The sequence below is a fragment of the Patiria miniata genome, unplaced genomic scaffold (assembly GCF_015706575.1).
Source record: "Patiria miniata isolate m_02_andy unplaced genomic scaffold, ASM1570657v1 HiC_scaffold_19, whole genome shotgun sequence".
Lineage (NCBI taxonomy): Eukaryota > Metazoa > Echinodermata > Asteroidea > Valvatida > Asterinidae > Patiria > Patiria miniata.
This window is the reverse complement of record NW_024037057.1, coordinates 11,760,330-11,870,940: the sequence shown is the minus strand read 5'-3', so window position 1 is coordinate 11,870,940 and position 110,611 is coordinate 11,760,330. Positions and strand designations below refer to the sequence as shown.

General features: G+C 41.3%; 10 protein-coding genes across 15 annotated transcripts; 6 read left to right on the top strand and 4 right to left on the bottom strand.

The window, feature by feature from the left end:
- Positions 1-1,909: 1,909 nt before the first annotated feature.
- LOC119725810 (ATP-dependent DNA helicase RecQ-like) lies at positions 1,910-23,029 on the bottom strand. 2 transcript variants are annotated; one of them, XM_038197390.1, is made up of 6 exons: positions 7,866-8,260; positions 6,082-6,223; positions 5,512-5,659; positions 4,602-4,778; positions 3,644-3,781; positions 1,910-3,244 (listed from the first exon to the last, which is right to left on the bottom strand). In XM_038197390.1, the coding sequence occupies exons 1-6, from the start codon at positions 8,040-8,042 to the stop codon at positions 2,665-2,667; spliced, it is 1,362 nt and encodes a 453-aa protein (XP_038053318.1). In that variant the 5' UTR covers positions 8,043-8,260; the 3' UTR covers positions 1,910-2,664. The 2 variants fall into 2 exon arrangements, with proteins under 2 accessions (XP_038053318.1, XP_038053320.1); XM_038197392.1 differs by lacking the exons at positions 6,082-6,223; positions 7,866-8,260 and adding an exon at positions 22,985-23,029.
- Positions 11,289-22,660, top strand: LOC119725811 (hydroxyacid oxidase 1-like). The gene is made up of 8 exons (XM_038197393.1): positions 11,289-11,638; positions 14,001-14,152; positions 15,195-15,441; positions 16,965-17,104; positions 18,453-18,544; positions 19,339-19,500; positions 20,379-20,448; positions 21,184-22,660. The coding sequence occupies exons 1-8, from the start codon at positions 11,499-11,501 to the stop codon at positions 21,252-21,254; spliced, it is 1,074 nt and encodes a 357-aa protein (XP_038053321.1). The 5' UTR covers positions 11,289-11,498; the 3' UTR covers positions 21,255-22,660.
- Positions 23,030-27,918: 4,889 nt separating the features above from the next.
- LOC119725424 (hydroxyacid oxidase 1-like) lies at positions 27,919-37,292 on the top strand. The gene is made up of 7 exons (XM_038196830.1): positions 27,919-28,402; positions 30,433-30,584; positions 31,155-31,401; positions 32,694-32,833; positions 33,655-33,746; positions 35,628-35,697; positions 37,222-37,292. Exons 1-7 carry the CDS (start codon positions 28,263-28,265, stop codon positions 37,290-37,292), a joined length of 912 nt encoding a protein of 303 aa, XP_038052758.1. The 5' UTR covers positions 27,919-28,262.
- Positions 37,293-38,073: 781 nt separating this feature from the next.
- LOC119725808 (ATP-dependent RNA helicase DDX51-like) lies at positions 38,074-56,382 on the bottom strand. Its single transcript, XM_038197388.1, has 13 exons — positions 56,201-56,382; positions 52,565-53,775; positions 52,050-52,141; positions 51,729-51,879; positions 50,364-50,509; positions 49,239-49,417; positions 48,118-48,217; positions 45,519-45,656; positions 44,211-44,405; positions 42,856-43,088; positions 41,258-41,423; positions 40,130-40,264; positions 38,074-39,519 (listed from the first exon to the last, which is right to left on the bottom strand). The coding sequence occupies exons 1-13, from the start codon at positions 56,221-56,223 to the stop codon at positions 39,496-39,498; spliced, it is 2,793 nt and encodes a 930-aa protein (XP_038053316.1). The 5' UTR covers positions 56,224-56,382; the 3' UTR covers positions 38,074-39,495.
- A 54-nt stretch (positions 56,383-56,436) lies between these two features.
- Positions 56,437-58,670, top strand: LOC119725809 (protein adenylyltransferase FICD-like). The gene is made up of 2 exons (XM_038197389.1): positions 56,437-56,833; positions 57,443-58,670. The coding sequence occupies exons 1-2, from the start codon at positions 56,494-56,496 to the stop codon at positions 58,516-58,518; spliced, it is 1,416 nt and encodes a 471-aa protein (XP_038053317.1). The 5' UTR covers positions 56,437-56,493; the 3' UTR covers positions 58,519-58,670.
- A 2,026-nt stretch (positions 58,671-60,696) lies between these two features.
- On the bottom strand, positions 60,697-70,362 carry LOC119725806 (transcription initiation factor TFIID subunit 8-like). Of its 3 annotated transcripts, none has more exons than XM_038197386.1 (6): positions 70,258-70,362; positions 68,557-68,735; positions 67,679-67,840; positions 66,321-66,445; positions 64,254-64,401; positions 60,697-62,000 (listed from the first exon to the last, which is right to left on the bottom strand). In XM_038197386.1, the coding sequence occupies exons 2-6, from the start codon at positions 68,696-68,698 to the stop codon at positions 61,717-61,719; spliced, it is 861 nt and encodes a 286-aa protein (XP_038053314.1). In that variant the 5' UTR covers positions 68,699-68,735; positions 70,258-70,362; the 3' UTR covers positions 60,697-61,716. The 3 variants fall into 3 exon arrangements, with proteins under 3 accessions (XP_038053314.1, XP_038053313.1, XP_038053315.1); XM_038197385.1 differs by having other exon boundaries at positions 68,557-68,699; positions 70,258-70,355; XM_038197387.1 differs by lacking the exon at positions 70,258-70,362 and adding an exon at positions 69,193-69,208.
- Positions 70,363-71,683: 1,321 nt separating this feature from the next.
- Positions 71,684-76,938, top strand: LOC119725805. The gene is made up of 3 exons (XM_038197384.1): positions 71,684-72,066; positions 75,186-75,301; positions 76,064-76,938. The coding sequence occupies exons 1-3, from the start codon at positions 72,063-72,065 to the stop codon at positions 76,247-76,249; spliced, it is 306 nt and encodes a 101-aa protein (XP_038053312.1). The 5' UTR covers positions 71,684-72,062; the 3' UTR covers positions 76,250-76,938.
- A 2,336-nt stretch (positions 76,939-79,274) lies between these two features.
- On the bottom strand, positions 79,275-83,373 carry LOC119725803. The gene is made up of 5 exons (XM_038197383.1): positions 83,040-83,373; positions 82,323-82,381; positions 81,757-81,915; positions 80,985-81,146; positions 79,275-79,990 (listed from the first exon to the last, which is right to left on the bottom strand). Exons 1-5 carry the CDS (start codon positions 83,062-83,064, stop codon positions 79,835-79,837), a joined length of 561 nt encoding a protein of 186 aa, XP_038053311.1. The 5' UTR covers positions 83,065-83,373; the 3' UTR covers positions 79,275-79,834.
- A 2,507-nt stretch (positions 83,374-85,880) lies between these two features.
- LOC119725802 lies at positions 85,881-99,493 on the top strand. Of its 2 annotated transcripts, XM_038197382.1 has the most exons (5): positions 85,881-85,932; positions 87,929-88,014; positions 89,092-89,181; positions 89,903-94,614; positions 95,056-99,493. In XM_038197382.1, the coding sequence occupies exons 4-5, from the start codon at positions 89,907-89,909 to the stop codon at positions 99,423-99,425; spliced, it is 9,078 nt and encodes a 3,025-aa protein (XP_038053310.1). In that variant the 5' UTR covers positions 85,881-85,932; positions 87,929-88,014; positions 89,092-89,181; positions 89,903-89,906; the 3' UTR covers positions 99,426-99,493. The 2 variants fall into 2 exon arrangements, with proteins under 2 accessions (XP_038053310.1, XP_038053309.1); XM_038197381.1 differs by having other exon boundaries at positions 89,903-99,493.
- Positions 99,494-106,159: 6,666 nt separating this feature from the next.
- Positions 106,160-109,687, top strand: LOC119725801. 2 transcript variants are annotated; one of them, XM_038197380.1, is made up of 3 exons: positions 106,160-106,213; positions 106,669-106,735; positions 108,263-109,687. In XM_038197380.1, exon 3 carries the CDS (start codon positions 108,286-108,288, stop codon positions 109,507-109,509), a length of 1,224 nt encoding a protein of 407 aa, XP_038053308.1. In that variant the 5' UTR covers positions 106,160-106,213; positions 106,669-106,735; positions 108,263-108,285; the 3' UTR covers positions 109,510-109,687. The 2 variants fall into 2 exon arrangements, with proteins under 2 accessions (XP_038053308.1, XP_038053307.1); XM_038197379.1 differs by lacking the exon at positions 106,160-106,213 and having other exon boundaries at positions 106,566-106,735.
- The last annotated feature ends 924 nt before the right edge of the window (positions 109,688-110,611 follow it).

Sequence of the window (110,611 nt, the reverse complement as noted above, 5' to 3'; positions counted from 1 at the left end):
ATTTTTTGTTTGCTTTCGTAACCTTTACACGACCAAGGGCGGATCAAAAAAAAAATAGGGGGGCAAAAACATTTGGTCCCCACAAAGTGGGTGCAAAAAATTACGGCGTGGGGTTCGTTAGGTACACGACTGAAATGTAAAAGGCACATTATGTGACAAAAACCTGTGACCAAAACTTGTGACCATCTTCCATGTTTATTGTCATAACGAGTGTGTACAAAGTGAAAAAAAGTTGTAAACTAGTAAACAATAACACATCTTGCATGAAGGGCCTACTAAAGACTGTGACAAATTTTGAAGCAGCACCATAACAATACATCATAACGGTGTGTCTATGTTACACGTGAAACCATGTTTTTCGTCACGTAAGAAGAAAATCAAGTCCGAACTTCGGAAGTGGATATCAAAATAATGGTTTGTTTGACTACATTATCCAGGAACGCATCACATTTCCTTTCCGGATTATAAGCAGTCTCTCTTTAAGAACTAGCCTGACATATTCGGGCAAAAATCTCACCAGGATGCTAGATATCTGGACAGATTTCAACAACTAGACTAATAATTTTCATAATCCAAACTTCTAAGTTATGCAAGGAGGTTCAGGAACTGGACTGTTTATTTTGAAACACCAATAAAACAGATGACCATATATATGACACAACTAGTGTCAATTCAACGTTTCAACAATTTTTGTCAAAACCTGCACACAGCGTTGGTTTTCAAAGTAGACACATGTCCCCAACCACATGTACATTTGAAAGAGCATCTGTCCTACTCATAAACACAGTTAGGAACTTATTTTTCTCGGATGGCAGGGTGGCAGTAGCTTTCCTGATGCAACTACTCACCCTTGCAAATGCATTCCCCTGCTTTCTGTCTCTATGACGCAACAAACAGTGGGTACCAGTACCCACAGAGATGTTGGTAGCCGTCTCCGATCCCCACGAAAGCAACCAACAGTGGGTACCAGTACGCACATCGATCTAGAGATGTTGGCATAGCCATATATCTCCTCAAGGAAGCAACCCACAGTAGGTACCAGTATCCACATCCAGAGATGTTGGTAGCTGTCTCTCTCCAAGGAGGCAGCCAACAGCAGGTACCAGTAGCAACGTCCAAAAAATGATGGTAGCCTAATTCTCTCCCTAAGAAAGCAACCGATATTGGGTACCAGAACCCTCATCCAGAGATGTTGGTAGCCATCTTTCCTCAAGTAAGCAACCAAGAGTGGGTACCGGTAACCATGTCCAGAGATGTTGGTAGCCATCTCTCAAGGAAGCAGCAAACATGCAGTGGGTACCAGAATCCACATCCAGCCTTCCTAAAGGAGAGATGGCTGCCAACACCTCAGGATGTGGGCACCAGTACCCACATCCTGAGATGTTGGGAACCATATTTCCTCATTGAAGCAGCGAACAGTGGTGCCTGTACCTAGAGGAGAGATGGCTGCCAACATCTCAGGATGTGGGCACCAGTACCCACATCCCGAGATGTTGGCAGCCATCTCTCCTCAGTGAAGCAGCCAACAGTGGTGCCTGTACCCACATCCAGAGATGTTGGTAGCAATCTCTCAAGGAAGCAACAAACAGTGGGTACCGGTTACAACACATAATGAGATGTTGGTAGCCATCTCTCCTTAAGGAAGCAACAAACAGTGGGCACCGGTACCCACATACCCAGCGATGTAGGTAGCCATCTCTCCTCAAGGAAGCAACAAACAGTGGGTACCAGTACCCACATCCTGAGATGTTGGCAGCCATCTCTCCTCAAGGAAGCAACAAACAGTGGGTACCGGTTACAACACATCCAGCGATGAAGGTAGCCATCTCTCCTCAAGGAAGCAACAAACAGTGGGTACCGGTTACAACACATCCAGCGATGAAGGTAGCCATCTCTCCTCAAGGAAGCAACAAACAGTGGGTACCGGTACCCACATCCTGAGATGTTGGTAGCCATCTCTCCTCAAGGAAGCAACAATTAACAGTGGGTACTACCCACATCCAGAGATGTTAGCGACATGTTACTCCTTAAGGTAGCAACAAACAGTGGGTACCAGTACCCACATTCGGAGATGTGGCTAGCCATCTCTCCCCAAGGAAGCAACAAACAGTGGGTACCAGTACCCACATCCAGCGGTGTAGGTAGCCATCTCTCCTCAAGGAAGAAACAAACAGTGGGTACTGGTACCCACATCCAGGGATGTTAGTGGCCGTCTCTCCCCAAGGAAGCAACAGTGGGTACCGGTACCCACAACCAGAGATGTTGGTAGCCGCCTCTCCCTAAGGAAGCCGCTAATAGTGGCTACCAGAGCCCACATCCGGTATATTGTTAGCCATCCATCGCTCCCCGACGAAGCAAAGCTATCGGTACCCACATCCAGAGATAGTCGTTTCAGTTTTTCCTTTCATCTCACCTTCTCCCTTAAAATTAATTAACTAAGAGTAATTTGTCCTTATCGATGAAGACTAGTGCATACTGCTTGTCAATACACTGAATAAGCCCTTTCCTTATCTTCTAATTCCAAAATCATTTTCTCATCGTCAACATAACTGCCCATGGTTGTACAATTACGTTACAACACATGTCTCAAATGAACTTACAGTGTGTTCATTAACTACCTTTCAATGTACTGTTTGTTGTATACATGAACATCAGTTTTCTTTACTACTTCCTACATGGACAGGAACTCTGGCAGAGAGAACAGCAGACGCATTTATTACATCTGCATTGTCCAGCACACAGACCATCACAGTTGGCATCGGAACGAACAGGCTGTACTCCCATTTCAGGTAACCAGAGTTGGGACAGAAATGCTGCTCTCATACAGGTAACTTTCCCGTCCTGAATGTCCAAAACCAGCTGTTTGAAGGTCTGGCTTGAAGTTGGGGTATGTCCTATGGATGGAGCTGGGTATAGAAGCGCCACGCCAGGTTTTCCGTCCACAGCACATTTTCCAATCTCCTGCCAGTAGTCAGTGATATTACTCGAGAGTCCCCAATGGAGAATATATCTCACATCTGGTACTTCGATCCCCATAGCGAAGGGCATCGTCGCTACAATACAGCGAAGATTACTGTCAATTGTGAACCTGTCCACTACTCTCTCCTGACATCCCATCGTCATGCCGCATTGATACATTTCGACAATGAGGTCGGAGGGTTTTTTAGATCCAGGAGTAACCCAAGCCCTCTGCCCAAGTGAGGCCATCATGTAGCCCCAGATCCTAGTAACTGTGTTGATGTGTCTACAAAAAAAAGTGAAAAGGGAAGAGTGTGTAATTAAATAATATTCACGCCACTGTCATTATAAAATGGGGTCAAGTAGGTATATGTATAAAGGGAAACACAGATTGTGTTCAATGTGCAACACTTTTCAGTTTCGACTGAATTTTTAAAATTACAGATCAAGTTCGCAGTAAACTCCTGTTCAGGGTTGTACATGTAGAATGTCAAGCACCGGAGATGAACAGGTAGAGCTAGACAAAGCAATGACAGATGTGTCATGAGTCTCACACCAACATGCAGTTGTAGAGATTTTCAAAGAATGAGACCTGTAGTACATCAACAGTTTGGCTACCAATCACAGTGAATACTGGCTGCTTTATTTTCACAACATTCACATTTTTACATACGTACATACATACCTGCAATACATGATCGCCTTGGGTGCCTTGGTACCTTGTTGTTGCAATTCCTCCACATAGTCCTGCAGCCACTTCGGCACATTGCCACCTTCCTGACCCGGCTTGTTCCTCTCAACAAACTTGAGGAATACGTTGGGTCTGTGAAGACATAAGTCATAAAAAGTAAGTAATGTCTGTAACAAGCCAATGTGGCACATCATTAGGAATACGAGACTAAGTTTAGTTATCTTCCCCCTGGACTGGATGTTAGTCATTCGCAGGTTACTCCAATGCCGGTACCCACTGATAAACATTTGTGGAGAAAAGCAAGTTGGGATGAGGTCGCTTGCCCAAGGACACAACGTATGACAAACGGCTGGATTCGGACCGCTGATCCTCTGATCATGAATGCTAACCACTAGGCCACACTCCCCCACTTGTTATGGGATTATGGAGCACAGTAAAAAGTTATGGAGTACAGTATAACGTGAAATGTAATTCTCTTTTGAATCTATTTTCCAAAAGAAAAACACAGTATAAAGTATGTATGCATGTATTTGTGGTATATAGTATCATTATAATACCACAGAAGTTGTTATATACAATTAACAGATGTTTAGTTTAAATAAACTACACAGGTGTAATGTACCTATTTGTTATTTGTATTGAGTGCAGGTTCATGTGGGCTATATGAATATATCGTGGGATATATGTAAAAAAAAAACACACAATGGTATTAAATGGAACAATTAAATATAACCAACAATATATGCCTAGAACACAAATACAATTTAGAACAAAAATACAATGTAGAACAAAAAATATAACTAAATAAAGCACACTGACCACCTTTTTTTCTGGCTAAAGGGACAGAAAGAAATTACCCACCCATCCGATGCGTTCTTATAAGTATAATTTAGTAATGAATAGGAGACATATTTTTCCATGGTCTATAATTAATCATTTGTGCACCACTTACCTGTCTGGGTTTTGGGCAACAGTTGTGGTATCTTTGGGATTAAGATGTAGAATCTTCAGAACGTTGCTTCGTTGTTCTGCTGGTAATGTTGCCGTCATAACTAATGTTGGAACATCTGTCAGTATCCCACGAAGTTCTTCAACGTAGTTGTAGTTGTATATGCCACTGTCTGGTTCGCTGTAACGTTCAACATATATATGAAGTATAAAATACAATCTGTAACGGTTTGTGGTTATAGTCTTTTTTTTAATTCAGTACGGGAACGTGAATTAGAAAGGATACACTTTATATGGGTATATCCTACGAGATATGAAAAAAAAACACAGTCATGTAGGATATCTTCATTTAACAAGCAATATATCTTTACTTTTATCAAATTACTTTATTTTTACTTAATCTGTACTTTAATTTATTTCAATCTGGTGTGCAGTAGTAAGTGTTGTTTTGAGGTTTAACTCTACAAGCAGAAACCACAAAAGAAAGACAAAATGATAATTATGAAGCACCAAAAGAAAAATAACTCAGGCGCTAATTGATATTATGTAACCTTAACAGTACCACAAAGAACATGTACAAGGTGAGTACTATAAATCAAATGAGATAACATGTCCGTAATCTTCACTGTTGTTATATCTACACGTATCTCCGATCAAGATTGAAACATTTTTTTTGGTATCAGCTTTGTGTTTTGAATATGAACAACAAGTGAACTCTTCTCCCCCTGAAACATTGACGGCGATTTGTGTCTGTTTGCCTCTGCACGTTGTCGTTTATTCATGGAGAAAGGATTGTGTTCACCAAAACGAAGTTATCACGAATACTGAAAAATTCAGTAGCATGGTCTGAAAATGCATGCATGTGATGACTCAGTCGGCCCTGGATTTGTCATTGTTTTCCGTTCAGGCCTTACCCCTCTTGAGCAATGCAGTGACCTTCATCGAAGGCAAGGAGGCAAACGTGCTTCCTATATGTTCTCAACAACTGTCTCCATGGTTGGTCATCATCTAGTAAGGCCTCTGGTGATGCAAAAACGAGGGAGGCGCCCTTCTGCATAATTGCTGAGAGAAAAAAACCCGAAAAGCATACAATAGGCACCTGCTAAATAGGTATCCAATAAACAGAAGTTTACTCTTTAAGGTTTGCGGTAACACCACGTGGAAAATCTCTGCTGAGAAGATGTGTGGTTCTGGAGTTAACAGAGCTCCCAGCCTACACAAAGCAGGATGGATAGAGTGTGGATTTTTAAACAACTTGATACAGCTATGATTTGACTGTGGGTGATTGATAAGCCAGCTGTGCCTACTTCTTGCCTGTTTTTGATTGATGAGTAACTTTGACTAGTCACTATGCCTGCTTGAAATATGATCTGATTGTTGGTGTCTAGCCTGTGTAAAATGCATGACAGGTAAAAAAGATTTATCTTTTTGACTGCCTGTGACTTTTCAAACAGAAGGAGAGTTTTAAGGAAAGGTCAGAATACCAGTTTTTTCCTCGTCTTTCATCTCTGGCAAAATGCAACAAGTGTTTATGCCTGCATTGAACCATCTGTTTGCTTGCTCCGTCATCAGCGCCCTCAGCGGTGATATCACAATTGCAGTATGATTCCTGCCCTCTGGAGTCAGCTACGGGGTAAGTTAAAAAGAAAGTGACCGAGTTACCAAAACAATATCAAACAAAATATGTCCCACTCAATTTAACAAAACATAACATAGAAATACAGTACAGATTGCATTGTGTCGTTACTGTGAAATGTCATTTGCAAATACTTTAGTAATTTGAATACTCTAATCACAAGTTCGCTCCATTTTAACAGGAAAAACACAACATTTAAGCGCCACTACTAATACATGTCATCATTTGTTTAAAGGAGGTTTTTCTTCAATACTGTGCACCTCAGAGGGAAGTCAAGTTACATAACTATGAGGCTAAAGACTAGACTGGTAGGCTACATGTCCAACCATGGTCCAACGGTTTGAAAAGACAGACCTTTTCATTAATCTGAAGGCTGACTATAGATACGTATTTAGAAATGGAGACCTAGCTAGCCGTACCAGACATGGCAGATATTTCTTTTGGCACAGCTAATTGTTGCAGTACTGGAGGGTTGTCGGCTTGGCTGTTTCAGGTGCCAGTCTAATTTCTTTAGTATTGTATGCTGACAATACCTTAAGTTTTGGGACTCATGGATACACAGTATTGAGAGTCCCAATTGTTTGGACTCAATTAATGTAACCAGAAATTAAACCCGGCCGACGCCCGTGTAAAGAATGAACACGTAAAATGCTTATTGGAGTTTAATCCACGATCCAGGTATTATGGGGCAGTGTGTGGAGGGAGTCACATGTGCAAATATTTTTTCCCTTCGAAACCACTTATTTGATTCGATTGTCATGCAGGATTTCATTAATCGGAGTATTTCACGTGACGTCACAGGTCAGTGGTCACCCACGTGCCCACCATTTTTGGACGCCTACGGTTGCAGACTAGTCAATAATGAACTGTCCTAGGCCTAAACCCCATTGATGAAAATAGTACATATTTTCAGAAATTCAGAAAACAATACAAACAATAATCCAATTAGGTGTTTGAGACATATCAAATGAAGGCTTCTTTCATCATCTTGCATTTTTGTTGTTGAATGTTTGGGGGTAAGCCGATGACGTATTGGAGACTCGTTTGAAATGCCACCAGAAGATGTACTTTATGCATAATCGCAACGTGACCCACGATCGATCGAGCACGCCATCGTCCAAAATGGCGGTGCTTGTTCCCTTCCCCTGAAAATATCACGTTGATGCAAAACCTCAGTATCATTATCAGTCTGTTTTGAACATTGGAAATGTCATTGAATATCAGTTTCAGATCGTAACTTTAATAAATAGATACGGTAAAGGTCATGCAGAAATAAGTTGCGCCCAAAATTACATACCTTCACGTTGGTTCTAAATATTCGGTGTATATTTGACCGTAAACTGGTCCCCGTTTATGTTAAGCTCTTTTACCGGCACAGCACTGAACATGTTCAGTGAGTTAATTTTGGACTGTGCAACGAATCTTCGTCTGGTTCCATGCTTTGTTGTGACTTCCTATTCACGTACGAGATGGCAATCCGGCAGACCTAATACAATTTCGGACTTCCCATAAACAAAATGTTCCAAAGCAACGAATCGGAAAACAAATGATAAATGCCGGATATGAACGGAAACAAATGCGGCACCGGTTTACGGCTATTTAAACACTTCGTTTATGCCAGTGTTGTCTTACCTTATCGTGAATGAGAGGCATCAAAGCAAAGATGGCACTCCTTTCTGACCCCGTTGGCAATATGGCAAGGACATCCTTCTTTTTCAGTAGGAGCTGTATGACATTTTTCTGTCTTTCCCGAAGTTTGAAGTCGAATTTGATTGGTAGGGCATCGATGATTCCGTCCAAGTCATCCATTTTAAACACAGACTTATATCAAGTGTTGCGAAAATGAATAACAAACTGACTGTGGCAAAAACGCTATTCCCGTACTGTCCTCTGTCTGCTCTATCACATACACTGTAGTGTATGTTGTTTGTTTCAGACCGAACGTCTCACCTAACAGAACGTCTCACCTAATTGTATTAAAACGAGGTAATGGCGCGACTTTCCTCACAGTGCACATGCACTTAATGTGTATGCGTGCGTGACTGGGCGGAGCTTTAGTCCAGTGAGCTGAGCTGCTAACATCATTGGTTAAAAAAGCCTCATGGGTGTAGCGCAGCACCCATGCGTGTTTGTACGTGCTGTGTTTACGTGGAGTCATATAAAGAGAAGATCGGACCCTCCACAGAAAAAGTGAAACAGAAAGTAGCTGTCCGTGTGCAAGGGCGCCACCACGCTCCTGATAGGTAGAAAGCTGATTTATTTTTGTCATTCTGTAAACTTATTGCGCAAAGCAACCAAAAACAAAGTATTTGCTAAATCATGCAGCATATAACATCTTTTAAAAACAAGTTTTTCCCTGAAACCTGCTTTCTTAAAAGGCGTTTTGTATCCCAATTCGGGCATTTCACAATGCAGTGCGCCACCAAGAGTTTGACACGGAGAGTTCATTTCTCCTAGTGCATTTTGGGAGATGGTCGACAAATTCGCAGCGCGGGACATTTGAAATTGTTATTTTGTTTCGGGTCAGTAGTTTCGTAAGCGAATAATTCGGGTATTAATTTGCCTTTTTCTTTTCTTTGTATCAATATGGTGTTTTTAGTAAGTCGGCAGAACGCTTCACCCAAATTCATAACCAATTAGCTAAAGTTGTTGAATGACACTCATTCCAATGGGCTTTGTTTTGTCAACCGTAAATTTGGAAAACTGACTCTCCATGGCAAACTCTTGGTGGCGCACTGCATTGTGAATCGCCCGAATTAAGCACATTCCAGGATGTAATTTCCCTTTAAATTCAAGTTTTGGGATTAACCAAAGAAGAGTGCTTTCAGCCATCTTCGAGAAAATAATGGCGAACCTGCAATCTGTGTGTATGGGGGTCGGGGGGATACATGTCCCCCCCCCCCCCCCCCGCCAACTGCCACCTCCTCTTCCTTCTCAGAAAGAAAGTTCGGTTTGTTGGACTCTTCACTTATAAGCTTACATTTGCACCATCGCCGTCACTCGCTGAGGTCCCTGTAAATGACAATTTGGGAATTATTTTGGTTAAATGGTAATGAACTTCAAACCAAGGATTCCTCAAAATAACAATGAAGCTCGGAAGGCGAAAGAAATGACAGCTTTGGAGGTGAAATAACATCCCCGAAGAATATCCTGTGAAAAACCAACGCATTCATGCAGGGACTGAAAAACCCAACCCACTCCATGTGAATCAAAGCAGGAATGAAATCCGGCTGGACCATGCATACAACTCTCAAAGTTTCTGGTCAGTGACCCAGAATTGAACCAGGTTCCTTGCACTTTTGAGGGTCAATATTGAAACTTAATTTGGGCAACTGACATGCATTCCGCCACCAAGAGTTTGCCATATGTAGAGTCCATTTTTTCACGTTTACGGTTAGTCTGGTTCCCAGACCAAAAGACTCTGACTATTCCCGATGAATCTTAGATCCGGTGTAGCGTGAATTTAGGTTTCTATGAAATTCAGACTCATTGGTAATACCACGCATGCGTAAATATGATAATTAGGAGAGTGACCGGTCACATGAGAAGAATTAACCAATAATAGGGAAAAGGGGTCCGATTTTCATAGGAGTCGGATTTTCATGTGACACCGGTACCCTCCGGTAATACATTGTATTACAACTTATGTCACGTGACTAAAACGGGAGGAATTCCTCCTTTTTCCGAAAATTTCCGAAGTTTGCCGAATTCGTTTCGTCGACAATCGGATAGCGCCCGAGTATTTCCAAATACATATAGGTTTGATTAACTGCTAATTGCTTATTAATTTTTTTTTAAATGAGTTGATAATTAATATTCATTGCTTTCATTTAGAAAACTTTAAATTTAACGACGATTTTGTGCATCAAATACTTGGATCTTATGGGCGAACTTTTTGCTGCGTCATGTACCATTTTGAATTTGACGACCGTTACTGAGATTTTCCAAAACTCGGTCTTCATTCCGCTCCGCCTGCTAACAGTGCTAAATGGGTGCCTAATTTTGAAGATTCCAGATCAACATTAGTCAATGTTATCTTACAGAAACATCAAACTGTATAATTATCATAACTGTATGATATTACGAAGCAAGTGAATTACTTTAAAAAATGATCACATCGAACATTAAAAGCTAAAAGTGATAAAGCGAAATTGGAAACGAAGCCGAGCTTTGAAAAAGGGCCATCAATGTCGTCATGTTTATTTTTAGCCACGGAGGCTGCCTGACAAATTTAGATTCATCAGGAATAGTCAGAATCTTTTGGTCTGGGAACCAGACTAGTACGTTTACGGTCGACAAAACATGGCCCATTATAAATGAGTGTCAATAGACGACTACTCAGCTAATTTGTTATAGATCCGTAAAGAGTGTTTCCGCAACCTTATAAAAACGCTATATTTATATCTATACTACAATTCAAGGAATCTCTGTCTGTCTGTCCGTCTGTCTGTCTATGTCTGTCCGCCGATTATCTCCAGAGCCGGGCACCGTATGACGTTGAAAATCGGCGGGTGTATTGCTCGGGGCAACATAATGTGCAGTGCCAAGTTTGAAGTGGTTTGGATGAGCGGTTTTCGAAAAAGCTGCAAAACAGCAGTATTTTCGGAGGCAAACGTGGCAGCTTAGAACATAACACCACGCACTGCCGTTCTTTTCAATTGTTTACGTCATGTATAAGCTAAAGCGCGCGTGCTCAATATGACGCAAACAATGCAAAAAGGACGGACACGCGCACGTGCAGTGGTGTAGGGCGACACATTGTCCAGTACGGGTGAATAGCACTGCATACCATGTTTTCGTATGTACACGGGCACATTATTTTTGCAGTCGACAGAGCGACCATTGTAGGTGGTCGAACTTCAAACTTGGCACAAACTTTGACGTAAGTGTGCGTTCAACCTGTGAAAACAACACCATTGAATCGCGTGAGTTGTTTGCACGAGCAGTTCTCCAAACCTCTGCAAGTATGCAACCTATACCAGCGGCAAAGCAATTTGCGCTTCCCGAACATGCACATTTTAGACGGGCACTGCACTAGTGTAAAACAAATACATTAACATGAACACCAAACATTGAGCCGTACATGTCATATCGACACAGCTACGAAACATACTAGGGTCGAGTTTATTGAGGCCAAGTACGAGTGAACTTCGCGCTTAGTGAACCATGACCTTTCAGACACAGTGTAGGTGCATTGGCCCACAGTCGGCTAGTCTGTATTTCACTGGCTAGTGCATAAGCTCCCGTTGTACAAGCTACTAGGAAATGGATCTTCCAAAGCCAGTCCGTTTGAAAGATTTTGAACCATTCGCACGGCGATCTTTGCCGGCAACAGTCTATGAATACTACAGGAGCGGCGCCTATCCCGAGCAGACACTGAGGGATAATGAACACGCGTTCCAAAGGTAGGCCTTACAGAAATAAAATTACAGCCTCATGACACACACTTCACATGCATGTGCATATGCATGTTGTTATTACCGGTGTCATATGAAATTTGACTCCTATGAAATCTGGTATCTTTACCTTATTGGACTCTGACCCTCGATGTGATGTGTAATGAAATACAACCAGTGAGTCGAGTCCGCATTTCGTAGGAGTTCGCATTCATGCAATCCAAATTACAGGGCCTATGTGCTGTATGCATGTGTCAAGCATCCATTGTGGACACGACGGTGTTATAATCACCTTTAGACCGCACTACTCGATCAATGCATATGAACGTGTGTACCTGTTACAGGGTGTAAAAACCAAAGGTTATCCCAGAATGTATGATTCACTTGTGAGCATGCATTTTCCATATATTTGCTTTCCGCGATTTGTATTGATTCGTACATCGCACTCAGCCATATCAGTCACGGATGACTAAAATAGCACCATTAATTCAAAACAGTCTGCCATGCTGTAGCCTTGATTGCAAGGCTGTGTTTGTGTATACCACTTGCCACAGCGGCTCCACACACACCCGGCGAAAGGGAACGTTGAACAATAGAGGACAATAATAGGTCCCAAATTCCTGAATGTCCCCAATTTGGCGATCGTGTACAAAACATATTGGAAGTCTTCCTAAAAAGTTAACAAGCAAAAGAGGGACAATTGGGGTCCCCAATTGCAGGCAAATACACACTTGTGTGGTTTTGTAATTTACTGCCTTATGGAGACGTGTGTATAGTAGGGAACAAAATATTGTAAAGGTATCCACAAGGCAATTTCTATAGGTGAAAACGTCTCCACAAGGAGTTCGCAAATAGAATTTACTCAACAACTAGGAATTTCCAAGGTGTGTCACAAATTGAAGTAATTTATGTGAGAGACAACGGATCCGAATTTCAGCACGCGGAAGTGAATTCTTGTTAAAACAGGAGCATTTTGAAACCAAATTTTCAACTCAATGTTTGTACACGAGAACAAAGAGATGTCTACACAAGGATACAAATTCTAGTATGTGGGATCATGTAAAAAAAAAAGAGATAGCCTATACGGGCTGTTAACCATAAAGTCACCGACCGCTGTATTACTACTCCAAGAACACAACAATGAATTTGTAAAGAAAGACATCGATTTTCATTGACATGTTTTTTTATGAACAAAATTGAAATGGCAAGAAAAGACATTTTATACCATTTCTTTTTGAGAAAAAAAAAACCTTTCGTATGCTTTAAGAAGGTTCTTTTATTTATTTATTTTTTGAACAATGGGTGTGGTTGAGGCTGGTTTTCTCCCTACATTCCAATGTCTGAGCAATTTGGAAACAACGCGAAGCTTCACTTGTTTGGACAGCTCGAAATAGCCTGTGAGCCATCCGGTCATGAACTCACCATGCGCATTGAAAGCTATAGACCAATCAGGGCAGCCTATCACATCCATGGATGCCCCTTCCATGGCGAAAGCATTTTGCGAGCTATAGTTCAGATACCGTCGATGGGTGGTTGCTTGGTATAGACCTTTCATTTGTTTGTAAATTGGCGCTGTTTTTGTATGGGCTGCCGCAAGCGCATAAATTGAAGCCGTGGTTGGCAACATATTTTGCCAAGAAAAGTCCCCATAACGCCCTCAATACATATTAAAAAAGCATGTTTAGGAATTATGTTGTAGCTTTGTTGAAAATGAAGTTGTATTTCCAACAATCAAACAATATTTTGGTTATCTGTAATAACTCCTCTTATTTTTGCAGTGTTGGATCTTCCATAGTTTTGAAACCCGTGGTTGGCAAAATGTGCAGTTTGCCAACCGAGCGTAGAAAGGTCTATAGTGTGCGCAATGGTTTCTCCATTGAACGGAGCTTCAAGTGTTCACGTGCCCGCATAGGCCTAAGTGGAATCCGGCCATCAGAATTACAAGACAGTACTGCGGTGGTGTTACTCTCGCGAATGCTGCGCGCGTAAAGACGAGGCGCGCGCGCATTTTGGTATCCCTATTGGTCGAATTATTGCAGTGTATACTAACTGAGCGCGACTTGCGCTGCATGGTGCCCGATACCGCAGAAAATGGCTGCTGCCGGATTTTTGTCTATACGTAGCCTACGTGTACAAATGTTTCGGGAGGTCAAAACAATATGTTGTTAATTTGAACTGTTAATAACATCTAACGAAGTCCGTAATATTGTTTCCCATAACGTCAAAGACAGCAGAACCCACGGCCTCATTTGTGTGATAACCCCGTCAGTGCCCGTGCAAAGCAGAAATATCTGACAGGCAGATCCGGTATATATCTTCTTCTTTTTTTAGTAGGTCTAGGCCTATATCTTGTTGGTGATCGTTTCTGTAGATACCGACTGAGGCCTGGCCCCCTTCGTGATGTGTCCATTCGGGACTTCCGAACCACCTTGCTGGGCCATGAAATTGCCTTCCCTGTTGCCATAGCACCGACTGCGTTGCACCGCTTAGCACACAGTGATGGAGAGCTGGCAACAGTCCGAGGTATGTAAACGGCCCATGTAATGGAATTTGTATTAACGTAGTCCTTGAAAGTACACCAGCGTGTCGTAGCCTATTTAACCCTTGTTTCAATGTTCATTTGTTGATACCTTTTTGGTTTTCATCCTAATGGGCATTTTCATATTCATAAGCAAAACTGTGATGCCATTTAAGGCAGAAACCTCAATGTTACAGCTGTGTCTGACCTACTATTTCGTCAGACCGCGGCTACGCGGTCCTATTTCTTCGCATTTACCTTCAATTTGTGTGTGGCAACGTGCGCGCGTATGCAAGCGTTACCTGCGCAGATAAAGGAGGGTCGAGGATTTGCCAGAATTTGGTATTTTTCGCTGTTGTAAATTTCCTTTCTTTGGTGATTTAAGTTGTTTCAGTACATGACAGTAAGATAAGCAAATGAGCAAAGTTTTCTCATAATTCGGGCGATTCACATTGCAGTGCGCCACCAAGAGTTTGCCATGGAGAGTCAACTTTTCAAGTTTACGGTCGACAAAATATGGCCCATTTGAATGAGAGTCAGTAGACAACTTGAGTTAGTATGTTATAGATAGGGGCTTAGCGTTCTGCCGTCTTACAAAAATCACCATATTGATACAAAGAATATCAAAGGGCAAACATATGCTCGAATCATACGCTTACGAAACTACTGACCGGAAAAAAACCGAACAATTTCGAATGTCCCACGCTGCGAATTTGTCGACCATCTCCCACAAGGCACTGGGGAAAATGAACTCTCCGTGGCAAACTATTGGTGGCGCTCTGCATTGTGAATCGCCCGAATTGTTTTCAATGAGCAAATATTGGGTTCACAATGTGAAAAAAGAACTTCGGGTTGGCTGAGCCTTATGTATCCCATATGGGGCCATTTATCCCATATGGGGCCATGTGGGTTAGGCCATATGGGATCTACATGGGCATATGGGTATCAGATCGGGGAAAAAACGTGGTGGCGAAGTCCTATGATTAAAAACAACAATGACACCCTCTGAGATAGGTATATATAAGGTTTGTGTATGGTTCGATCTAGCTGCAACCTCCATGGGAACTGGTATGGTATTGAGCACCTATACGTCTACCCCTATGGAGGACGTGGCCGCAGCGGCGTCTCCAAATAGCCTGCTCTGGGCTCAACTCACTGCCTACACGGACGAAGAAGCAGTGCGCCGGATGATAAGGAAGGCAGAGCAGAACGGCTTCAAAGCCATCGTTGTCTCGCTGGATGCGAAGATGTCCAAGAGGAAAGCGGGGGCAGATTTGATTCCGCCCCACGTCAAGTAAGGATTAAGTATCATCTCATAAAATATCCGAAATCAAAAGAATAGACTGATCTTTGTTGTTGTTGTTGAACCATTAAAGCCAGACTTGAGCACACAGTCGTGAATTTATATACGCCTGAGGACAATGCTTTGTGCTTCCCCTTGTCCTTGTAATATAACACTCTGCCATAGACTAAGCACATAACCGTATTAAATCCAGGACGTTTTCAACAAAAGACCCGACGCTCGATGACTGAAAAGATCTCTTGTTCCCCTGTATCTGTCCTCTATCGTAAAGACATGTCATGTACACCAATATTGGTGAATTGGGGAGTTATAAACACCCATTATAATTAAAATTCAATGAGCCTACTACATAACTTTTTCTGGATTCTCATTAAGATGACTCCTTACAGGGGAAAAACAGTGGTAATAAAAGGGTAGCTTTTGTACTAGTATCGGCTATATATGCGAATGTATTGTTCACTATGAATACAGGGCGAGTCAAAAAAGCGGAACCCAAACCCCCCAAATTATATTTCATATTTAAGAAAGTATGTAGCACCAAAAATAATAATGACTGGAAAGCCAATTTCATAACCTACTTTTAGATGAAAAAAATACTGAAATTGCTCAATCCGTTCAGAGAATATCAACATTTAAACACAATGACCTCAAAACGTGTCTCGTCCAAAAATGCAGTTTCAAGAATCGTCGTCACAATTGTCTTCAAACATCACCAGCGATAAAACCTGAGTTAAAAAGTTAAAAATATGCAACAGAGTCCTTTTGAAGGCCCGTCTTTTTAAAAAAAAAAGTGGATTTTATAAATCATATTGTTTGCCTAACCAGGGTTGTTTATAAAGATATTGTGTACCATAGTTGTTGACAGTTGTTGAAACAAGTATTCTGTGTCATTTTCTTTGTTGCTCCAAACAGTCAAACCGCCCCCCCCCCCCTATTTTTTTTTTTTTTTTTTGGACGAGACAGGTCTTAGGGTCATTGCGTTTAAATGGTGCTATTGTTTGAACGGATTAAGCAACTTCAGTATTTTTCCATCAAAAAGTAGCTAATGAAATTGGCTTTCAAGTCATTATTAGTTTTGGTACTACATATAAAAAAAAAAAATGGGGGGGGGGGTTGGGTTCTGCTTTTTTGACTCGCCCTGTATTTTGTTTTGGTTCTGTGCTGGCATTTTTGATATGAAAGTATATGTTCATACCTCAATCAAAACGAATTTCTGTCAAATTAAATTTCATACAAAGTGTACAAGTTTGACTGTATACATATATTATTACTGTGTAAAGTTTGGAAAAAAATAGACTCGGTTAAGATTATGTTATTACAACTCACGTAGCTATGAAATTATTTGATATCGATGCCCATGCAGATGGAGACATGTTACAAGAGCTCCAACTAAGAAAAAAAACACAACTTTTTTACACGGATGAGAACCGTTTTTAATGAATTCAGATTCTTTCCAGTACGGTTCGTAAATGTAGCACATAACTGTATCATAAATCATTTCTGCAAATTGACAGATTCGCAAATTTTGAAGGAGCACGCAGTCAGTCGTTCACAACTGTTGAAAGGAACGCTAACCCTAAGCTGACTTGGGATGAGATTGACTGGTTGAGCAACCTGACAACACTGCCGATCGTACTGAAGGGGGTCATGTCAGGTTGGTGTTGCTCCCATAATTGTGAAATTCATTGGAGTCCTCATTCCTCACAGGTGCAGCACTGTATAAAAAGCATTCTTTTGTCCTCACAAATTCACACGAGTCCTCTCAAGATCAGCACAAGTCAGCCAGTCCCATAAATCAGTCATAAGTTATTGAAATGAACTGTAGCAAAAGCATTCCATTCTCCTCAAATGTCCCCACGAGTTCTCACAAGTTCAAAACACGTAATCCGTCTCAAGTTGAAGTTACAAGTTATTCAATTCAACTGTATCAAAATAATTACTTTGTCTTTGTCCTCAAAAGTTCCCACGAGTCCTCACAAGTTCCACACTGGTCATCCTTTCACAAGTCGTCACAACTTATTCAAATGAACTGTATTAACAGAATTCCTTTGTCTTTGTCGTCACAAGTCACCAAGAGTCGTCACAAGTTTGACACAAGTTATCAAGTCCCAAATATCATTCATAAGTCATTGATATGAACTGTATCAATAGTAGCCACGAGTCCTCACAAGTTCAACACTGGACATCCAGCTCCCGTTTAGTGATTCAAATGAGCTATATCGAATTACGTTGTCCTCACAAGTTATCACAGTCCTCATACAAGTTCAACACACGTCATCCAGCCCCAAGTCAGTTATAAGTTATTGAAATAAACTGTATCAAAAGCATTCCATTGTCGTAACAATTCCCCACGAGTCCTCACAAGTTCAACACAGGTCACCCAGTCTCGAGTAAGTCACAACTTATTCAAATGAACTGTATCAAAAGTATTCATTAGTCATTGTTCATCACCCGTTAACGGAGTTTTGGTCTACTTAAGTAGACGGATTTGTGATAATCTCTAACACAACACTGGTATATAGTTGTTTTTTATGGGGGGCATAGTGTTTATCTATTTTTTTTTCTATTTGTGGCTTGGTGTACACTACAAAAACACACAACGATTTAACTAACCAACAACAGTACAACATGATATAGAAATGGATCTACTATAGGCTTGGGATAAACAAAAGGGGGTTCTCCAAAAACAGTTTGCAGAGGTACCAAAGTTTGACCCAAGCTAAGTATTTTCCAGTATATATCAATCTGACCAGGTCTCCCATACTGTGGGCAGTGTGGGGGAGTGTTGCCTAGTGGTTAGGGTTCGAGACTCGCGATAAGAGGGTCAGGGGTTCGAATCAAGCTACTGGATATATGTTGTGTCCTTGGGCAAGCCACTTCATTCCCAATTGCCTCTCCCTACTCATGAGTATAAATGGGTACCGGCATTGTTTATACGTCGGTGAAGGGCAAAACCTAATATTGGTTTTTACTATTTTTTTCCCGTTATTATTTATATACAGGACTGACTGCGCGTAAAGCTATGAAACACAGAGTGGCCGGACTTTGGGTCTCTAATCATGGTGGGCGTTCTCTAGATGGCTCTTTAGCAACGGTAGGCATAATATTTACAAAAATCTATATATTAATCAAAACAATTATGGCGGCCTGACGCTGAGATTTTAACAAGATCTTCTTCCGAGGCAAAACGACGGCGGTACAAGAAACAAACATGTAGGGACTCTCAAGCATGCAGGGTTTTGAGGAGAAACACATGACAGAAGAGGTATTTAATAAGGGGACAGACCAATGTGGGTGAAGAACAAAAGGGAAAGGAGTAGAAGAACAAACAGATTAAATAGGGGACAGACCAAGGAAGCAAGTTTCCCTTCCATGGGCTACTCTACTGTGTCGAGGTAGAAGCAAACGCTGGGAACGAAGTTGTCATATTGGAAATAGAGTTGTCTGCAACTTATCGTGGATATTGAAAATCATATAGAATTAGTTTGCTTTTTATGCATTTTGTTCTTTGCCAATAATAACACCACTTAAAACCCTTACAAAAGAAGAGTGTTCAAAACCTAACCTGGTGTCGTTTCAGCTATTCGAGAAAACAGTGAAAAACCATGCAAAACTTTTTGATCACGAAATACGATTTCGTCCATAGCACTCTATCTTTTCCAAATTAAGTCAATTAACTGATAGTTGGAAATCACCTACGTTTCTTATCATCGACGGCAAGCCAGACGGAATAATTTCACGGGATTTTTAGTACCAGTACGTATGATCTTTAGTCCAAGTAAGCTTTTCAATAATAATTTGGTAGACTACTTTGGGGATAAATGCAAATCACCCTGTAAGCATTTAATGAGAGGAATTATTGTCGCGTTGACGATGGCCATTTTGCAGATAGACGTGTTATCCGAAGTGGTCGAGGCAGCCCGTGGCTCCAACATGGAGGTGTACCTCGACGGTGGCGTACGGACAGGCAACGATGTGCTGAAGGCTTTGGCCATGGGAGCAAGAGCTGTCTTCATCGGTCGACCAGTGCTCTGGGGACTCGCCTATAATGTAATTTCTCGGACTTTTTTTATTCACAAGTTGTGGTACAACTGACAACATTACTTTATTACGCGAATTAAAGTAGGCCTGTACAAATACAACGCATCCTCGATAACCAGGCCTGGGCCGTCTCATAAAAATACAATGCTCTATGCACGGGCGTGTAGACTTCGTAACATTTTCCCATTTATGCATTTTCCTTACGCACTGAATATTCATGTTGGATACAGAGTCAACTTTGTTAGCCAATAGTAAAGCGCGTTCAGGACGGCACAGCGCTCTGCCTTGTTATGTGGTATCCGGTTCGTAAGTGACTGCGTCATACACGCGCACGCACCACTGATTACTAGCGCCTATTGGCTAAACCCGCCACTTTTCACTACTTCCGGCTCCAACTATTCCAATGATTTTAAATGCTACTCCGTGTGTAGTGGGCGTGGTTTTAGTTGAAATGACGTCACACTTACGAACTCGATTGGACGTCCACATACTGCGAAATTCAGGGATATACCCACAACTCTCCAATGAAGGTGCTTGAGACACAAGTCACATTAAAGCTTATTTCACCATCTTTCATTTTCTGGTTTTTTTTTTTTTTTTGGATAAAGCAATGACTTTTTTGGGAGAAAATTCCATACAAGGTAGATCATCAATGCAATGAATCATAATGTAATGTACATGCATGTACTGTACCATAATCCATCGAATACCACGCTAGACGTCCAAAATGGCGGATCGTAAACCGTCCATCACGTGATAAAGTCGTGTTGATGCCAAACCTCATTTTGGGGTTGGTGGCGCTATAATCGTGAATTATAGTGTGTTAATGTTGTATATAAGAAAATCATTCAAACAAACATCTTGGATTATTTTTCCCGCCTTAACAGGGACAAGAAGGAGTGAAGAAAGTCCTGGAGATTATAAGAGACGAATTCAGTCATGCACTGGGACTGGCAGGTAGGATTCTTTTAACAAGAAGAATATTTCGTGGTGTGCCAAGGAAAAGGACATAAGGCAGCCCAGCCACGCAAAAAGCACTTTTGGAGATAATCGAGTTGAAAGTTTTGGGCTCCCATTTCTAAATAAAAAATCACCTCAGGCTGAAATTTGGGCTCATGAAAGTCGTTAATAATTACAATAATATTGTGCATTGTTATTTCAAAATAATTTTATAATAAAGTTATTTCAATTTTTCTGCTTACGACCTTTTACCGAGAACTCCATCTGCCTTAAACGTGCGCTTAAGCGGCATGTTGAATCCTAACGTCCTTGTGCCTGGAACAAACTTGGCTGTGCCTACCCATTTAAGTGGGACGTTAGCGCACTTGGAACATATTTTAATTGTTACATTACAATTACACACTAACGACCTTTTGCTGGGAACATTGAAAAACCTCCTTACGTTTTACTGTATGACGTAGCCCTTTGCGACAAAATGTATACAAATGAAAGATATTTCCATGCTCTATAGATTACCCGAAAAATCCGAAGTTGACCTTTTGACCCTAGTAGGCCCTGATGAAGTTCTTTCACGCACCCGACAAATAGATATATTTCCATGTAAAGTGTTTGTGGTATATTTTTTTTCAATGCAGAATGTGCCAGTCTATTTGATATTTCATCGAGCACGGTGGTGAGTGATCAGCAATATACTTTAAAAATCTAATGTTTGTGGTATATTTTTATATGCAGAATGTGCCAGTCCATCTGATATCTCACAGAGTCTGGTGGTGAGGGATCCGTTCCATACTGCAAAGCTCTAATTCTTCATGTTCGCTACCAGGTAAAGAATAGCCACAACAGTGACTTTAAAGGCACATAGGATCTGGTAACATCAGTGATTACCTGTATTACGGATTTAATGAGTTACCCTTGCTAAAACTGAAATAATATTCTGTATCTTTAAAGTTATCTCCCCTGTGTTATTTTTGAGTTAAATCCTGATAAATAAGCAAAAACAAATATTTGATTTGTAATTTCTCTAATTTTTCCAGGGTTGCAATAGTTATTTACTTTGGAATGGGACAGCCAAAGAAAAAAAAATGCCCACGTTTAATTCAAAATGGATCATTTTTTTTTACAAATTTGAATTATATGCAGCTTTAGAGACACAAAAGCAACCCTAATTATGCCATTTTGTCAGAGGGTTTGTAGAAGCCGAAATAAAAAACTAATTGTTATTTTTGCAATTTTTAACATACAAAATTTAAACTTTAATAAGAGAAAAAAAGATCTAATTTGTGAAAGTAACTTAAACACTATCAATTTAGCTGTTGCTTGACACATACAAAATGTACTTATTTTATTGTTTTATTACTCCCCACTTCCATGTATGTACATTCCGGTGTCATGTGAAATTTGGATTGTCTATAAAATACGGATTTTGTTGTATTGCGCATGTTAAAGAGACCAGATATCATAGGAGTCAACATTTCATATGACACTGGCTTTTCCGACTGTGTTTTTGAGTCAGAATTTAATATCAGCGTTTTCAACATCAGTATTAAGAATATAATATATTTGAAAGATTGATCATATCATTTGCAGTTATTGGCAGTTTTTGTTTTTTTGTTATTTCCAACTGCATTATCATTCGTGGTGTATTATCTGTATATACTGTAAGGACAAAATTGCACAATTACAGTATGTAACTGTTAAAAAATAGTGTATTCTTAATGTACATTTCATAAATTTCATAATGAGCTTTTCTAAAACTTGACATGTACTTTGAAACATGTGATTAAGATTTGTTTTAAGAACTGCATCTTCTATAACACATTTACGACATCAGTGACAATTTGGAATTAGACTTTTGGAAAAGTCTTGACATTTCTGAAGAATGGTTGCGTCTCAATAGGGCTTGGGACATAAACTCTATTTTAGAAATATTTTCAGTATTCTACAACAGGAAAACCAAAATTAATACAATTTCTGCAAACTGCTTACTGACTCAATTGACCTGAAATACACAAATCAACAAAGGTCCTGCTAAGGATCGAAATGTAAAACCATCTAAATGTTGTTAATTGGTTAAAAAAAAAAAGGAGATAATAATAAAAAGAAGTAACTAAATAATTTAATAATTAAAACATTGAAAAGTAACTGTTCTTATGAATTCAACCCTGAAATAAGTTCCGTTGCCTTGCAAAATATATAGTTTGATAACTTTTACCTTTTTTGGGGGGGGGGGGGGAATAAAAAAAAAAGTATTTTGAGGAATCTTTTACCCGCAACAGTGTTTTGTTTTTCCTTCAATGTATTGAGGTGGCATTAGAGCTGTTCATTTTCGAATAATTTAGTATTTGATTATTCAAAAATACGTTTGACCGAATACTGGAATATTCAAAATCACATGCGAGCTACAACTGTATGCCCATAGAGCTGTGTTGGTGACTAGCCTGTGTAAAATACATGACAGGGAAAGGTGATTGATCTGTTTGACTGCCTGTGACTTTTTTAAAAGAAGGAGGGTTTTAGTGAAAGGTTAGAATACCAGCTTTTTCCTCGTATTTCATCTCTGGCAAAATGCAGCAGTGTTTATGCCTGCATTGAAACATCTGTTTGCTTGCTCCGTCAAATTTCTTTTGTATTGTATGCTGACAATACCTTAAGTTTTGGGACTCATGGATACACAGTATTGAGAGTCCCAATTGTTTGGACTCAATTAATTAACCCGAAATTAACCCCGACCGACGCCCGTGTAAAGATTGAACACGTAAAATGCTTATTGAAGTTTAATCCACAATCCAGGTATTATGGGGCAGTGTTTGCAGGGAGTCACATGTGCAAATATATTTTCCCCTTCGAAACCAGTTAATTGATTCGATTGTCATGCAGGATTTCATTAACCGGAGTATTTCACGTGACGTCACAGGTCAGTGGTCACCCACGCGCCCACCATTTTTGAACGCCTACGGTTGCAGGCTAGTAAATAAACTGTCATAGGCCTAAACCCCATTGATAAAAATAGTACCTTTTTCAGAAATTCAAAAAACAATACCAACACTATAATCCAAGGTGTTTGAGACATATCACATTAAGGCTTCTTTCATCAACTTACATTTTTGTTGTTGAATGTTTAAGGGTTATAAGCCGATGACTTTTTGAAGTTCCTGTTCGGAATAAACACCGGAACATGTTTGCATAATCAACATGACCCACGATCGATCGAGCATGCCATGTCCAAAATGACGGTGCTTGTGCCTTCCCCATTAAATACCACGTGGATGCCAAACTTCAATATCATTATCAGTCTGTTTTGAACTTTGGAAAATGTCACTGAATATCAGTTTCAGATCGCAACTTTAATAAATAGATACGGGAAAGGTCATGCAGAAATAAGTTGCGTCCAAAATTATATACCTTCACGTTGGTTCTAAGTATTCGGTGTATATTTGACCGTAAACTGGTCCCCGATTATGTTAAGCTCTTTTACCGGTGCGGAAGGTAATTCTGTCCCCCGGTAAAAGTGTCCGGGGGGACAGAATTACCTAGGTAAAAGTGTCCTCCCTGGCCCGTTAATTCTGTCCCCCTCCAGGTAATTCTGTCCCCTCCAGGTAATTCTGTCCCCCAGGTTTTTTTATCCCCCTCTTTTGAAACCCGGAAGGTTATTGTTTTGATGAATTCACTCTACAAGGTATACATTTTGGACTTTTAGTCTGCCCTTCATGAATATAAAAAATATTTAATTTAGTCTATTAGGTGATACGTGAACACAATGTTTCGATTCGGAGTACGGTGAAGTCTATCGCGATTCTACCGCGATAGGTCAACACAGCGGCGATGCATGGCGATGGCCCTCGTCTCATTGATAGTATGATACAACGTCTCCTTGGATTGGTCTGTGTTCCCATCATAGCGCGTAACGAAATTTCCTATTGGACGAATTTCCATTGTAGAGGGAGACGCATATGTACACATGTTATAATCACTGCCTCAAATCTTGCAGCATGTACTGGCGCGCGCGACACGCTGCTACTCTCAGTACATACTGCATGGGGCCACATTTACCAGGGGGACACTTTCACCGTTGGGCAGGGGGTCATTTTTACCTGGAGGGGGACAAATTTACCTAGGTAAAAGTGTCCCCCCGGACACATTTACCGGGTCACGAGCCGGTAAATGTGTCCGGGGGACACATTTACCAGGGGGGACAGAATTACCTGTCACACCGGCACAGCACTAAACATGTTCAGTGAGTTAATTTTGGACTGTGTAACGAATCTTCGTCTGGTTCGATATGCTTTGTTGTGACTTCCTATTCACGTACGAGATGGCAATCCGGCAGACCTAATACAATTTCCGACTTTATTTCCCTTAAAACAAATGTTCCAAAGCTACGAATCGGAAAACAAATGATAAATGCCGGATATGAACGTAAACAAATGCGGCACCGGTTTACGGCTATTTAAACACTTCGTTTTTGCCAGTGTTGTCTTACCTTATCTTGAATGAGAGGCATCAAGGCAAAGATGGCACTCCTTTCTGACCCCGTTGGCAATATGGCAAGGACATCCTTCTTTTTCAGTAGGAGTTGTATAACATCTTTCTGTCTCTCTCGAAGTTTGAAGTCAAGATTGATTGGTAGGGCATCGATGATTCCGTCCAAGTCATCCATTCTAAACACAGACTTATATCAAGTGTTGCGAAAATGAATTACATACTGACTGTGGCGAAACGCTATAATTCCCGTTACCTCTGTCTGCTCTACATGTATATACACTGTAGTGTATACTATTGTTTGTTTTAGACCGAAACAGAGCGCCTAACTGTATTAAAACGAAGTAATGGCGCGACTTTCCTCACATGGTGCACGTGCACTTAATGTGTATGTGTGCGTGACTGGGCGGAGCTTTAATCCAGTGAGCTGAGCTGCTAACATCATTGGTTAAAAAAGCCTCATAGGTGTAGCGCAACACCCTTGCGTGTTTGTACGTGCTGTGTTTACGTGGAGTCATATAAAGGAAAATTCGGACGCTCCACAGAAAAAGTGGAACAGAAAGTAGCTGTCCATGTGCAAGGGCGCCACCACGCTGCTGGTTGGTTAAAAGCTGATTTCTTTTTGTCATTCTGTAAACTTATTATTGCGCAAAGCAACCAAAAACAAATTATTTGATAAATCATGCAATTACATATACATGTAACATCTTTTAAAAACAAGTTTTTCCCTGAAGCCTGCTTTCTTAAAAGGCGTTTTCGGGCATTTCACACTGCAGTGCGCCACCAAAAGTTTGACACGGAGATTTCATTTTCCCTAGTGCATTGTGGGAGATGGTCGACAAATTCGCAGCGCGGGACATTTGAAATTGTTAGTTTCGTAAGCGTATGATTCGAGTATAAATTTGCCTTTTTCTTTTCCTTGTATCAAGATGGTATATTTAGTAACGGTCGGCAGAACGCTATACCCAAATTCATAACCAATTAGCTAAAGTTGTTTAATGACACTCATTTAAATCGGCCTTGTTTTGTCGACCGTAAATTTTGAAAACTGACTCTCCATGGCAAACTCTTGGTGGCGCGCTGCATTGTGAATCGCCCGAATTAAGCACATTCCAGGATGTAATTTCCCTTTAAATTCAACTTTTGGGATTAACCAAAGAAGAGTCCTTTCAGCCATCTTCGAGAAAATAATGGCGAACCTGCAATCTGTGTGTATGGGGGGCGGGGGGATACATGTTTCAACCCTCCCCCCCCCCCCCAACTCCTCTTCCTTCTCAGAAAGAAAGTTCGGTTTGTTGGACTCTTCACTTATAAGCTTACATTTGCACCATCGCCGTCACTCGCTGAGGTCCCTGTAAATGACAACTTGGGAATTATTTTGGTTAAATGGTGATGAACTTCAAACAAGGATTCCTCAAAATAAGAACCCAGGCTGGGAACTGAAGCTCGCAAGGCGAAAGAAATGACAGCTTTGCAGGTGAAATAACATCCCCGAAGAATATCCTGTGAAAAACCAACGCATTCATGCAGGGACTGAAAACCCAACCCACTCCTGTGAATCAAAGCAGGAATGAAATCCGGCCGGACAATGCATACAACTCTCAAAGTTTCTGGTCAGTGACCCAGAATTGAACAAGGTTCCTTGCACTTTTGAGGGTCAATATTGAAACTTAATTTGGGCAACTGCCAATGCAGTGCGCCACCAAGAGTTTGCCAGATGTAGAGTCCATTTTTTCACGTTTACGGTTAGTCTGGTTCCCAGACCAAAAAAAGATTCTGACTATTCCCGATGAATCTTAGGTCCAACCTCGTCCCCAGTGCTTACTTTATTTCCAACCGCGTTTCCAATAGTAAACCCTGGATAGGAAACTTTCTTCCTGTATCCTGATTGGATACCGCAATTGGCTAGTAATGGATTTTTATCGTGTACTTGGTGCTATATATTCACAACGTGCAGTACGTGTTTTCGCGATCATTCGTCCACGCCTTCTCGAAAATACTAATTTCCTTTCCAATTTGCTCATATTAATATGAAATATGATACTGCATGTTGTCTCGATAAGATCGTAACAGTTTGATTTCAAAAATCGTGTTTTCGTAACACTCGCGCTGCTACGAATTGACTCTGTTTTTACCCCAGATACCGCATACAAAAACAAACGCTAATGTGTAACACATATCCAGGCACCAGACTGTTCCTCATTTGCATACGTGTGCAAAAATCTTGCACATGCAAATGATCCAATACCAGGGTGAGAGAGCAGGTAGTGGTGGGCGCGTACTGCTCGACACCCTGGGGACGAGGTTGTCTTAGGTCCGGTAACCTCCGGTAATACATTGTATTACAACTTATGTCACGTGACTAAAACGGGAGGAATTCCTCCTTTTTCCGAAAATTTCCGAAGTTTGCCGAATTGTTTCGTCGGCAATCGGATAGCGCCCGAGTATTTCCGAATATCATATAGGTTTAATTAACTGCTAATTGCTTATTATTTTTTTTTTTTAAATGAGTTGATAATTAATATTCATTGCTTTCAATTAGAAAACTTTAAATTCAACGACGATTTGTGTGCATCAAATATACTCGGATCGTATGGGCGAACTTTTTGCTGCGTCATGTACCATTTTGAATTTGACGACCGTTACTGAGATTTTCCAAAACTCGGTCTTCATTCCGCTCCGCCTGCTAACAGTGCTAAATGGGTGCCTAATTTTGAAGATTCCAGATCAACATTAGTCAATGTTATCTTACAGAAACATCAAACTGTATTATCATAACTGTATGATATTACGAAGCAAGTGATCTTTTTACTTAAAAAATTGATCAGATCGAACATTAAAAGCTAAAAGTGATAAAGCGAAATCGGAAACGAAGCCGAGCTTTGAAAAAGGGCCATTAATGTCGTCATGTTTATTTTTAGCCACGGAGGCTGCCTGACTTAAGATTCATCAGGAATAGTCAGAATATTTTGGTCTGGGAACCAGACTAGTTTATGGTCGACAAAACATGGCCCATTTAAAATGAGCGTCCGAAAGACGACTAATTGAGCTAATTTGTTATAGATCGGTGAATAGTGTTTCCGCAACCTTATAAAAACGCTATATTTATATGTAGAACAAATGCATTAGTGTACGTAACATGGACACGAGACATTGAGCCGTTCAACATGTCATGCATGTCGACACGGGAAACATACAACTAGGGCCTACGAGTGAACTTCGCGCTCAGTGAACCATGACCTTTCCAGACACAGCGTATGTGTATTGGCCCACCTCGGCTAGTCTGTATTTCACTAGTGCATATAAGCTCCCGTTGTACAAGCTACTAGGAAATGGATCTTCCAAAGCCAGTCCGTTTGAAAGATTTTGAACCATTCGCACGGCGATCTTTGCCGGCAACAGTCTATGAATACTACAGGAGCGGCGCCTATCCCGAGCAGACACTGAGGGATAATGAACACGCGTTCCAAAGGTAAGCCTTACAGAAAGAAAATTACAGCCTCATGACACACACTTTACATGCATGTGCATATGCACGTTGTTATTATACCGGTGTCATATGAAATTTGACTCCTATGAAATCTGGTATCTTTACCTTATTTGGACCCTGACCCTCGATGTGATGTATAATGAAATACAATCAGTGAGTCGAGTCCGCATTTCGTAGGAGTCCGCATTCATGCAGTCCAAGGGTCTATGCTGTATGCATGTGTCAAGCATCCATTGTGGCCACGACGGTGTTACTAACATGATTGAATCACTTCCTATAATACCGCACTACTTCAGTACTTGATCTATGCATATAAACGTGTGTACCCGTTACAGGGTGTAAAAACCAAAGGCTATCCCAGAATATTATGATTCACTTGTGAGCATGCATTTTCCATATATTTGCTTTCCGCGATTTGTATATTCGTACATCGCACTCAGCCATATCAGTCACGGATGACTAAAATAGCACCATTAATTCAAAACAGTCTGCCATGCTGTAGCCTTGATTACAAGGCTGTGTTTTTGTATACCACTTGCCACAGCGGCTACACACACACACGGCGAAAGGGAACGTTGAACAATAGAGGACAATAAGTCCCAAATTCCTGAAGGTCCCCAATTTGGCGATCGTGTACAAAACATATTGGAAGTCTTCCTAAAAAGTTAACAAGCAAAAGAGGGGTCCCCGATTGCAGGCAAATACACACTTGTGTGGTTTTGTAATTTACTGCCTTATGGAAACGTGTGTATAGTAGGGAACAACATATTGTTGGTGTCCACAAGGCCAAGAAGTCACCACGTGCTACACCAATCCGGGCAGGTTATCACATCCATGGATGCCCCTTCCATTGCGGAAGCATTTTGCGCGCTAAAGTTCAGATACTCCGTCGAGGGTACTTGCTTGGTCATGTTGGTAAATGTGCGCAACTCCATTGACCGGAGCCTAATGGGTTCACGTTCCGCATAAGTGGAATCCGGCGACCAGAAGATTTTAATGCGGTGGTGTCACGCTCATGCGAATGCTGCACTGACGCGTTCAAAACCCTGCGCAGTGTTTACAAAAAAACTTTACAACAACTCGTCAACTGCTGTCCTCTGGGCAGCACTGTAATTTCCCGCACTACGCAAGACCCTATTCATAGCAATACAACAAAAAGCCACGTGCCAGACAGTTTACAGACAGTTGCCACACAGTGCGCTGGAAAGATAATTGACTGGCGGCTGTGGTATGCAGTTATGAAGGGAGATGACTGTGTCAAGTTACAGGTCTTTGTTGATGTTTCAATGAGACTTGACAAGAGGCCTGGTCGAAAGTTTGTTGACACGGCCTGGGTGTAGCCCTGGCTGCAAAGTTCATTGAACCAACTGATTTGGCAAGGGTTGAATGAGGATTAGATCGGAGGTGAACGTTATTGACCCCCCCCCCCAAAAAAAAAAAAAAATATTCAAAACATTGGGTTTGTTGATGCCCCAGGGGCATCAGGTCACTCTGCCCAGGGTAAAAGACGAGGTGCATGCGAATTTTGGTATTCCTATTGGTCGAAGGAGCCCGGAGTTGCTTCGTATAGCGTGCACATTGGTTTCTCCATTGAACGGGGCCTTATGTGATCACGTGCCCGCATATTAAGTGGAATCCGGCGACCATGCACCAGAAGATTTTAATGCGGTGGTGTCACGCTCACGCGAATGCTGCACGCGTTCTTAAAGACGAGGCACACGGGTTTGGTCAGTATCAAATCAGGGTATAAATGATTATACATGTAGTGCGCAGGTGCAAGGTATACCGCCCCTAGAGCGGTAACAAGCATTTTTATTGACATTTTTTGGGGAAAAAAGGTGTTAACACCCAAAAAGCTTCCACCAATGCAATGCTATCACATATTCCAACTCTGGAGGTGTATACCTTGCCAAAAATCGCTACGACGATTATTCCCCTCATTTGATACCGGTGGCCAAAATTTTGGGCCGAGGCTGATGGCCAATATATCTTGTTGTTGATCGCTTCTGTAGATACCGACTGAGGCCTGGCCCCCTTCGTGATGTGTCCATTCGGGACCTCCGTACCACCCTGCTGGGCCATGAAATTGCCTTCCCTGTTGCCATAGCACCGACTGCGTTGCACCGCTTAGCACACAGTGACAGCGAGCTGGCAACAGTCCGCGGTATGTTCGACCAATGTAATGGAATTTGTATTAATGCAGTCCTTGAAAGTACACCAGCGTGTCGTAGCCTATGTAACCCTTGTTTCAATGTTCATTTTGCCATTTTCAAGGGCAATTTGATACCTTTTTGGTTTTCATCCTAATGCGCATTTTCATATTCATAAGCAAAACTGTGATGCCATTTCAGGCAGGAACCTCAATGTTACAGCTATTTCTGCACCAATATTTGCCAGAATTTTGTATTTTTCGCTGTCGTAAATTTTCTCTTTTTTTGGTGACTTAAGTTGTTTCAGTACATGACAGTAAGATAAGCCAATGAGCAAAGTTTTCTCATAATTGTTTTCAATGAGCAAATACTGGGTAATATGAACCAAAATAACATTATGGGCTAAGTCCTATGTAATGTATCCCATATGGAGCCATAAGTTAGGCCATATGGGATCTACATATGGCTTGCCCATGGGTATCAGATGGGAAAAAACGTGGTGGCGAAGCCCTATGATCAAAATAACAATGCCACCGTCTGAGATACCTGCAAGGTATAAGGTGTCTGTATGGTTCGATCTATAGCTGCCACCTCCATGGGGACCGGTATGGTGTTGAGCACCTATACGTCTACCCCGATGGAGGACGTGGCCGCAGCGGCGTCTCCCAATAGCCTGCTCTGGGCTCAACTCACTGCCTACACGGACGAAGAAGCAGTGCGCCGGATGATAAGGAAGGCAGAGCAGAACGGCTTCAAAGCCATCGTTGTCTCGCTGGATGCGAAGATTTCAAAGAGGAAAGCGGGGGCAGATTTGATTCCGCCCCACGTCAGGTAAGGATATAATGTGTCGTTCATTACATATCCTAAATCAACAGAAATGACTTGTTGAGAACCGATGTGGGTTCGAGCCCGCCGTGGCCATGCGTATTGTGCCCTCAATTTCCTCCTCTCAACCATGGTGTAAAATGGGTACCGGCATTCTTCAATGCTGGGAAGGTAACAGACTCGCTGTGGAGGAGGTGTGGCGATCCCCCCACAGCAGCATTTCATGGACTCGAGTCTGGCCTAATCGCTTCGAAAGAGAGATGGGCACTCCGTTCCTGTGAACACAGGTCCGTCCCCTGGAGCACCAATACTGGTGGATACGTATATACATGTACGTGTGCTTTATAAACACGTACCCACTATTATTAAAATAAATTCAATGAGCCTACTGTATAACAATGAGCCTACTGCAGAACGTATCCTGGATTCGCATTAAGATGACTAAAAAAACAGTGGTAATAAAAAGGTTAGCTTTAATACCGGCTATAGCATTTATATGATATGCATATGTACTGTTCACTATGCATATTTTGTTTTGGCTCGGTGCTGGCATTTTTTATCAGAAAGTATATGCTGATACCTCGATCATAATGAATTTCAAATGAATTTTCATTAAAAATTGTACAAGTTTGAATACATATGTATATACATTGTACAAGTTACCGTGTAACATTTGGAAATATAAACTGGTTTAAGATAACGTTATTACAGGTCGTGTAGCTATGAAATTATTTGATATCGTTGACCATGGAGACATGTTACAAGAGTGCCCAACTAGAGAGAACACTTTTTTTTCAGGGATGAGAACCGTTTCTAATAAATTCAGTTTCTTTCCAATATGGTTCATAAATTGAATACTGTATTATAATATACAGGGTGAGTAAAAAAAACGAAAACAAAAAGTCGGGACCAATGTTTTAGTGAAGTTCTGCATGTAGCACTTACAAGATCTAGGATATGAAAGCCCAATTCATAAGCTTTCTTTTTCAAGAATCATTCAAATCACTCATGTACATTGTAATTTTGAAGTTACGGAATTTTAAACACACCGTTTTAAAGTTCTGTCCACGGATCACAAAAAGCTAAGTGTTCTTTCAGCGGTGGTCGTGTTTAAAATTCCGTAACTTGAAAAGTACATGAGTGATTTGAATGATTCTTGTTCTAAAAGAAAGCTTATGAATTGGGCTTTCATATCTTGGATTTTGAAAGTGCTACATGCAGAACTTCACTAAAACAATCCTCCTGATATTTGGGTTTTGTTTATTTTGTACTCGCGCTGTATTGCTGCTAATTGACAGATTCGCAAATTTTGAGGGAGCACGCAGCCAGTCATTCACAACTGTTGAAAGAAACGCTAACCCTAAGCTAACGTGGGATCAGATTGACTGGTTGAGCAACCTGACAACGCTGCCGATCGTACTGAAGGGAGTCATGTCAGGTTGGTGTTGCTGTCATAATTATGAAATTATTTGGTGTCCTGAGCACTGAGCCTTGTTCCCAGACGAACATTTCCCACTATTTCAGTCCACGTGGCCTCTGTAATTCTGCAGGTTGTGGGTTCGCCTCTATATGGTGCACGTAACCTTGGGCAAGGCACTTCACTCATTGTCACTCTTTGTTCATCCCCTGTTACTCCTGACAAGACGTTGTTACCGCAGCTGAAGTCTACTTGTGGCCAGATTTGTGATGAGCTGCAGCACAACACCGTGTGTACAGTCGAGTCTCGTTATAACAAACTCGTTCGTTCGGACCTAGCCAAATTGTTTGTTATATCAGAATTTTGTATTAAGAGGAACACCAGTCCCATTCATTGTGCATATAAATGCACAGTCGGGACTAAGGCTTTATGTTTGTTATAACCAGAATTTTGTATTAACAGAGTTTGTACTAACAAGAGTCGCGACTGTGTATTTTGGGAGACAATTATGTTTATATATTGATTCTGTTTGTGGCCTGGTGTACCCAACAAAAACACACAAGGATTAACCAACCAACAACTGTACTACATATAGAAATATGGCTCTACTATAGGCCTGCGATTGTTCTCCAAAAAAGACTGCAGAGGTACAGAAAATGTAACTCGGCTCGAATTTTTACAAAATATTGACCAGGACACCGATACTGCAAATAATTAGCACAAAAGCAAGACAAAATTGGTGCAATATCAAGGGAAACTAAACATAAAACGAAACTGCAAAATGTTGAATTGAAGAGGTTTAATGATTTTATCATTATTTTTTTGTTACTATTTGTATGCAGGACTGAATGCACGGGAAGCTAGGAAACACAGAGTGGCCGGACTGTGGGTCTCTAATCAGGGCGGGCGCGCCCTAGATGGCTCTTTAGCAACGGTATGGGAAAGAATTCCGTACTGGGCCACTACTTTTTTTCAAGCGCCAAAAAGTTGCATCCTTTATGGTTTATTTCCTCCTCTACTCTCACCCTCTCCTTTCCTTTATTCCTATTTATTAATCAGTCACTTTACTTCATCGAGATTCGAACCTCGGACACTTGCTTGAAAAACAAAACTATTACCTTAAGACCACGCGCACGGTCGCATTGCAATGATCAATCTTTGGACGTATTTGAAGAATCCATTGAAATAAACTAATATTCATGAGAAATTAAATATTCATAATGACGTATTGAACTACCATCGGCCGGCTAATGTGTTGTCATGGTTGTCGATGTCATGCGTATAAAGTACCGCTGTCTTCCAGACACTTCAATCAATTTGACCAGCTGCCTCCAACATAATTCTGCACGACGTGTGCGTCCAAAATGTGCTCTAAAAACATTTTTCCTAAAAAAACTTTCGCATTTGCGAGTCTTCCTGGATTCATCTTGGGTGAAAGCACAAGGTGAGGTGAAAATTGATGTGTTTGGCGGCAGGTAAGTGGAGGCCTAGTATGGAACTCAACCTGTGTTATGCATAATATGTTTACAAAAACAACTCATCAACTTGAAGGTTGTTACAACTGATAATGTAGTAACCCACGGATAACATATCACCAACCGATAATGTCACACAAATTGACCGATATTGTATCACTGCGCGATAATGTCACAAACATTAACCGATAGTGTAGTAGTAATGTTACAACAATAGCATTCAATTTTTGTTACATTATCGGTTAGGACCGATATAAAAAAAAAGACTTGTAAAGACAGTGAAGTTGACATTTTGCAGATCAAGTTGATTGAGAAGACTTCGTGTCGCTTTGATGGCCATTTTGCATGGCTCCAACATGGAGGTGTACCTCGACGGTGGCGTACGGACAGGCAACGATGTGCTGAAGGCTTTGGCCATGGGAGCAAGAGCTGTCTTCATCGGTCGACCAGTTCTCTGGGGACTCGCCTATAATGTAATTTCTCGGACTTTTTTTATTCACAAGTTGTGGTACAACTGACAACATTACTTTATTACGCGAATTAAAGTAGGCCTGTACAAATACAACGCATCGTCGATAACCAGGCCTGGGCCGTCTCATCAAAATATAATTCTCTATGCACGGGGGTGTAGACTTCGTAACATTTTCCCATTTATGCATTTTTCTTACGCAATGAATTATCAGGTTGGATACAGGGTCAACTTTGTTAACCAATAGTAAAGCGCGTTCAGGACGGCACAGCGCGCTGCCTTGTTATGTGGTATCCGGTTCATAAGTGACTGCGTCATACACGCGCACGCACGCACCACTGATTACTAGCGCCTATTGGCTAAACCCGCCACTTTTCACTACTTCCGGCTCCAACTATTCCAATGATTTTAAATGCGACTCCGTGTGCAGTGGGCGTGGTTTTAGTTGAAATGACGTCACACTTACGAACTGGATTGGACGTCCACATACTGCGAAATTCAGGGATATACCCACAACTCTCCAAGAAAGGTGTTTGAGACACACGTCACATTAAAGCTTATTTCATCATCTTTCATTTTCTGTTCATTTTTTTGGTTAACCAATGACTTTTTTTTGGAGAACATTCCATACAAAGTAGACCATCAATGCAATGAATCATAATGTAATGTACATGCATGTACTGTACCATACTCCTTCGAATACTACGCTAGACGTCCAAAATGGCGGATCGTAAACCGTCCATCACGTGATAAGGTCGCGTTGATGCAAAACCTTTTTTTTGGTTGGTAGTGCTATAATCGTGAATTACAGTGTGTTGTATAAGAAAATCATTCAAACAAACATCTTGGATTATTTTTCCCGCCTTAACAGGGACAAGAAGGAGTGAAGAAAGTCCTGGAGATTATCAGAGACGAGTTCAGCCATGCACTGGGACTGGCAGGTAGGATTCTTTTAACAAGAAGAATATTTCGTCGTGTGCCAAGGAAAAGGACATAATTAAGGCAACCCAGCCGCGCAAAAAGCACTTTTGGAGATAATCGAGTTGAAAGTTTTGGGCTCCCATTTCTAAATAAAAAGTCACATCAGGCTGAAATTTGGGCTCATGAAAGTCGTTATTAATTACAATAAAATTGTGCATTGTTATTTCAAAATTATTTTTGAAAGTTATTTACTTAATTTTGAAGTTATTTCAATTTTTCTGCTTACGACCTTTTACCGAGAATTCCATCTGCCTTAACCGTGAACTGACCCTGCATTAAACGTGCGCTTAAGCGGCATGCTAAATCCTAACGTCCTTTTGCCTGAAACAAACTTGGCTTTGCGTACCCATAAGTGGGTCGTTAGCGCACTTGGCTAACGACCTTTTGCTGTGGACACAATTATGAAAAACCTCACGTCTTTTGTTTACCGTATGAAGCCCGGTTCATACTTCTTGCGAATGCGAAGTGAATTTAACGTCATGAAACATTCGCTGCGAAATTCGTCCGAGTTGAAAGATGTTCAGCTTTTACGAATTCACAGCGCGGATACAGCGTGTCAATAAAAACGCAGGATTAGAAACAAAAATATTATGAATATAAACCACCCCTATTCATCATAATGTTAACCCTCTTTTCAAAGTACCTTTCCTTCTCTTCACTATGCTTTTTATCCCATCTCATTTGGACAATCCTGTCCAGAGATAGAGTACATTGAAGAAGGGTTATAAATTCCAAGCTGGTCTGATTTGTGAAATCACCTAATGAAAGGTTTGAATTCAGTACAGGTGAAAGTATTTGTGGATCACAAAGAAGGACATGTGTGGCAGGATTAGGCTTACATAATCCTTTAGTCCACAATCAATGTTATTAGTCAATAATTGCCCAAGTGATCCCAACAATGATAGTCTAGTTATTAAATTTAAGTGATACTTATCATCAGTTGTTTCAAAGAAAGTTTTGTTCTGGTTTAATTGTCTTCAATGCATACCTGCATTGTACATAACTGGTCGTTGTGTTAAGGTCATTGAATCAGACCAACCCGCTTCAGAAGGGCTTCACAAAACTTGTCATAACTTTTGAACCAAAAGTCCAAATTCCACCAAACAAAAATATTGTCAAAGATGAAATTATGGACAATCAAATCCTTATCAAATTAGGCACACCAGTAGCATAATTTTCTCAGAAAAAAAAATCGCTTTGAATCCTGCGTTTTTATTGACTCACGCTGTACTTTCCATGACGTCACAAATTCGCGTTCGCTTTCGCGCCGAGTATGAACGGGGCTTGACGTAGCCCTTTGCGACCAAGCGTATATCAAATGAAAGATATTTCCATGCTCTATAAATTACCCGAAAAATCCGAAGTTGACCTTTTGACCCATTTTTGGCCCTGACGACTTTCAACAGTTGTTGAAGTGTTTGTGGTATATATATTTTTTTCAATACTTTAAAAATCTAATGTTTGTGGTATATTTTTATATGCAGAATGTGCCAGTCCATCTGATATCTCACAGAGTCTGGTGGTGAGGGATCCGTACTATACTGCAAAGCTCTAATTCTTCATGTTCGCTACCAGGTAAATAATATCCACAACAGTAATTTTAAAGGCACATACTATCTGGTAACATCAGTGATTACCTGTATAACGGACTTAACAAGAAACCCTTGCTAAAACCGAAATAATATTCTGTAGTTATCTCCCCTGTGTTATTTTTGAGTTAAATCCTGAAAAAAAGCAAAAAAATATATTTTGATTTATTATACTTTCTCTAATTTTTCTAGCGTTGCAATAGTTAATCACTTTGGAATGGGACAGCCAAAGAAACAAAAATGCCCACGTTTAATTTAAAATAGATAATTGTTATACAAGTTAGAATTATATACAGCAACAGAGACACAAAAGCAATCCTAATGATGCCATTTAGTCAGAGGGTTTGTTAAAGCCGAAATTAAAAAAAATGTTATTTTGCAATTGTTAACATACAAACTTTAAACTTTAATAAGAGAAAAAAAGATTTAATTTGTGAAAGTAACTTTAACACTATCAATTTAGCTGTTGATTGACACATACAAAATGTACTTATTTTATTGTTTAATTACTCCCCACTTCCATGTATGTACATTCCGGTGTCATGAGAAATTTGGATTGTCTATGAAATACGGATTTGGTTGTATTGCGCATGTTAAAGTCCACATTAGGTAAAAGAGACCAGATATCATAGGAGTCAACATTTCATATGACACTGGCTTTTCCGACTGTGTTTTTGAGTCCGAATTTAAAATCAGCGTTTTCAACATCAGTATTAAGAATATGATATCTTTGAAAGATTGATCATATCATTTGCAGTTATTGGCAGTTTTTATTTTTTTATTTCTAACTGCATTATCATTCGTGGAGTATTATTTGTATATACTGTAAGGACAAATGAATATCATTGCACAATTACAGTATGTAACTGTTAAAAAAATAGTGTATTCTTAATGTACATTTCATAAATTTCATAATGAGCTTTTCTAAAACTTGACATGTACTTTGAAACATGTGATTAAGATTTGTTTTAATAACTGCATCTTCTATAACACATTTACGACATCAGTGACAATTTGGAATTAGACTTTTGGAAAAGTCTTGACATTTCTGAAGAATGGTTGCGTCTCAATAGGGCATGGGACATCAACTCTATTTTATAAATCTTTTCAGTATTCTAAAACAGGAAAACCAAAATTAATACAATTCCTGCAAACTGCTTACTGACTCGATTGACCTGAAATACACAAATCAACAAAGGTCTTGCTTATAATTAGGATCGAAATGTAAGGCCATCTAAAAGTTGTTGATTGGTAAAAAAAAAAAGAAGATAATAATAAAAAGAAGTAACTAAATAATTTAATAATTAAAACATTGAAAAGTAACTGTTCTTATGTATTCAACCCTGAAATAAGTTCCGTTGCCTTGCAAAATATATAGTTTGATAAATTTTACCTTTTTTTTGGAATTAAAAAAAAAGTATTTTGAGGAATCTTTTACCCACAACAGTGTCTTGTTTTTACTTCAATGTATTGAGGTGGCATTAGAGCTGTTCATTTTCGAATAATTTAGTATTTGATTATTCAAAACTACGTTTGACCAAATACTGGAATATATTAAAAATCACATGCGAGCTACAACTGTATGCCCATAGAGCTATATTAAATTACTAGAGTGCTGACTCATGTACAAAGTGATGCCTGCTGGGCGCATCCATGTTTGTGCACAAACCTATGGCAAACTCACAATTTTGTACAGCTTTTGTACTGCTATTTGCATATTGTATTCTATACAGGTGCGTTATTGAAGCCGATACGCCCATAACCGAATCGCACAATCAGCAAATGAGCGTTTCATTTTGCTCTACGCAAACAACGCCATGCATGCCCGTATCCGCTGTGGATGCTCTTTGCCGTGACATTTTTTAAACCATCATAACGCGCTTAAGTTGTTTGCGCATGTTTATTTTGCGCATTGTATTTTAGAGTACACTTTCAAAATTCAATCCATTTAATTTCATTATGTTCTACAAACACGCACATGAATTCAAAATGTCTGCGCCCAGGACGGCTTCAAAATGCTCCGCGCGCAGTATGACGAGTTAGCGCTCTAGTAATTTAATATATTTCTATGGGTATGCCACAACCGTCAAAAGTTGCACGTTAAGTGCGCCGGTTAAAACTTTCACATGTCAATTGATATTATTGGCCATTGTTCTCACTTGTTTGTCATCAGACCGAGTGAGCTTTCTCCATCTGTGTAAAATCAAAAATGAAAACAAGAGTTGGGTACAAATGTTTCATTATTAGAGGAGGTAAATTTTAAATTATGCCAAAATGAAATAGAAGTACATTTATATTGGAATTTTGGTTTTACATAATCAGATAGCTATGCTCAATGAATACTAATCTTTTGGGAGGCTATAGTTTCACTAGACCACTTTTAGCAGTCAATAGTTGTATATTATACCACCTGATGAAGCAGTCAATATCTGTATACTATACAATGACCTACCCTAAAAACTCAAGGCAGGTGCTGCAGTGCTTTCTCATAGGACCCAACAAGGTGGTCCATATCTTTTCAACTGATGCTGTACCGCTGGATGCTTGTCTGCCAAGCATGCTTCAGTCAATATTTGTATATTACCACCCAAAGCAGTCAATATTTGTATTCTATACAATGGCATACCCCTAGTACTCAAGGCAGGTGCTGCAGTGCTTTCTCATAGGACTGAACAAGGTGGTCCATATGTTGTCGACTGATGCTGCATCAGTGGATGCTTGTCTTCCCAGCATGCCTCAGTCAATATTCATATATATTACCACTCAAAAGCAGTCAATATTTATATTCTATACAATGACCTACCCTTAGTACTCCGGGAAGTCGCTGCAGTGCTTTCTCATAGGACTCTTCAAGGTGGTCCATATCTTGTCGATTGACAGTGTACCGCTGGATGCCTGTCTTCCCAGCATGCTTCAGCAGCTTTAGCAACTTGGGCACCTGCATCAGATGATGGCAGAGTACATATCTTGGGCCAATTTCACAGCGCTGCTCAGTAAACAAATTTGCTTAGCACAAAAAAGTCTGGCTTATAAAAGCAGATTACCAGCCAAAATTCCACGTGATGTACATTGCTGGTGATTAGTATTCAGCTGTTGTTTGCTTAGCATGAAAATCACATGGAGATTTGGCTGATAACCTGCTTTTATAAGCCAGACTTTTTTACGCTAAGCTAATTTTTGTGCTTAGCAGTGCCGTGAAATTGGGCCCTTATCAGCACCCTATTTTATGAAACTCATCATAACTTAAAGATGCATCACAGCATCGCATCCCTACGATTCATTTCACAAAACACATTGTAAGTGCGACGCGTCGTAGGTGTATTTATAGCACAACTCGGTGACTATTTGATGTATTTATTCAGCGTACAGTAAATAGTTGTCTGACTTTTAACAAAGCGTCGTCGGATCCCCTCTCAAAAAGTTTTAAAACATAAAACAAAATGGCGGACATGTGATGCAATATCAAAGGAAAACAAGATTTCAGTGGACTGTATAGCTACTTTGAAATTTCAACTGCAATATTCCATGCTAATTCATACTTATTCAATGAATTTTTGATTTACATCTTTACACACATTGTCTTGGTATTATAGTCTCTTTTATGTACTTTTATGGCATAAGAATGGCTAAGAAAAGAATGCTTCTTATTTTGCAATGACCACCAGACACGTCGTTACTTGCGATGTGTTTTAAGCCGATGTCAAGGAACTTCCAACAAGTTCAACACATGGCAAGTTTCATGAAATGGATCATATGACGCGACGCAATTTCGACATGTTACTAGGCCTACATGTTACACGTTGTTAAATCAGGTACATCTCCACCAGCCTTATGTTTTCTCACACCCACTTCGCACACAGAATCTTTCACATAAATGGAACCTGACCAGGGTTTTTATTGGTTAAGGTAAATGAAAAGATGAAGCTATTACCTCATACTGCTGTAGCAGAGAGAACGCTACACCAGTCTTGCCGGCCCTAGCAGTTCTACCAACGCGGTGGATGTACGTCTTAATGTACGGTGGCATGTCGTAGGAGATGACGTACTTGGCATTCTCAACGTCCATACCGCGGGCCATGGCATCAGAGCAGATGAGCCTACAGGAAAGTGGAAACGCAACATATAATAATGCACACGATGCATACCCCTAGACTTGAGGCAATTTTAAACGAGGATAGTCATCCATTGAAATCAGTAATTGCTGCTTATGGATTGACAAAAGGGACAGAATGAGAGGTCCACGTATGGAACTATGCAGTATAATACGCATTCACTCCCAAAGCAACTCAGAAATATTATGAATTAGTGGGTTATGATGCCTTAGAGTTTGGTTGGCTAGAAACCCCTGCGGAATGCAACAACAGGCAACACTTGTCAAAATGGCAAGCCTGCCTAGTGTAGCAAGATCCATCAGGTCAAAGTCTGAAGGCCAAACTGCCACAGGGTCTGTGGTCACCAACTGCAGCAGGATGCAATGTGGCATTGTGGGGGAGTGTGGCCTAGTGGTTAGGGTTTGTGACTCATGATCAGAGGGTCAGGGATTCAAATTCAGCTGCTGGCCATATGCTGTGTCCTTGGGCCAGACACTTCACTGCACTTGCCTCTCTCCACCCAGGAGTATGAATGGGTACCAGCATTAGCTGGGGAGTAACCTGCGATGGACTAGCATCCCATCAAGGGGGAACAGAAGCATTTCCAGTCCTTTTATGCCTAGGAAACTGGAGATAAGTGTAAACTTGATGTGCCATGTTGGCTCGTGACAGACTTTACTACTATTAATTGAGAGAAGGTTTGCAGGTACACCATGTGGATACTATCTATTTTATAAGAGTGATGGTTCTGAGAAGAACCAGTGAGTGTGAACTTGACGTTTCGACCAGGATGCTCTGGTTGTCTATTGTTCAATGGGAGTAGCTCTCATTGTCTCAGAATTGGCAGTTTATACACTGGATTTGATTGCTCAATACAGCAAAGTCCCCAAAACTGTACTCTCAATGCTATGTGATGCCTAAAGCCCAGTTCATACTTCACGCGCAAGCAGTGTTGTAGAACTCGAGTCAAGGACTCGGACTCCAGTCGGACTCGAGTCACATTTGTCGTATCTTGAACTCTAACTCAGACTCGACTATGATGACTCGGACTCGAGCTTGGTGACTCGTGACTCGAGTCACGTATTTTCACCAAAAGACAAAACATATTTACGTTACGTATTTGTGCGACGGTCGAGCACCAGGGCCCGGTGTCATGCCAAAAACTGTCCGGTATCAAAGAGTGTCACGTGAACAACGAAGAACAAGTGACTCGTGACTAGGACTAGAGGCTTGTGACTCGAGACTCGGACTTCAAGGCTTGTGACTCGGACTCAAGATTTGAGACTCAAGACTTGGACTCGGACTCGACGTTGGTGACTCGACTACCACACTGCGCGCAAGCGTCAACAATAGTTCGCAGCATGTCCACCATTGTTGACGTTATGAGTATGAACCGGGCTTCAGGCAGGGTAAGGGATAGTGGGACAGTCATACTCACAGTTGGATCTTGCCGGTCTTAAACTGTTTGAGGATCTGACGTCGCTGGCCTGCCGTCTGATTGGACGAGAACTCAGCCACCTCAATGCCGCCGACAAGCTTGATCAGGTGGTACAAGCGATGGGTGGACTCCACGGTGTTGGCAAAGCAGAGGATCTGGCTAAGGTTCAGGGTCTGGATGAGGTGTAGGATGACAAGTGGCTTCTCACCGGATGTGCACTGGATGTAATGCTCCTGCAAAAATCATGACGAAAACGGCCCTCTTAAAAAAGTGGCTAGTTTCACTTACCATTTTGGCCTCTGTTGGGAGCCCCTGGGGAGCCTTTAAGTAAACAAAACTCCCCTCCCTGCTCCACAGTCCCAGCGAGATAATCACTTGCGGTTAAATGAACTACCTCCTGTTAGCCACACTGCTTTCTGGAACTATACTTTCTGGTGATTGTGGTTTTATGCTAGCATAGAAGTAAAAGATCGTTCTCGGCCATTTATTCACCGATTTTTACAGTTCACAGTCAACACTTCAGGTACATCATCATGATAATACTTTTAGATTGAATGTAGCAACGAAATAATATGCTTGAAATCTCTCAGGCAGAGTGACCTTCACTCCTTTATGGAACCAATTATAGGATAAGTGTGGTTAAGAGTCTTAATCCCCCAGGGCAAACTCTCCAAAATGGTGTGTCCCAACCCGAGTGGCCTATATGGTTGGTCGGGTTGGTCTTAAGAGGAGTGTTCACCTCGTGTACAACACAGGGTTTGCTTTCTCAACTTTTTAACAACGCCTTTGCTCCACTTCAGCAAATTCTGTTGTTAGTTGTGAAACAGATTTGCAAAACAAGTTCTTGCAAAATATCTGTAGTCATTAACCCTAACCGCCGCGGGTTTTCTTTTAAAAGAGGATTTATGGCTTTGAGCCTCAATCCTCCAAAATCCAAAACCGCCTGGTTGATTTTGGAGGATTGAGGAGGTTTAGGGTGACAAAGGTTATGGCATACTATGGAGTATGTGGACTTATCACATGAATCATGACCATGATACATCTAGAGCCGTCACTGCCTACATTGCAACTTGTCAAAGTTGACACTCATCAGGAACATCATCAGCATCATCATCATAAATTCATCAGCAGCATAGTATTTATGTTCTTGGGCAAGACACTTTACTACAATTGTCTCTCCATCAAGGAGAATTAAAATGTACCTGTGAGGATAGAGACCAGATTGTACTAATCTCGAGCTGCTGCACAAAACTGGTATTATGGCATGATGAACAGGAGTAATAAAAACGCTACATAAGCAACACACTATATGATTACAACATATACATGAAACAAATATGGACTCTGCAACTCACTGTAAGCCCCACTGGAGTTGTGTACTTCCCAACAAACTCTCCTCTCTCCTGACCCTTCCCATCATGCAGTTGGGCTTCCTGTCTGCTCCTTGTGCTGCTCACGACCGACGTGATGAGTCGGGGCCGGAACAGGTTCAACTGGATCAATTTCTCTGGGTTCTGGGACAGCGTTGCGGAGAACAACAACTTCTGTAGCTGAAAGATAAATGGAACCAAACAGAAATATTTTGGAAATTAAAGCTGGAGTCCATCATTTGCAGCTATCCAAAAAGTAACTGGCGTAATTCTTGTTGAAAAACATACTTTGTTGAAAGATAGTAAGCTTCTTAAGAAGCACCGTAGGAAATTTAAATTAGTAGTTCATTTTGTTTTGCAGCGAAGCGCGCGCACGACGAACACGCACGCGCGGTTGCTATAATTCGTCGGATCAGTGCGCAACATCGCGTAGCTGCAATCGGCTCATTGACAACGTGTCTCGGACGCTGAATTCAGGCCCAATTCAAAACATGATTCAGCAACTTTTGATTTGAAATCAAGATCCTAGAATGCTGTTTTTCTCGGAATATACAGCTGAAGCTGAGCTGAAACTTCATCAGGTTAGTTGTTCAATGGCCTTCTTTAGATTTTGAGCACGTTTGTTGCTTCAAACGAACAAAATGCACAAATTACAAATGATGGACTATACCTTTAAGTCACTGAAAGTCGGGGAAATGACAAACCGTACGTCATGATGATACTAGTGTGAACAGATCAACAGTGCTACTAACTCTATGAGTCCATATTAAAGGCATAATAGATCATTTGCATTTAACCCAAAAGTAACTTCTGAATTATTATCAAAATGATTACTTGGATTAAAGATCGTACTGGTACTAAACACAGTGAAATTAGTTCATCTGGCTGGCTGTCATTTTGAAGAAATCTAGAAATGTAGTTGACTTCCAATGACCAATTGACTAAAGTTTGGAAATAAAGAATGCAATTAATTGTGTTTTGTGATCAAAAGGTTGTGCATGGTTTTCCCTGTTTTCTTGAAGAGTTTAATATCCACTGAGCTGAAACTTCAACAGGTTAGGTATTGAACATTCTTCTTTCCATTTCGAGTGGTGTTATTATCGCCAAACAACATTTGAAGCCAATTTTAGCGATACTTGTATGGCAAATTACACAGGTCAGGTATAACAAGGACACGAAAATGTCACACTTTTGGACCCCACATTTATGGACATCAGACACGATGAGTATTTATCAAAACAAATACACAATAGAAAGTGAATTGTAATCCAATGAATTCAAGAATCAACTTACTGGCAGGCAAATCTTTCTGCAGGTCTCCACAGTAATCGGGCCGGGCGCCTGTCTGCTTTCCATGAATACGCATTTCTCCACCTGGCTGATCCAATCCTTAGAAATCTGATCCATCATGCGGTCTGCTTCGTCAATCACCTGTGTTCACATAAAGAATTTCAGTGAAATCGTGAAATTCATCACAACTCTTGGTGTTGAAGTTTCAGGTCAGTGGATATTCAGTCAAACATGACTCAAAACTGTGTTTAACTCAAACTAATTCCTCATTCCCATCAAAAGAATAAGATTTTATGCATAATATGACTTCATCGCCCAAAAAATGAAAATGATATTAAAACTTGTGACGCGATCAAGCTAAATGAGTCGTTTGTCATCCTGGTAAACAAATTTTATTTACAGATTTGAAAAGAGCACAATTTCAGCATTACTGCTGTGAAAACCGCATGCTGATACCATCTTTAGTTCAAAAATTATGGAAGTCAGAACACCAAGAGATGTGATGAAGTAATGTGATGAAGTGGCCTGAATCTTCAAATGAAAATTCCCGACAAACGACTCATTTGCTTTTGATTTACCATTTTGCATTCAATCTAATCTCCGTCAGTATGCAGATGACACTGTCTTGTACAGAGTCATTAAAAATCAAGAGGATGAAGTGGCACTCCAGGATGACCTGCAGCACATAAACACTTGGTGTAATCTAAACTGTATGACTTTAAACCCAAATAAGTGTAAATTGATGACTGTGACCAGGTCTAGAAACCCTGCTAAACCACTGTATAAAATTGCTGAAAACACTTTGGAAAATGTGGATAGTTACAAATACTTGGGTGTTATTATCTCCAGGGACTTACATGTAAGCTGGAAAACACATGTTAATAAAATCACTTCCAAAGCCACTAGACTCAACGGATTTATTGGTAGAGTAGTTAAAACTAGAAACCCTAACATTCTGTCTTCACTTTATCGCTCAATTAGCAGACCCATACTTGAATACGCAGCTCCAGTCTGGTGCCCTGTTCTTTCGACTCAGCAAAAAACGCTAGAGAAGGTACAGAGGCGATTCACCCGTTTTTGTTTGGGTCTGCCGAGAAGGGTTTTAATTGATTCTGTAAATGTAATTGAATATTCAGACAGGTGTGTCAAGCTGGGTCTGCCTCTTTTAATCAACAGGGTTCATTTCCTTTCAATTACGTTTGTTATTAAATGTTTATATAATAAATTTGACGTTGACACTGACACTCTAATTCCCATTAATTGTAGACATATCGAATCTGTTAAATTTGTCCATCATCGGGCTCGTTCCAATGCTGCCCATCATTCTCTTTTTCACAGATTCCCTAGATTATGGGATGAACTACCGGCCTGCATTAAAGATACAATTATCCATAGTTTATCCTCCTTTACAAATTCTCTCAGAAATCATTGATTAGTCCCTGGCCAGGAGGTCCCCTTGACCCAAACAGTTTAAATTTCTAGTTGCCTTGCCCATTCAAATACCTTGCTGCTTGTTTTTTCTTCTCAATTTTATAGTGCCTTTTGCATTATAATTCACTCGAATCTCTCTTTTACCGAATCTGTATTTTTTAATGCCCATTTGTGCTTTTAAAGTTTTAACTGCTTGTATAGTTCTATATTCTTATACTGTAAGCCATGTTTTAATAATGTCCATTTGTAATGTCCTTTTGTATTGTCTCTTCTTAAATTGTGGCATCAGGAGATTAACTCGATAGTAATTTAGTTTACTTTTTTAAAATCCATCAGGGGTGCTACTTTTTTTTTCTCTTTTTCTTGTTCTCTCTCCTAACTGTATGTGCATGTTTTTGTTTTCTTTACTGTTCTTATTGTCTGTGCTTGATTTTTTACCTGTGAAATTAATAAATGAAAATAAATGAAATGAAATTTAGCTTGATTGCATCACAACAAGATCTAGGCATGCCTTATAAAGCTGCACAGAATTTCACGAAACAGTACGTGTGCAATTTACGCCATGCGTAGGACTTGTGCAACAACTTTGTTGTGCAGCTGCGCAATAAGCTAACGGTCGTTTTCATGAAACTTTGAAAAGCTGAGCAATGTGTTAAATAATTTAATTAGGGGGGAGGGCTATACCCCATTTACCCCAACCAGTGATACAACAAAATCAACTGCTGGGCAATTCCATGGTTACTCACGTTACATTTTTGATGTACTTTTGAGTTTCCTTGTGCTGTAATTACCTTACTGAAAAGGTTTAGTAACTGTTATCCCCATGGTAGATAGAGTAGACCTAGACCTACCTAAGCACCAAAGATGACATCCAGAAAAATGTGTTATGTATGATAAACAAGACGCACACAATCGGTTACTCATGTTACGCAAATGTAACGTGAGTAACCATGGCAGTGCCCTACTACATTTGGTTGCATTTCAAAGGGTAACTACTTGGTGCCAAGCTTAGGCTGGTGTGTAATGAGACCACTGCACAATGCAACAGAGTGCATGGTAAGGGTTAGTGTTAGGGTTAGGGTTAAGGTTAGGATAGATTTACATGACTGCGGGTAAAAAGAAATTACCCTGAGAATACTCATTTGGATGACTCTGGGAGTTGTTGCCTTACCAAGAATCGGAGTGACTGTAACGTGAAGCCTTGCGTCTTATTGATGTGATCCACTAGTCTGCCCGGGGTAGCCACTACTATGTCACACTGGCTCTCACCACTGCAACAGAGGGGAAAATTCAGACAATGGTATCACTACTCCACTCCTACTCTCCTGGCCTTCCATCGTTTCGGCCCGGGTTCGATTCCTGCCCTGGTCCGCATGTGCATTGGGTTATCACTCCCTAGAATGTTCTGGGATTTTCCTCCCACCTCTAAAACTGTAATTTCTTCACACTGTCTTCTCTGTATATTTGTAGACAAATTTGTCGGCAGTCATTTTCTGCGGTGGCACTGGGCTCGCAGGAGTCGCGCTCAGGAAGAACACACGCACTCCGGGCTCCTTCGACCAATAGGAATACCAAAATGCATGTGCACCTCGTCTTTAAGAATGCATGCAGCATGCGCTAGAGCATGACACCACCATAGTAAAAACTTGTATTTCTGGTTTCCGGATTCCACAATAGGTTTCTGCAGAATCTCAAGCTACAGTGCCTGGGCCGTTTTTGAGGAATCCTTGGTTTCATTACCAGAAAGAGAAATACAACAATTCTATGGAAATATACTATAATTTCACTTCAGAACAATTTTCGGGCTTCATTGTTAAGAATAATTTCAAATTTGCACAGAAAGATTTCATTTTTGATGTGATGTACAATGTAATTCAAAATGGCAGTATCCTAATTCCTCCTTGTTTTGCGTACGGGAAATTTGTCTCACGTGGAGAATGGCGTTGAATTGGAAAAAGAGAAATTTAACTTTTGGCAGACTGATGTTAAATTAACTTGGAGGTTACACAATTGTGATGCGATCAATCTAAATGAGTCATTTGTCAGGAAGTTTTATTTGGAGATTCAGGCCAAAATAGGGCCACTTCATCACATCACTTCATCACATCTCCTGGTGTTCCGACTTCCATAATTTTTTAACTAAAGATGGTATCAGCATGCAGTTTTCACAGCAGTAATGCTGAGATTGTGCTCTTTTCAAATCTGTAAGCAAAAAAATTGACCAGGGTCGACAAATGACTGATTTAGCTTGATTGCATCACAATTGGAGACGAATGTTTTTTTCTGTCTCACCTAGTCTGGACCAGCATCCTTTGCTCCTGGCCGAACTTTTTCAATCCACCAATCAGAGACGTCCTTAGATCGGTTCCTTTGCAGAGTGTGGTGAAGACTTTGCTGACCTGCTGAGCGAGGTCGCGGGTTGGCAAGACGACCAGGGCACGGATACGCGGTACCACCCGGTCCAGAAGAGCCTGGTTGCCGGGAAAAAAATTAAAATAAAAACTTGACCAGGAAATCCTCTTATTAAAGTTGGTCCAAGCTGGTTTGAGGGTCACCGAGAAACCCAGAGCAATGTAGAGTCTTTTGTACATCGTATATGTTGGTAATTTGCCTAAAGGCCCCTTATAAAGGTAATATACAAGGTGAGTAGAAAAAAACCCAAAACCCAAATGGCGGGACCAATTTTTGAATGACGTTTTAAGTTGCCTGTAGCACTTTCAAAATCTAGAATATGAAAGTCCAATCAGTGAGCTTTCTTTAAGGACAATAATCATTCACATCACTCATGTTCTTTTCAAGTTACGAAATTTTGAAAACAAACACCGTTTTAAAGTTCTGTCCATGGATCACAAAAAGGTAAGTGTTCTTTCAGTAAACAAAACACAATTCGCATGAATCCCTATGAGAATTGCTTTCATGTTGCTGAAAGAACATTAACTTTTTGTTCTGACCTTTGGACAGAACTTTAAAACGGTGGTTGTGTTCAAACTTCTGTAACTTGAAAAGTACATGAGTGATTTGAATGAATCTTGTACTAAAAGAAAGCTCACTGATTGGGCTATCATATCCTAGATTTTGAAAGTGCTACAGGCAAAACTTCATTCAAAAATTGGTCCTGCCATTTGGGTTTCGTTTTTTTTTACTCACCCTGTACACCATTTGCAAACATCAAAAAAACAAAACTAACAAATTGTTATGAAAAACCTTACTTGACTGTAAGTGAATAAAAGTTTCAAGAATCCTGTGAAATCATGGCACCTGGTGTGCTGTCATTTTCAAGAAAATTGGAATTTTTGTATCAATTTCCAACGATGGTCGGCCGACCATTGTTGGAAAAAACTGACTTTTATTGAAATACGGCCCCCAATTAACGTATCGTGGTAGCATTGTTAACCAGTTATTGCTGAGTACCGGTACCTGGACAATGGGCAGAGCGAACGCAAGTGTCTTCCCGCTGCCGGTAGGGGCCGACACACACAGATCTCGTGGCCGGTAACCGGCATCCCCTGCTTGAATTCCCAGCTTGACCGAGTCCAGAATGACTGGTATCACGTGGCGTTGAACTACATAAAAAAAACAAAAACAAAATGCAAAACACGATTTAAGACAAATTTATCACAGTGTCTTGTTAAAACGGTTCACAGAAACAGAATTGAAAAAAAATCTGAAAATGGTTATAAAATGAAACTATGATGAATACGTATATTTGTAAAAAGAAACATTTTGAAATGTTTCAGTAATTTATTGAGAATTGACAGAAGAGGATATTTCTTCCGTCCCTGAGTAGCATGACACCTCTGTCTGACTGTAAATGTCATCGGCAACTAATATCTTGTCTGCCCCATTGTTTAAAGTTGTGCTCAATATACATGTACAATTAATTAATGTTTATGAGTGCAATGGAAAGAATAATTTCATGAGGTGACAGATGAAATGTTCCATGAGGCGAAGCCGAGTGGAATGGAACATTTGTCACCGAATGAAATTATTCTTACCATTGCACGAATGTGAAACATTCATTATTTGTTTTATACAACACCTGAATAACTCCCGAGTAAAAACACGTCCTGAGTAAAATCGCGACAAGAAGTTATTCAGTTATGGATCAGTACAATGCTTCAACAGATGTTGCTGTATGTTTTGCGAATTTGTCTAATCGTTTGGCACCATATTTTATAATTTTATTTGCTTCTTTTTGTTAGCAGCTGTCCTACAAGTTCTGATATTTCAACTTCTGTTAGGAGAATAAACGGTGGTTCAGTCTTGCGTAACGTTTGCATTTTGTGAAATAGATTCGGGTCGCAGCGCCAACACCGGCAACACTGAAACCATGTCATGGAAGTTATATTCACCGTGTAATAGAACTTCCATTGCACTGTGTGCTGCACGCCATGCATTGGGACAAATAATTCAATGACATGTGATCAACGATCCACCAATCAGATGACGAGAATTTATTCAGGTGTTGTATAAAACAAAATATGGCCCATCATGCAGGCCGGTGTTTATCTCCGGTTTCCTTGACATGATATGACAGGGAATATTTCTGTTTCCCCTGGATGGGATGCCAGTCTATCATGGAGTACTAACTAGTTGGGGTAAAGCGGATTGTCCAAGGACACAATATATATCGCCAGCAGCTGGATTTGAACCCCTGACCCTCTGATCATGGCTGAGCAACTGTTTGGTTCTGGGAAGAGCCCAGTCAATAAACAATGTGGTACAGAAAGGGTTAAGGAAGCAAAATCCAAATCCACTTTTCTTCCAAGACTACTTATTTACCAGGAAACAGGCTCTTGATGCCATCATCCAGTAGACTTCTGATGAGCCGTGGATCCAGTTGTTCCATCTCTTCCACTGCTATACTGTGCTTATTCAAGTCGTGCTCAACAAGGGTCGGGTGAGCTAGCCAATCGGGAAGTACTCTAGCCACCTAAAAAAAAGGATATGAGCAAATTATATACTCTACCTTTAAAACAACTCGACTCAAATAACAAATGAAATGGCTGAAGTCAAGTTGACTTGTTACAACACTGACTGAAGTACACACAAACTTGAGTTACATTATAAGGCATAATTTGAATTGAATATACATGTACATACCCTTTGTTTCTTCTTATGTTTGTCACTTCCAAGCAGAGCAAATGCCTTGTCCACCTCTCCTTCCTCTTTAGACTCCTTCACCGTGCCTTCATCTACATGTAATGGTTGGAGAAACCGGAAATTTCAAAAGCAATTATCCTGACTTGTTTTTCAAACCGAATAAAGGTTGCCTGATTCCACGGGAAGTTCCCATTCAGCTCACAGTCACTCCAACAAAAAGCGAGGTGCCACATGCAACGACTTCCACAACGACTGGGTATAGTTTTAGTGGTGCGCATTTATGGGTAGTATGGAAACCAAGCACCCTATTGAGGTAAAGCACAGGTACCCCCAAAAAGAAACCCCATCCCAAATTCAAATCGTTTGGGACTAGATCTCATTGTTTCAGAACTGGCCGTTTGGGCACAGGTGCTGATAGCTACATGTACATGTATCAAAGTGCACCAGACTTTTCCACCTGATGTCTGGATGTACTGCGCTGCGTCTAGCAGGGTTAGGGTTAATACCAAAATTACCTTCATCCTCCCTTTCCTCATCTGCATCATCCGTGATTGATGGCCCTTCCTCCATCTCAACTTCTCTGCTTTGCTGAACCTTGTCAACGACTTCAGAATCCATCTCCTCCTGTTTCACATCAATACCGCTTCCCTCATTACTTGGACTATCGTCTTCCATAGAGCAGGGCTCCTGCGCAGGCAAGGCACGCGCGCAATCCTTGTAATCCTCTGATTGATCGCTTCCATCAAATTCATCAGAAGTGTCGTTAACACTTACATCCTCTTCCTTGTTTTTTTCACAAGTTCTAGCAGAAACCTTCAGATGTTTCTCAGATTTGACTTCGCAATCTGAGACTTTGCTCAGCTTTCTCTTTTTCTGTTTCCTTGTTTCTGGCGATGTTCCCTCTGCGTTTTTTAATGTATTACGGGCCAATTCTGGACAAGCCTTCGACTGTTTGGAAGGAGTTTCTTTCGTGAGCACTACTGTGTCTTCTTTGAAATCTTTCAATTTACAAGTCCGATTGTCCACTGTCCTGTTCGAATCTGCGTCAATTGTTGCAGATTTTAATTTTGATGCTGACGAAGGCGTTTTCATTTTCTTCTGCTTCTTGGCCGTTTCAGCATTTTCCCGAAATGCTCTCAAACCAGACCTATTAATATCAGATTCTTCTTTGATGACCCGCACTGGAGATTCATCCGGATCACTTTTTGTATCTTTCACATTTTTCTGAGCTATCTCTGAAAAATCCCCTGTAGCTGCAGCTAGCTGTTTTCCAAGATGGAGGTCATCCCTGCTTACTTTTTCAGTTTTTTGTGGATTACGTTTGCCACTTTTCTGACTTTGCAACTTCGACTCTTCTAACACACTCAACTTCTTGGGAGTTCTGTTCTTGATCTTATTTTTCCCCGAGCGACTCTCCGCAACATCTCCAGTTTTCCTCTTTTTCGCTGACGAACTTGTTAAAAGTTCTTCTTTCCTGTCAATACCACGGTTTTTTGGAGCTTGTGACTGACGCTTCTTTACATTTTTTGCAGATTCTGTCAAACTTGAGCCATCCACAGATTTCTTAGGAACTGTTTTCCCATGTGACTTGTCCTTTGACTTGTCAGGTGATGACTGCCTGTCATGTGACTGCCTCTCCCGTGCCTTGGCTTTCTCGTGGAGCTTTTTCAAGATAGACTCCGAAGACCCGTTTTCTCCAAAGTTGCTTTCTTCTCCGCCCATAAATCTGGAATGGAGACAAATTATTGTATACTGCACTGTAAGATTCAAATTTGTGATTCTCAACACAAAATTACTATACATGTACATGGAGATTATCACTTTCCCAGCCACTTTAAAGGGAATATACATCATTTGCTTTTGCGGTAATTTTCAGAAATGGATGGAATTGGGGGGTTGGAAATATATAGCTAATATAGTTACACTGACTTTTTTGAGGTTTTGGGTTCAAAAATGCTATAAAAACCAAGAAAAACAATCATTTTCCTGTAGTCTGGTTCCCTGACTCCATTTAAGAAGAAACAGAGCAGTTTACATACATTGGGGAATTGTAAGGTCAGGGAACCAGTCTAGCTGGCTTGTACCCGTTCATAGGTGTGTAATCGATTGCAAACAAGTGCGATGGTCAATTGGGGCCAGTATTTGAAAAAAAGCCAGTTTTTTTCCAACGCTGATCGACCAATCAGCGTTGGAAATTGATACAAAAATACCACTTTTCTTGAAAATGACAGTAAGCCTATACCAGCTGGTGCCATGATTTTACAGGATGCTCTACACTGTCATTCACTAACAGTCCAGCAAGGTATTTCAAAATGATTTGGTAGTTTTATTTTTTGATGTTTGCAAATGTTGTATTTTCCCTTTAACCATTTTAATTTTAATAAGTAATGTTGGATTACAAGATACACTGTACATGAATTTTACTTTTGATCCACAAAGCCAACATTAATAAGCCAGTTGTGTATTTCAACTGTGCAAGGGCACAATGATGGGACACAGGTCATTCAGGATAATCAAACGTTCATCAAAGGTGCATGAACATATGCAGGGAGACAGTCGCACGGCGCTGGCGCGTTAACTGCGAGCAGAATTAGCGTTCACTTACAAGTCGCTATACATGTATAAGATTTTCCTACGCAGTTTATGGTTGGTCATGTTCGTGCCATGCGATTCAGAGCGCCTTGCGCGTTCAAGGTACATGTACATGGTGCGGTGATTGCCATCTTTATTTTTGTGTTGCGTTTTGTCGTTGTCATCGTCATTTTACCCCAAAATTTCCTGGTCAAAAATTCAAAACCCTGCCCTCTATCTATGACGTACCTGGATGTTCTTAATTATGTCGCCAACTAGTTTGGTAGGTCAAATAATTTGAAAGTGGATTTTGTTCCCTTATAGGAACCGAGCCCGTAGATACAAGATCGCCACTTTCAGTTTCACAGACCATCTTTCGGTTATTTGAGATAAAAATACGGAAAAGGGCGAAGTGATAATGCTAGGGCAAAGTGAATAATATATCGGGCGAAGTGACGGAGTAACTATAGAATACAGGGCCACGCCAGAGCAAGGTTTTTTTCATGTACTTGGAGCCTTGGATCGAGGCCGGCGGCGATGTGAGGATAGGGGTAATGCCTTCAGAGAGAACGATGTCAGGAATTGATTATCTAGGTCTAAGTATGGAAACAGGTGGGGTCAGTGGGCATAAAGTACAATAATATGCAGATGCGCAAAAAGTGCTAATTGAAGCAAATGCAATTGTCTTCTCAAGGAAGGGAGGGCGCGCTTGTGACAGGGCACTGGAGCCACGGAGCCGCAAAGCCATGGAGGCGCGGAGCCGTGGAGTCGCGCGCCGGCAGAGCGTGCAATTCTCGGTGGTAGGATATCCATATGAATGATTCTAGGACTACATTTTTATGAGAACGAAACATCCATATCCATATTAGTTTCCTCGCAAAGGAAGGGAGGGCGCGCTTGTGACAGAGCACTGGAGCCGGCCGTGGCGGCGCGGAGCCTTGGAGCTGCGGAGTCGCAGAGTCGCTCGCCGGTAGAGGGCGCTATTCTCAGCGGTAGGTCGACTGCAACTCCATGGCTCCACGCAAAATGATCCTGGGACCATTTTTTTGAGAATTTCCTCGCAAAAGACGGGAGGGCGCGCTTGTGACGAAGCACTTGACTCGAGCCATGGAGAGGCAGAGCCTTGGAGTTGCGGAGTCGCGCACCGGTAGAGGGCACAATTCTCGGAGGTAGGTCGACTGTGGCTCCACAGCTCCACGCAGCCAGACGGAGGCGCGGGTACAGTGGAGTGGTCCTGTCATGCCTGTCATGCCTGTATTACATGTAATGATGTATATAGTTGTGACACTGACACAGTGGAACCGTGACAGTAAAGAACCCGTGCGTAACCCCCCCCCACCCCCCCCCCCCCCCCCCCCAACCGCCACGGCCACCCATCCCCCACTACTGAGATTTGTGGGAAATAATAATTAATATGTACATGTGATGTAGCCCAATTTCCGGACAGGCATGACAGGATGACCAACGGCAACGAAACGCGAAAAACGATGCCTTTTTTTTTCTTAATCTTAGGGCCTACGTACACTACAGCATTTTCATTTACGTTAACATATACATTTCTAAGAAACTGTAACACTTACCTTTTCATGTGAAAAAGAGCCATCTTGTGATTGTATATCGTTGTTAGGATTCAAAAAGAAAGCAAATTTTACATTGCCCACGTGCCGCTTCCATTTTTACATGGACGCTGCCATCTTGAAATCATGATTGTCCAATCAGAAAAGGCCAAATGATCATTGAATGACAGACGGGTTCCTTGCTTTAATTTTGGTAAGTTGGCATTAATCAGCATATGTGTTGGCACGTGTGGTCTCGGGTACCACACACACATACGTCATCGGAAGAGTTTGACATTTCCGTAACGAACGTGAAAATGCTCTGTCACTGCGTAAAATATGTTTCGTTTGCCTTTAAATTTCCCAAAATGTCGTCCAAAATGCCAACCGACGATAACCAGAATTTAATCCCCAAGTCATCGGTTGTATTCTGTCTAATCGGCGGGGTCTTTGTCGCCTGCCTTTTCTCAGTAATGTCCAGATTTGTGATCGTTTTGGAGGGCGGTACTCGCCAAGTTGCTACGGAAGCTTCACCGCCTGCCAGCGCGTCGAAAGCAGTGGGCGTGATGGGGGATTTGGAGCAGTGGCCCGGCATGGACTACCACGGCATGAGGGACTGGCCGATCACTGTCAGGGACAAGCCCATTATAAGACCGGGTAATATATTTCATCTGTTAACCTGTAAAATGAAGTACATGCACAGTGTATGTGTTTTAAAAACGGACATGACGGAAGTTTCCGTTCAACATCAGAGGAAATCTTCACTTCACTTCAGTTGTTATGTTTGTTTGTTAACGTTTGAGTTTAAACTTTCCTTTGAAAATTGCACAATTTTATGCCCAAATTTATTTGACAAGGAAGGCCTGAGTGTACTTCTAAGTTCTAAATTAGAGAAAAAGTTTTAAACTTGTAGAACATGATAATTCAAAAGGGTAAATTCTCTACACTTTTTTTCCTGCACATGCTGGAACGTCACTTCCGATGTACATTTACGTTTACATGGTAATACTCTTACACAAACACAGGAAAAATAAGCTGGGTTTTTCAAGCGTTTGCCTCAACATGTCCAATTCTCAAATTTGAGAATGATGTTTTAGGTTTGAACAATTTAGAAATGGATTGTTCTCTGTAACTTTATTTTCAGTTTCAAAGTAACTCTCAGTTGGTTATAAAAACAATAGGATTACTACATGTATGTTGTGTATTGTTGGTTTGTGTATTTGATTTTTTTTTAACCAAAGCAGATTTTGTTATCCTTTGCTTTAGACATAAAAGGCGAGGTGCTTGCTGCTCTTCATCAGGCCATGATCGCCAAAGTCCAAGGGAAAAACGAGAAAGCGCACAAACTGTTCTTGCATGCACTGGCTCTTGATCCTAACCACGCAGATGCCTTAAACGAGTACGGCGAATTTCTGGAGGAGGAGGATATCTTACGTGCGGATCATCTGTACACCTGCGCGCTCTTGAACAACGCATCTCACATGAGGGCGCTCATCAATTTGAAAAGGACATCAGTGATTGTGGAGGAAATTGATCAGGGGATACTGACGCGGATTGATAACAAGAGGAACGATTTTCTGCAAGTGCCTGCGAACAGTCGCGCGTTGCAGCGCGCGCAGCAGGAGATGTACTACCAGCATATTTACCACACGACAGCGATTGAAGGAAACACGCTCTCGCTGGAGCAGATGAGGAGCATCATGGAGACAGGAATGGCCGTAACGGGGAAAAGCATCTTAGAGCACAACGAGATCATAGGGATGAGCTCCGCACTGCAGTACATCAACAACACCCTGATGGGTAAATTCGGGGACATCTCGGTCCGGGACATTCTGGAAATCCATCGGCGGGTCCTCGGCCACGTGGATCCGCTCGAAGCCGGCCAGATCCGGACGACCCAAGTTTTTGTCGGCTCGCACGTCCCGCCCGCACCATCGGACGTGGAAATCCTTCTTGAGGATTTTGTGGACTGGCTGAAATCTGAGGAGGCCAACTCAATGCATCCGGTTGAATTCGCAGCTCTAGCCCATTACAAGTTGGTTTACATCCATCCGTTTTTGGACGGTAACGGCAGGACGTCCCGATTGCTAATGAACCTGATTCTGATGCGGGCCGGGTACCCGCCAATCATCGTCAAAGTCACTCAGCGGCACGAATACTACGAAGCCATCAAAAAGGGCAACGTTGGAGATATACGGCCCTTCATCAGGTTTATTGCTCAGTGTACAGAGGACATGTTGGATGCCTTGCTGTGGTTGACAACGGAATCATCCTCGCTTGCGCTGCCAGAACTTATAGGGAACAAAAATGAAAGAATTGTTGAAAATATACCTGTTTATTGAAAATATATCCCTGTTTATTGATTTTTACTACCAAATTCTTCCATAGATTATGTCCGTGATCATGTGATGGGTAAACACAGTACTGAAATTTACATCTTCCTGGGCTAATTCCCATTTGATTGCTCTTGTCGATTCAAACTTGTAGTGGGAGAGTTTTTCAAACCGAATTACGGTTATTCAATTTCACTGGAAGCTGCCATCCAGCTGACAGTAATGCCAGTAAAAAGTGACTAGTGCATGTAGTGAGGTGCAAAGTGACATGCCCTCCCAATGACTGGGTTTACATGTACATGTACAATGTAGTTTGCAGGATTCAAAAACCACTGGGCCTTTACAAAAACGCTCCAGAGCTGTAACGTTGAAAACAATGGGAACTCTGATCAGTGGAACGGGCAGGCTATTCACATACCTGTACCAAGAAGACCACTAGCAAGTGAATGCAGTTACAATCAGAGACCATGGAGCAAATTTGGGGAAGTTTCTGTTGTTTTCTTTTATGTTGCACAAAATGGAAGGCTTAATTTTTCTTAGCTTCCAAAATTGGAACCAAACAGTATAATTAAAACAAATTTTTAAAAAAATCCGAATTGAATGCCACCACTAATACATGTATACAAAGCAGCCAGCCGACCCAGTCAAGCTCGCTGGTTGAATGGTCATGGGTTCGATTCACACCCGACCCGAGTCATATTTTTTTTCCCCTTGAAGCACTGTATATTTAATATAATGATATATATGCGATTGACTAATTTTGGGGGTTTCTGGTTGTTGGTTGGTTTCTGGTTTGGTTGTTTTTTTTCCGTCAGTTTGTACGCATTTCCAGTTGTCAAGACATTTTTGTTGCGAGTTATTTTAAAATTGCGTTAGCCCTAACCCCTTTGAGTAATTGACTAGAAACCTTTTCACACTGTACGGTAAACCCTACACGCAAACTGTTGGAAACTGATTATGCCTGATCCAATGTGCATATACATGTACATGTAATGTACATTTGTACACATGGAAAGCATAATCATTTTTCCTACCAAAAATGTTGATTAAGGGAATAAATGTGTTTTATCACCCTGTTTAAGACCGCTTAGAGTCTGGGTGCTGATAATTACCCGAGCCGGAGGCGAGGGTAATTATCAGCATCCAGACTCTAAGCGGTCTTAAACAGAGTGATAAAATCTCCGGAGCACACATTTATTCCCTTAATCAACATTCATGCCTACGTGAGGATTGTGAACGTTCAACCAATGAAACGGTAAGAGGCACTGGATTTTTAGGAGTCCACACTTTATTGTGACACTGGAAAAGTGTTTAAGACCAGCTAGCCATGTCTTTATCATCCGTTTAAGACCGGCCACGTGACAGCTCTCGACTAAAAGGAATAGCTAAAAAAGTTGCGCAATGGCTTTAAACACCAAATTCAACATGTAAATGAGATTTTTGTTCCCCTTTTTTTTTAAATTTTAATCATGGAAGTCTGAAATTATGTAAGTACTGTACTTTCAGTGGTCTATTTTGCATTAAATCTATATATTTAAATGTTCCATCATATATTATTTTAAATGTGTATTGTTTAAAAATATTTATTTTGAATAAAGTTTTATTGTCTGCTTAAAATGTACAGGAATGTGTAGATTGTGTAATTTGTGTGGAGGGCGAAAAAGATTTCATATTTTTTTTTGGTTTTTTTAACACGCACAAAGGGAAATGTAACTCAAGAAATGAAATACATGTACAACTCAAATGGATTTTTTATTTTTCTGTTTGGATATTATTTTTACAAGTACATACATTTGTATAGTACATGTAAGGCCAAAAAAACAAAGGCTCCGGTTTCTGGTATGGAGCTCGTCCAAAAAGTGGTGCGGCGACACCACAACATTTTTTACCTGATTTTGTTGCTTCAAATGTCGGCTGATGACTGCAAATGGTGCCCGACTAAACTTAGTGCAAATATATGGGAGTCCAGAGAGGCCACATACATGTAAAGCTTATTCTCGACCATAATCCAGTCTAAAAACATGTTAAAATTGTACAGCAGTGGGATTCCAGTCAAACCAGTGAGTTTGGCGGTTTTGAGACATCATCTTTAATTGAAAAAAAACCTTTTTCATTTTGCCGACGCGCATGGCTACGGCGACGCGCGCGCATACCAGAAACCGGAGACTTTTTTGGGGGGGCCTAATCCATTGTAAAACAGTTCGATGCTGCCATTTTGGTGCAAAGCAGCTAAAGTCATTGCGTTAAATTAAGCACTCGGCCCTCGCACATACATGTACCCATTTACTCCTGGGTGGGAAGAAGCAATTAGGGAGAAAGGGTTGACCAAGACAGGTCTTCGCTTTCACACTGAAAAAAAGAATGCATCCAAACTATCAAATCCTTCAAATCTTTCCTTCTTGACTTCCCGCACCAACAGGCTGTTTGCTCAAAATGGCATCTTCTTTTATCCACTCCGTGTAAGCTTTGGTACTCGGCGAGAGTTTCAAGCGCGACAGTAAATGAAAATAAGTTGGCCTAATATATAACAAAACAATACTCAAGTAAAACTTGCGCGATCCCCTGGCATCCTGCCAGTTTGCATGCATGTACATGTACAGGCAGTTAGTAAAGACAGTTTTCAGTGATGACCTTGATGTCTACCCGGCAGGTACCAGACTTCCAGTTCTCAGTTGAATGGGGAGTTTGGGTTGAATGGGGAGTTTAGATGAGACACCGGACTCGGTGCGGCCTAGTCTATGTGTATTCCCCTTGCCACTGCAGCATATGTTACAGTCCTTAGTAATACTGAGCTGAGCTCTCCAGAGACCTCATAAAAATCCATATTGGAAAGGATTTTTTTTTTTTATATTGGCCTCCTCTCCACAGACCACCTTTCAAGTCTGGTTGAGATTGATGACTGAACTTTACAAATGGAACACACATACACGAACGCACAGTAGGAATACACGATCGCAATATCCCCCTGTCTAGCTTAAAAGCCAGGGGGATGAAAACAAATCCAAATGTCAAATCCTTCACTTCTTTTTGACTTGAAGTCTGGGCTTCTTAACTTTTTGCAAGAACAGATTGTCACTCCGAGCAGCGTCTACTTTTATCCCCTTCACACGAGATTTGACAAAACAAGTCAGACTTAAGAGCACCACAGTAAATAAGCATAAGAAGCCCTGAAACGTAACTAAAGAACACGTGCAGATGTCAAATCCTTCACTTCTTTTTGACTTTTAGTCGCGGCTTCTTGACTTTCCGCAAGAACGGATTGTCGCTCAGGATGGCGTCGACTTTCATCCGTTCGACGCGAGGCCTGGCGCTGCCAGGAGACTTCGGAGCCCCAGTCTCCCCATCCTCTGGTTTCGCAGAATCGCCTTCGTCTGTCGCCAGTTTCTGATCGTCCGTGTCGGTATCATCCATTTCGTCATCATCGCAGATTTCGTGTTCGGGGGGCATAAGGGCGTCGATGTAGGGGAGGGGAGACGGGGTGCAGGCAATCACTGGAAAATTACAAAGGAGGATTATGTTCAGTAGAAGTCAGCCCATTAACCCAAAACCCTTAAGAGTGATTGACTAGGATCCTTCAACACTCCTACAAATTCCAACACCATATGGTAAACTGTACACAAAAACTGTTGGACTCTGATTATTGGTGGAATGCCTAACCCCATGTAAAGCATAATCAGTTTAGAGTGCAGTACCGGTACTCACTCTAATAAATTCCAACATACCCTGGTGTTGGAGTTTGACCGGATGGGGATTATAAGGGTTAATGGCAGCAATGTAGTCCATCACAAGTTCAGTCAGGTGTTAATCACAAAGCCCTTTAGAATAACATTTGTTGTATGTGTACTTCGTGCTATGGGCTCTGTGCACAAGTACTCCTTCAACAGCCAGAAAAGGAGAGTTGGGGGAGACCTAGTCTGGTTCCAGGTCCATCCACTGCGGATTTTGAATGTATTGTTGATGTACATGTACCCTAACGTGGCATGGCCCCTAACGTGGCGCACTTTGATTTTTCGGCTGTAGCGCCTAGCTAGAGCAAAAGTTTTAACTGAAATTTTACAGAAAGTGAAATTTCATCAAGTTCTAAACACTCCCGTTCATAAATTGCGAGTTTATTTACCCGCTACAAAGTTAAAAGAAAAAATTATTTTGGCGTGATTTTCCGATTTTATTTTCAAGTGCAAAGTAAACCCTTTGAAAATGCCCCGAAAAATAAGGAAATAATTTTCTGACAAACATCTGGCTGGGTATGTAAGTAGAGATTATAATGTTTTATCAGAATTTATCAAGTTTACAGAAATTCTTAAATGTTGATTTGGAATTTTCCGAGATTTATTCAAGTGCGCCACGTTAGGGAACACTCCGCCAATTTGTACCCAATTTCCGGACGCCACCGTTTTTTAATTTCGGCTTAAATTTTATGAAACCGAAATTGTTCACAGATGTTAAATAGCAAGCATTAATAAGGTCAAAGTACCAGTATTTCACTGCATGAATTTGAGGTTTGTCAACAAACAAGTTTGGCAACACTACACGAGGAAAGTTGGGTAAGCTTCAAAGTGGGCCACGTTAGGGAACACGACTATATCTAAGGTTATTGGGAGCAGGGAATAATCTGGTAGACCATTGAAAGAGATATTTTAAAGCATCGCACGCCGATGATGCCTGACGCTCATGCGAAGACGGTGTGGCTAATAGCTTTGGCACATTCAGTCGTGCGTACTTCACGCGCGAACCAGAACAGTACGCACACGCTGTTTGTCCCGTCACAGTGCTTTCAAATGTGGTAAAAGCGCCCTCTTTTGCTGGTGCTGGTAGCCCATAGTGTAATCCAGCAAACAGAATTAGACGCCATTTTTGCAGTGGTGCCACGTTCGCTTGCACGCCGCATGCGTTCTTAAAGATGAGGTTACCCTATTGGTCGATGATTCATTCAGTCTCAAGTCAAGTCACTAGCTATTCAAATGAACTGTTACAAAAGCATTCCTTTGTTATTGTTCATCCCATTACTTGTGACTGGACTTGTGACTTGTACCGCGAAGCATCATGCATGTTGCATATTGTCCCTAATACATGTAGCAGGGTTCAACTTGAGCGGTAGCCCGCTAGCCAAATGCTAGGCAAAACAGCGACGGGCTAGTCAAACTATTCCTTAAGTATCCCAGCTGGTGAGCCAAAAAAAAAAGATTGGGCTACAGCAAAGATGAAAGGACAGGAAGATATAAACATTAAAATTCAGAAAGCAAACCAGTTTCAATTTGTGTCTAATTTATAAAATGTTTAGGGTTACATTAGGGCTTATTAGATCTGTTTATTAAAAACACTGACAAGATTGCTTCAGGATACACGTTTTACATGTATGCACATTGTTGGTAATGAGACACTCTATATTGTTGGTTAAGAAAACGTGCGGGCTAGTGAAAATGACCACGGGCTAGTTAAGAGTCTGTTCCACAAGCCCAGCTGGCTAGTAAAGAAACAGTTGAGGTTGAACCTCAGCGGGCAATCTGTACCCATCCGCCAACCTCACTCCGTTGACACATCGCACTTGTTCAATGTTGGTTAGCGGCTTGTTGGTTTGCGTGCAAAGAGCGCACACTTCGGTGAATCGCTGCGCAGACTGCTATCTCATGTGTCCTGAAACACAGCACCACTAAGGATGTCTTGGAAACAAGATTGAGTTTCTATCAGACAAACTAAATCTTGTCGGGGGAATTTTCAAACTGGAACAAAATAAGAAGACTTACGGGGAAAGACATTGCTGTCTCCGGGAAACAACGTCTGTGTATCACCCGTCTTAGCGATAAATCGTGTCAGCGCCCTCTCCACGTCACGTTTCTGCGATGCCGCTCTCTCGCGGATGACTTTGTAGTCATTCTCCTGCTGTCTATTTGTCTGATGGGACGAAACAAGAAAACATTGTCAATCTTATGAGATTTTCCTAAATGTGATTTGCTGATGGCACTGGCAGACACAGAACCAAATTGTCAAGAAGAGGTGGGGGGGGGGACACGAAGACAGTGCCACATCCAGGATTTGTAGTTATGACCAGCCAAAAATTTTGAAGAGGAAATCTTATTGGGAGGTCATTATTCCTATTTCATTTCTTTCTTTCGGTACATGCTTTTTAAAAAGAGAACGAGTAGACTTAGTATTTTACATTTTGACTTGTTGATACGTTCACACTTTAAACAGCCATAACGTGTCAACTGAATGTCTGATTGAAGTACAACAAACAGTATTGTAAGGAGAATTTCATTTTATTTTATAATACCCACAAACCCTCATTTTGACCTCTGCCCAGTTCTGTCTCATTTTGCCAGAATGCCTCACCAATTTAAAATCCAGTTATGGACAAAGACTGATTGTATTACTATGGACTTGGTACACATAGTTGCAAATGGAGAGTGATAGACACCAGAGTTGTAATGACTGGAGTCAATGACTCGACTTGAGTCCGACTCGAGTCACATTTTTTGGTGACTTGACTCGACTCGAGTCCCGACGGGTGAATGACTCGACTCGACTCGAGTCACTGCGAGCAAATGACTCGACTCGACTCGAGGAAGGCTAATAAGACTCGAGTCCCAAAAATAAAAGCAAAACTTACTTGCGAAAAATATTTGCAATGACTTACGCCGCGCCGTTCGCGTTGCCAGTTTTTGTTCACGTCACGTTAATGTTCGCGAATAATGTACGTTTATATACAGCGGCCGTCTGTTTTCCTTCCTCCATAATGATACAACAAACACACACCGTGTCACGGACTCCCACCTTGTGGTTCTATAGCATGTAATGTTAAACCCGGAACCAGACTTAACACGCATTTCTCAATCCGTGGTTTCATCACTGGTTTCGGGCGATTTCTTATAAAGCTCTTGGTGGAACGCTGGCTAAATTTATATCTTGATTTCACACAAAAAATGGATACGGACGGGACCACCTTTAAATAATCAGAAACAGTTTTGTATAATGTAATTAGGTTTTGACGTTGTCAGCGATCAGCGAACAAAATCTAGACCCGAAGCCAAACCAGTTATAAGACCGAAGTTTCACATCTTCTTATCTGTGACGTGAGCTAGCAATGGAAACTGTTGGTTGGGTACCATACAGCATACTTTATGTCTTTGGATTTTCGTAATAGACATGGTGCCTTGTATTCTTTCTCTCTTGTGTTTGTTGCTTTTTATTGTAATTTATTATATAGTGTTAAAATATTTGTGACTCGAATTGACTCAAGCTAAATACTTGACTCCACTCAACTCGACTCGACCACACACTGTGACTCGACTCGACTCGACCTTGTTGACCTAATGACTCGACTCGACTCGAGTCACTTCTTTAAAATGACTCGACTCGAGTCGCACAAATCAGTGACTCGTTACAACTCTGATGGACACCACTGGGTTTGTGTTCATCAAGAACAAAACAAGTCAGGCTTGCTTACAAGTACGTGTGTCCTCCCCTTAAAGGGGATGAACCTGTGTTCACTGGAACCGAGTACCATCTCTCTTTCGTTAGCGATTGGGCCAGACTCATATGCTGCTGAGGGGGGATTGCCACACCTCCTCCACAGCGAGTATGTCACCTCCCCAGCACTGAATAATACCGGTACCCATTTAACACCCGAGTAGAGAGGAGTACTTGAGGTAAAGCGCCTTACTCAAGGGCACAACACGCACGGCCACAACAGGGCTCGAACCCACAACCTCACGATCATGAATCCTGTGCGCTACCGCTAGACCACACATGCCCTGGCTCTCAAAAATGGTCCGTATTGTTTTTGTAATTGACATTTTTACACTCATTCTCACCGTTGTCCTGATGTATGTGTGCGGATCAGGAAACTCAGGCAGGTGATCAGGAATGTAAGAAGGATGCGGCTTGCGTTCGCTGGCTTGAAGAGCCTTGCAGGGCTGAGATTGCTTACTGCGGTCCTCTGTGTACAAACACACACACACAAAATATGGTGTAAATCAAGCATTTTCTTTTGTTCCAATGTTTATACTTTAACTTTTTCGCAACAGCTCTCATTGGTTTTGTACACGTTTTCTAATCGAGGTCGTCCTTGATTCGGTTCCTGTCCTCGATTCACTGATGATGATGCACGTGTGTGTTCTCGATTTAAACCATAAACACAGACATACAGTCATGAATTTCTATATGCCCGAGGACAATGCTTTGTGTTTCCCTTTGTCCCTTTAATATAACACTCTCCCATAGACTAAGCACATAACCGTACAATCGAGGACCGTTTTCAACAAAAGACTCAACGCTCGAGTGTGTCTGTCCTATACCATAAAGCCATACATGTACACACACAAACAAAGTAAGACCCGGTGCTTGTTTCCCTCCAACCTATGATCTGTCCTGTTTCAAGAGGAATGTTAATTCCTACCTTCAGTTTCCCTGAGTACCTATACTCTTCTTTTCATTCCTCTTGTAGCCTGTACCGGGAGTGGCTTTTAGCCTTGTTCAGGGCAAATATGCATAAAATAATAAATGTCGATGGGAGATCTTGTTACATTTTGCAACATTCTAATTAAATTTGGGGGGCGAATTGTCCTGAATTGCAGCAGAAGCTGAATTTCCAAGGGCGCATCTACTTTACAACGTAGACGAGCCAACGGCATGTAAAGGCGCCTTTACAGCCTCCATAATAACCATAGAAACCCTTGTGGCACAAAAGAATCAACAAACAACCATGATCCAAGCCAGGAATCGAATCCGTCACAGCAGTGAGATAGGCGAGCACCGTATGCCTTACAAGGACTTGTGAGGACTTTTGATGGAAATGTGAGTTGTGAGGATTCGTGAGGAATTATGAGGAATTGTGAGAACTTGTGAAGGGTTTGTGAGGACTTGTGAGAACTTGTAAATGTTTGGTAAGGACTTGTGATGGACTTGCGAGGACCTGCAAGGACTTGTTGGAACTTGTGAGGACTTGCAATGACCTGTGATGGACTTGTGAGGAGTTGTGAAGATTTGTGAGGAATTATGAGGAATTGTGAGAACTCGTGAAGGTTTTGTGAGAACTTGTGAACCTTGGAATTGTCAGGACTTGCGACGACTTGTGAGGACTTGCGAGGACAAGTGGGAACAAGGGAGGGCTCATGACGAACACAACTACAACACAGAACACAAGATTTACAAGTATTGCAACAAAACTCACGATGCAGTGGGGGAAATCTCCGCCGTCGCCGAGCGTAATGAGCAAGGCCCTTGACATTTGACCCCATCCCTGTCAGTGCCATGCCTACATCTGTCACCATAGGCAGTGTCCGACCTGCTAGCTCGCAGTACGTTCTTGCGCTGCGGCCCAATTCAGTAAGATCTAAAGAAGGATAGAAATAAATAGATAGTGGATATTTTGCCGGAGGTAATGACGGCAAACTAACGTTTACTAAAGGTTTGCCGGGGGCAATCCATATCAACAGAGGGCGCTGTACTCTTTAAGATAGGGCTGAATTATAAGATGTATTAAATTCCCACCAAAAGTTGTGTAGCACGTTTGGTGTAGTGGTTAAGCAAAGGCTCTAGTAAGCGGGATGACCTGGGTTCGATTCCGACTGCAGCACATTTTTAATTTTTTTTTTCTCATCCCCAAATAAATAAGAATGTTCTTCTTTTATTATTTTAACATGTCTCAAACATTTTTTTGCAGAGTATTACATTTTCTTTTTCAGATTTGTGGCTCTGGAGGATTTTTTTTAAAAGGGAAATAAAGTCCGAAATTATAAAATGGTCTGAATCCCATCTTGTGAATACGAGGTTACAACGATAATTTTGGCATGGAGCCAGACTAAAATTTGTCACCGGAAAATATTTAAGTACGAAAAAACAGTAACTGCGCATGTTCGGCAAACTAACGTTTACTAAAGGTTTGCCGTCTCCGGCAAAATATACATTGCCAAATAAATATCAAGTTACGTAAACAGTCACAGCCAGTTAAACCTGCTTTTTGTAGGCAGGGAGCGCTCAACTGTTAAAGATGCATGCCCCGTGCTTCTAAAAAATAGATTTTAAATTTTTGTTTGCCCCTTTACTTACAACTCTGCAACATTTCAGTCAAGCTTTCTAAGCAGGACTCGTTGGCGCGGTCAAACCCGGATTCCATGCAGATTACACCGACGGCCACGCGCAACGCTCGGCGGTGGGCCGCCGCAAGATCAGAACTTCCTGTCGAAGTCATGCTGAGTAACGGATTGTCATCCAAGGGTCATCCGATTCTGAAAAACAAAAATAAGAAGAATACAGAAACAGGAAAATGAAATAAAGATAATGAAATAAGTCCATGCAATCTGGAAGTCGAACATTACAAGTATAGCATCAGACATAAACACACAAGCTTGATTTTTTTCCTGGCAAATTATGGTAAGTAAAGTTGTGACATCACTCCCCTATTACAGTTCCGTGCTTAGACTAGGTAGGCTGGTTACACCTCTATGTTCCGACACCCCTATGTTCCGACTGCACATATTCCTACATTTGTATTCCTAACCCTAACCCTAACCCTAACCGGGAGTAACACAATCTAGGTTGTCGGAACATAGGGGTGTCGGAACATAGAGCAGTCACCGGTAGGCCTACATGTACATCATCATACATGTATGTATGTCATTTTTGTACAAATTATTATTTTACATAACTTGTCTTTTCTGCTCTGCATCTACGCAATAAACTTACGGTTTGTTATTAACATAGAGCAAGGAACATGGAACATGTAGAGCAAGAATTTGATAATGGAACGAACGCCCTCTCGCGTTACGTGCAATAATCACAATGAAAAATCAGTTGTCTGTGTAAAAAAAAAGGCAGTGGATATTTTGCCGGAGACGGCAAACCTTTAGTAAACGTTAGTTTGCCGGATATGCACTGAACATGCGCAGTTACTGTTTTTTTTGTACTTGAACATTTTCCGGTGACAAATTTTAGTCTGGCTCCATGCCAATATTATCGTTGTAACCTCGTATTCACCAGATGGGATTCAGACCATTTTATAATTTCGGACTTTATTTCCCTTTTAAAAAAAGATAGTGGATATTTTGCCGGAGGTAATGACGGCAAACTAACGATTACTAAAGGTTGGCCGGCGGCAATCCATATCAACAGAGGGCGCTGTACTCTTAAAAATAGGGCTGAATTATAAAATGTATTAAATTCCCACCAAAAGTTGTGTAGCATGTTCGGTGTAATGGTTAAGCAAAGGCTCTAGTAAGCGGGATGACTCGCGTTCGATTCCGACCGCACCATATTTTTAAGGTTTTTTTTCTCATCCCCAAATAAATAAGAATATTCTTCTTTTATTATTTTAACATGTCTCAAACATTTTTTGCAGAGTATTACATTTTCTTTTTCAGATCTGTGGCTCTGGAGGATTTTTTTTAAAAGGGAAATAAAGTCCGAAATTATAAAATGGTCTGAATCCCATCTTGTGAATACGAGGTAACAACAATAATTTTGGCATGGAGCCAGACTAAAACTTGTCACCGGAAAATGTTCAAGTACAAAAAAACAGTAACTGCGCATGTTCAGTGCATATCCGGCAAACTAACGTTTACTAAAGGTTTGCCGTCTCCAGCAAAATATACACTGCCTTGTTATTAACATAGAGCGACTGCGGTTCCACGCCTCCACGCAGCCGTACGGAGGCGCGGATGTAGAGTAAAGTGGCCCTGCATTCTATAGTTGTACCAAATTGGTTCTTAGACACCTACGTTTTCCAAAAAGGGGTTAGTTGTGTGTTCTTACCTGCGATTTTGTTCGAGAAAATTAAGCACCGTTCTCCAAAAAAACAACGAACGCTGAACTGCATCTGGGAGCAGCCATATTGAATAAGGCATCGGTGTTTACGAAACCGGGCATTCTTTCCAGTAATGGCTCGATCATTCACTGGCTTTATCATTATTTCGATGCCAAAAACATTAGAAATACTCAAACTGTTGGCCTCACTGTTTATGGTTGTACGATTCTGATACATAATGGAGACCAATATTGATAGGTAGTCGCCAAAACTAAGTGAGAGCTTTAAATGTGTTCAGAAGCCAAATTCAGACGAAACCGTGGCTTAGAAAATCGGTCAGTCAGTCGATCGGCCGGTCATATCATGCGCACTCATCGGGGAGTCAGTCGGTCGTAAGTCACTGAGTAAATCTGATTTAGGTACAAAAAGGAACAGCAATTACAAATGTACATTATATTCCGTGTGTATATGAACATGTGACTATATTTGTTTGTGCTGACGAAAATCTCCGTTTGTGACATCACAATAATAAGTTGTGAACAACAATTAAGTATACAAATGCATGTACACAGCATTTGATGTTGCGTAATTTTTCAAAAAATACGGTGAAAAAAATGAGGAAAACATGGGAAATGTCCTGTCATTCGAATTTTACCCATTTATTTTAGTTTGTACTGTTTGTTATTCTTAACCCCGGTTCATACTTCACGCGAAAGCGAATTAAAGCGAAGCGAAATTCGTGACGTCAACAATACATTCGAAGCGCGTCCACCATTGTTGACGACATGAATTTCGCGTGAAGTATGAACCGGGCTTTAGGCGAAATTACAAAAAACATGTTTAGCGTCCTGCCTTTTTGAAAAAAAGGGAAGCGGGAGGCCAACTTGAACCCCCGCCCCCTTCCAAAATGGCCGCCCGACCAGGCTATTTGTCAAGATGACTACTATTTTTTTTTTGAATGACCGCTATTGGACTCAGGAAATGACACAACAGCTATATATGGGCTAAGCAATATTACACATAAAGAGGCCAAAATGATGTCACTGTTAAAAATTTATCATTTTTTCGGTTAAAAAAAGAGGCAGCCTCCAAAAGGGAAGCGGGCTAAACGTGTTTTGTTTTTGTTTTATTTCGCCTTTCAGTTAATTGGTACACTGCTTTCGTACTACACCATGCCTAAAAGTAAAAGTAAAATAAACATGTCAAACAACGGTAGAAATAAAAGTGGGTACATAAAGCGCTGCATGCGAAGTTGACTCGCAGCCCGGCCTGATTTGTTGCATTCCATCTGGAAAACACCCGCAGTGAAATCATATCACAGTCACACAAATTGACATTGACCTCGACCTCTGACCTTTGACACGCTAAAAAAAAAAAAAACTGGCCCACTATAGGCCTATCATCACTGCCAGCGACTTGGCCGACCTGCACTACACACTTTGAACTTTTACACAGATACGCATCTTGTGTGTTTTAACAACGACAGAAACTACACCCTTTCCAAGTTACTCAAGTTAGGCCTACTAGTACTACACAGCTACACAATCACCGAGCAAGGGTCAATGATAAGCGTTACAAAGTACCGACCACAGTTAGAAACTCCACCTTAAATTAATTGATACACGAAAACTCATCAGGGTGGAAGTGGTCTGGATTCGTGGCATGAAAAGCTGTACAGGCAACGCTCGTAAACTTGGAAAATAACTGGACAATTACTGCCTGAGAAATTTGAGAAGCCATTCCGTCTCAGTGGACGCCTGTAGTGCACGGCGTTGTGTCGGTGACTTTCCAGTGACTTCGAGAGAATCTCGCAATGGGTAGGTTTTAACTTTGTGCTCTAGTTTTATTGATCACTCAAACTGAGAGATTTTGATGATTATCACCATCATCCCCCAACATAAAAAAATGGCCATGAAGATTTTTTTAACGGGAAGATAATGTACAAGTACTTTTTATTAGCATTTTCATGTCCTTTTTAGTTATTTTTTTTTCAATTTCAGTAACGTTATTTTACACATATTGCTGGTTTTGTTTTGTTGCTGGCTTGCTTTTATCTTTTCGTTAATCTTTTCTTTATTATTGAGGTTAGTGCATAATCATCTTTGTTTTGTAAGTCTTCGATTTTGTTAAATTCCTATTAATTAGAGGGCCATCGTTCCCGCTCGCTTTATTTTTAGGGTGCATCGATTTTCAATTTTATTTTTTTATTTCAGTCATAATTTGTTTCAAGATGTTTCAGAAGTTCAGACGCTTCTAATAGCCTCCTCCTTTTCAAGGCACATCGTATAAGCTTATGCTATTTTAGCCTATATTTGTCACTAAAATGGAAAAAAAAATGCCCTCATCCTCCTCTTTAAAAAAAAAACCCGGACGATCAACTTTTTGGTGTTTGGGTTTACCCTTGATAAATAAAAGAACAAATGAAATCTATGTCCATTGGCGTCGCGAAGGGGGGGGGGGGGGGGCAAATGGGGGGGGGGGGGGGACTTGCGCACCCCAGGTTCCCCCGGACGTTTTACCTATACAAGCGCCGCCCTTTATGTAATATCGAAAAATCGCCACAAAAAAAATGATCCAATGTAACTCAGGCCCGTTGCTGAGGGGGAAGGGGGCTCCCCTGGCGAGCACTTTGCCCCCCCCCCCCCATCTGCAGAAATCAAAGCGTAGAAATTCACTACATTAATTTTTGTGTGTTTTTTTTTCTTGTGGTGTGCCCTCCCCCCCCCAGCTGGAACTGTGTTCCCCCTCCCCCCCCCCTCCAAAACAAAATATCACAGACCTGTCCCGACAATGTGCAACGCAAAAGTAAAACATTTTAGAGTGTTGCAGATGCCCAAAAGGCCACCAAACAAAAAAATATGTAAGGAAAAATATGGAATTGGTTGAAAAGCACGGCAAGTATACAGCGTGAGTCCTCAAAAAAAACTTGAGCGAAAAGGAAAAGATATTTTTAAAAAAATATGCGGATCGTTCCATTTCATAAAAATAACACAGGGATAAAGTAGGCCTAAATGTTATTAACTAGTAACTGTGAAAATTTCACGTAATTTACATACTCTATTTCCAAGTTATGTTTATTTTAATAAAAAGATCACAAAAATCTGCTGTCCACTGATCATTTATCGTTATACGAACTGATGAATACCCATTAAATACAATGAAACATAAACGTTGTCCCACCTCGATGAATGAACGAAAACTTCCAAAGGAAAACAGACAAAAATCGCCATCAATATATCACAAAACAAAAGAGTTGACTTGTTCCTCATAAAATAATGTATTATGTATAACACAATCTCTGAACAGTAAAAAATATGTGTCAGTCTTAACTCGATCATTATTATGAAAGTCTCATTTGTATGTGAATGCATGTGTGTAATCTGTAATTTTCACTCAGTTCAATAGCTTCCAATGGCATTCCATGAACAGCTATGAGTCTTTTATAGGTCTTTTATAGTAAAACATGTATAACTCAGTTATAACTCACAATTTCATTCATTCTTTTTTCCATGATGAGTAAAAGATCATGCTCTTTGAAGACGTACTTCATTGGTGCATCAAATTGGACTGCTTTTTAAGCAAAAAATGTTCAGTAATCCTGGTCACTATCTTGTTAACTCCATGTATTACATTCAATTTGCAGCAACCGAAAGGGTAAAACTTTTTTAGAGGGTGAAAGACGCCCAAAATAGACCCCCCCCCCCCGAAAGGGAGGCGGGGGGATGGGTTTCGTATGGTTAAAATATTAAATATACAAATAAGATATTTCTTAGGAAAGAAGGTCGAGTTCATTGAAGAGTACGAACAATAAATCATTAATGAAGACTACTGTCATGTCAGTACATCTTTAATACAATTTTTAAATTAACAAGTCTGTCATTGAAGCAGTAACCACAATTCAAAGTTGAGGGCCACACCCAATTATTTGAAAATGTGTCAAATTCATTTTTATTTTAAAAAGCCAGTCAAAGTAAACTGTTGAGATTACCCACACAATTATTGTGTTTTTTGGTTATAGAATAGGCTACTTTATACACTTAACCCTATTAAATCGGTAGTTTGTGTGCTTTTACTGTGCACTTTCAACTTTACCAGAGTCAAACGCCCTCCAACAAAAATAAACTTTGGACTGCTACAAATAAATTACACAGGTTAACCAAATAAACGCCCGGGCAACGTGCTAGATCTCAACTACTGATTGTTTTCATTCAGTTGTAATTATTTAACCAAAATTGAAATTTGCAAGTCAACTTGGGGACAGAGTGGCAAACAGCCCAACCTCGTTCCCAGGGGTCTACTTCAACTTTCATCGTCGAGTTAATACCTAGAGCAGCTAGTGGGAGCGTTCTACTCGACACCACAAAGGACGAGGTTTCAAACTGCATACAACTCTACGTGGAAACTCGGATTAATGAATATTAATTAGTTAAAGGTGGAGTAGTCCATTATTATTTTGCAGATATGCAAAAAGTAACCGACCAAATTATTGTTGAAAAGCTTACTTAAATATATTTATGACACTAAACTCCTTGTGCAATTATTCCTTCTGGCATGCTGTCATTTTGAAGAAAACAATGTATTAGAATTTTTTTTCAAAGATGCGTCAAGTGACACATTTTTGGACATTTCCTTTAGTAGTTTGTTTAATGTATCGTTTCTGTTTGCGGTTACACCATGTAGAAATAACTTTTGTCGCTCAGTAGATACTTAGTTCTGATAAGAACTTTTCCTGCTTATTATCAACTTTCGCTAAGTAGTTTTTAGTTCTGATAAAAACAGTCCTGCTTCTTGTCTTTGTCTCTATAGTTTGTTAGTATTTTGGGCGAATCTGTGAATGTGTGCGCGCAGATTCGTCGGTTCATGCTTTTAATGTACAAAAGTGCTCAAAAGTCTTGACTGATTGGTTTGCACTTTTTCGTGTTTTTTTTTCTTTCAGAAAAAGGAAAGGTGATAGAGCTGGTTGAGCCTCAGAAGGATTATTTTCTCTTCTCCATCATCTCCATCTTCTTCTGCCCTGTGTTTGGGATTCTGGCAGTATGGAAGTCGGGAAAAGTACGGCCTTTGTCATTTTTAATTGTTTTGTGCCAAGTGCAATAGTATGATAGGATTGTGTCTTTGATGAAACAAGCACGGCATTTGGCACACAGTCAGAGTATATCACTTTGGCTATAGGGCCTTCGCAGATTTGTACTTTGAACAATATACATGTAGGAAGAATAGCAAGCAATGACAGCCACTTCCAAAATCTATGATATGAACGCCCAGTCATTAAGCTTTGTTTTAGTACAAGAATCATTCAAATCACTCATGTACATTTCAAGTTACGGCATTTTGAACATAGACATCGTTTTAAAGTTCTGTCCACGGACACAAAAAGGTAAGTGCCCTTTCAGCAAAACGAAAACAATAGGGATGCATGTGAATTGTTTTCGTTTTGCTATAAGAAAACTTACCTTATTTTTGGTGATCCGTGGGCAGAACTTTAAAGCGGAGTTTGTGTTCAAAATGCCGTAACTTAAAAAGTACCTAAGCGATTTGAATGATTTTTATACTAAAAGAAAGCTCGTTGATAGGGCTTTTATATCCTAGATTTTGAAAGTGCTACGGGCAAAACTTCATTCAAAAATTGGTCCTGACAAGTTGGAGTGCGTTTGTTTGTTTGTTTGTTTTTGTTTTTTTACTTGCCCTGTATTATGCTCTAGATGACGTCGATGGTTGGGCATGTTTCACTTCGATTTTATGCTATAAATACCAAATTCGTATGGTCTTCCCTTCAATACAAAAACAAAACTAAATGTGTCTTTCTTTTTGCAGACTCGAGACAAATTGCGTAAGGGCAACGACTGGGAGGCCGAGCTAGCCGCACTGGATGCCCTGAAATGGGCCATGACGGCGGTGGCCATTGGGGGCGCTGTTTACTTCATAGGCGTACTTCTTGTCATCTACTGGCTGGTCTTTTACTACTTTGGAGGGGCCGAAAGTCCATTCATTGAATTTTAATAGGAACTGAGTCTGTACCGCTGATCTCCATGTGAAAATGCTTATGGATAGCTGGTCGGTCATTCCGAGCCGTACAAAAAAGGGAAGCTATACACTGGTTCCCGATCCCTCCATTCGAATGCGGGGAGGGAACCAGTCTAGACCACTCCCATTGTTCAAAATCATTAAAATAGAGTCGTATTGAGGTATACGAAAAAACTTCTAAACAGAAATTTCAATAAATAAATATTGTGTTGCCATTTCTATTTATAATTTTGATTTGGATAACAATTTCTGGAGTAAAATGTGTAAATGTTAAATCTATTGAAAGTTTTCTTTACAAATCTATTTTCTTGGTGTAGTAATATGGCGGACGGTGACTTCACTTTAATGCATCCAAAATGGGCTGTCCAGCCTTTTATACGGAGATCAGTGGTCTACACGACCCATTCTAACAACGAGCACTTTTCGATCCATTAAGCCCCGCCCTTGATGTTTTTGACCAATCACAGCCGTGATTAATGTCCGATACGCGTTTACATGCAAAGGACGCGCGCGTATGGAGCACACAGTGCGGCATTGGTGGAGAGAGCGATGTGCGCGTATGCGCAGTGGGCGGGGCCCAGTGGATCGGTCCAATGAATGGACATTCTTTGTATGTCAAACAGATGTTTTGTCACGCTTTCGTCATTACATTCTGTAATATTTACTGAACAATGGGCACCATGGACCGATCCAGTAAGCCCCGCCCACTGCGCACTGGGCAAATTAACACGTGCTCCTCTCCAATGCCACACAGCATTTTCCTGCCGCGCGCATCATACGCGCGTGCACGCATGTCGGACTTTTGTGCACGCACGTCGGACATAAATCACGGCTGTGATTGGTCAGAACACCATGGGGCGGTGCTTACTGGATCGGTCCATTACAAGGCCTGTCATTAATCACATGCATGATGAACGCATGTAAACATTATATAGCAGATACCACTGGTTGATGTGAATGGACGAGAACAAAGATTGAAACATGATTTTCGTAAGCATGGTCAATTCAGCATTTTGTATATTACAGTAAGCTTTACCTCGATTGTGTTGTTTGTTTCAACGGCTGTTGAGTTGGACATTTTCTCAGCTTTCAAAATGATGGGAGCATCTCATTTTGCTTCATAATTAATTAAGAAAGAAAAGCGACACATTTGTCAAAACTTACTGGAGACGGAATTATTCAGTATTTCAGGTTCTATTTGCTGAAGATATATTTGGAATATGTGATTGAATATTAACTAGTCTGTCTTTAAGTAAAACATGGTATTGAAAGTATGATTTAAATGGTACTTGAAGGGTTGGGGGCTTCATTATTGTATTGGTGATTGTAGTGCTTCTTGTGTGTTTATTGTACATGTAATTACCAATGCATTGGAAAGTTTCCAAAAAATGGAAACCCATCTTTCATGTTGAATACAATTTTATAGCGGGCCAGTAACATTCTGACATTCATTTTCATGACAAATTAAGCCTCACGTATGTAAATTTCAGTACAAAATGTATGCGCTTAAAATTGTGGTATTTCTCTTCGGTTTGAAATGGGTCAGAACATTGGCAGTCCATGGACGGAGAGGGGGCATCGGGGGCAATACCCATCTCAAACAAACAAAATGTAGTCTTTTCAAGAAAAAAAATTAGGACTCACAATTGTTTTTATTCAAATGTTTTTAAGAAGTTTAAAAAAAAGTCAAGTTCGTTTTGGCCGCAGAAAATATATATATTAGTTTTTGGGGAGGGACTATTTTGCATTGATTGCGTTATTGACATCCCCAGTATACTACTCGAATCTAGGCCACATACATTTCACCACGGTCAAATTGTTAGACTAAACAAAATATTGACCATAGCAAAAAAAATGACAACCTCTTCGTGGGGCCTCAAGCCCCCCGAGCCCCACCCCAAGCCCCCCCCCCCCCCCCCTCCTTGGGTGCGCCACAGCTTGCGTTAAACAAGGTCCAACACCCCCCCCCCCCCCCCGAAGAAAATACAACATATCAAAAATGAGTCAGGAAAATCATGGCAGGTTAATTAATCGTTATCATTGTTTTATTTCCATTTTTTAAGGTTTAATCTGTATTATGCCTTTGCGTTTTCCAGAAGATTTATTACAAAATTCGTCATCATTATAATTATATAATATAAATACATTTTACAAATCCGATTCAAACTGTTATACGTATTACAGTCACCAATTGTTATAGTTTAGCTCTTTTTTATGTACTTGTTTAAGATGGCAGTTTGATCTCGTTCCACAATATTATAGTTACATTAGTTACTTTTACTGTATCTACCGATTTTTTTTTAACTGATAATAATCATTAAGAACTCATTGTCACCGACAACTAAAACTGACTCCCTCTGTAAAAGTGTAGTTAATACAAATTTAAAGCGTTCAGTTGGTAATCATAGTGTCGTGTAATTTTATTTACTAATCTGAAATTGGTGTAAATAATACTTATTATCGTTAGTATACGTCACTCTTGTTTTCTTACATATTGCAAAATATAGCATTGTATTTACATCGTCAATACGATATTGGCATGTTGTCATAATTGCTTCAGGTTTTTTAAACCTCGTCTTGTTCGATAATACATTATGCAAATAACACTTGGTCATTTACAGTGATTTCTCTGTTTAAAATAGTTTTTTTTTCTACGGGGGACGTATGTATACAGTTTTTCAGCTTTGTGCACGAGGACGAGATTTAAACGCCATACGAAAAAAATGCTCACTTTCAGAATGTCGATACGTTGCTGGAGACGGTGGCGGACGGCGCGTCCTGCCGCCGAAAGCTTCTAAAGGAATGCAGGATCACCCCTGATGTCGTTGCACATCTCCTCGATCGTGTGTTGAGCCAAACGACCGAGTAGGTGTGCAATGACATCGGGGGTGATCCTACATTACTTCAGAAGCTTTCGGCCACAGCACGCACCTTCCGCCACCGTCTCCAGCGCTGTTTCGACTAGCGAGGATTCGCCTACAGAGCTACTTTTAATTACAGAGCGTAATTAAAAGTATATGTAATGAGCAAGGTTTATCCAAGATCCAAGAATGGGGTTGGGGGCGCTATTTTACAATTATGAATGTTTGTGAGTGCAATGGTAAGAATAACTTTATGTGGTGACAGATGAAACGTTCCATTCCACGAAGCGAAGCCCAGTGGAATGGAACATGCCATCCGTCAGCTAGTTTGTCACATTTTTTTTCCATTGCACCCACAAATATTTGCAAATTATGGAAGGCAAACGATGGCAAAAATTGTTATGTATGTGTACAAACATATCACTGGATTGATATATCAATGCATGTAAACAACGAACGATATCATAATGAGGGAGTTGAATATAGTTTTTGCAATTCGAAATATGTTGCCAACCAGGGTTAAAGTATACTTATGCCACTTTGGCTCCACATACCATTAATGGCGCTCAATGTATATTAACGAAAGATGAAGGTCTGTTTTAGGCATGGCCTGATTCCCGGTCCTCCAATGTCGCAGTCACTCCAATTTAGGGGCGAGACCAGTCTATTTCAGGCACTAGGATACCTGCAGTATGATATTTTAATTGATGCCAAAGGCTACGATCAAGTAGATAGCCACAGCCACAACGGCAACCACTACCAAACCAGTGACTAGGCCCACTGTGCTCCAGACGTTAGCGCAGCGTGCTGCCGCTTGCGCCTCCACGTAATCACCCGCCAAGTACAAAGTCCTAGCCTGCATGACAAACAAATAGCGACAGTCAGTCAGTGACATAGGAGCCAGTCTAATTCACAAGTGTTAGTCGTGAAATTAGAACAACATGTACAAACAGTCTAATTCCAAAGAGACATAGTAAGTCATAAAATGAGCTAGGTTACCAACAAGTGACGGTGATTGATAACCATGTGACAGTCATCAGTGAGACTGGTAACCAGTCTAGGTCACAAGTGACAGTCAGTCGGTGAGATAGGTAACCAGTGTATTTCACAAGTGGCAGTCGATCAGTGAGATAACCAGTCTAATTTACAAGTAACAGACGTGCATGCAGTCAGTCAGTGAGATAGGTAATCAGTCTAATTCACAGGTGAACGACGGTCAGTGAGGCAACCAGTTTAATTCACAAGTGATGTTGAGATATAGTAACCAGTCTAATTCACAATAGTGACAGTCATACAATCATCAGTGAAATGGATATACACCATTTTAATTCACAAGTGTGTCAGTGTGTTGGGCATATTTCAGAAACCGTCCGCAAACGACCAGCTAGGAAGACGGTCCGTTGTTATTGCTAAATGCTTTAAGGTTCGCCAATGTGAGATACTCTTATTTACAAGTGACAGTCAGTCAGTGAGAAAAGTGACCAATCAGTAACAGTCATTCATCAGTGAGGAAGGTTTGTATGTGTGTCGGCCATTTTTAGAAAACGTTTCAAGACGGTTCGTTTTTATTGCTGAAGTTCCCCAATGGCTTTTGGGGCGAACATTCAATCCTACTCGCGTGTGCAAACGTACGTAGCCAGCATTTACAAACGTCAGCAGACGTAAGGGAACACATCCTAGTCGAGCTGTTGCAAACTGCTGCAACAGTCGATAAAAGATCTTAATTTGCGGGTTCAGTCATTTCCATTCTTAAAGACGGAATGACAACATGTAATTTAAAGTTTCAGACTCCTAACAGTTCGGTACGACTATATGGACTGAAAGAGGTTGTTTTGATTCTCTATACGTACCCTGGCCAGTTCGCCCTTGGCAAGCCAGCCGATTGGTCGACACCACCAAAAGCGAACGCACTCAGCGAAACACTCCTCCCGCGCGAACACTTCAGATGGGCAGGCTGATCCGGTCACGTGGTGCACAACCTGTGGGGCTTGTGGGTACGAGGTCGAGACGGGCTGGTGAACCGAAGAAACAAAAGATGGTTTCAACAGGAATTGAACCCAACCTTGTCCCCCATGTCTTCGAGTAGTACGCTCCCTCTATAGCTCCTCTCATTGTCTCAAGGATAAAGTAGACCCTGGCACGGGATTCATGACATAAGCCCCGCCCATGCACCTTAATTAAATTACGTACGAACCTTATTGGTGTAATAAAGTTTTAACCAATGATCTCCATACTAATAGACCGGCCAATTTCATGGCGCTGCTCAGCACAAAGAATTGCTTAGCACAAAAAAAGTCTAGTTTATACAAGCAGGTTACCAGCCAAAACTCCATGTGATGTATATTGCACCTGATTAGTATTGAGCTGTTGTTTGCTACAGCATGAAAATCACGTGGAGTTTTGGCTGGTAACCTGCTTTTATAAGTCAGAGTTTTAGTGCTAAGCATTTTTTTATGCTGAGCAGCGCCTTGAAATTGGCCCCAGGCTTCCATAGGCGCACGTGTACACAAAGCGTGGCTGTTATACGGTTATTGTAAAATGCCGCCTCGGACTGGAATCCCATATTCGCCATCAGCGATGTCATTTTGGTTTTTGCTGTCAATTACCAATATCATTATATACCTGTTGAGTGTGTGGGTATTGCTGCTGGGGGTATTGCTGCTGTTGGTATTGCTGCTGGGGGTATTGCTGATAGCCCGTAGAGGACGCTAATCCAGGACTCGGGGGCCGGTAGAGATGTGGGTCGACAGGGGGCGCTAGACCGGGGCCTACCACTGAAGGCTTTAAAAATGATAGAAGGAAAGATGAGGCGTCACCATTAGTGGCGAAATCCTAGTTTATACGGCTTTTATAGGGTTGGTCATCTTTGGATTGAAAATCACACAAAATAAGTCGGTTAACCCCAAAAATGGAACGGATAAACCAAAGAGGGCTTTAATTTGATATGTGATGTTAGTAATTTCCACCAATTTCTAAGAATTTATTTCCTGATCTGCATTCCTACAGTGAGTGGATTCGTCCAAATGCACGCGTGCTTTGCCGGCCACGATGGGAAAGAGTACTCGAAACATGAAAAACAGTAAAAAATAAGAAAGATCTAATCTCTGGTCAAGCAAAACACAATGCCTTGGCTTCCCCCTCTGGCTATAAAAATTGTAGCAAACTAAAACAAAATTAATATCACTTACGTTGTATGGCGGAGGAGGGTCGTCTTCGTTAGGGTAATGTACCTCATTAGAAAGCAAATCTAAGAAGAAAGAAGAAGGTAACCAATTAATGTTTTGGCAGGATGGTATAAAGTTTGGGGCTTAATTGCTGAAGAATGAAAAATGTGGCTTGGATGCAAATTAATATTTGTATTCTGCAGGCTATAGCAAAGTCATTTACGCATGCTTAGAACATATACGTCAGTGAAAGTGAACTTGTGTTTAAATGGCCCATGCAATGTAATTTGTTTAAAATTGCCCGTTTTGTGTCAATGTATAGTCTAGTTAGAAGCATGACATTGTGTGCGCGCACATTATTTCATGATTGATAGTTTGCTGCGAGCACATTAATATTTAGGCCTACCTATAACATTTAGCAGAATAATTTCATACCGATGCAGGCATTTTACACTTTATTTAGCCTACGGGAAGAGTTTGGTAAAAACCGAGAACGGGTTTTCGTATGTGAGGAATAAAAGACATCAGGATATGATATATCACGCGAAAATGGGAAATAGAGGGAGTGAAGATTGTATAACTATATAGGCCTATGGTGAAGTGCACCAAATGTGCAAAATACTATACAAAATAATTATGAGCTCACACACCTCACTCGGAATAGACCAGGGGTAGACATTACGTTTGTCAGAAACTGCATATATAAGCCTAAAATATCTTGAAAACAAAAACTTGACTTACCTTTTCTCATGTTGTCGTTGTCCATGGTTTATTAAATACTTTTGAAACATCCGATGTCTTATGATTTACCCCTACAATAGGCCCAGGCCTATAGGCCTACATGTAAACCCAAACGGCAAATTCTGTGCTGGTACTATGGGTCTATTGCAGGGCCTACACGCAAACGGAAAACGACAGTTCAGGGCTACGTGAAGTCGAGTTCCACAAGACCTGAACCTTGAACGGGCTATATCGAGTTAAGCAAACAATCATGAAGTTCTGAACAACAGAACGCTGCCGGCTACCTGTAGACGTCAAATGCGACGTACGGTATTTTCAAGGGTACGGAGCGAAACCAAACTTGATGCGTGTATATGATAGTGCGTATACTGTCTACGTCACTGAGTAAACTTCATTGTGATAGTGGTAAACGCACGATAATCTCTTGTCTTGTGACCCGCTGCGTAAAAACGAATATAATCCTATATTTAACCCTAAAGGGGCCGGGGGGGCGGAATCCGCCCCCCCCCCCTCAACATTTTCCGCGATAGCTTCTAAAAAAAAATTTTCGCGACCCAAGCTCTTGTGACTTTTTAGCCTCGAGCTTTGCGCATCTTTTGATACCAAAAACATAAAAATCAGACCACGGGTTGGCACGTAGCGAAAAATTTTCCGGCGCTACGCGCCGTGAAAACTGAATTTTCGCATATACGTCGTGTACACCGAGCAGAATTGCCATTCATACATATGAATAATTAATTAGCCATAATTCCAAAACCCTTTGACCTATAGTCATGAAATTTCTTGGGCATGTTTAGGAAGAGTTGCTCTATGCATGTGCTGAGTTTCAAAATTTTTCGTCACTCGATGGCCGAGATCTTAGGGGGGGGGGCGGAATCCGCCCCCCCCCCCCCCCCCCGGCTGAGAGATGGTCAAAATAACCCGGCCCCTTTAGGGTTAAGTCACGGGTTTTCTTGTCAATATATTGGTTGGGGAAGTAGACCTCGTTGCCATTATTGCAAAACAGTTTAAACTTAAAAAAAATATAAAATAAATAAGTATACCCGTCAATAATTATATACCCTTGGAAAATTAAATGTGCACCCCAGGTGCCCCTTCGGAATTTTAACCCAAGTTACGCCACTGGCTTGAGCATCTATAATGAGCCAGCTATAGGGATCGAAGTCCTCTTCTGGAATCCTGATGCCCGTAAAAGGTCGTCCCAACATGACCCTGAAAACATCCATCGAGTTAGAAACTGGTCTGAGTGGTCCATCTCTTTCCAACACTATATGCTCGACAGGGACAGTTGGGCCCAACTCATCAAGTCATCATGAACATGAATGAATGAAGAAGAAGACTTACCAATGATTGCTTGATTTACCTTCGTTCACTTTCCGTTTAACAATAAGCCTCTGTACTGATGACGTCACACTTAATTTGTTTACATGTGCACTTTCCTATGGAGCCAGTGGGGGCCAACGGTCCACTGAGCACAAAGCACACACGTAAACAAAGTGTGACGTCATCAGTACAGAGGCTTATTGGGATGACACAAGACTTTAACTTACATGATTTTTCTGTGAACATGCATAGCATAAACGCCCTTATTCATTAGGTCAGTGTTTCCCCTGCCCATTCAAACATGAGGCGACCCACCTACTTTCAGTGACCACCTCGCTCAACATTTGCCAATATCACCACCTCTACTCAGCTCACTGCAAAGATTTACATAAAGGAAATATCAATTGAACAAAAAATCATTTTTGTGTAATTTATGACCGTTTTCCTTGACCTCCATGTATCAAGAACTCACAATTTCGGTGTGTTTTTGGAATCCTCCAGCATTTTCTTGAGCGCTGCATGCTTTCTTGTCAGTTTGCAGACTGGGTACATTTTATATCATCAATTTGAATTGTTACCACACCGCTCAGTTCATTAGCCATAGGAAGCCTATCATAAGTTGCTTTCTAGGCTAGTTCTGTTTTTCAAGTTTCATCCTCAAAATAAGTTTAATATTTTGTATTGATATTTTCTAGTATTGTCAAATTCAGGCGTATCTTTTTGGGCGTACAAGCAATCCCAAATGAAAACGTTTGTTCAGAGTTTTAAAATTAAGTCCAAAAATAAACCCAAAAACTCGTGTTTCAATTTTTTTTACTGCTACTAAACTTTCATTGGAGAAAACAATTGATAAATACTCAACATTTTCTCTCTTTCAACATTTTGTCGAAGAGTGCAAAAGTCGGATATTTAGCCAAAACACGTCCCAAGAACTGACCAAGTTATTAGTTCATGCTATCAGATCTCACGCGTACACTTTTGCATGAAACTTATAGCGTGCAGTGAACTAATTAAAGTGAGAATTTCTACGTCAGCTGTCGGATTAGCACATAAAAAGTGCCCCCTCCCCCCATTTCTTTTAAAAAAGGATACCGTTTGGCTTAAAAAAGGGTTGTTGTGTAAATATAGCTGAGGATCAACTCCCTGGTTTTGGGCTTCCACCTGAGAGCAGATTTGATAAAATCACGGTTTAAAAATGGAAATTTGCCTGAGAAAGTGAACGGATGCCATTTGTAAAATGGCTGCATGCAGTCTTGGGAATTCGGGAGGTGATTATGTTTTGTTGTGAATATTTAAAAATGTAATTGGCTAACCCACCAAAAATTTAAAAGAAATAGGCAGATGAAGGATAAGACAATAATTACATTTTTGTTTGAGAAACCCCAGTGATGTCGGCTTGCATGCAGCTATTTGGCCCTGAACTTTGTTGATTTTATTTTTAGGCCTACACTGTTGGGGCTTGAATTGGTTCAGTGCACCATGCCTGGACTAAAACCGCGCTGTAACTGAAGCGCCCTCAATCGACGACCAACGACGACAGAGAAAAAAGAGGTTTTGTGACCTCCGTTCGGTAAGTAAAAGTCTCGTAAATTCCACCATTTCGTGTGACACTTCAGGGATTTTTGAACCTACCTACAGCTACCTGTGCATATCAAGATTATATTTATGTGAAATACTGGGACCAAAATGGTCATGACTGAGTTTGGAATTATCGAAATGGAAAATGTTTCACTTTCACCACGCCGACTGTCAGACTGTACTAGCTCTACTGAGTGGAGCGTTGAATTGCGGGTACCCCTCCATACAAACGCTCCACCGATTTGCCATACTTTGGTGGCACTTACACGGTCGTCATGACGGTATGCATTTTGTGCATGCCCTCGCGAGGACAAAAGGCCCAAAAAAACTGATACAGAAAATACAAATGAGAAAGGCAGTAACCCTGGATAGATCCACACATTCATGACATTCCATAAGACCCCTCAAATTGTTTCAAATAACCGGTAATTTTGAAAAAAGAACAAAATAGTCTGAACTTACCGCTCACAATTAAATGTGTCTGCCGAGTTGCACAGTCTATTTCACTGACATGACTGATGCATAATTCATTGCGCGCGTGTGTGACGTCACTATTGAAGAAAAACAAGTTGCGCTTACTCATAGCTGTTTCATGTAGTCATATGTGCCCCGCGCCGTCTGACTGCGGGTTTTTGGTGCGGGGCACATATCAGTACATGAAACAGTCATTGATTAAGCGCGACTTGTTTTTCTTCAATAGTGACGTCACATTATTTACTTATTTTTCATCATTTTGGCCAAAAGACTGACAGAATCGAGCGACGTTTGTTCTGCGCATATTACGTGAGTACATGTATGTCATGAGGTAGGCCCTACGGAGTTTAGGGGCAAACTGTGCAGCTGTCTGTGGGAAATGTCTGTGTTTTGATGGACGTTTTTGTACTTAAAAGAAACATCTGGCATGTCTGGTACTACATTTTATTTCTCCAAGTTCAGCCTCGAGACTAAGACACTGAACATGCTGAATGAAGAGGTCAGTCTTTGCAAACAGTTGGACCATGTTTGGACATGTACCAGTCTAGTCTTTAGCCTCATTTTGAAAACATGTGACTTCCCTCAAAAATAAAAGGTGCAAAATATGGAAGAAAAGTCTCCTTTAAAAAGTGAATTGAGTCTTCAAACTTTGTTGATGAAATACTGAGGACCTGTTCTTTGTCTGACATTTTTTGGTAAAATATTTAATTTTTTACAATTTCCTTATTCAAGCAACTGTATCGACCCTAAAAATCATAACCACATACCAGCCCCTTTGACAATTTCAGCTCATAAAAAGTTGCAGAAGCAAATGTGAAGACTTCTAAATGTTTTGAAGATGGTAGAGACAATTGGTATCATAGATACTGCCATGGCATGTTTACGGGTCGAGCTTCTCGGTAGACAAAGGCGTCTCTGCAGACTGCCTTGTATGGCAACCTTGTCAAAACATAATTTTACTAAGCGCATACTGTTCAGTGCACACGCATGCATACTGGAATGTGTATCCTTGTGGAGACATTCCTTTGTTCTCGTGTACTAAAATTTTCGAGTGTGAAAGTGTAGTTAAAAAATACTCTTATTTTAACCAGAATTAATTTCCTTGGCTGAAATTTTGACTTAATGTCCCTTTTCTAAACTCTTCCATTCGCGACAGATCAACATACATGTAGCTTGGAAATTTCTGGTTTTTGAGTAAAATCCATAGATCTATTTCGTGAAAACCTTGTGGAGACTTATTTATCTATAATTGCCCTGTGGAGACGTACCGGTACATACAATCTTTTGTTCCGTACACACGTCTCCAGAGGGCACGTTGTATCAGGTAAAGAAGTTTCTCACAGGCATGTGTCCCAACCATTGCACGCAATGTACATGTACCAGGCAGGTGCATTTAAACTTGATTTGTGCATTTCGTTTAGTCAAATATCCGATTGAATTAAAACATGTTCAAATAACCAAACACTAAATCTTACTAAATTTATTTGGGCTAACTTTCCATTCTTTATTTTTAGAGTTTGCTTCTTCCAAGTTTGAGAATCTACATGGACACGTAAGGGGGCAAGACAGTCAGGAGATTGTCAAGAGAATTCGCCAACAGGTAGGTTTACAGAGGACAGGTGTATTTGTGCCCGGGGAATGGGGGGAGGGGGGGGGGGGGGGCTGGACACCATTTTCATTCATGTACAGTTGAGTCTCGTTAATACAAACTCGTTCGGACCTAGCCAAATTGTTTGTTATATCAGAATTTTGTATAAAGAGGAACATCAGTCCCATTCATTGTGCACATAAATGCACAGTCGGGACTAAGGCTTTATGTTTGTTATAACCAGAATTTTGTATGTAATAACACAGTTTGTACTAACAAGATTTGACTGTACATGTACATGTACACGTGTATTATAGGGTGCGCTGCAGCTATCATGGGCACTATTTGATACATGTAGGTATTGCTGTTCATCCTGGCGATATTTCAGGCATTTCAATAAGGGAATACATGTTTGCTTGGGAGGTTTTAAACACTCCATTTAAGACTGGTTGCAGTCTGGATGCTGATAGTTTCCCAAGCCGAAGGTGAGGGCAATTATCAGCATGCAGACTCCAACCAGTCGTAAACGAATTGTTTTATACCAACCAAACATATTTATTCGCATTCATAAATAGAATTGGTAAAAAAATCAAAACTATTCGGTCCAAAAGTCAAAACCTGTCTTAAATAAAAAAATTCCAACGATTTTGTTCAACAATTTCACTTCATGTTTTTCGAAACACCCCTCTAGGTATATAGTAATGGAGTGTCCAGCTTGCGAATAAGTCGTAAACAACTCCTATTGTGGGCATTGGCGTGCATCGCACGTTCTGCGTGATGCAGCTGTGGGGTTGCGTTTTGAATTGATGACCATGAAATACACCGGTAATAGTACGCATGCCTACGTGCAAATTGTGAACGTTCAACCAATAAAATGGTCAAATGCACTGGATTTCATAGTACCGGGTAGTTCAAAGTGAATTCGTTAGGGTAACGTCGAACGTCACATTGAAGCCTCAATTGTTGATGTCATAAATTTTCTCTGCTCTTGCTTTTGCATGAAGGAGGAACAGGTTTTTATGTTAAAACAACTTTAGTTAAATGTACATGTTAAGTTACTTGTAAGACCTATTTCTTTTGCTGTTTCAGTACACCATACACACAGCCAAAACAGCGTCATGAGGGTCTAGGAAGCAAGAGTGTTAGGAGTCGTGTTTGTCAGGACAAATTGCCAAAAAGGTGAGTTTGTAGGGGGAGGTGGACCTATACATCCACAGGTGTCGCTAGAGGGGTGGTGGGACAGATAGACAAAGACAAAGGACAGACCCAAGGACAGACAGACAAAGAGAACAAACAGATTCTTTGTTGTTCTTGTCTTTTGTTGAAAGCAGTCCTCAATCGTGAGTGTACATGTATGTGCTTATTCCATGGGAGAGTGTTATATTATAGAGACAAGGGGAAACACAAAACATTGTCCTCAAGAGTATAGTAAAACACAACTGTGTGTGTTTATGTGGGGGGGGGGGGGTCATGACATCTGCCATTTAATTACTATTTTGGCAAAATTGTCCTGTTGGCAAAGGGGCCGGGATGAAGAATGCCATGTATTGTCCGATAGTGCCCATGATTGTCATTTTTTATACAGCCAATTAAAAAGAAGATGGTGTCCCCCCCCCCCCCCCATTTTATGCGCAGTGAACTTTTAAAAAGGATGGTATGGTCACAAATTTGTTTCCCTGAATCTTGAGGTTTCTGTGATTTGTAATTTATTTTCCTGTTTGGGGAATGAAGGGGGAAAGGGGGGGGGGGGATTGAGGTGATTGCCTGTGAGCTCTTTTTATTGGTGTATTCAGGTACAGCACAATAATGCCTAGGTACTAAGGCCCTATGAAAAGGATCTAGATTACTGCTCTTCAACACAACCTGAATTTTAAAAATTGATTTGTACTTTTAATTTCAGGAACATGGCAACTGGTCATGCAGCAGAGGAGACTGCCCCTATCCCCATCGGAGAAGCAAAGATGGACCTGACAACTGTAGCTGAAGTTAAGACAACTCTGTCAGTGGAGATAAGTGAGTCTATGCAGGTGCCCCTCGAAGCTGGAAACTCTGATGAAAACTTGCTGATCAAGGAGGAACAAACATCCTGTGTGGTTTGCAACAATTCCTCCCAAACAGGAGTTCCTTGTGCAGAACACCAACTGACGCATAGCAAAGACCCAGACACCGCTCTGAACATTGTGCCAAGCCAATCAACCAGTAACAGTCAGATTTTTTCTGGAGGAGCACCATTCAAGTGCGGCATCTGTGGTGAAACTTTCTCTCTCCGAAGCAGACTTCGCAGTCACAGATCAGTTCATTTGGCCATGGATACTGTTAGCTGCAGAGTCTGCGGCAAAGCCTTCCACACTAAAGCAGACCTGGAGAAGCATATTCGGATACACATGGAGGACAATCCGTTCAGCTGTGACTCGTGTGGTGAAGCTTTCAAGACCCGAAGAAGACTTTTGAAACATCAAACTGCCAGCCACTCCAAGAGCCAGGAGAGTAACAATGCTTCAGACTCAAGCAAGACCCACAAGAGGGGCTACGTGTGCACTTACTGCTGTAAAACTTTCAAGTGCCGAACTCACCATTTGGAGCATGAACGGATCCACACTAATGAAAAGCCCTTTGATTGCAAGAAGTGTGGAAAGGCTTTCGCCGCGAAAAGCGGTCTTGCCAGACACATGGCCACTCATACATGTAATGCTGGGAATAGAAAAACCTTTCCTTGCAGTAAGTGTGGCATTTCTTTCCCAACGTATTATGCAATTGCAAAACACAGGCAAGCGCATAAGGACCGACCCCACGTGTGTAGCGTTTGCAAGAAGATGTTTGCCAGAGCCAAAAAACTGCAGAAGCATCTCCAAGAGCACAAGAAAGAAGAGCACGTCTGTGGCACGTGCAACAAGAGGTTTCTAACCCATATGGGATTGAAGAAACACAGAGAAAGCCACAAAGCTGTGCAGAAGCTTTACAAATGTCTCAGCTGCAGTAGATCCTTCAAAAAAGCATCCAGTCTTCAGAGACATCAACGGTCATCTCACAAAGCCACCAGAAAGAACACTTGCAAGTTCTGTCAAAAAAGCTTCAAGAAGCTTTCAGGGCTTAATCTCCACCTCCGTACCCATGCTAAAGCTAAAAACATTGGTCGATCTGCTCGTCCGTCATCGGCATCGGGCTCAAAATCCGACAAGGATAAATACCTCTGTGGAATCTGCAGTAATTCGTTTGAAACGTACTATCGGATGAGACAACACAAGCAGATGCACCAGGAAAGGCCTTTCATGTGTGATACATGTGAGGAGACCTTTGTGACGGAAACAGACCTCAGTCAGCACAAGCAAAGTGTTTGCATTGATCCCTTTGTATGCAATGAGTGCCAAAAGACTTTCCCTTCTCTGAAAACCTTACAGAGACATCGGATCAAACACGTCATGGAAAGACCCTACCTTTGTGGTGTTTGTCTGAAATCCTTCAAGAGCACTAACCAGTTGAAAGCCCACATGTTGAATCACTTAAATGGAAAGCCCCATTCTTGTCCTTTCTGTGGCGAAGACTTTGCAAAGCCAAAAAGTCTTCGACGCCACCAACAGATCTGTCAGAAGAACCCAGACAGTGGCAGAGCATTATTAGCAAAACATTCCGACGGTGCATCCGTAATAAATTACCCAGTCAGCAATGATGGTCTTCCAGCATCGCATCGGCCTGAATTACAGACTTTAATGCAGGAAACTCAAAGGGCTGCTGCACTGACGAAAAAGAAAAAGAATTCAGCATTTGGTGAACAGCCATCAAACAGTGCCACCAATTTTGGGCATCTCACTCCTGTAGCTGTTAACCCCAGTGACGCATGCATAGGTGAAGTTTCTGTATCCTTGTGGGAACAGCAAGAACCTAGGTCATCAGACAGTCAGTTAAATGTACAAAGAGGTACACATGGACAATCTGCCTGTGCCATACCAGGTTTCCTGCATGACGTAAGGAACAGTGAAGTGCATGAAACCAGTGGAGAGGTAGATTTGCTGAGAACATTGAACTTGAGAGTACCCAGAGTGGTTCTCAGTGCCCAGCCGTTCAGTACATTGCAAGAGACTTTAAGACACAGTGAATTGAGAAAAGTGTACAGTGATGCAGATGCCCAATCGTCAGATGGTGACAATGATTTTGGACTAAATGACACTTTTGATGACGTGGATGACGACGTCATTGAGATGTCCTGTAGGGAAGTCTTCAGTCCTGGACCTTTTACAGAAAAGCAGGATGACAGCCCTGGTGTCAGTCAGGCCTCGATACAGAGCACATCCGTCAGGTCTGCTAACCAAATTTTGGGTGCGAACACTCCCATGTTGCAGCTTGTCGTTGACAAGATTGAGTTGTTCACCTGTAATATCTGCAAGAAAGATTTCCAGACGAAGCTTCATCTGGACCACCACAAGTTAAGTCACCAAGAAGAGAATCCAGCTGAGATTGTACAAGCGGGCGAGAGCTCCATCGTTCAACAGACGGAAGACACCGAGAATGCACTGACTTGCTTTTTTTGTCAAAAGGATTTCCTTCACTACACAAAGCTGTTACAGCATGAATGTCCTCGCATACAGGAAAAGTTTGGGGAGACGGAAGCCACTACATCTTCTGTGGCTGCTGCATGTACATCAAAGGAGATGTATGAGAACCTGCCTCATGTGTCTTTAGTCCACGAGAACAATGAACCTGTTGTGGGTGAAATCCAAAAGGCCACTGGAACAGGGAAGAAAAGGCAAGGCAAACGTGTAGGTGGTCAACAAAGTTCCCATGGAGCACAAGGTAAAGCCAGTGCCAATTTGGAATCTGTGTCTGTCATCAAGTGTGGAGTAAGTAGATGTAAAAAGGTGTTCGCGTCTCTAGCCCTGCTCAAGCAGCACAAGTTGACACACACCAAGGACAGACCTTATGGGTGTGACAAGTGTGATAACATGTTTCACACTAAAGCCCACCTCAAAGAGCACCATATTCGAGCCCATATGAACCTCAGAGAATTCAAGTGCCAGCATTGTGACAAAGAGTTCTGCAGGAGATCTGACATGAACAGGCATGCCAAGACCCATGAGGAGATCTCGGCAGCTGCTGGTGCAAGTGGCACAGCAACTGGACAAGTTACAGAAGGGCAAGGCGAATGTAGTCAACAAAGTTCTCTCCCAGCAGATGATAGCACAAGTGTCAATTTAGACTTACAGTGCGTCAGCAAGTGTGGAGTTTGCAAAGAGGTGTTTTCATCTATCGACCTGCTCCAGAGGCACAAGTTGACACACATGAAGGACAGACCTTACTGTTGTAATAAGTGTGATAAAATGTATCGCACTAATGCCCACCTCAAAGAGCACCACATGCGAGCCCACACGAACCTCAGACAGTTCAAGTGCCAGTACTGTGATAAAAACTTTCGCATGAAGTCTGACTTCAAGCAACATGCGAAGACCCATAATGGGATTTCGGCAGCTGCTGGTGCAAGTGGTGCGGCCACTGGACAAGTTACAGAAGGGCAAGGCGAATGTGGTCAACAAAGTTCCCTCCCAGCAGAAAGTAGCACAACTGTCAAAATATACTCACAGTGCTTTAGCATTTGTGGAGTTTGCAAGGAGGTGTTTCCATCTATCGACCTGTACAAGAGGCACAAGTTGACACACATGAAGGACAGACCTTATTGTTGTGATAAGTGTGATAAAATGTATCGCACTAAAGCCCACCTAAAAGAGCACCATATCCGAGCCCATACAAACCTCAGAGAATTTAAATGCCAGCATTGTGACAAAGAATTTTGCAGGAGAGCTGACTTAAACCAACATGCCAAGACTCACCGTGGGACTTTAGCAGCTGCTGGTGGAAGCGGTGCAGCCACTGGACAAGTTACAGAAGGGCACAGCATATGTGGTCAACAAATTTCCCTCACAGCAGGAGATAGCACAAGTGTCAATTTAGACTCGCAGTGCGTCAGCAAGTGTGGAGTTTGCAAAGAGGTGTTTTCATCTGTCGCCCTGCTCAAGCAGCACAAGTTGACACACATGAAGGACAGACCTTATTGTTGTGATAAGTGTGATAAAATGTATCGCACTAAAGCCCACCTCAAAGAGCACCACATGCGAGCCCATACGAACCTCAGAGAGTTCAAGTGCCAGTACTGTGATAAAAACTTCCGCATGAAATCTGACTTAAGCAAACACGTCAAGACCCATAAAACAGTTTTGGCAGCTGTTGAGGCAAGTGGTGCCTCCAGCGTTAGAGTTACAAGACTAGCAGCTAAAGCAAAAGGGATTTCCTCAGTCAGTGAAACAGAGCAGGAGTCCAGGGGAGAGGAAACGTTTGCATGTACTGTTTGTGAGAAAACATTTTTTGATCAGTCAAGTCTCTCTGATCACGAATGTGTTCACTCCGGGGAGCAGATGCATGGCTTCAAAAGCTCACTTCAGAGTCATGTAAAAAATCCCAGCGAGTCTACACAAAGCGATGATTCAGCAGTTGGTGACACTGACAAAGGTTCAGGAGTGGGATTGCCTGATACTTCAGTGGCAGCTGATTCTGATGGTGGTAAGGACGTCAAGTTGTCAATCAATAACAATGCTGGTCTTGTGTCCAAAAAGACAGCTGGAGATGAAGTTCAACAACACATGGCCAGAGAGAAAACGTACAACTGTAGGTTCTGCAACAAGGTCTGTAATTTCCGGGCGAGGCTAATAGAGCATGAGCGTGTTCATACACGTGAAAAGCCCTTCGAATGTGACCTCTGCATTAGAGCATTTTCACACCGAAGTGGACTCCAAAGCCATCAAATAGGAACCCACAAGATGTCATTTCTTCCTCGAAGGAAAAAGAAGAGCAATTTGATTCAAAATCAGAAGGCTATGGATAAGGATTCCACTTGCAGCGAATCACGTATTCCCAAGTGTAATGTCTGTTCAGAGAAATTTCTGTCACTTTCATTGCTTAAACAACACAAAAAGCAGGCCCATGTGCAGGAAAGACCATTTAAGTGTGATAAGTGCGACAAAACCTACCTGACTAAAGCCCATCTAAAAGAGCACCGACTTTGGACTCACGACAAGATTCGAAAGTTAACATGTCCAATCTGCCAACGAGGATTCGCTAGGAAACCCCAGCTCAGTCGACATCTACAGACCCACAGCATTAGGATAAGGAGCAATCCTGGGTCTTCTAAAAAAACGCGTGATGATGTGGCTGGGACAAGTAGCAGTACCTGTAGGCAACTATATGGGGTCAGTGAAGAATCATCTTCGCATTTAGCCACTACATCTGAAGAGACTGGGGCTAACTTAGACCTGAGTGATGTCGGACCAAAATCAACTGCTGGGGCTACAGCTGGTGTCAACCAATCAGGGCACATGCCTGAAACTTTCAAAGCCGCTGATGCTGAGAATCGTACAGATGTAAAGGTGCCTAGTGATTTAAGAGTAACTGATTGTGACAACCTTTCAGAAGCGTCATCAGGAGGATCTGATGCAGATCATGGAACAGAAGTCGGGTCGCCAGACACTTCAACTTCTTCCAGAGCAACTGATGCCAAGGATGGTACAAAGATAAGGTTTCTTGCCAATTCTTCAAGAGCAGTGTGCTCTGATGCTGGCTCTGATGAGGCTGCAGAGAGTACAAGCGGGAGTGACATTGAACCTCTTTCAAGTGATGAGTCGGAGAGTGGTGATGGTTTAATGACGCCTTCTGCTGATACTTCAAAGGCATTGTGTTCAGCTGCAGGCTCTGATAAGGGTGCAGAGAGTTCCAGCAGGGGTGCCATTGAACCTCATACAACTGATGCGTCTGTGGCTGGTAGTGGTCCCATAGTGTCCGCTGCTGATACTCCAGGAGCAACTGGTTCAAATAAGGCTGCAGCAAGTCCAAATGACAGCGACACTGAACTTCCAGCAGCCAAACAGGCTAATGATAGTGATGATAAAGTAGGGCTTGCTTCAGATACTTCAAAGGCAGCAGATGCTAAAAGTCTAGAAGTGATGATGCAAGATTTCCCAATAGTAGCAGATTCTCCAAATTCTTCAGAAGTAAGATTGATAGATGCATCACAAGGAACTGATGCTGGTAGTGGCGCCGAAGTAAGGTTGCAGATCGGTGAACAATCAGCACATCTTCCGAATGAAAAGACAGTGATGATGCCTCTTCAAAGCGGTAAAGAGAAGAGTCAGTTGAAGGAAACTCTGGATGCCGTTGATGTATCTGCAATGTTTAGTTTCTGCAATGAAGAGTTTTCGTCGTTGCTCAAACAACACAAAATACTATCACATGAGAAGAAACTATTTCAATGTAATCAGTGTGAGAAGACCTACCGGACAAACAACCGCCTGAAAGAACATCTTCGGACCCACAAAAACGTCACAAAATTCAAATGCCCAGTTTGCAACCAAGAATTTACAAGGAAGTTTGAATTCAAGCAACACAAGCAAACCCACACAACTGATCGAGTAATGATAAAGCCAAAGGTTTCTGAGACTGATCCAAGAGCTTCTGTTGGTGGTGATGCACCTGGAGCAGGAAGCAGTGCACAACCATGTGGAGACCTTGAAGAACTGTTGTCCATGGTTGCTGGCTCCGATGAAACAGATAATTCAAGCAAGAATGAGACTGAACCTCAAACAACTGATGCACCTTTTGATGGTGATGGTCCAACAGTGTCCTTCACAGATGCTTCAAGAGAAACAAGTGCAGCTAGTAGTTCTGATGATGATGCCGGAAGTGACAGTGATTATGAACCACCAGCAGCTGATGATGATGATAGTGATGACGAGGTAGGACCTGTTCCAGAAACTTCCAAAGCAATTGATGATGCCAGTGGCTCCAAAGTTAGATCACCAATCAGTGAAAACTCGGCAGGTCTTCCAACTGAAAAGGCTGTAGTGGATAACGCTCGACCAAGATCGGCCGGAGGACAAAATTACATTTGCAGGTTTTGTGGAAAGGTGTTCATCCATGAGTCAAGGTTGTTGGCACATGAGCGTGTTCACGCAAAGCAAAAAACGTTCCAATGTGACCACTGTGATAAGGCATTCACTTATCGAAGTTCATTTGTAAACCATAACAAAAAGGTCCACAATGTAACAGTGCCAAATCAAAGGAAGAAAGGAAAGCAGAACACAGCAGAAGGCTCCTTAACATGTTGTCTCTGCAATGAGAAGTTTCCATCAAAGACATTGCTCAGGCAGCACGAAACGTGGTCACATGCGGACGAAAAGGAATTCAAGTGTGATCAGTGTTACAAAGCGTACTTCTACAAAAACCATCTTGAGGAGCACAAAATTACGTCTCATAGCGACATCAGGAAATTCAAATGCCAGGTTTGCGATAAGGGATTTCCAAGGAAGTCCAACTTGAATCAACACAAACGGAAAACGGGGCATTTGGATGTTGTAGAAAGAGCCACTTCAAGTCGGAGTGACTTTGAATGCGTAGCATGTAATCACTGCGATGAAAAGTTTTCTTCAAAGACATTGCTCCAAAAACACAAAATGCAGTCACATGGTGAAGGGAGACCATTCACTTGTGATCTGTGTGACAAAACCTACCGGGTGTACAGCCATCTTAAAGAGCACCATATATGGGCTCACACCAACCTCAGAAGATTCCAATGCCGTCTTTGCAACCGAGGATTCCTCAAGAATTGCGACTTGGAAAGGCACAAGGTACTCCATCGGCGCAGAGATCCAAAGTTTGCTGGTGATATTGCAGTGGAAGATGAAGCATTTGTTTACGTGTGTATTTTGTGCAAGGAGGAGTTTTCGTCCTTAGTAAAACTCAAAGACCATGAAGGCTCGAAGCACCAAGTTGACAGACATTATACCTGTTCACAGTGCAAGGAATGGTTTCAGAACCTAACACTTCTAAGGCAACATCAGTTGGATGTTCATACAAGTAGTGAAGCGTTAGCATGCAAGGTGTGTGGCAAAACATGCTCTACGATGTCAAGTCTAGTTCGGCATGAATATGCCCACTGGCATATGAATGCCATACAGTGTACTCTGTGTGGTGGAAAGCACTTGCCATCAAGGCAACCACACAGGGCCGTCTTCTACAAACGTCACAGCAGTTGGCAGTCTGAAGTACAGCGGAGGGCTCAAAAGGGGAGAAGCAAAGTGAAAGAAATGAAAGATGCCTTTCGAAGAAAGAGAAATAGGCGATTCCAATGCATGACCTGTGGCGGAAGTTTTCTGAAGATGTCAAGCTATACAAGACACCAGGAAATTCATGCCGCAGGTGACGAGCTGAACTTTTGCAGTTCTTGTGGGAAACATTTGAAAACCGCGAGACACCTGCATAGACATAAGCTGATGTTTCATCCGAAGGATCAGGTCGCAAATCCAAGTGGAGAACCAAGGAAGTGTGAAAAATGCCAGATGGAAGTCAGAAACAGAAACGCCTTGATCAAACATCTAAAATACATGCACACGAAGCAGTGTTTGCATTCTTGTAAACAGTGTCGAGCATCTTTCCAATCTATTTGGAGACTTCATGCGCATAAGCAGCAGATGCACCCAGCGGGTCCAGTCAAGTTATACGTATGCACTGTTTGCAACAAGGGTTTCCGCATGCAGTATTTTCTTCGCAAACACAGGGCGATACATCCAGGCAAAGAAGAGCTGACTTGTACATTCTGTAGTGCAAGATTCAAGACTGTTCAGTGTCTTCTTTCTCACAAATACAAGAAGCACAGGTCGGGTGAGCAGTTCATGTGCGATTTGTGTGGGAAGATCTTCGCTTCAGCTGTAAGCCTAAAAAAACACAAGGTTATTCATTCTGACAAGCGCCCGTTTATCTGTGAACACTGCGGTAAAACATACAAAACCCACAAGGCTCTACGGAGCCATAGAAAAACGCGCTGTCACGAAACCCACGAGTTCATCTGTCCATTCTGTGGTAAGTCCTACCCTAAAAACAACTACTTGGCCGTACACCTGCGTTCACATCGAGACAAACGGCGTTCCTGTCCAGTGTGTCAAAAGGTCTTTAAATATCAGAGGATTCTTACTGTGCACATAAACAGGGCTCACACAAACGTAAGACCCTTTGCCTGCGACTTGTGCCCTAAGAAATTCCACAGCACAGCTGCACTGCAATCACACCAGCATATTCATACAGGGGCCAAACCATACAAATGCAAGATTTGTGGAGATGCTTTCCGCCAAAAAGGAACTTTGTATAGACACATTAAAGGTGTCCACAAAGAGGGAAAGAAGAACACAAGAAGAAAACAGGGAATGAAGACGCAACAAGCAGGGAAAGAAGACCATAAGGAGAAAACCACAAAAAGAAAACGGGAAATGAAGACCCTCAAAACAGGGAAGGAAGACCACAAGGAGAAAACCACAAGGAGAAAACAGGGAATGAAGACCCCCAAAACGGGGAAAGAAGACAGGAGAAAACCACAAAAAGAAAACGGGGAATGAAGACCCCCAAAACAGGGAAAGAAGCCCACAAGGAGAAAACCACAAGGAGAAAACAGGGAATGAAGACCCCCAAAACGGGGAAAGAAGACAGGAGAAAGCCACAAGAAGAACACAGGGAATGAAGACCAAACAAAAACAGGGAAAGAAGACCACAAGGAGAAAACCACAAGGAGAAAGCAGGAAATGAAGACCCAAAAAATCCAAGGCGCTAATTATCCTGCCAGATGCAACACAGTGCATCAGGTTGAAAAGTCTAGGGCACTTTGGTGCATTCAGCCATCAACACCAGTGCATAAACAAACAATTCTGAAAAAATGAGAGCTATAGTCCCATTGAACAAATCCACAGTTGTATCCTGCAGCATTCGGTGACCACGGACTCTGAAGGCTGAGGCATTTTTTTTTGGTGAGACTTGTGTCTTGATGGATTTTGCTATACTGGGCAGGCTTGTCATTTAGACAGCACTTCATGTTGTTGTGTTAAGCAGGGTTCAGATTTCTGGCCAAAATACCCTGGAGGGTTATTATGGTTTGATGCAAGTCGTGGTCAATTCAACTTGTTCAAATTTGGGCACCTCTGAGGAAAAGAAAAGGAATCTTTGCATTGCTTCGTTTACTTTACATGTACATGTACAGATGTAATACATTTCCTTTGATGGCAGTTACCAGAAATTTGCTATATGAACTGCAAATTTACTTGTTTATAAACTGCATGCTATACTTAAAGGGAAAATACAACATTTGCAAACATCAAAAAATAAAACTACCAAATCATTTTGAAATACCTTGCTGGACTGTTAGTGAATGACAGTGTAAAGAATCCTGTAAAATCATGGCACCTGGTATACTGTCATTTTCAAGAAAAGTGGTATTTTTGTATCAATTTCCAACGCTGATCGGCCGATCAGCGTTGGAAACAACTGGCTTTTTTTTCAAATACTGGCCCCAATTGACCATCGCACTTGTTTGCAATCGATTACAAACCTATGAACGGGTACGAGCCAGCTAGACTGGTTCCCTGACCTTACAATTCCCCAATGTAAGTAAACTGCTCTGTTTCTTCTTATATGGAGTCAGGGATCCAGACTACAGGAAAATGATCGTTTTTCTTGGTTTTTATAGCATTTTCGAACCCAAAACCTAAAAAAAGTCAGTGTAACTATATTTGCTATATATTTCCAACCCCCCAATTCCATCCATTTCTGAAAAGTACAGCAAAAGCAAATGGTGTATATTCCCTTTAACCTGATTTTGCCAAGCATGTACTTTTTGCATAGCTGCAACTTGAGCGATTCGGAATACAGTGCGCCACCAAGAGGCTACCACGGAGAGTCAATTTTTTGCAGTGCATTGTGGGAAACGGTCGACAAATTTTCCATGGCGCGGGCCATTTAAAATTGTTAGTTTGTCCGGTCAGTAGTAGGTGTATGCATATGATAAGATTTATCTTTTTCTTCTCTTGTCTTTTATATCAAGATATGGTGTGTTTTTTTATGAGGCGGAAGAATTGTATGCCTCGATCTATGAAAAAAAATATCCTGAAGTTGTTTACTGACATTTGTTCAAATCGTGGCAAGTCGGCCATGTTTTTGTCGACTGTAAACTTGAAAAGTGGACACTCTGTGACAAGCTCTTGGTGGCGCACCTATACAGGGGGAGTCAAAAAAGAAACGAGACCCAAATGTGGGACTATTGTGTGAAGTAATGCATGTAGCTTTTTTTTTAAATCTAGGATAGGAAAGCCCAATTTATAAGCTTTCTTTAATTCAAGAAGCATTCAGATCACTCATGTAGTTTTCAAGTTACGGAATATTAAACACAACTACCGTTTTAAAGTTCTGTCCACGGATCACAAAAAAAAGGTGTGCCTTCTTTCAGCAAAACGAAACAATTCACACACACCCGTGTGATTTGGTTTCGTTTTGCTGGAAGAACACTTATCTTCTTGTGATCCGTGGACAGAACATTACAATGTGGGTTGTGTTTAAAATTCCCTTACCTGAAAACTACATCAGTGATTTGAATGATTCTTGTACAAACGAAAGCTTATATGGAATGGGCTTTCATATCCTATATATTTTGAAAGTGCTACAGGTACATGCAGAACTTCACTGAAACAATAGACCATTATCTTGTTACAGCCATTTGATTTTTCCCCATTGAAAACAATGTGACCAAAGCGAGGCTGGAGGGAAAAATAGTCTGGTTCCTTTTTATCCAATTATCATTCAGTACTGTTATTGGATACAGGGAACATTACTACATGTACATGTAAAATGGTGGAAGCATGATATAAGTCTATAGTCCCGACATTTGGGTTTCGCTTTTTTTTAGTCCCCCTGTACATGTATTTGGGAATCATCCCTATTCCATTCCGCTTTGTACCATATTGTCGTAAAAGTGGGCTCAGCTTTTCGGCAGCACACAAAGTGGCGTTCATGTGTTTGGGTAGCCTTTCGTCAAGGGCACAATGGCTTAACTTGCCGGCATTACACAAAGCGGCGAAAGTACCCATTGAATTTGCTTAGCACCCAGTGAAATTGGTCGGTCTATCTGCTTGTCATTTACAACGTAGAAGATATCAAGAAATTTAGGTGATTTCCAACTATCAGTCAATATTGACTACCGTTTCGAACTACATGTAGTGTTATTGATGATTGTGATATCCACTCAGCTAAAACTTCAACAGGTTTAAGTTTTTGAACATTCCTTAAGGAATTTTAAGTAGTATTTTATATGGAGCGAACAGAATGCAAGAAAAGCAAATGACCCTATATCCCTTTAAGGCTGCCTGGCCAGGTTGAATTTGAAAATGTCAAAAGTCCACAGTACGATCATGTATGCAACTATGCATTACTTGATAATTCCTTTTAATTTTTGTTTCTTAGGAATTTCTGATTGAGAAGAAAAAGTGCGATATTATGACGCAAGGATGTAAACCCAAGGATTTTTTACAGTAATTTGTTACGAGTTGTATTCCTGTTAATGTAATTATCAAATTTGATGTTCAATTTTGAATATATAGTTTCTAATAATTCAATTCAAAGTTAACCTGTAAAAAGTTACATTACAACCACTCTGAGAATCTTTCAAGTTAACAAAAAAGGGGGGCGTAAGAATGAAAAAGAAATAACTTCTTTTAACTAAATAGCCTGTCCTATCGTCTTATCCAAAGGGCGCTGTAAGCAAGGGAACCCGTAAATGGAACTGGGCCGAGTCGTGCCCACAGCCAAATTCCCCTGAAGATTGGAAAAGACGGGGTTTGGATGCGCACTCGTGAACACATCTTGGAAAATCCTGCAATTTAATTCCATGGAAAGTCACGGAAAATACTGGAATTGTGTTATTTGTTCAACAGGAAAAGTAGTGGGAAAAGTCCGGGAATCCTGCACAACCCACACGTGATGATGCGTAATATTTGGCTGTGGCACTACTCCCCAAGTGTGCATTCCAGTATATATTTACTCATTATGCGGAATACTTTGAATGTTTAATACGCCATTGTTATGAATTACTGTTGTCAAACTGGAAGGTTAAATGTACAGTGACGTCCCTTGCCTCAGTGTGATGACTGGCCATATTGTAATTGATGGAAATTTAGTTCAAGTTTTTATTTCTGATGCCGAAAACCAGGTCTTCCCCAAATCCTCCTAAATATACCTTATTCACGTGGGAGCCATTTTCGATCGTGTTCCCTGATTTGTTTTTATATTATATACTGTTGAATGGATGGTGCCAGACTATTTTATTATTGGATTGCATGCCACGCCTCACTTTCCCTTTTTTTTTAAGCGAGGCTAAAAAACATTTGGTATGTTTAATCACAAATAATTGTTCGTTATAGTATGAATTTTATTCGTTGCTTTCATTTCTATATGGAAAGAATGTATAGTGACCCGGCGCTACTTTTTTTTTGCTTGTGTGTATACACAGTTTGGAGTTGTATGAATTTTCCGAGTATTTTCTAACCTAATTGGAAATGTTTCTCAGTCCCAGATTCATACTTTTCCACTTGTTTGTGATGACCGACCTTCATTGAGATAATAATAATATGATATAAGCAGTGGCGTCGTGATGCAACATTTGCCCCGTTTCTACAATGGAGTCTCAAAAAAAATACGTACTGCTTTCAATATTATTTAATATGGCAGACTAAAGAAAACGTCGCAAACGTGTATGGACAGTACATGTACATCTTTTTGGTTCGGCGTGACCCTTGAACTGTATGGTCTGAATCGGCCTGTTGTAAAATAATTTCGGTGAGAAAATGTTCCCTTTAAAGTAATGTAATTTCCCCGCCAAAATTGTTCTTTGTGGTTTTGGGATCGTTTTATTGATCCGACACAAAAACAGTCCATGTTTAACCGTAAAAATAATGTGAAAACACAGCAACTTGTTTCACCAAAGTATAGGTTAATTCAGCATGAAGTTTAATTAATTGAACAAGTTGATTGAACAATAAAACTCTTAATATCTGTATCAATGTACATGTAATATGTCAATAGCCAATATACTGTGCTTTGATGAAATACAGAACAGTTATGTTAAAATGCACCGAAATTGTATATTCATTGATTTGGCGTTGGCGTTCTCGCAGAATTAGTCGGAGTTCCTTTATTTACGTTAATCGACAGTTTGTAACGGACTATAAGTTCTTTTCAACTGTTCTGCCATTCGCATGCAGGATGAAATTAAAGGAGAACTCAGAAAAAAAATATTTACCAACTGTATCGGAAAGCATTTAGCCGGAACCTTAATGATGCGTCTGTGAAAGGGTCACTCGACCTGTATAATTCTACATGTACATGTAGTTGGGTCCACTACTTTTCCCGTCCCTTTTCAATGTTGCATGCTTTGTCTGTCTACTTTGTCTGTCGCTCCACTGCTTCAGGACCGTCCTCTTCACCATTTTTCCATTTCAATAATCCTAATTGAGCTGTCTGTTGCCATGCAAAGCCATTATGTTCTTATTGTGTTCTTGACTTGTACCATTCTGTAAATTCTGGAGGTATTCCCCAACTTGCCGTCTTCCCCCAAGAACGAGTATGCATGCGGCAACATACCCAACAAATAAGGCATGTGCATGGAGTTAAGTTCGAACTAGCTTTTGATGATACTTGAGTGACAAATGAATAAGCTCAAGAGATAACAGGAAAGAAAAGATGTCGGTTGATGATTCAATAGCCCTCCCCTCCCCCGGTCAAGGGGGGGGGGGCACCCTCCCCGGATACGCCCCTGTTGTTATTAGTAGTAGTATTATTATTATTTATTCGGCCAACAAATGAACTAAAGTACAATGACAAAGAAAATAAAAATTAAAAATTAAACAAAAATTGGAAATTGAAAAGTAAGACCAGACAAGACTGAAGAATGCGAGTAGGAATGGGTCGGGGAGGGGGAGGGAAGGGAGGGTGGACAGTTTGACAGGGGACAGGAGATAGAGGGATAATGAAAAGTTTATATAGGCAAACGGACATAGCTCAAGTACGCGGGGCGCTGCATACACACACTTCAGAACACCCACGCTACACAACAGGCGCGCACATTTATATACAATGTATATACGCGCGCGCGCGTGTGTGGGTGGCTAACCATGGGCTAACTTATCAAAACACTGGCTGGCTATATTTTTTAAGCCAAAATGGTCGTGGGAATTTATTGTCCAAATAGCATGCTTCTTATATCAGCGTATAGAGAATTTTATAAACTTTATGAATGACGTCACCCCAAGGTTGCCGAACTTTTTGTTTTGACGCTGTGGTAAAAAACACTTGGACATGCGTGCTAAAAAACTAGTTTACGCTTCGTGATGTGCACTATTGAATAGGAGCACAAAGCGTGGATGTGTTTTTTTTTTCAAACTAAAATGGTCGTTACAGTGTGCCGCGCGAGCACTGTCATTGACAAATTTCATTCCTATAGAAAGCTAAAGATGTCTTCTTTCATGTTCTGATCACCCCAGATTTGTACGTTGCCCGGTTTTAAAGATATGCCTGTTTTGGTCTCTCAACAACGCACGCGCACATATACTGAGCGTGTACACGCAGAGAGCAAATGTCCAAAACTGTTCATTACCGTGAAGAACAATATAACATTCCGAACCGGCCAGGGTAAACAAAAGTGTACTAAAACACTGTAGCCCTAAGGCCTGCCAACCCATGCTCGAAATGTCTACACAAAAATTATACCGGTATGCAACTGTAATCGAGGTCAGCAAGATAGTCTTACAAATCCTTGTAATAATTAAAAACTGTATTGAAATCGTATCCTTATTACAAAATGACCTCGACATGATAATGACGCGATCATCGAACTCGATCCGATTCACTCTATCATTCACTTTCTAGGCCTGATCAGTTTTGTTTCGGGCATAATCAACCCAATAACGCGAGACTGTATACCGGTCTTGTCTCCAAACTAAACAGCATCGCTATCAAAGGAAAGGATCTTGGGCGCTGACGCAAAATAGAGGGCGCCATATATTCATCGCAGACAGCACCGTCCCCCTCCCCCTTCAGCGGGGGAGGGGTGCACCCGAAAAAAAAATAATAAAAAATGAAAATCACTGCTTTCCAATCGAGAGGCATATATTGTCACTGTGGCACATGCATGTATGATGACATACGTCACCGGGAAATAATGACATTCCATGACGTGTGACTAGAGCATGTGACAGTAAATCGTTGCGGAGCCTAGCCCGATACGCGATATGCCATGTCAGCGCCGAGCGCATGCATGTACTTCCGGGTTCCGTGGCCAACTTTCCACAGCACTCGAAGAAGAAAAACGGTTGCTAGGCTTTAAATTCCCCTCAGTTGGTTCGAGCATTGCTTTACAAACAAACTGTAGTTGTAAAACCTTTTGGTTGCGCTTTCTTGTCTCGGGCATGGCACTCAATCTTATAATTATTCCGTAATGCAACCCCAACTAAAAAAAATCAGTACAAAGTACGCCACTTTCGCTTTCCCTCGAAAGAAAATCGATTCCTTTTACTTCTTTTTACCGATTCAATAGAAGTATCGACAGCTTTGCGAGCACATAGTAATGAAACGCTGGGTATCGATTCTTTGCAGTGTAGCGAATATCCGCATCGAGTCCTAGATAGTATCGAACTGATAAAGGTCAGAGGTCAACATGACTAGCGAGAGTGTTGCTGTTATATGTAAACATACGGTAGTCCGCTCAGTCTAGTATAGATGGAAAGTATTTTGACGAGTCTTTCAGTTTTGTCCGTTCTTTCGCAGTGTTAACGTACAGCAGAGCAGCAACATTCTCCTAGGCGCTACAACGGTCGATTCCAGCTTCCATCAGGTAGGTTTAAGATGTGAATGGCGGTGAATTTAGTTTCTCCTTGTCATACAGTCGTGACTGACAGTGTCATAGTACAGTAAAGTATGTGACCGGGCGGGGCGCGGCCGGGGTTTAGACTGGGACCTTAAGTGCACCCCCCCCCCCCCCCAATGGAAAACCAGCTGAGACCAACTTTACTCTTTATTTCCTTTAGCCAACAAAATTCCCCAAACGTTCCTGGATCAAAAACGAATTTAACGATCATGACGATTGAGCAATGAGTGAGTCTCATTTTGGAAAGAGTGTTGAAAAAATGTTGCAACCTGACGCTACTTCAGCGGTTTTGTAGGCCCTACAAAGTCTATCAGTCTATGGATTGAGAGTCTAGAAATTTTTCTGAGTACTTCCTAACAAAATTGGACATTTTTCAGTCCCAGATTCATGTCTTTTTATCATCATTTTCGCAATGACTGACCTTCTTTGAGATATATGAAGAAAAAACAGCATCAGGTTGCAACATTCTTTCCCTCAATTCAGTTTTAAAGGGGGCTTTTCTTAAACTGCAGTGTCAATAAATGTGTGTGTGTGTAAAAGAAGTATTTTATAATTTTTTTTATCTTTTTTGGTGTTTAGTTGCTCTTTTTTTTTTTTTTTTTTTTTAGTGTACATTGTAGGCCTATAAATTTTTTTTCTTAATTTTTAATGTAATTTTATCATAAATGTAAATTGTAATATATGTTTAATGTTTTACTTGGCCTGCAATTGGCAGTTATTTGCTGTTGGCTGAGAGAAATATACAAACAAACAAATAAATGAAGAAATTGGTTATTAGCCGTCTACATTGTACAGCGCATATCTTTGACGGGTATATACAAGTAGGCCTACATTATTAAAAACATTGTATCAACATTTAAAAACAAAAAATTCATTAAAAAAAAAAATAAAGATATTCTTTTATTATTTAAATTGACTCCAGCATTTAATACTATAGCAAAGTATTGCAGTTCTTTTTTGTGATTTTTGGCTCTGGAGGATTTCTTGAAAGAAAATTAAGTCTGGTCTGATTTCCATCTCATGTATACGAAGTAACAAAAACTATTTTAGCACAGACCAGACTAAATTTTGTCATGGTAAAAACTGCATGTTCAGTGTCTATCCGGCAGCATACATGTATCATTAAATTTTAATAAAAGAAAACCGTGCCAGCTATATATCCACATAATCCACTGCCTTTCTTTAAACATTTAGCACTCGAGAGTGAAGCCAAGCGGTTTAAATTTTTAGCTAAAAACTAGACTGGTGCATGTCCAACTTTTTGCAAAAATTGACCCTTCAGTAGTCTGGTGGTGTAACCACAACAGAGAATGTGTAGAAATAGAGCTACATTGTACATGTAGGTACCAGAGGATTTTTTTAACAGTTGAGTGATGCAGTACTAAAGTAAAAAATAGCATCCAGAAATCTTAAAACAAAAAAATTGCTTTTAGCATTAATCTGGGCCGATGTGGATCTAATTTTTCCAGTCTTTCTTCGGTTTCATTGCTGCAGGTAGACGAGAAACAATTGTCACAATGGCTGAAAAGTTTGCCAACAGAGTGAAAGAACTTTCCAGTATCTACGATGCCGTCTCCTCTGCTAATTCCAGCAGGACATTTGGGCAGTTCCTTAAGACAGATCTCACAAAAGACGTTCTCAGAAAGTGTAGCCTGACAGCCATTGACCTGAGGTACATCACACTGGAGTCCAACACCCAGCTGTATTCATTTTCTGGTCATTGGCAGGATGGAATAGCCGCGCACGTGTATTCAACTCGATTCGACGATCCGGTGCCGAAGATGACCAACAATGCCTCTGGTGATGAAACCAGTTGCGCTCGGCTGTTCGTAACGGAGAAACCCATCCGTGTTGTCTCAGTGCAACGGAACGCCATGCTGGAACTATGCAAGAAGTGGGTCCGGGGGCATTATGACCAGGGCCATGCAGAAGGTGATAGGGCCACCAACGGCGAGGGGGATGTGGTAGTTGATGAGCTGCCACCAGCCATGCCACGGAATCTGTTCCAACGTCTTGACGGCCTGTCGTTCCTAGACTACGTTTTGTATCGCGAACACACTGAGGACTTTCATTCCATCAAGGGTGTTGTCTTCGATGATGCACCGGCTGCACATCCTCTTGTTCCCAGCTCCAGGTATCTCTTGCTCTTTGACACCAAAGAGATCAGCCTCCTCCAGGAATTGGTCTACCCGGCTAAGAAGAAGCTTCGCAAGTCAGTTGACGGCTTCCTGAGCTGTGTCAGCGAGCCCAGTCGCCCCCAGGCGCCTCCCATGAAGCGAGGTAGATCCGTCAACACACCTCCCATACCCTCACATTCCCCAGGTGGGCCCCCTCCGCCACCTCCACATCAGCCGAAGACCCACACAGCGCCACCTCGACCAGGCACGCCAACCACTTCAGAAGAGGGGAAGTCGCCAAGCAAGCCTCAGGCAGCACCAAGAGAATCAACCCAGCATCGGGAGACGACCCCAAACAAACCTCCAGCACCTCCCAAGCACACCCCATCTGAGGAGACTCCCAAAGAGGTTGTCAATACCCCACGGGTCGCCCACACAATGCCTCGACTTGGAAAAGCAGCCTCATTGGATGACAAGGTTGAGGAGAATTCACCGACCAAGCAACCCATTTATGCAACACCTCATAAGGAGACCACTCCAAACAAACCCCCACCACCTCCCAAGCACACTCCGCCTCCATCTGAGAATACATACGATGAGGTTGATGTAGATACACAGATGTAGTTCTGAGCCAAGTCATTCCAGCTGAAATATTGAAACCATGAACACAAAAACTTGTATGGGGATATGTAGTGGGAAGCTAAATAAAATGAAAATGTAAGGCCAAAAAAAAAAGTCTCCGGTTTCTGGTATGCGCGCGCGTTGCTGTAGCCATGCGCGTCGGCAAAATGAAAAAGTTTTTTTTTCAATAAAAGATGATGTCTCAAAACCGCCAAACTCACTGGTTTGACTGGAATCCTGCTGCTGCACATTTTTAACGTGTTTTTAGATGGAGTTATTGTCGAGAATAAGCTTTATGTGGCCTCTCTGGACTCCCAATCCCATATAGGCCTATTTGTACTAAGTTTAGTCGGGCACCATTTGCAGTCATCAGCCGACATTTGAAGCAAAAAAGTCAGGTAGAAACAAAAAAAGCCGCGTTGCCGCACCACTTTTTTTGGGCAAGCTCCATACCAGAAACCGGAGACTTTTTTTTTTGGCCTAAAACTAAAACTGTAAACACCCTTGCTTATTATTTTGTATCAAACCATTTTGTATGAAAGCTTTTATTTCTGATTTTTTTTTCGATGGAAGATATTCCTTTTGGGTTATAGCTACATACACCTGTAATTGTGAACAATCACAGTACTACATGTATGGCAGTTGTTTTACTATAAAGTTGGATAGTCCAAACATGCAACTGCCAATTTAGAAAAAACGAGGAAATTCCAAACCGCACAAGACTTTGTACAGTGGTTTTTCAATTTGTAATGGCATTCTTAGAAGTAAAAAAAAAAACAGGGAAATCACCAGTTTAAAAAGTTGCATGCCTGATAGTCATAGGCTAAACTGCAAATCATTCCTGAGGCAAAACAAAAACAAAACAAGGAAATCACCAGGTTAAAAAGTTGCTTGCCTGATAGTCATAGCCTAAAATGCAAATCATTCCTAAGGCCAATAAAAAAAAATACCTCTGCTTCCGGTTTCCCTACCTACCCTATTCTGACAACCCCTACCCTAATTTTTTTATTGGAAAAATGAGGAAAAACACCCCAAACCATCAATTTCTCCCTTTTAACCTTGACTACATGCAGATGCATCCATATTATCGTACACAAAAAATATG

Coding starts and splice junctions, on each gene's coding strand:
- LOC119725806 (XM_038197385.1), bottom strand. CDS start 70,349: ATGCCTTATTCAATATGGCTGCTCCCAGATGCAGTTCAGCGTTCGTTG. Junction 67,841..68,556: donor GACTGAAATGTTGCAGAGTT/GTAAGTAAAGGG, acceptor ATCCTTCTTTAG/ATCTTACTGAATTGGGCCGC. Junction 64,402..66,320: donor ACACATACATCAGGACAACG/GTGAGAATGAGT, acceptor TCGTCCCATCAG/ACAAATAGACAGCAGGAGAA.
- LOC119725803 (XM_038197383.1), bottom strand. CDS start 83,064: ATGGACAACGACAACATGAGAAAAG. Junction 81,916..82,322: donor ACCCTCCTCCGCCATACAAC/GTAAGTGATATT, acceptor TCATTTTTAAAG/CCTTCAGTGGTAGGCCCCGG. Junction 81,147..81,756: donor AATACCCACACACTCAACAG/GTATATAATGAT, acceptor TCGGTTCACCAG/CCCGTCTCGACCTCGTACCC.
- LOC119725808 (XM_038197388.1), bottom strand. CDS start 56,223: ATGGCTCTTTTTCACATGAAAAG. Junction 52,142..52,564: donor TGAGGAAAGGGAGGATGAAG/GTAATTTTGGTA, acceptor CATTACATGTAG/ATGAAGGCACGGTGAAGGAG. Junction 44,406..45,518: donor GCAGAAAGATTTGCCTGCCA/GTAAGTTGATTC, acceptor TTTATCTTTCAG/CTACAGAAGTTGTTGTTCTC.
- LOC119725805 (XM_038197384.1), top strand. Junction 75,302..76,063: donor CAGTATGGAAGTCGGGAAAA/GTACGGCCTTTG, acceptor TTCTTTTTGCAG/ACTCGAGACAAATTGCGTAA.
- LOC119725801 (XM_038197380.1), top strand. CDS start 108,286: ATGGCTGAAAAGTTTGCCAACAGAGTGAAAGAACTTTCCAGTATCTAC.
- LOC119725809 (XM_038197389.1), top strand. CDS start 56,494: ATGCTCTGTCACTGCGTAAAATATGTTTCGTTTGCCTTTAAATTTCCC. Junction 56,834..57,442: donor CAAGCCCATTATAAGACCGG/GTAATATATTTC, acceptor CCTTTGCTTTAG/ACATAAAAGGCGAGGTGCTT.
- LOC119725802 (XM_038197381.1), top strand. CDS start 89,907: ATGGCAACTGGTCATGCAGCAGAGGAGACTGCCCCTATCCCCATCGGA.
- LOC119725810 (XM_038197390.1), bottom strand. CDS start 8,042: ATGGATGACTTGGACGGAATCATCGATGCCCTACCAATCAAATTCGAC. Junction 5,660..6,081: donor GAAAGACGAGGAAAAAACTG/GTATTCTGACCT, acceptor TTTTTCTCTCAG/CAATTATGCAGAAGGGCGCC. Junction 3,782..4,601: donor GTTGCCCAAAACCCAGACAG/GTAAGTGGTGCA, acceptor ATGTCTTCACAG/ACCCAACGTATTCCTCAAGT.
- LOC119725424 (XM_038196830.1), top strand. CDS start 28,263: ATGGATCTTCCAAAGCCAGTCCGTTTGAAAGATTTTGAACCATTCGCA. Junction 30,585..31,154: donor CGAGCTGGCAACAGTCCGCG/GTATGTTCGACC, acceptor TTCGATCTATAG/CTGCCACCTCCATGGGGACC. Junction 33,747..35,627: donor TAGATGGCTCTTTAGCAACG/GTATGGGAAAGA, acceptor CCGCCTTAACAG/GGACAAGAAGGAGTGAAGAA.
- LOC119725811 (XM_038197393.1), top strand. CDS start 11,499: ATGGATCTTCCAAAGCCAGTCCGTTTGAAAGATTTTGAACCATTCGCA. Junction 17,105..18,452: donor ACTGAAGGGGGTCATGTCAG/GTTGGTGTTGCT, acceptor ATTTATATACAG/GACTGACTGCGCGTAAAGCT. Junction 19,501..20,378: donor TCTGGGGACTCGCCTATAAT/GTAATTTCTCGG, acceptor CCGCCTTAACAG/GGACAAGAAGGAGTGAAGAA.